The 122,315-nt window shown below is 54.1% G+C and overlaps 1 protein-coding gene and 25 non-coding genes across 26 annotated transcripts; 25 read left to right on the top strand and 1 right to left on the bottom strand.

The window, feature by feature from the left end:
• Positions 1 to 14,089: 14,089 nt before the first annotated feature.
• On the bottom strand, positions 14,090 to 15,281 carry LOC126043691 (olfactory receptor 6B1-like). The gene is given in 4 exon segments (XM_049812477.1): positions 14,090 to 14,784; positions 14,787 to 14,872; positions 14,874 to 15,052; positions 15,225 to 15,281. Coding segments are annotated over 4 exon segments (1,017 nt in total).
• A 2,997-nt stretch (positions 15,282 to 18,278) lies between these two features.
• Positions 18,279 to 18,350, top strand: TRNAG-UCC (transfer RNA glycine (anticodon UCC)). The gene has a single exon. It is a non-coding gene; the product is annotated as a tRNA-Gly (tRNA).
• Positions 18,351 to 25,246: 6,896 nt separating this feature from the next.
• TRNAS-AGA (transfer RNA serine (anticodon AGA)) lies at positions 25,247 to 25,328 on the top strand. The gene has a single exon. It is a non-coding gene; the product is annotated as a tRNA-Ser (tRNA).
• Positions 25,329 to 26,902: 1,574 nt separating this feature from the next.
• TRNAM-CAU (transfer RNA methionine (anticodon CAU)) lies at positions 26,903 to 26,974 on the top strand. Its single transcript has one exon. It is a non-coding gene; the product is annotated as a tRNA-Met (tRNA).
• Positions 26,975 to 30,376: 3,402 nt separating this feature from the next.
• On the top strand, positions 30,377 to 30,448 carry TRNAG-UCC (transfer RNA glycine (anticodon UCC)). The gene has a single exon. It is a non-coding gene; the product is annotated as a tRNA-Gly (tRNA).
• Positions 30,449 to 34,686: 4,238 nt separating this feature from the next.
• Positions 34,687 to 34,758, top strand: TRNAQ-CUG (transfer RNA glutamine (anticodon CUG)). The gene has a single exon. It is a non-coding gene; the product is annotated as a tRNA-Gln (tRNA).
• Positions 34,759 to 42,425: 7,667 nt separating this feature from the next.
• Positions 42,426 to 42,507, top strand: TRNAS-AGA (transfer RNA serine (anticodon AGA)). Its single transcript has one exon. It is a non-coding gene; the product is annotated as a tRNA-Ser (tRNA).
• A 1,572-nt stretch (positions 42,508 to 44,079) lies between these two features.
• TRNAM-CAU (transfer RNA methionine (anticodon CAU)) lies at positions 44,080 to 44,151 on the top strand. Its single transcript has one exon. It is a non-coding gene; the product is annotated as a tRNA-Met (tRNA).
• A 3,404-nt stretch (positions 44,152 to 47,555) lies between these two features.
• On the top strand, positions 47,556 to 47,627 carry TRNAG-UCC (transfer RNA glycine (anticodon UCC)). The gene has a single exon. It is a non-coding gene; the product is annotated as a tRNA-Gly (tRNA).
• Positions 47,628 to 51,865: 4,238 nt separating this feature from the next.
• On the top strand, positions 51,866 to 51,937 carry TRNAQ-CUG (transfer RNA glutamine (anticodon CUG)). Its single transcript has one exon. It is a non-coding gene; the product is annotated as a tRNA-Gln (tRNA).
• A 7,667-nt stretch (positions 51,938 to 59,604) lies between these two features.
• TRNAS-AGA (transfer RNA serine (anticodon AGA)) lies at positions 59,605 to 59,686 on the top strand. The gene has a single exon. It is a non-coding gene; the product is annotated as a tRNA-Ser (tRNA).
• Positions 59,687 to 61,258: 1,572 nt separating this feature from the next.
• Positions 61,259 to 61,330, top strand: TRNAM-CAU (transfer RNA methionine (anticodon CAU)). The gene has a single exon. It is a non-coding gene; the product is annotated as a tRNA-Met (tRNA).
• Positions 61,331 to 64,734: 3,404 nt separating this feature from the next.
• Positions 64,735 to 64,806, top strand: TRNAG-UCC (transfer RNA glycine (anticodon UCC)). Its single transcript has one exon. It is a non-coding gene; the product is annotated as a tRNA-Gly (tRNA).
• A 4,238-nt stretch (positions 64,807 to 69,044) lies between these two features.
• Positions 69,045 to 69,116, top strand: TRNAQ-CUG (transfer RNA glutamine (anticodon CUG)). The gene has a single exon. It is a non-coding gene; the product is annotated as a tRNA-Gln (tRNA).
• A 7,667-nt stretch (positions 69,117 to 76,783) lies between these two features.
• TRNAS-AGA (transfer RNA serine (anticodon AGA)) lies at positions 76,784 to 76,865 on the top strand. Its single transcript has one exon. It is a non-coding gene; the product is annotated as a tRNA-Ser (tRNA).
• A 1,572-nt stretch (positions 76,866 to 78,437) lies between these two features.
• On the top strand, positions 78,438 to 78,509 carry TRNAM-CAU (transfer RNA methionine (anticodon CAU)). Its single transcript has one exon. It is a non-coding gene; the product is annotated as a tRNA-Met (tRNA).
• A 3,404-nt stretch (positions 78,510 to 81,913) lies between these two features.
• Positions 81,914 to 81,985, top strand: TRNAG-UCC (transfer RNA glycine (anticodon UCC)). The gene has a single exon. It is a non-coding gene; the product is annotated as a tRNA-Gly (tRNA).
• Positions 81,986 to 86,223: 4,238 nt separating this feature from the next.
• TRNAQ-CUG (transfer RNA glutamine (anticodon CUG)) lies at positions 86,224 to 86,295 on the top strand. Its single transcript has one exon. It is a non-coding gene; the product is annotated as a tRNA-Gln (tRNA).
• A 7,655-nt stretch (positions 86,296 to 93,950) lies between these two features.
• TRNAS-AGA (transfer RNA serine (anticodon AGA)) lies at positions 93,951 to 94,032 on the top strand. Its single transcript has one exon. It is a non-coding gene; the product is annotated as a tRNA-Ser (tRNA).
• A 1,572-nt stretch (positions 94,033 to 95,604) lies between these two features.
• TRNAM-CAU (transfer RNA methionine (anticodon CAU)) lies at positions 95,605 to 95,676 on the top strand. Its single transcript has one exon. It is a non-coding gene; the product is annotated as a tRNA-Met (tRNA).
• A 3,404-nt stretch (positions 95,677 to 99,080) lies between these two features.
• Positions 99,081 to 99,152, top strand: TRNAG-UCC (transfer RNA glycine (anticodon UCC)). Its single transcript has one exon. It is a non-coding gene; the product is annotated as a tRNA-Gly (tRNA).
• An 11,359-nt stretch (positions 99,153 to 110,511) lies between these two features.
• TRNAS-AGA (transfer RNA serine (anticodon AGA)) lies at positions 110,512 to 110,593 on the top strand. The gene has a single exon. It is a non-coding gene; the product is annotated as a tRNA-Ser (tRNA).
• A 1,575-nt stretch (positions 110,594 to 112,168) lies between these two features.
• TRNAM-CAU (transfer RNA methionine (anticodon CAU)) lies at positions 112,169 to 112,240 on the top strand. Its single transcript has one exon. It is a non-coding gene; the product is annotated as a tRNA-Met (tRNA).
• A 3,553-nt stretch (positions 112,241 to 115,793) lies between these two features.
• TRNAG-UCC (transfer RNA glycine (anticodon UCC)) lies at positions 115,794 to 115,865 on the top strand. The gene has a single exon. It is a non-coding gene; the product is annotated as a tRNA-Gly (tRNA).
• Positions 115,866 to 116,814: 949 nt separating this feature from the next.
• TRNAL-CAG (transfer RNA leucine (anticodon CAG)) lies at positions 116,815 to 116,897 on the top strand. Its single transcript has one exon. It is a non-coding gene; the product is annotated as a tRNA-Leu (tRNA).
• Positions 116,898 to 120,049: 3,152 nt separating this feature from the next.
• On the top strand, positions 120,050 to 120,121 carry TRNAQ-CUG (transfer RNA glutamine (anticodon CUG)). The gene has a single exon. It is a non-coding gene; the product is annotated as a tRNA-Gln (tRNA).
• The last annotated feature ends 2,194 nt before the right edge of the window (positions 120,122 to 122,315 follow it).

Here is a 122,315-nt window from a genome sequence, read left to right as displayed (position 1 = left end):
CTGAAAATAGGTGATTTTTGAAAGTCATTATGATATATCTCCAGCCCAGTCGCTCTTTTTTTCATACTTCTTTGGCTTATTATTTCAGCATGAAAACAGTAAACAAACAGAAAACTGATTTCATAATAAAAGAACATGAGCACGTAGCCTAAAGGTAATCTATGCACATATGCATCCAGTCTAAAAACCTGATCATATTTCTCTGAAAATACTTCTAGTCTGATCCTTGAACAAGTGCTGTTGGAAACATTAGGTTTGATAATATAGCCTTACAGACTTACCAAAATTTTAGTCCATCACCTGCATTTGAAGAGGTATAGGTGCAATTCCAGTTTTAAGACTCTCGTTTAAACGCAAATGCAAAGAAAAGACTTTGCATGCTGAAGCTTGCCTATTTTTTCAACTACATAAATTACATAATAAAAAAAAGATAATTATGCACATACCTCACCTCACTAGCAAGCAGCACTTTTCTCATTGTAGTAGGGCCCTCTGATAGTGAGCCAGAAAGCAAAGCTGAGGACAAAACAATTTATTTTGTGGGGTTAAAAGACTGAGAATTTCTGTTCTCCTTTTTTCTTCCATATCTACTTGGCATTCTTCTAGCTGAGAGATTAATACTGCAGGTGTGATGAAAAGGACTACTGCAAGTTCCCAAGGGGTTGCAGTTATTCAGGTAGGTAGGATGCAAGGAGGAAGCTTTGTAAACTGTACCAGAAATCTCTGATGACCTAGTTAGAGAGTGAAAAAAGTCTTTTTATCATGTCCAGAATGCACAAAATCACAAACCAACAACATCACACGGGAAGTAAATTTCCTATTGCTTTGATCAGTCTCCCGAGATGAGATTTCTGAATCAATGGTGAACTGCAGAGCAACGAACAAAGTGTTCCCTAAACATAATGCATAATGAGCCACCTGCAAAACAGAAGACAAAAAATGAAAAACAACCCCAAACAAACAAACCAACACCTCTGCCGTGCCCCGTCCCCATCCCTGTCCCCGTCCCCACCCAAAAAAAAAAAAAGGAAAAGAAAAAATCCAACACAGGTATCACCACCTCGGTGCACAGGGTTTATGGCTGAAGTTTCTACTGGCAATAGAGGCAGAGTGTTTAGGCAACATTTCCTAAATCTCTTTCAAATACTAGAATTTGTGAAACCTACTATGTGTTCTATCCATTCTGATGTGTTAGGATTCCTGATGTTTTATTTTTGTTGGCATTTCACAGACAAGGAGGAGTTTCTGGCCTCTTTGTAGTCACAAACATCCCAAATTTGCATCTTAAGCTTCATTTTCAATCCTGTGGAAAAAATTCCACAACCATTTACAGAAGTAACACGTTTAATTCTAGTCCAAGTAGTTCAGATGTCGGTGTGTAAATCCCACAGGAAATTTTGAATTACACAGACACCTCTTTCTAGGCAGGTGGCTTTAACATTTCCTCTATAAAGCTTCTGGCAGCTCAGCTCCAGCCTGATTGTGGGTTTGAAAACCCAGTATGTTCAGCAATTTTGTAGACACACAAAATAATGTAGGTTGGAAGAAACCTCTGCAGTCTCCGGTCCTTCCCTGACTCAAAGCAGGCCAACTGGATAGGATCCTGTCCAGTAAAGTTTTCAACAACTTCAAGGACATTTAGGCAAACTCTCTGGGCAGCCTGTTCCAAGTCTGAGTACCCTAAAGTTGAAAAAGTATTCCCTAGTATCTAATCCAAATTTCCCATGTTCCGACTTGCGCCCATCACCTCTCATCTTATCACCGTGCTTCTCTGACAAATATTTGCCCCCATTTTCTCTAAGAGAATCCACCCCCACACTAAGTAGCTGCAGACAGCGATATGATCTCCTTCCCCTAGGACAGGACAAGGATGAAGAAATTCAGTCTCCCAGCCCCTCCTTGTCCTTGAGGTGTGTCAGATCACTAATCACCCTGGTGTCCCTGTGTCCCTCCACTGGACTCGCTCCACTAGGCAACATCTTTCCAGTACTGGGCAGTCCAACATTGGACACATTCTTCCAGATGTGATCTCAGAAGTGCCAAAGAGAGGGGAAGGATCGCTCCACTCCACCGGAGGCCTGTGCTCTTGCCAATGCAGCCCAAGATGCATTCCTTGCAGTGAGGGCTTCCTTGCAGCAAGGGCACACTGCTGGCACACATTTAACTTCTTGTCCACCTAACCCCCAAAGGTTGCTTTTTCTGCAAAGCTGCTTTCTACGTAGTCATCCCCTGGCCTGCCCTGTGGCATGAGATCATTCTTTTCTTCCCAGATGTACATGTTTTCATTTGCTTTTGTTGAACTCATGAAGTTCCAGCCTGACCATTTTTCTGGCCTGTCAATGTCCCCCCTGAAGACAGGCTCTTCCCTCCAGTGCATCACCACTTCTTCCAGTTTGGAAGCATCAGCAAACATGCTGAGAGTGTGCTCTTCACTCACGTTCAGGCTGTTAATAATTAAACTGTAGCAGTCACAGTACTGATCCCTGAGAAAGACCACTAGTAAGTGGCTGCTAGCAGGGCTTCCTACCACATAGGCATTTGAGCCTGGCAATCCTGACAATTGACATTATTGGCCACTTGCCCAGTGCATATCCTCCAAATTTAGATCTGAGGACTCTGTAGGAGATTGTACCGAAGGCCTTGCTCAAGTTAAGGTATACAACATCCGCTGCCCTCCCATGTCTATCCAGACAGTCATCTCATCATAGAAGTGAGTCAGATTGATCGGGCCTGATTTGCCTTTGTTGTAATCATGATGGCTCTTCCCAACCACCTTCCTGTCCTTTGTGTACCTCAAAATGACTACCAGAAGGATTTATTCTATCACCTTCTCAGGTACTGAGGTGAGACTGTAGTTCCTCAGCTCCTCGTCCTTGCCTTTCTTGAAGAGGGGTGTGACGCTTGCCTTTTTCCAGGCATCAGGACCTCCTGTGGTCACCACAACCTTTTAAAGACAAAAGAGAGTGAACCTGCAGGGGCATCAACCAGTGCCTTCAACACCCTTGGGTGCTTGCCATCCAGACTCCTGAACTTTTATATGTACAGTTGACCTAAGTGCTCTAACTGTGTCTTCTTATCCTGCTCATGCTGCTTTACTCCCACATGCGCTGCTAATAGGCTTAAGGAACTGGGAACCCTGAAGGCAGACGTTATCAGTGAAATGTAAGGCAAGAAAGGTATTGCATACCCCAGCCTTTTCAATGTCCTGGGTCACAACGTCTGCTGCCCATTGACCAGTGGACTTATGTTTTACTTAGCCTTCCTTCTTCTGTCAATGTACTTCTAGAAACTCTTCTTCTTGCCCTACCAATACCTTATTAGTTCCAACTCCAGCTGAGTGTTGGCCTTCCTAACTCCACCCCTGCATGGTCTATATTCCTTCTGATTTGCCTGTCCCTGTTTCCACCTTCTGTGCGCTTCCTTTCTTGTTTGAGCCAGGGGAGTCAGTCATCACCCCAAGGGTTCCTGGTATTTTTTCTGAAGAAAAACAGCCGCCCACACAAGATGTGGGAGCAATACAGAGACTTGGATGTCCTACATACCACACTAACAGTAAGACAGTTTTGGTTATGCTCCTTCTATGACCCGCCTCGGTCCAGTAGCTGACACCACAGGCTGCAGGGCATCCACACCCCAGTCTGACTCCGGTAGCTGGCACCAGTTTTCACTCACAGACACACAGGTCCCACTAGCAGCTGAGAAAAGATTTAATAAGAAGATCTAAGATGATGGGACAAACTGCAGAGATGGGGCGCAGGGCTCAGCCAGACAAGCGCACTGGCAGGCCCTGTTTTACATGTGACCAGCCCACTTTATACCCTTTTCTGTCTACCCTCCCTTTGTTCCTCCCCGTTTCCCCTTCATTGGGTCATTGATTGACCAGATTTGGTTCTCCTCACTGCCTCCCTTATCATTTGTTGGTCAGATTTGTGTCCCTGTAAGTTCTCATTCATCGCTTCCTCCTTTTCTTATCATCCCTTGTTGCATTGAAGAAAGTCCTTGACGAAGTACCCCTAAAGGAGCAGGCACTGCCCTTCCACATATCCTTACAACAGTATTTAATTTTTCCACTGTACAGGCTACATCTGCACTGCTTTTGCTAGCTTTGTTTAATGGCCCATGACTACTCACTATGTTCGAGGGAGAAATTTCACACTGTCCAAATGAGAACCAAAGTGCTGGGGGGTGTGGCATGTGGTGACTTCAGGCTCCACGCCAGCATAACACCACAAACAGGAGCTTCAGGAGTATACGTTTCAACTGAAGACATGTTTATACAAGCACAAGGTATTTACTTAACCCAGAAGAAGTGGAACACTGTTTGTATGAGGGAGTGGGTTAACTGCAAAATGCCAGATGACTCAGTGTATTCTTAAGTTTTCTGCAACTGTATAAGCATCCTACCTCTTGCCCACTCCCCTCTCCTGTGGAGAGAAAATCAAAGGGAAGTGAAAAGACTCATGGATGAAGGTAATGACAGTTTAATATGGAGAGCAAAAGCTGTACGCACAAGCAAAGAAGGAATTAATTCACTACTTCCCCTTGTCAGGCAGATGATCAGCCACTTCCTAGGAAGCAGGGGCTCAGCATGCCTAACTGTTGCTTGTGAAGACAAACACCTTAACCGTGAACATGCCCCCTTCCTCCTCCATTCCCTGAGCTTTTATTGCTGAGAAAAATATCATATGGTGTGGAATATCCCCTTGGGCAGTTTGAGACAGCTGTCCTGGCTGTGTCGCCTCCCAGCCTCTTCCCTACCCCCAGCCTACTGGTCTTTGCGGGGGGTGGGACTGGAGAGAAAGACTTGACTCTGTACAAGCACTGTCCACCAATAGCCAAAATATTGGTGTTTGAGCCACAAATGCAAAGCACACACCATACAGGCTGCTATGAAGAAAGTTGACTCCATCCCAGACAGACACAGTATAATCTCACCCTTTATTCCATACCATCTGCGTCATGCTCAGGTCCAATGTTATCTGATACACCTGACCATCCAATTCACACATTGTTTCACTTCTGTAGCCTGCTCAAATCTTTCCACGTATCTAACCCACACTGCATTAAAATGTTTCATCCTTCTACCTCATATGTTTCTTTTTATTTCCCTTTTTTTCTGTTTCTTATTCCCCAAATCCAACCAATCTTCCCAGGCTCAACTTCACTCCTTCATTCCCAAATCTTCTACCTCTTCCCAGCTGCAACCTGCGCAGGGGATATGAGGAATGGGGGGCTGTGGTCAGTTCATAACAGTTTGCCTCTGCAGCTCCTTCCTCCTCACGCTTTTCCCCTGCTCCGGCGTGGGTCCTCTCTGGGTCTGCAGACCTTCAGGATAAACCCCTGCAGTGTGGGCTGTCCCCATGCCACAGTTCTTCCAGAGAACAGTTCTTTTGGAGAACAGTCCACGTTGGGGACTTAGGTCAGGCAGAAGTGTCCCTGACAGGCCAGGGTCTGCAGCCGTGCGGCTGAACATACATGTGTTCAGCTCATCCAGCTCTCACTTGTGACACTGCTGGGCCTGGCAAGGCTTTCTTCCACCCTAATAAATACACAGGCTATGTTACTTTAACAGTAAGCATAACTGTAGAATGATTTTTGTCCTGCTCTAGGTCTGCATTTCTTTAAGTACAATTGGTTGTTACAGTTTTTGCTTGTTCCCCCCCCCCCCACCCCCCCGCCAATTATAATAAAATCATACCCTCCAGTTTCCTTTCATATTGAGATGATTTTGGTTTCTTTTGAAACAGCTGTGAACAGTTGTTCCATTATCCTCCCCTGAGCCTCAAGGGCTCCTAGCCTTTCCTTGCCTTTTCAGAGCATCCCTCCAGTGTGTGGTGCGTGTGCATGCATGCATGTGCATAGGTGGGAGTTTTTTGATTGGCCACACAGGTATATTCCCTAAAGCATCTGGCTTGTGGTTTGCATGATGAAAGTGCATGAGGTAATTAAGAATTATTATTTTTCAAATATTCATGCCCTGTCTGAGCATGCAGAGACACAGTTGTGACAGCCAAAGCTGAAATGGAATTGAATCTGGCCAGGGATGTCAAAGACAGCAAGAAGTGCTTCTGTAAGTACATAGGTGACAAAAGGCAGACTAGAGAAAATGTGGGCCCATTGCTGAATGAGTTGGGGGACCTGGTGATATAGGATGTGCAAAAAAGTTGATGTACTGAATGCCTCCTTTGCCTTGGTCTTTACTAGCAAGACCAGGCTTCAGGAATCCAAGGCCCAAGAGATCAGGGGGAGAGTTTGGAGCAAGGATGGCATATCCTTGGTGAAAGAAGAGCAGGTCAGGGAATACCAGTCATGCATAAGTCCGTGACCACTGATGGGATGCTCCAATGTGTGCTGAGGGAGCTGGCTGATGTCATTGTGAGGCCACTCTCAATAACCTTTGAATGATCATGGTGATTGGGAGAGATGCCTGAGGACTAAAGGAAAGCAAATGTCACTTCTGTCCTTGAAAAGGGTGAGAAGGAGGACCCAGAGAACTACAGGTTGGTCGGCCTCACCTTGGTTTCTGGGAAGGTGATGGAGCAACGAATCCTGTGAACCATTTCCAGGCACATAAAGTGCATGAATGTGATCATAAGGAGTAGCCAGCATAGCTTCACCAAGGGGAAATCATGCTTCACCAACCTACTGATCTTCTGTGATGAAAGGACTGGTTTGGTAGACAAAGGGAGAGCAGTCAGATATGCCCTTCTTTGCACTTGCTGCAATGAAGGTGAATGGTTTCCTGGGCTGAATTAGAAGGATATGATCCTTCCCCTATACTCAGCACTGGTGAGGCTGCATCTGGAGAGCTGTGTCCAGTTCCAGGCTGTTCAGTAAAAGAGAGACATGGTGTGAGAGACTGAAAGAGTTAATGTCTCAAACATTGTGGTGGGGCAAGTTCTGCTTAAAGACAAACACTGTACAGCAAGGAACCAAGGTGAAAAGCCCATCAGCTCAGACAGCAGCAAGAGGAGGGGGAGGGCGCGCTGGAGGGTGCGCAGCTCCCTGTCCTGATAAGCTGTTCTGATACAAAGATCAAACAATGGTCACGTCTGCAGGGAAGGAGAAGTTACCCCACAAACGACCCCCAAGCCCAAAGGCTCACGAACTGCTCATTAGCCAGAGGAGTTCAGGTGCCCACCCGAAGGAGGGGCAAGGATGATAAAAGGACACAAACTGAAGCCGCGAGCGCACAAGCCCACTGGAACTGGACCCCTCGGCTGACTGGACTCCTCGGCTGACTGAACCAACGCTGGACCCAGGACCGGTGAAGTCTTTCTTTCTTTCTTTTTCTCTCTCTGTCTTCTTCTCTCTTTCCTTTTCCTTTTCTACAATCCCTACACCTCATCCGTTTCAAGACATAAACCGTTGACCAAGTCTGAGACTACGAGTGGATCCAGCCGCCCCTAGGCCCTTCTCTGAGGATGAGTCTGGAAAGCAAGGGGGTCTGCTCGGAACCTCGTGACTCCACGGGAGGCATCTCCTTATTCCCTGAATTGATGTATATGGTTGCCCTGGGTTACACAGTTTACAGAAGTAGTCCTATGCCAATTCCTGTTGTGAGAAATCCTGCCACCTACTACCACGCCTCCCCAGTTCAGTTTGCTTCCGTCACAAACAAAATCTTTAACTGATCGTTTGGTGTCATTTCACCTTAATTTATCCCGAGGGAATTTCGAATTAAACATGACTCCCTGGTCTGTCCAGTCTGGGTCGTGACACACTCTTCCTTAACCACTCGTGTACCCCAGCCACCTTTCACAGAGCTCTCTAGCTTTTGATATCCACCACGGCCAGCAGTGTCTCATGTCTTGCCTAGTAGTTTTCTACATCCTGTTCAGTTAGCTGAGCCGCAAGCAAGGGAGGGCCCACTCAGTGGTCTGCATACCGAAACAGATCAGTGTCCAAAGGTGGAGTAACCACTTTCCAGAGGTGCTGTCTATAACAGGGATCTAGGTAGCAGGCTTGGACTTTGGGGGAAGGCAATGTTCTTTCACCAAAATAGCCTTCCAGAAGTATTTCATCTCTCCTTTGTTTTCTAACACCTGCACTCAGCCCCTTCCTATAACCTTGGGAATGAAACACCCTCAGCATCACAGTATGTACAAAATCATTACTCTGAAAAGCTGCATTACACCATTCATTCTATTTTGGGCGCTTCAAATGGAAAAGCAACACCCAGAAGAAAGAAGTATTATGTCTGAGACACACAGGAACGTCACACAGGGCCAAGAGGAGACTTGGGCCGAGAGCTATGCAGTGTCAGCACAAGCCCCCATTAGGATGCTAGCCACCACCACCAGGAAATGTGTGTGACTCTGTAGTCCTGGAAGCTAGGGATCACGCCCTGAGGCAGAGGCATTTATCTTTGTAGGAACTATTAACTTCTGCATCAGATTTAATCATCAGGGCACCCAGTATAAATCTCTGTATGGAGGGAGGCAGGCACTTACTTCTAGATCATGCCTGATTTCATCCTGATGCAGCAGACAAAGAGCAATCAGCTGAGTTGTCTTCCAGAAGTTCCAGTTTCTGCTGATCAGAAGTGGAGTTCTGGTGACTGATTTCAGCTGCAAAAATCTCATTTTGCTTCTCCCTATATGTGTTACATGAAGGTCTGAGAATTTTTTAAATTTTTTTAAAATTTTTTTTTAAATTCTCTTTGAGGAGGATTCATCCTGTTGTGCTTGACACCTCTCTGAGGAGGAGAGGAAGTAAATTGCAGGTATGCCTATCCTTCTCCACCAACTACAGAGGGATCCTGAGTGTTGACCTGAGACCAAGCTTCTAGCTTGTAAGCAGCTAAAAGTGAAAAGAGAAGTCCTCTTCTAGGGAACCTTCAAGGATCATTTCTGTAACTTCACATACTATATAGCTGTGAGCTGGCAGTTGGTTTCCTACAGACACGCTTAGTGCAGATTACTCCTTAGGAGAGCACGGAGGCTTTTCTTCTGAGGCACAAACACCTCTGAAGTAACGTGCTGGGAGTTTCAGAAAACAGTAAAACTACTGGTTGCTGGTGCTTTTTGATACAGCCTTCCCCTCAAAACAAAAGAAAACAAAGAAACTAAACTCATCCCACTGAATTTTCCTCCCGCTTCAGGCAAGTCCTTTAAGTCTTCTATTCATCCTCAGGTCAGAGGAAGAACACAGGAAGGAAAAAAATAATTCAGCCCTCCTGGAAATAGCGTGGAAAATCTCCTTTTTTCACCTAGCTACACTGCAAGCTCACAAAAGTTCCCTCCTACGGGCTAGAGGAAGCAGCATGACAATGACCGTAAGTGGTTATCTAGTCTATCCACCTGCTCCTCTTTGTGTTCCTTGACAAGTCAGATCATTCCCCATTTTAATTCTGAGCTATGGTTAGTTGCTGTCACTCATCTTGAAGCAAAATGTTTGAGCTTGTTCGTATCTGCTTCATGTCTTAAAATTAACGTTTTTACTTTAAAAATGCATACTGACCTCAAAGAAAAGTTGTTTGGAAATTGAAAATAGACAAACCTGGTAAGCGTCAACATTTTCTCTGAATTTTAATCCATTAATTTAGTTGCCCAGAATGTTTTTCTAAAATTGACTGAACTCTGGCAAATATTCCCCATGCTTCTAGAACTACATTTTTCATTTGTTGAAAGAAAAAAAGTCTGTATGTGCATGACTCTCATTTGTGTTCTTAACACTTTAGCTAGCTCACTATCCACTAAATTTTCTTCCGCCTTTTTCTCCATTTATACAAATGCTTATTTGCCTGCCTGTCTACCTATCAAATATTTTTTCCATCAGCCTGACATTTGTCCTACCTAATATTTGCCTGTTTAATTCTTGGACAAGTACTATCACTCATCCTCACCTTTGATCTTCTCTCGTCTTATGGTGCTCGCATCTATGTATTGGTTTGTGTGTCTTCTGATCACATGCCTGTCTCTAGCAATGCGGCCAGGGTTGGCTGTGTTGGTGTATCTTATAGTCAAATGAAAGCGTTTGAAAACCATCTTCAAGTTGTTATAAAATGTTAGTTGTCTTTTGAATAATTTTATGTATGTCATGGTTTTTGGTACATAAGTGTATTTTTCATCCTTTAAACTGAAAGAGGGTAGATTTAGATTAGACGTAAGGAAGAAGTTCTTCACTGTGAGGGTGGTGAGGCACTGGAACAGGTCGTCCAGAGAGGTTGTGGGTGCCCCATCCCTGGAAGGGTTCAAGGCCAGGTGGGATGGGGCTTTGAGCAACCTGGCCTAGTGGAAGGTGTCCCTGCCCACGGCAAGGAGGTGGGAACTGGGTGATCTTTAAGGTCCCTTCCAACCCAAACCATTCTATGACTCTATGGTCCTATCATCCTAACTCAGCGTGCAGGTAATTTTACAAGGACAGCACCAGAGGGAATTGGAGCTATCACTGGATTTGCAATGCAGTGTTGCTTCTGAAGATGGTGAGAGGGCCCATTTTATCACGGCCAGCTTTGCCCTTCATGACTCCTGAGAGAAACAGCCAAAGACACACAGTGCACAAGTTGCTCGACCACAAAGATAACTTTGTTTGGTTTTCTTTGACAGCATCAGCCCCTATTGGAAAATGCTGTTCATTAAGTTCATTTGGAGTATATTGATTTACATCAGCAGGCTTGAATAAGAAACAAGAAATCCCCTGTTGGATCATATGCTCATTAAAAGCTTGAAGTCTAGCAAAACTCTTTCTCAAAGACTATTTCTCCTGTGAGCCACCTGATGACTGTACAGAGAATCAGCAGCAAGAAGAAGCTCGTTACAGTTTGCTCCGTCTATCGAGCCCTTGGGTAGAAATTACACAGTGTGGAGGACGGTCACAGGAGTAAAGTTTCCTGGAGTTTTAATGGGGCCTGCTGAGGCTATTAGAGATGGAGCTGTTGCAGAAAGTCTAAGTGGCCCTCCTGGGGGGCTGATCAGAGCAGAAAATCAGAGCATGGTCACAGGAAAATAAAGGAGGGAACAAATGCTTTCACCAAGCAGCCCCTTTGATGCGTCCTGCCAAAAGAAGGGGCCGGGTGCTGATCCACAGCAGGGCCTTTTCAGGCCTTGCCTGCTTCAGGCTTCTTTCTGATCAGTGTGGAGCGTGCAGAGGAGACACCCAAGCTCCTGGGAGGCTGCAGAGGCCGCACAGCAAAGGTGCCTGAGCAAAGGTGTATCCGTCTGGCCCACACATCACTGCTATCCCAGCCTTGGGGCTGCCCTCCTCCCCTGTGCGCCCCAGGTCCAAGCACTGCTGCTCAGCCCTGAAACACAGCCCTCACCGCCTCAGTTGTCCTGATACCCCTCTGACCAAGCCTACAGGCTCCTAGCAGTCCAGCTGCATAGAGACGGTACCCAGCTTCTCCACCCAGAGCCCGTCCTGCCCCAGACCAGATCCCCACCAGACCCCACTGCTTCAGTGGTGCCTCATAGACTGCCCCTGCAACCCCTGAACTTCCACTCTCTGCAGACCATTCCCCTAGCTTTCCAGATCTGGATGGGTGCTCTTCAGCCATGAAGAGCATCTTCTCTCTGGTGGTGACAGCTTACAGGTCCCAGTTGTCCCAGGCCTGCCCTCCAGCTCTGTTCAGTGGGTGCCCAAATTCCCACTCTCATACCCTCTTCCCCATCCCAAAGCCTTGAGCAATTCCCTGAACTACTGCCCCCTCTGGCCTCCCCCACCTCTGCAATACTCATCCAGCTCACCCATTGCCCCTCAATGAACTGCCATCACTCTTCTACAAGTATCTCCAGTGGGATGTTCAACGGAAATGATTCTGCCAAAGGGTCATTGTAAAGGCTTTATCTGTCTGAGATCAAGCTATGAGTTCCTCTCTACTGATGCAGAGATAATGATATGTTGTGGTGTAATGTAACAAGACATGTAGGAAGACATAAGACTTCAGTTTCAACATCAGTTTTATTGCAGTGCAGGGTGAATCAGAATGAACAGGAATGAAGCTAACTTCAGCATTTGGGTGTGCAGTCCTTGAATAGATGTGCTTTTTTTTTAGGTAGAAAGTTGTTATAGAACTCTTTGTGTCCCTGCGTGACACAGACTGGTGTTCAGGTCTTCACTGGTGCTGGCAAAGTCTATATGTGTCTTCGTGGACCAAAACAAATAGAGATCTCTGCTACCAGCTCAGTGCACACTAGTCTTTTCCCAATAAATGACAGCTTGCACCTTGTGGAATAAACTGCCCTGGCCACATGGCATGGTCTTTATGTTAGATATCTTTTGAGTCTCATCTAGTGCATAGCCATCTAGCACAACTCCAAAAATGTGGATGTTCTTGTTTAAATTTTTCAATTCAAAAAGGGATTTTGTGGCAGATTAGTGAGTTGTGGTGATTTTTACCTTTTTATTAATATTTTGCCCAGTATGTCTGTTCTGTGACTGTGGAGGTAACAGCAAGAAATGAAAAAGGTATTTGAGAGTTCTGCAAAAAAGAAATGAGGGAAGTTCTTCTTGAGCATGTGAGAAACCAGTGCCCTGTGTTAGGTATGGAATTGAAGAGTGGTATCAAGACACAGTGTAAGGTAGTCTATGCTCCCTCTGGCCACTGTACAAAAGGGATGGTTGGGACCATACAATGTTTTCATGGAATAGTTTTCACCTGGTGGAACTTTCTCTTTTCATTGTGACAATGCCACGTCATGGGTATATGTGCTAAAAACCTGTTTGGAAAAAGTGAGTTTCAACTATGTCTTGTAAACAATTAGTCTGAGTCTTTATGACCAAACTGAGCCTGTGATTACTGCTATGGTGCTGAGATTAGGAGTTTCCAAACAGACATAATTTGGAATGGAGGAAACTGGAATTACCAAAGAACCCCACCCAAACGCTTAAAAAAATTCCACATGCCCAAACATTAGTCAGCGACAAGAACTAATGAGAAAATGGTTGCATTAGAATCAATGGATATTAATTCGGCTGCTGTATCTCACATATAATTTCAAATTTGATGCATTTTAAGAGATTCTGAGCGCTCTGGTCAAGTGTGTGTTAAGAGTAGCTGAATCCAGTGTACTAAAAGAGCTAGGGAATTCCTGCAGTCCTGGTCAGGAGAGCTGAACGACTGCTTCTTACCCTAGTTTTCATGTCCTGCTAGCAGTGAGCTGGAGCATGAATTCCCAATAAGTGCATGTACACAAACACACACATGCATGGGCACACAGAGCCACAAATGGATCAATACGGACAGAAGGACACTATATTTACAGGTCTGCGTGTAACACAGTCAGCATGAATGTGGATCTCTACTAATAGAAAATTAATTAACCAGACCTTTTGTCTCCCCAGTTTTGGTGTCTCAGGACCTTGGTCTTTGCAATGTCTGACATGCAGAGTACCAGTCTGTCCAGTAGTTGGACTTTGGATTTATGGCCTCTCCAGTATCTTGCTCCTTGACACCAGTCTCTCTGATTTTTGGCCCCTAAACTTCTGTCACCCCAGAATCTGGCTTTCAGGTCTCTTTTCCTACTCAATAGCTTTATGGTCATTACCAGATTACTCACATATATGCACATGAATACATTAGGGGGAAAATCTTGAGGCAGGACGTAGAAAGGAAAATAGGTGGGACAGATTGTGGTAACCAGGTGCAGTGGTTGGCCAGACAAGTGTATTGACCAACAGCCTGTTTATGCACGACCAGTCCCTTTTATATCCTTTTCTCTTCATTTTCCTGTACTTGATATCTTTCTTTATCTTCCTTTTCTCTAAAAAACCTGTAACATCTCCAGTTCTTTTGTTTAATCCCAAATTTTCCCTCCACCTCCAGACTTCCTAGAGTAAATTTTATACTACTTTACACAGTAGTCCCTTTCAGCTTGTATAGCATTTGGGAGAGTTTAATCTGTTGAATCACCTTAGTAGGTTTCTGTACCAGTGACAACGGCTCATTCATTCACCTTTGATGGTCTTAGAGGTGACTGATTCAGATGGATCAGGTTGTCAGCGTTCTCCACCCTGTCATTGTTCCACTGATCACTGTCTGTGTCCATTTTGAACAGTCATTAGCCAGATATCCTTATGGTGTGCTTATTAGTTCCAGTTTATCATAGTTTATCCTTGTATTTGGAGAGAAGGTATGGATCTGGAGACCTTACAGATAACAATTATTTTCACAGAGATTTTTTTTAAGTGCTCTTTTCACTTCCTGGTTCCTCAGACAGTAAATTAAGGGGTTTAGGATGGGAGTGACAATAGCATATGCAGCTGACACGAGCTTATTCAAGTCAAAAGGGTCGATTTTCTTGGGCCGGACATACACGAAGAGGGTGGCTGAGAAGAAAATGGTGGCCACAGTTAGGTGGGAAGATCATGTGGAGAGGGCCTTCTTCTTACTCTGGGTATTGGGGATGCACAGGATTGTCATGAAAATTAGTAAGTAGGAGACCAGAGTGATGAAGAAGGAAATGAGCAGTATGAATAAGGCCAATACAAAGTCCACCATCTCTGCCAGTGACATATCAGTGCAGGTGGGGTTCAGCACAGGGCTAATATCACTGAAAAAATGGTTGATAACATGGGGACCACAAAACTTCAACTGAGAGATGAAGGAAATCTTGATCAAAGACACAATGAACCTGCTGAACCAGGAGACAGCTACCAGGTATATGCACATTTCATATGTCATCATGACTGGATAGTGCAATGGTTGACAGACAGCCACATAGCAATCGTACACCATTGCAGAGAGAAGGACACACTCAGTGCATATGAAGTTGCTGAAGAAAAACAGTTGGGTCATGCATCCCACAAAGGAAATACTGTCTTCAGCAATGAAATTTGACAAAATTTAGGGATAGTGACTGAGATATACCAGACCTTAATGAAGGAGCGGTGACCAAGCAAAAAATACATGGGTTTGTAGAGCTCAGTTTGTCTTGATCAGGGCAATGATGACCATATTCTCCAAAACAGGTAAAATGTAGGTCAGCAGAAATACTATGGAGAACAACACATGCAAGTCTGCTAGGGCTGGGAATCCTAACATGAGGAACATGTGCAGCTGAGTGGAATTCTTCTCCTCTATGCAGAGAAGTGCAGAGCTGAGCCTTGGAGACTAAATATAGACCAGGAAAAAAGAAAGCAGAATGTGGGACAGTTAAAAGTTAAACAAAAACTCCAATCCCAAGACAGGATTTGTCTGACTAAGTTTTAGATGCTTGCCTTGTAGGTTCTCCTTTCCATCAATGGAAAGAAACAGGCAGTTCATATGACCTACTGACACTTACCTTAGGATAACATACAGTGCACCAATAGTGCAGGTCCAGTAATAACAAGGGAGACATAGATGACTAGTACAGGAATAGGCATCCAAGTAGAAGCCATTTATAGTACATTCTGATGAATCCCACCCCCAGTTCCTATGTTCATCTTTATTCTAGTTGTTCAGTAAATCTTTGGTCAAATTTTCAAAGGCATTAATGAGAGCTAGATAAACTAAGCATCTAGCCTTTTGAATTCAGGTGTTTCAGAATTGTGATCCTGACATTATTGGAAAGTAAGAGCTGCTCATTCTTTATCACTATTTTTGCCCATTCAAACAGTTTGCATGTGGAATGTGCTATTTTTTTTGAAACCAGAACATTTACAAGAATTGGTACATTGTTATAAGATGATGTTAAAACTATATTGCCTGATCATTTCCTAGAAGAATGAGAAATTCAAACAACTTATTTCAGCTTGAGAAGAAAAAAATAAATAATGACATAGAAATTCTAGTTCCTGAATATTGACCACTGTTGGTTGACTTCTTAAACATTCCTTTATAAAACATCATTGAACTATTTGGGAACTTCATGAACTGGGTTTACATGCCAGCTAACATGATCTTATCCTAGATTAAATCCAGGATTTTCCTTAAATCATCCAGAAGCAGACCCTTGCTTCATGTGTTCTCTTCAAACTACATGACACATCTGTCTTCAGGTGGGATGAATCAGTATCAAGAGGTGCCCAGCTCTGTTGTTAATCACTGAAAACTGAACTGACTAGATGTTAGACACCAGGCGCTAGGAAAGAAGGATCCTGTCCTTGATAATTTACTCTCATTTAACTGCAATAAGATCTGGACACCTACTTCCTTATGGACCTTGACAACCAGCTTTTGTATGATTTTCCTGTAGTGATAGATAAAAGTAACAGATTTTTCTATTACAGTTGATGTTTATGTTAGCCTTGTTATTTTGTTGCTTAATGTAAGAGTCTTGTTTGTGGGTTTGGGTTTTCTTTCCACATATTTTTAAGATGGTAATCACAACAGTTACAGGCCAAGCTTTGTATTTAGGACTTCATTTAGGCACAAATATTAGCTACCCAAAGTCAGGCTGCCCAAACCAAAGTTTACTGTTTGTTCTTAAAAAAAGACAATAGGTGCCTGATCTTGATGTTGCCAGGTGCTGCACGCACTGCTCCCTGCCACAGCTATTGCTACACACGCTGACTGTGTCTAGCTAATGTAACAAGAAGGATGGCATTCATCAACCCTAATGTAGACACACAGCTTCTAGGCATCGAACTCAAAACTAGCACTTTATGCCTCCTTTATAGTCTATAGAGGGAAGTAGGCACTACCAGTGGGAGACTCATCTCCTTCTAATACAGGTGTCTAGAGCAGGACAGACCTGTCACATCCTAGGAGATGACATCTGCTGATCACAAAGGGTGTCTGGAACACTGACTCAGATGTAGTGGTTCTCATGTGGACACCTGAATTCCATCCTTGCTCCTTCACTTACGGCAATATTGTTACGAACTTCTGTTATCTTAGGCAATCTGAATAATCACATCAAAGTAAATGTTAAAAGTATTTTTTCAGGAAAGAATAGTAATGAGAAGAAATGGATCAAAACAATATTCTGTTTCTGTCTTTCTGTTGCAATCTCTGCCCTGCCACTTCTCTCTCTTCTCTGGGGTCTCACATTACTTCTCTCTTTCTTATACCTTCTCCTCTTTCCCTTCTATTTGTCTGTCATCCACTGCAATTTTTAGACATATGTCTTGCAATCTAACTTTTTAACATTTCGAAGAAGTATAATTTCTTACTGTTATAAAAGAGAACCACCACTCCACCCTCCCTACTGTTACTGATTTGTTATTGATTTGTTAGTAGTTAGAATTAATCATATTCAATTTTAATAGGAATATAGAATTGTAAGAAATATTTTAGCAAAAGTATATATATCCCTATTGCATTTTACACATTTAACCAACAACCAACAGCTGCTGTGAAATCCTCTGTATAACCCTGTACCAAGGCTGGAGGAATTGGCCAAAATCATCTAGTAGGAGCATTTAGAACTTAGATAACAAGCTTAAGATTTAAGATAATTTGGATATAGTGTTTATTTGTAGGAGTATATTATAACCTAGAAGAATGTATAAGATGTCAGAATTTTAAATTAATGGAAACTGATAAGTTCTTTATGAAGCAACTTGTGGTTATCTGCCAAGAAACAGTTAGTTACCTGCCAAGGGCCAAACTGCGCAGAATGCCCTAAGGAAGGTCAAGAAGTGGACAAGTGAGGAAGACTATGAAAGACCACCAGAGGACTCTAGAAGACCACCAGAGACCTTCAATGCGCTTGCGTAAAGGACATTAACATATGCTAATAACTTCCCAGAAATCTAATGAATATGCATAACATTTCTCAGAAATCTAATGAATATGAATGAATAAGTTTAATATAAGGTGTATGATTTTGGTGTTCAGGTGTGCTTGGTTCGTGAGAGGACTTGCCCGCGCACCCAGCCATCAATAAAGAAGTGTTTGCTTATCTACACTAAATTGGTGTTGATAAGTTCTTTATTCCGAGTTTTTCGGCAACATTGCCATTACCAGCACCCCCAAAAGCACCACCAGCACTCACACAGGCATGAACAAGGCAGACAGCACAATCCTTTTCTTTCCCTCTAGCTGCTCAGGACTGGACATCAGTATTGGACATGCACACACCCTCCATCCCACATGCACACCAGCAGGTCCCTTGAACCCTGAGCCATATCATAGTTCTGTGCAGAGTCCTTGCCTGGAGCTCAGTCCTGGTTTGTCCAGTGTCCTGCTCCAACCCTGGGCAGTCCCTGGTGCTGATCTCCCTTAGTCGGCAGCTGGTGCAGCTTGAGATTCCTTAGCCAACACCTTACACATACCGAAACACACATACCCGGCGGCACCTTATAGTAGTGTGTGTGCAGGCAGCCGGGAGGAGGAGACTGTCCAGTCCGCGCAGAAGCAGGGTGCAGACCGTCCTTGAACTAGACGAGCAGAACGCAAGGCATTGTCAGTGGCGTTGGTGGTATAGTGGTGAGCATAGCTGCCTTCCAAGCAGTTGACCCGGGTTCGATTCCCGGCCAACGCACTCAGATTTTTCCTTACCTGGGCTTTTCACGGTCGCCTGTCTCTTCTGCTCGAAAACTGCTAAGCGGTGGCTCAGGAAGCCACCACGGAGCAGCTGTTTTGGCAGGCAGCTCTGCTGCTCACTGCAAAGTCATGTGTACAAGGACAGAGCTCTGGCACCAGTGCCCACAGGTACCACGCTGCTGCTGGCATGTCTCCCAGCCCAAGCACCTCTGTCTGCTCCCCAGGCTGTAAGGGGGGAAAGCCTCAGCCCCTCTGTTGGGTCCCACAAGAACAGCCCCAGGTCTTGTAAGCTCCATGGTGCTGTCCCTGCAACTCTGAGTGGAGGCAACAACCAGCCTCTGTCTAGTCTGGTCCTCTATTCCCTGCCATAATGCATCTGTTTTTACGGGGCAGATGCTCTTTGCATCCCTGGTTCTCCCCAGTTTCTCTCCCAGGGATCCGAAATGAGGGTGCTGGTGAGAAATGCTGATACAGTGTCAAATGCTTGGGGCCCTGGAGGATACCCCACTGAGAACACTGTATTCTTCCTGCTGAGTGGCTCCAGGCTGCGCTCCTCACTGTGGTGTTGGTATAGGAGCCAGACGAGAGGGATTTTTTTGTCTGGCCCAGAGCTGGACCTCCTGCTGCTGGTGGTTGCACCTGGCAAGAAAAGCATGCTGCTGTGGCAGGGTAAAGATGAAGATCGAGAACACCTAGGTGGGGACCAAGGCATACACTGTGCTTCACGAGGCCATGTATGCAATTTAGGGTACAGTGGCAGGATGCCTGTTCTTTATATAATGACTCAAAGTCACATGGGCATGAATTTAGTCTCCACCCTTCTCCATCTTTTCCATGTCTCCAGTGCTGGCTAGTCAAACTTGGGGTTTCAACCCCAAGAGGGAATGCTGGTAGGTACAATACCTGTGTTCAGAGCACAGCGTTATTTCCTCTATAGCAGTCTTTCCTGAAAACAGACTCTGGTATGCACTGTAACTTGGTTTGAAATACTGTGTTTAACAATCAAGACTGCATGTCTCAGACACCCTATGCCACCAGCCCATGTTCAGGGCTGTTGACCTATCTTGTCCAGGCGCTGGCATTGCAGAGGCATCCTGAAGTTTACTGGAACTGGATGTAATGATGTTGCTGGTAACTAAGAACTGAGACACCCTCATTTCTCTTGCAGCTTATAGCCTGTGGGCCAAGGGAAACACAAGAAGCCTCTCACAGCTAGACTCTCTACCTAAAGGGCTCAAAGCTTCTCAAGTCTCTGATTCCAGGGCTGCTTAAAGCAAAAAAAGCAATGTTCTTTGCTGTGCTGACAGTCAAAAACCAGTCTGGGCAGTGAGCTTGTATGGACAGTTTGGGTTGGCACAGTATTTACAGGCTCCCACTGTGTCATCAGCAATACTACAAATACGTGGAGTTACAAAGAGGGGAATTGTGCATGCTCAGTTCCCTAGTGAAATGCCCACCCTAACCTCATCTTGCAGTCACACTGCCTATGTCCAGACCTGAAAACCAGCACTTTCCTCCTTTCCACACCATACTCATCCCCTGGAGATTATTCCCACAACACTAATGAAAGAGAGATTGCAATGGCTGTTTTTCATATGAAGTGTACTAACATGAGTTGAGAGGACATATGGAAAGGTCTGTAGTAACATTCAAATCTGATCAATTGGGACACTGGTCTTTGACTACCCTCACAGTAAAACAGGATTACTGTGTGTAGCATTTTTTGTATTTCCACCTCTGTCCATTGCTTCTTGCCCTCTCACTGGGCATGTCTGACAAGAAGATGGCGCTCCCTTCTTTACCCTGCCTGTCCACCCTCCTGACCCAGGTGTTTGGAGACATGCATAAAGTGCCCCCTCAGCCTTCCCATTTCCCATCCTACCCAACTGTTGCACCTGAACCCTATTTGACGGGGTCTCCATTAGCTAGCCACATACAGGCTGCCATAGTGCTGTCAAGATGCAGACTGAAGAAGAGTAACTAGCTGACAGGATGTTGATTTTGAATACACTGATTGGCTGCACATAGGTAACACTGTCTTATAAGGCTGTACCCTGGCTGGGGGCAGGTGAAATGATTCATTGGTACTGTGAATCCTTCCTAGCCAATGATGCTTGACTGTATTCTTAGCTGTATCCTTTAATCTCATATCTGCTGTAAAGGATAAGAAGCTTTGCATTAATTGGCCATTATGCCATTATTATATTCATGTGATACCAATATGATCGTTACCATTGCTTAACCATAGTATTTTGTACAATACTAGTAGTTGTAAGTGTTGTTATTTTGGTAGATGAGTTAAAAATTATGCTCAGACAAATAAATGTCGAAAGTAATGTCTCTTACTTGAAACTTAAGAATGATGAAGATTAAACCATGACCCTGCTGAATGTTTTTAGAGATTACTAACCAGATATTGAGTATTAGTTATCCCGGTTCTATTTCATTTGTTTTATGAAGATTTTATGAGTCATCATAATGACTCCCAGGTGCTCTGGCAGACTGATCCAATGCCCTTTTGAAATTTGAAATGGCATGGTAGAGCCTGATGAGTGTAAGCAAGGTCCTTATGGCCGTCAGTCTGGCCCGCAGGGGTCTTTCTTCTAGCACACAGTTGTCTTCCCTTGCCATTGAGCTTTGCCACGTACCCGGAGAGGTGCATCTCTTCTCCCATATTGGATTGTGCAGTCTTGAACTACAGCCTGAACCTACACACAGTCTTCTATGTGTCTACAATGAACTGCAGGGAGAAATGTCTCTCTGCTTTAGCCTGAATGCCTGCACTGAAAGCACATGAGAGCTAGCTTGAGATGCCCTTCATGATTGAATTACCATGACTGAATTTCACCATGATTCGTGGACAAGCTCATCATGAAGATGGTAAAGTGACAAAGTAAGATGCAAACCAAATTAAAATTTCTGCATACATAGCCTGAGACCTTGGAGTTAATTGGCCTTATGAAGCTGGGACAGACATGAATTATTTAGAAGTTGGACAATATGAAAAGGAACTACAACACTTCAAATGAAAGAAACAATAGCTTGCTTACTATAGAGGACATGGCAAGAGGTAACTACTAGGTGTGGAGAGGCTTCATGAGCAAGGAACGTTTGTGGGCCACCCAGGGCTCTGGGACACAGCATAAAAGCCTGCGCTGCTCCAGGCTCTGCATCCTCCTCTCTTGCCTCCCTTTCCTCGAGGAGCAAGGTAAGCCTGAGTCCCCTCCATCTCTCTCTGTGAGCTGAACTGCTGTCTTGGTGGCTACTGAGGCTGATACTTGGGCTGCCTCAGCTTTGCCGTGCCATACAACTGTTGAAGGGCTGCAATCTCTTTGCCTTTTGGGGGAGGTGGCTGGGGAGACATGGGAGGAGGAGGGCTCTTTCAAGCAGAAGGGGATCCATGGGGCTCAGCTGCAAGGGGGTCTGCCCACCAGAACATGCACCTGCAGGAGGCCATCTCTAACCAAATGGCCAAGTGCATCCAGTGCCATCTTCAAAGCCACAATGGAGATGGGGTATGATCAGTCTTCCCACAGGCGCTTTAAAGCCACTGCGCTGGGGCCTATTCCAAAAGTGGGTGAGCCTTCCTGTGCCGTGCAACTCGGAGGGCACAATGGGGGCCGTGGCAAACGTAGGCGTACCGGGAGTTTTGAAACCACAGAGTCTCCACGGAGAGAGCTGAGGAAAAGACAGACAGACTGCTATTGAGGTTCATGCTCCCTGCCTGCTCTGTGTTTCAGCTTTGCCTCCCTCGCCGAGAGATGTCTTGCTTGAGACCCTGTCTCCCAACGCCCTGCGGCGCCTCCGGCCCAACCCCACTTGCAAGCAGCTGCAGTGAGCCCTGTGTCGCCCGCTGCACTGACTCGATGGTGTTCATTGAAGCCTCCCCGGTGGTGGTGACCCTGCCGGGCCCCATCCTCACCTCTTTCCCTCAGAGCACAGCCGTGGGATCCTCACTGTCAGCTGCTGTTGGGAGCTCCCTCAGCGCCGGGGGGGTTCCCATCTCTTCTGGGGGCTCCCTTGGTCTGGGGGGGTCAGGGCTGTGTCTGCCTCCCACCCGCTGCGGTCTGAACTGCTGAAGCCAGCAGATCATCCCCTTTGGAGCACCAAGGAAGACAGGGATCCTGCAGCAGCAGGAGCATAGCCACGGCTTGCAGGTGGGCTGAGTGTCCTCATCCCACCGGGCAGAAGGCACCTGTGCCTGCTGCTCCTCGCTGCACTGCAGGCCTCGCCGTGTCTCCTGTGGCTCTGCTTTGCTCTGAGCTCCTCAGGAAAGGGCTCGTTCTCTTCTGCTTTGCTGAACCTCCTGCTGACGCAGGGAGTGTGCCGGAGTTAGGGCCTGCTCTTGGTGGGCTGGCATTGCCACCGGCTCAATCGGAATGGGGAAAGGCAAGCGCTTTGCCTGGAGCTTGTTCTTGGGAAATGGGCCATTCTCTGTGCCTCCCTGAACCCAGCGGACATGTTTCTCGGTCTCTGCATCTCCTCCTTCTCATTAAAGACTTTGTGCCGCACAGCTGGAGTCTTGTGGCGGTTTGTTCTCCTCCTCCCTCCTTTGGCTACGCGCTCTGCAAGGAGGAGCACTGGCTTCTGTCCCAATCTCTACCAGCAGTTGTGGGTGGAGCTCCCTGAACTTAGAGCAGAGCACCAAAAAGCCTCAGAGTCATTGAGCACGAGTCTGTAAACTGGTGATCACGGCCCTGTGGGGCCAGTTGCCAAATTGTTCATTGTGAAAGTTAATAGAGACCTTTTGAATTAACTTTTCAGTCCTCTCAATTGTTGTTCACAAAATCATACGAAAAACAGTCATGGCACTTCTCTCTTTCATTGGTGTTGTGGAAAGAAACTCCAGGGGATAGGTATGGAGTGGAAAGCAGAAAAGCCCTTCTTTTCATGGCTGGACGTAGGCAGTGTGACTGCAAGATGGGGTTAGGCTGGGCATTTCACTAGGGAACTGAGCATGCACAATCACGAACCCCCTCTTCGTAACTCCACCTACTTGTCGAACTGCTATTGGCAGGGCGGGAGTCTGTATATATTGTGCTAACACGCACCCCGCATACAAGCCCACTGTCCAGACTGCGTTTTGACTGTCAGCACAGCAAAACCATGCTTTTTGCTTTAAGCAGCCCTGGAATCAGAGACTTGAGAAGCTTTAGGTAGAGAGTCTAGCTGTGAGAGGCTCCTTGTGGTGCCCTTGGCCCACAGGCTGTAAGCTGCAAGAGAAATGAGAGTGTCTCAGTTCTTACTTACCAGGAACATCGTTACATCCAGTTCCAGTAAACTTCAGGATGCCTCTGCAATGCCAGAGCCTGGACAGGTTAGGTCAGCCTCTCCAGGGTGACTTCAGATCTGACAGACAGGCCTCTGAGCCATTATGTAAGGAGCAGGCCTCCTGCCACCACACAGCCCAATTGCCTTGCTGGCCTCATGAAGCACAGCCTGTCCCTTGACCACCACCTAGGCATTATTGATCTTCATCTGTACCCTGCCATGGCAGCATGCTTGTCTTGACAGGTGCAACCACCAGCAGCAGCAGCAGGTGCAGTTCTGTGCCAGGCCAAAAAAAGCCTCCCTCCTGGCTCCTGTACCAGCACTGCAGTGAGGAGCCCAGCCTGGAGCCCTCCCAACAGGCAGAAAGCACTGGCCTCAGGCGGTCTCAAGGCTGCAAGGAGGCAAGGGGACTGGCTTGAAACCCCAGGGGAAAGCTGGGCATTTTCTGAGCAGAAGAGCCTGCCTGCAGAAGATGTAAGGCACCCACCCTGGAGCCAGCCTGAAGAGACATCTGTCTCTTGGCCAGGAATCAAAGCTGGGTCAACGGCTTGGAAAGCAGCTGTGCTCACTAATATTCCAGCAATGCACCTGTGGGCAGTGCTGCCTCCTGCTCCTCCAGATCAGAGCCTGGCCAGCCTCCTGCTGTTCCACTTCACAGACTGGCCGGCCTCCTCCCTCCAGCCCCCCTCCCCCCCCCCACTTCCTCAAGCCACTCCTCATGCTCAGCCTCTCAACTGCAACCACCTCCCTCCCTTGCTCTGCATGCAGTCAGACACTGCCAGGTGCACCACCTCCACACTGCCTCCTTAACGCCATTTTCCTGCTCCAGAGCCAAGACAGAAGGGGAGCCACTTGCGTCTAGCGGTGTAAATTACCGCTTTTGTGGATCGTTTGATATTTTGGTCCTTGCTCAGGAACTGGACAAGGCTTGCAGTGGTGGAAAAAAGCTCTGCACATACCTATTCCACCAAATCAAGCTCTCCCCAGTCTCCCTCTAAGTCACCCACACCCCCCATTTATTCTCCCTTTGCCCCTCCACGCTTTTGCTCAGCCAGTCTCTACCTTGCCTTTTCCATGGATCTCTGCCACTCTCGCAAACCATTGCCCCTACACACCAACAACCTGCACGGCGGTCATGGTCTGTGTTCAAGGGCAGACGCTGCCCTACGTCCCCAAGAGGCTGGAAGTGCTGCCAGGAGATCACCATCTGCCCTGCAGCAGTGTCCCCGCCGTAGTGCTCACAGCAGGCTTGGAGGCCCCCTCAGATAAATCTGAGAGGCAAAGTGGGGTCTAATATCTCGCCTCACCCTGGTTGTCTCCACCCAGCTGCCTTCTCTTCTTCCCTGGAAGCAGCAGAGACACCAGCTGGGGGGTGAAACCATCCCCCCCTCCGGTGGCAGGATATCCCAGATGCCCGGCTGAGGACAAGGCGCTGGGAGCTTCAGCTGTAGCCCCTGGGGTTACGCCTCTCAAGGCCTCTGCAAGGCTGGCAGCAGGTGCCCGTCATGCTCAGTGCAGGTCCCAACTGCAAATCTTCGAGTGGAGCCTAGCCCTGAAACTCCCAGGGAGCCGGGTGTCATTGCACAGGGCACGTGATCAGCAGGGCAGAGAGGGCTGGAGCAGGTAGTTGTGGCCGAGTGGTGAAGGCGATGGACTAGAAATCCATTGGGGTTTCCCCGCGCAGGTTCGAATCCTGCCAACTACGGGGCGCAGTTCCCTTTTGGGCTCCCTGCAATTGACCACGCTGCAGCCAGCAGTGGGACTCAGCTCCACACTGTGCCTGGCGCCCAGGGACTCAGTGAAAGCCCTTTGCCTACAGCACTTGTCTGCGCCTTCCCCCCCCCACCTCAGAAATTCCTGGATGAAAGGGAAATCCTGCTCCCATTGACAAGGTAGGCAGGTTGGGGAAGAGAATGGACCAGTGCCGAGTACCAGCCATGACAAGAGGTCCACCGTTGTTGGCTCTTGAACAGAACTTAAGAGCCTGATCTCACCTCAGACCTCATGCAGAACAACCCTACCAGCTGTCTGTCCTCCCTAGGCCTGAACCTACAGCAGCTCACCTCCAAAGACAGCCTGCACAGCATGGCCCTCATTGCTAAAGATGAAGGGGAGGCACCTCCTGGATCTGAGATCTTGCCAGCACTCACAAAGTGCCCCTCACTTTAGGTCTTACAAAGGCAGACTGGTGTGGAGCAGCAGGCAAGGGGTGGGGGTGGGGGGAAGGGAAGGGGCCAGTGCCAACTATGAGCTACAGAATGGGAGAGCACAGCACAGCACAGCACCGGCAGGGCAAGGCCCTCACCGCTGGTGTGAAAGGCAAGGCACCAACTGCTCGACAACTTGCTTAGAAGAACGAACACTGCCTAGGACTAAGGGCTTTTACCTGAGCGTCAACGTCACCTGACGACCCAACCTAGACTGGTTCTCACTGGCTGACAACACCCCATGCAGATGATAAACCAATGGGAGATTTGTCTTTCAAAAAAACCCCGGGTATACAGCCACGGCCAGAACAGCAATCAACCTGAATCTAGTATAAAGCCCCTCCACCTGCACGGGACATTGGTTTAGAAGAATGAAGATTAACACCCCACAGAGCATCTGTCCACACCACCTGCCCGGGAGAAGCACATACTGATCTTGGGAGCAATAGTAACTGATTAGCCCACCCCTTAACATGAGTAATTTGATTGGTTGACACAACTGTATTGTAAACATATACCAAACCTGCTTTCCTCTGTCTCGGGGTCCTCCATGCGTTAGGCTGGGCTCCAGCCAAATGTGCACAGCCAAATTAGGAGTATTAGTTCCCTTGTGGTAATTCTACGCTTGGTGATGCTAAGCGTCCTTGTCTCCGTCCTCGGCCGGCAAAGAATGGACGTTGACACCGGGCACAGTCCCACAGCCCCCTGGGAGCTGGACTTCTGGGCAGGGTGGCAGCCCTCCTGAGCTCGCTGGAGAGCAGCTGCCCTCTGCCCTGCAAAGCAACAAGGCTGCCCCCTCGCTCCGGGGTTTCCTCCAGTGCCTGCAGAGCCAGCTTGGGTGGCCAAGAAGAAAGTCCCCATGCAGGGTTATGGGCAGGAGATGTGGGGAGAAGGGCAAGGCAAGGCCCTTGAGCTACCCACCCCAGGCCCAAAGGAGGTGAACTTTGCAGAGAGCCCATTTTCTGGCCCGCGTGAGGGCACAGGACAGAGAAAGGGAAGGAGGCGTGAGGGCTGGCAGTGCCAGGGAGCATCAAGCAGGGCCGTGGGAGGTGCCGTCAGAGGTGCTGGGGGGAGCAGAGTGGCGCAGCGGAAGCGTGCTGGGCCCATAACCCAGAGGTCGATGGATCGAAACCATCCTCTGCTAATTGGCCCTTTTATTCCCTCCTCCTGACAGCTGCTGCCCCTCCCAGCAACTTTTAACCTGCACTGCTCTAGCTCTCTGGGCACCCATGGCCCTCCTGTTCTGTCAGTCCCTTCTCTCTGCCACTGCCACCTTCTTTCTCCTTTGCCTTCTTAGGTGCCAGCACTCCCATAGTGCCCCTCGGCAAGGCAGACGGGTGGCTGTGGAGCAGCAGGCAGAGCTCCCCCCACAAGGAAGTGGGTGGCCTGTGGACACAGGCATTTCTTCCTTCCCATCCGGCAGCTCAATCCCAACTTCCCAGCCGCAAGCAGGGACCTCCAGGAATCTGCAGGTGGGGAGGAGGAGGACAAGGCTGCTGCTACTTTGGCAGACACCACTGCAATCAGCTTGACCATCTGGGGGGTTTCTCCATCCTAGTCAGTTTGCTGCCGTGCTCACTCGCAGCTCCAGCCAGGAGCAGGGCTGAGTAGGTATTCCCAGTGGGCACTGTATTGGCCATACGTGGCTAGGTGTTGGCAGTGGTGGGGAGAGGGGCTGCTGCAGGGTGGCCTCTGTGGGGAAGAGCTAAGGGGCTGCCCTGCACCACACACACAGCTGGTTCCAGGGGCCTCCACAACACTGAGCCATCTGCAAAGCTTGTGGCACCCGGGGCACCCATGCTGGCTGGAGCAGGTGGATATTCCTGAAGGAATTGCAACCTGCGGAGAAGGCACGCCAGTGAAGACCTTTCCTGATGGGCCTGAAGCCTGTGGAAGAGCCCACACTGAAAGAGATTTTCCTGTTCAGAAGCGCAGCATGTGGAGAACCCATGCTGGAGTAGTCTGCAGTGAAGGAGTGCAGCTGAGCCTGGAAAAATTGGGAGGCATGGCGGTGTTTTCTTTGTCTTCTCTTGCTCACTACAAGACAAAACACACACATAGCCTGAGACTTTCCCTCTCTTCTGGCTTCTCAGGACTGGAATTCAGTGCTGGACACCCACCCCCTCACTCCCACGTGCACATCAGCAGGTGCTCTGAACCCTAGACTGTACCACAGGTCTGTGCAGAATCCGTGCCTGGAGCCCAGGCCTGGTTTGTCCAGTGTCCCGCTCCAACCCTGGGCAGCCCCTGATGCCAATCCACTCTCCCCACTGGCTAGTGCAGCTTGAGATTTCCTAGCAAATACCCCTCTCTCTCTCTCTCACACACACACACACAAAAACACCCCATAACCCCCCCAAAACCAGAAAAGCACAGTCTGACAGAAATGAGCTAGGAGAAGAATGCAATGAAAACAAGACCAATCGCATTCTTGTTCTTCACCTGTCTGGAAAGGGTTTCCAGGATGAGTTGCTCCTTCCCCTTCCCAGGGATCGAGGTGAGGAGGACCAGCCTGCCGTTGCCCCCATTCTCCTTTGTGCCTTTTGGGAAGACAGGAGTGACAATGACTTTCTTCCTGGACTCAGGAGCCTCTCCCAGTTGTCGCGACCTTTCAAAGATAATGGAGAGTGGCCTCTTCTATGGGTCTTTCTTGGCTGAGTGCTTCACGTGCTTCCTGGCAGCAGGAAGATAGCACGGGTATCTGCAGGTGAGCTCCCTGTTACCTGAGTACCTGACTGGCCAGAAGCCAGAAGATCGCTTGCATGTTGACTGTGAGTCTGCCTCTGGCTCTGCAGGCAATGGGCCATCCACAGGAATATCGCTTGTGCTAAGTGCTCGTCTTCATTCCAGAGTGGATACCACTGCACGGTATATCTTTTCATATCCAAACACTTCTTGGTCCAAAGGAAGCGGACAGTCCCTGAGAGGGAGATCTGAGAACATGCGGGCATGACAGTGTCAAAAACGGCCGTCCGGCAATCACAAAGCAATAGGAGAACCCACGGGGAATGACGCTGTCAGAAGTTGCCTCTTCCCTTTGTTTAGCGAGTGGGGGCTTCCTTGCCTGACGTGCTTCTGGGTACACAGGTAGGGTTGGCTGGTCCTGGCAGCCAATCACAGGTCTGCCTGAGAGCAGGTGGGTACGACGGGGTCCAGAAATGGCTGTCAGCCAATCACAGAGCAGTAGGAAAACATGGTGGTTATGGTGCTATTTAATAAGAAAATGGCAGCTGAAAGAAAATGGTGCCCCCCGTGTATGTAGGGGAAGGTACGTCCTGGTCACGTGTACTTCATCATTCATCACTGCCGGCATGGGCATTCACCAAAGCAATCATCCATCACCAAAACCAGTGGCAGCACAAGGCAGATTTTAACCCAGGAACAGGTAATGCGCAGAGTCCTGCAACACAAATTGCTTACTGATTGCTGAGCTACTACTGCACACGTCTACAAGCTATGGACATATCCATTGCCTAGGAAGAAACCCAGGCTGGTTGCTGTGCCTTTTTAATTCAACCAAAGGGTACATCATGCAACCACATGTTAGCCCAGGACAGCGTGGTCGTGACTCCAACTGCGGCAGCCTCCGACCACGCTACCTCAGCGTTATGCCCTCTGGTATTCCCCATGGGCACTGTATTGGCTAGCCATGGCAAGGTTTTGGTAGTGGAGGGGTCAGGGGGTGCTGCAGAATGGCCTCTGTGGGAAGAGATAAGGGGCTGCCCTGTGTCAGACACAGCCAGTTCCAGCTCCACAGTGGACCCACCGCACAAGACAGCTGAGCCGCCGTCAACATTGGTGGCCCCTCTGTGAAAACATATTCCAGAAAGGGCAGAAAACGACAGGCAGAGAGAGGTGGGAGGAAAAAACAGAGTGGGTAAGAGCAGAGACACATCCTGCTTGGACAGGTAAAGGAGTTTGGTGTGAAGCACTGAAGTTGTCCCGGCACAGGGGAGAGGAAAGGCGATGTTTTGTGTTTGTGTTTTTGTTTCTCACTACTTGCATCCGTTTTAAGTGGCCAAGAATTGATTTTGCCCAAGTCAAGCCTGATTTTCCCACAAGAGTTTTGGCTAAGCCGTGTCCGTGTGTTTATCTTGAGCCATGAGATTTCTCATTGTGTTTTCAGTGCTCTGCATCGCCCTGCGGGTGGGGAAAGCAGTGAGCAGCTGGGTGGGCGTTTGTCTGTGCTTAAACCACCACAGGTACGTACACGCAAACGCACCTGCACCTGCATAGTACGTGCGCAGCTGGCCCACATATGAACGCAGATGGGGAGCGTGACCATTACCAGCATCTAGGAGCTGGAGTTTCCGTAGCCAACAGCTCAGAGGCAGAGAAGGACACCCACGTGCCAGCAGGTTGAGGTCGTGTGTATGTGTGCAGGGGGCTGGAAGGAGGAGGCGGGAGAGTCTGTGAAGCGGGGGAGCAGGCAAGAGGGCAGTTGGTGACCTGGCAGAGCAGGAGGCAGGCAAGAGTGGGACGTGGAGGAGCAGGAGGGAGGCCAGGCTCTGGGCTGGAGGAGCAGTAGGCAGCAGTGCATCCAGGAGCGTTGGTGGTATAGTGGTGAGCATAGCTGCCTTCCAAGCAGTTGACCCGGGTTCGATTCCTGGCCAACGCAGACCAGCTTTTCTTCTGCCTGGCTGCATCGTGCCTTCCCCATTTAGCAACAGCAGGCTGCAGGGGCTGCTTTATACCATTCTGAGATTTCAGGCAGTGTTGAAGCACTGCAGCAGGTGCCCAGAGAACCTTGGGATTCTCCATGCCTGGGTGTCACACTCAAGTTTCAGTGGGGCTCAGGCACTGTGCTACCTGCTCTAGCTTTCGGGCTAGCCCTGCTTTAGGCAGGCATTTGGACTAGTGACCTCCTGAGATGCCTTACAGTCTACCTCCTTCCATGAAGCAACAATTCCCAGAGAGCTGTGCCCTCCCTCCTTCCTCTACATCACGGGCAGTAAGTCAGCCTCTTCCCCGCAGGAAGGGGAGCCCGCTCATTGCTCGGCACTTGGCGCATCTCCTGTCCTTTTGCCTTGACTCTCCAGACCCTTTCCCACACGCTGACCCCTTGAGACCGACACAGCATTCCCCCAGGTGTCGGTGTGGCACAGCCCTCCTTGCCCAGCATGCCCAGCCCTGAGCAGGGAAGAAGGAAGCACCCTTGCTGCCCCAGGAACCATCCATGAGGCAGCGCTGCAGGCCAGGTGCTTGGCTTGCCATCCCCTGGGGCTCTGGAGGGAATGGAGGAAGTCACGGGAAAGGCAGACGTGTGCCCGAAGCCCTTGACAGGACACTGGCGTGCGTAGAGCCGTAATTCACTGACGGTTCCTTTGGTTGCTCCCCTGAAGGAGTGCCTTGGGCTTTGGGAGATGTGTCGGAAGTGTGCTGCCCCTGTGCTGGGTAGTCCGGTTCCATGCGGTACGAAGCGCGTGTAGGAGCTGCGATCACCAGTCCGCAGCCCTTGGTGGGAGCAAGGCAAGGGTGCTCCCAGGATACATCTCCCCCTGCAGCAGTGCCAGGAGGAGGCTGGCTGAGGTGGGCTGGCTCTGGCAGCTGCAGGGTGCGGACCAGCAGCAGCAGCAGCAGCAGCGGGTCAGGATGGCCGAGTGGTCTAAGGCGTGTTGCGTTCAGGTTGCAGCCTCCCTGGGAGGCATGGCTTCGAGTCCCACTCCTGACAGGCTCTTCTCTCTGGCTGCCCCCCTTCATGGTTTCTCTCTCTTGGCCTCTCTCTTCAGTGGAGGATTCTTGCCCCTCTGGGGGCTCTGCTCAGCCTGCTGACCAGGTCTTGCTGCAGTCCCAGCTCCTGTAGAAGGAGAAATGGGCGTACCTATGCTGCCCACCAGTAGCAGGTGGGTAGGCCTAGAACAGAATCATGGAAGGAGGAGAGCCCCTGGGGAACTCCACTTTTCCACTCTCCCCTACAAACGTGACATTCTGCATGCCTCTCCTCTCCCCTGCAATGTGGAGCTTTGGGCATTCTTCAAACATTCACCCACAAAATACTCTCTCCCTGCTTCTGCTTTACCCTTCAACAACCCTTCTGGTTGGAAGGAATTTCAGGGAGAGTGCATCCTCCTGCTTCAGGCAGGCTCCCACCAGCTGATCAGTGCTTTGTCCTTTTGGGTCATAAAATACCTTCAGGACAGACGTTTCACAGCCTCTCTGGACCCCTGTTCCCACGCTTAGGCACCCTCCGGGTGATCATCTGTGTTTGTGTAGCCAGTCACAAACCGCCTGCTCAACTTCTGACGATGGCGCTCATCCTCCAGCCATCGCAGTAGCCTCCTGGTAGGCACCAGGAGGCTCCTATTAGATCCCTGCTAAGCATTTTCTTCTCCCAGCTGAGCAAGCCTTGGGTCCTCAGCCTATCCTCACAAGGCCAGAGCCCCCTGCCCTGACTATCCTAGCGATCCTCTGTGGAACATGCTCCAGTTTATCATCGCCATTCCTTGGTTCCCCAGATAGTCCTTCTCCCCCCGTTTTGGAGATGGGGCAACTTTTCCCTCTCCTTTGTCATCAGGGAGCTCCTCTGCCCTCTGCTCCCAAAGCTGGAGAGCCCCTGCGATGCATCCTTCCCTCTTTCAGGCCCAGTGGCACACTCTGTAGGTGGCAATCCAGGATGTGGCATTGACCAGCAGGATTTCAACACCCAGAAAGTTTCCCTGAGCTGGCAGTTCCTCACCAGCAAACAGGGACAGCACCAGTGGGAAGAGGGACAGGTGGGAGTAAAGGCCCACCAGTAAGAGGCCGATGCGGGCATGGCAGGCTCTCTCCAACACTGCTGACAGGACAGAGGCATCTTCACACAATCCCACCACAGGTTGCACGAGCACTGGTGGCATTTTTCAGAAGGACCCCAGTCAGGAAGTATGAGCCACAGAAGAGGTCCTCCTGTGCACACAGGAGGAGGAAGAGGAAGAGGGGACATGCACAGGGTGGTATCAGAGCATGCCGGAGCATGTCGGGGTTCATGCTGAAGGAGCTGGGATTGTTCATCCTGGAGAATAGAGGGTGAGAGGGCTTCTGCTATATTAAGGTAGCTCTCTGGCTTGCCAAGGCCTGCCCTTAGCCAGAAATTTCTTGGGAGTGCAGGACACAGGAGTGGCTTGGCCTCCTGCGTGAGCCAGCCTGGCCTGAGCTGCAGCTCCCAGGAGCTGGGGAGCTCTGGGAGATCTCTGGCTGCCCATTGAAGCCTGTAAGGGGGGCACAAAGTGTCCTCCCCGCAGTGTCCCGCAGGGAGGAGCAGCATCGGAGGCTGCAGTGGACGGAACATTTGCCGTGACCTTGAGGAAGCAAACAGTCTGGGGAGCACGGGCAGCCCCAGCAGGCAGTGCTGCCAGGAAGGAAACCAAGGACAAAATACCCCAAGCAAGGAAGCTGCCTTGTGGGCACTGGCACACACAACCCACTGGCCCAGAACCCTTTCTCCCCAAGTGCTGGGTGAGACTAGCAGAGCCCCAGGAAGACCCTCCATTGCTTGGAGAAACGCTGTCTCAGCCCCAGAAGGGACATCCCTCCTCCTGCAGCGGCACAGCTTCTGCATGGGAAGGGGCTGTCCACCTCTTTGCAAGACCTTCAGAGACTGGGCCCTGCTCTTGCTGCTCCCAGACACTCCTCCCACCCTGCTCAGTCCTGCAGATCCCAGGGATGGATGAGGAAAGCCCTCAGCGATGCTGCTTCTCTGGGACATGCTTTCAGATTTGTGACTCTGTGGAAATTCAACCCTTCTCCAGTGACTAGGTGTTTCTCACGCCCTCTCTGAATGTAACTCTCCATTTGAAATCTTGGGCTTGGGCACGGCAGCCTGGTCTGTCCTGTGGGTTCAGAAGCACCAGCTGCCAGCCCAGTGCTTTGGGCAGTCCAAAGGTACCAGGCGGTTGCGTCCTCAGTGTCCCGGGCTAAGTGTGAGATCCAGCAGAGTGTCTCCGCATGTGTGTCCTCCCGTCTGACTGCTGGGAGGAAGGGCCCTGCTCTCAACACACAGGCTCAAACCCTGCCACAAGGAGGATAGCTCCAGTGCAGCTTCTCCCCACTGTGTGCGTGGACCCTTGGCCAGGTGGACCCAGGGCATGTGGGAGAGCTGCCTTGAGCTAATAGTAGAATTCACCGAAGTCTGGACCAGTCTGGAGCAGCCTCAGGAGAGAAAAACCTCATTCTCACTGCGGGAAGGGCCGCTTTGGGGCAGAAGGGGACAGCGTGTCCTGCAAAAGAGGACCAGGCTCTGAAGTCAGCCAGGACTGTCCCAGCAGAGGAAGGCAGTCCAGCTTGTGCAACCCATAACAAGCTGCCTTGGGTCCTCCTGCCAGCTCTTCCCTCTGTTGAACCACATCCCCTGCCCTCTCTCTTGGTCGCCCCCTTCGGCAAGGTCAGGAGCTTGGCTAGGACCGCAACCAAGAGTAAGGATATGTGGTTAGCGGCTGCTTAGTATGAGGTACAAGGTGAGAACAGGACAGGCAATAACTTACAGAGGCAGACTGGGAGGCTGTCCAACATGGGGGTGAAGGGAGGCAGCAGCAGAGACCGCAAGTGCAAGCATCGAGCCACAGATCGCTGAGCCACGAATGTAGTCTGCAAGGTGCAACGTTGAAGAGCTTCAGCTGGAAAATTCATAAACTAGTCTAACGAGGAAAAAGCAAGATTCTCCCAGGTTACCAGCCTGGGTCTTGTAAGAGAGGGCGTGCCAGGCTTGCACAAAGTGCTCTGCCACTCCCTTGAAAGATCCTGTGAGCAGAGGGTGGCCTGGTGGCCCTGAAGAAGGCTGCCCTTGCTGATGCCCAGGGAGATGGAGAGACTGCCAGGCTCAGCCAGGAGCACGTGGCTCGGCAAGGGTGGCCACAGGGGAAAGACCACACCTGTCCAGGAGGTCCCATGGTGTAATGGTGAGCACTCTGGACTCTGAATCCAGCGATCTGAGTTCAAATCTCAGTGGGACCTTGAGCTTTTGGCTCCCTCAGGGCTTTCCTCCGCATGCTTGCACATTTAGCTCTCTACGGCTACCTGAAGGGGGGTTGTAGTGAGGTGGGTGCTGCTCTCTTCTGTCAGGTGGCTGGAGATAGGATGAGAGGAAAGGGCCTCAAGTTGAGGCAAGGGAGATTTAGGTTAGCTATTAGGAAAAAATTCACTACTGAGAGGGTTGTCACACATTGGAATAGGCTGGCCAGGGAAGTGGTTGAGTCACCATCCCTGGAGGTATTCAAAAGGCGAGCGGTCGGTCGGGGTACTCCATAACACGATTTAGTGGGCATGGATGATGGTTGGACTCGATGATCTTGAAGGTCTCTTCAAACATAAATGATTCTATGATTAGCAGCCTTGCCTTGCTGTCAGGGCAATGGTTTAATGCACTCTCATCTTCCGTCCTTTCCTGTGCTCCCAGCCCTGGGACTGACACCAGTGCCCCTTCTGCTGCCCTGTGCCCACCAGCCGTCTGCAGCTTTCCTGAGCGCTGGACCTCGCCCCCTCTCTGCTCCCTTGGTCTTGATGGCTGCTCCTGGATGAGGGCGTCCAGCAGTGGCTCAGAGAATCACACAACACCTGAGGTGGAGAGCCTGCACTCCAAGCCTGGCTCAAAGCAGCCTCAAGTGGAGGAGGCTATTCAGGGCCTTGTCTGCTTGGATGTGGGACACCTCCAAAGATGGAGACGCTACAACACTCCCCGGGCAACCGTTTCCCGTCTTTCATTACCACTGTGTGTGGCAGTACTTGTATTCCCACCCCTGTCCATTGCTTCTGGTGCCATCCATTTCTCTGAGGCTTTTCTGTCTTTCTCTTGCCTGCTTGTTTATTTTTGGTGCTCTGGTATCAGTTCAGGGAGCTCCACCCACAACTGGCAGTGCCCCGTGCATGGGGACAGACTCACGGTCGTGGGAGAGAGCAGGTTCTCCCTCTGCCTTTATCCTGGGGTCGGCTGGGATAGAGTTTACTTTCACAAGGAGCTGGAGGGGGCCCAGCCAGGACAGCTGACCCGAACTAGCCAAGGGGGTATTCGATACCGTATGATGTCATGCTCAGTATATAACTGGGGGAGCTGGCGGTGGGGGGGTGAAGGGATCACAGCTCAGAAATGGGCTGAGCATCAGGTTCTGTGCGGTGAGCAATTGCACTGTGCGTCACATGCTTTATATATTCATTGGACAGCAAGCAGCCGTGTGGTGCTTAGTTGCCAGCTGGGCTTATCCCACGACATCCTTGCAGCTATGTTGGCGAACGGAGCGGGGAGGAGAACAAACCACCACGAGACTCCAGCGGTGCTGCACAGAGTCTTTAATGAGAAGGAGGAGATGCAGTGGCACGGAACAGAGACCAAGAAACACGTCTGCAGGGTTCAGGGAGGCACAGAGAATGGCCCATTTCCCAAGAACAAGCTCCAGGCAAAGCGCTTGCCTTTCCCCATTCCGATTGAGCCGGTGGCAATGCCAGCCCACCAAGAGCAGGCCCTAACTCCGGCACACTCCCTGCGTCAGCAGGAGGTTCAGCAAAGCAGAAGAGAACGAGCCCTTTCCTGAGGAGCTCAGAGCAAAGCAGAGCCACAGGAGACACGGCGAGGCCTGCAGTGCAGCGAGGAGCAGCAGGCACAGGTGCCTTCTGCCCGGTGGGATGAGGACACTCAGCCCACCTGCAAGCCGTGGCTACGCTCCTGCTGCTGCAGGATCCCTGTCTTCCTTGGTGCTCCAAAGGGGATGATCTGCTGGCTTCAGCAGTTCAGACCGCAGCGGGTGGGAGGCAGACACAGCCCTGACCCCCCCAGACCAAGGGAGCCCCCAGAAGAGATGGGAACCCCCCCGGCGCTGAGGGAGCTCCCAACAGCAGCTGACAGCGAGGATCCCACGGCTGTGCTCTGAGGGAAAGAGGTGAGGATGGGGCCCGGCAGGGTCACCACCACCGGAGAGGCCTGGATGGCCACCGTCGAATCAGCGCAGCGGGCGACACAGGGCTCACTGCAGCTGCTTGCAAGTGGGGTTGGGCCGGAGGCGCCGCAGGGCGTTGGGAGACAGGGTCTCAAGCAAGACATCTCTCGGCGAGGGAGGCAAAGCTGAAACACAGAGCAGGCAGGGAGCATGAACCTCAATAGCAGTCTGTCTGTCTTTTCCTCAGCTCTCTCCGTGGAGACTCTGTGGTTTCAAAACTCCCGGTACGCCTACGTTTGCCATGGCCCCCATTGTGCCCTCCGAGTTGCACGGCACAGAAAGGCTCACCCACTTTTGGAATAGGCCCCAGCGCAGTGGCTTTAAAGCGCCTGTGGAAAGACTGATCATACCCCATCTCCATTGTGGCTTTGAAGATGGCACTGGATGCACTTGGCCATTTGGTTAGAGACGGCCTCCTGCAGGTGCACGTTCTGGTGGGCAGACCCCCCTGCAGCTGAGCCCCATGGATCCCCTTCAGCTTGAATGAGCCCAGGTCTCCCCAGCCACCTCCCCCAAAAGGCAAAGAGATTGCAGCCCTTCAACAGTTGTATGGCAGGGCAAAGCTGAGGCAGCCCAAGTATCAGCCTCAGTAGCCACCAAGACAGCAGTTCAGCTCACAGAGAGAGATGGAGGGGACTCAGGCTTACCTTGCTCCTCGAGGAAAGGGAGGCAAGACAGGAGGATGCAGAGCCTGGAGCAGCGCAGGCTTTTATGCTGTGTCCCAGAGCCCTGGGGGACCCACAAACATTCCTTGCTCATGAAGCCTCTCCACACTTAGTAATTGCAGCTTGCCAAGGCCTCTCTGGTGATTAAGCCCTTGCCTCTTTCACTCAAAATGTTTTCCTCTCACTGCGTATCGCCTAACATCAATATAATTAATTTGTGTCCAGCTCTGCTAAAACCTATTTGCTCCGAGGTCTCAGGCTAGCTGTGCAGAGATTTTAAGTGACTGTGTCCTTCCACAGCTAAATTAACCCGTTTTGCTCAGCAAGGTCATCCCAGATGCCAAAGGCCTAGATGGCCTGCTTTTGAGCAGAGGCTGAGGGCAGTGAGCCAAAAGATCGTGGCTCTTTCTCCTGGGTCAGGGATGGGGGACCCATTCCATGCATTTCAAACTACAAAGGGACATCGGATCAGTCTCCCAGAGCACCTGGGAGTCACATGAGCCCTTGAGCAACCACCAAAAGGCACTGCCTTGGAAGACAGCAAATGCAGGAGGTTGCATAGAAGCACCAGTGGATTCAGGAAGGATGCTAAAATGTGTGGAAAATCCCATGACGAAAGCGGCACTTTGGGACTATAAGCTCTGGTATCCCTGGTACGCCTCAGTACGGGGCAACGTGTCCACTGAAGTCCACCGCAGGGTGACTCATGTTTGCCTGGAGTTCAGGGTTTTTCCCAACTCCTCCACATCATGATGACTCCCAGGTGCTCTGGGAGACTGATCCGATGTCCCTTTGTAGTTTGAAATGCATGGAATGGGCCAGCCCATCCCTCACCCAGGAAAAAGGGTTGTGAGCTTTTGACTCCCTGCCCTGAGCCTCTCCTCAAAAGCAGGCCATTGAGGCTTCTGGGATGACCTTGCTAAGCAAAACAGGTGAATTTGGGCGTGGGTCTCTTTCAGAGAAGGAAGCGGGCATCTCTTTGATCACAAAACCATGCTGTGGTAGAGCCTGATGAGCGTAAGCTAGGTCCTCCTGGCAGTCACTCCGGCCCACAGGGGTCTTCCTTCCAGCCCACAAAGGACTTCCTTTGACGTTGAGGTTTGCCACATCCCTGGTGAGACGAGGCTCTTCTCCCATATGGGATTGTGCAGTCTTGATGTTCTGCTTAAATTTACTCACAGTCTCGTGTGTGTCTACTAGGTGTTGAGATGCTTCATGAGCAAGGAATGTTTGTGGCCCCCCCGCCAGGGCTCTGGGACACAGCATAAAAGCCTGCGCTGCTCCAGGCTCTGCATCCTCCTCTCTTGCCTCCCTTTCCTCGAGGAGCAAGGTAAGCCTGAGTCCCCTCCATCTCTCTCTGTGAGCTGAACTGCTGTCTTGGTGGCTACTGAGGCTGATACTTGGGCTGCCTCAGCTTTGCCCTGCCATACAACTGTTGAAGGGCTGCAATCTCTTTGCCTTTTGGGGGAGGTGGCTGGGGAGAGCTGGGAGGAGGAGGGCTCTTTCAAGCAGAAGGGGATCCATTGGGCTCAGCTGCAGGGGGGTCTGCCCACCAGAACGTGCACCTGCAGGAGGCCGTCTCTAACCAAATGGCCAAGTGCATCCAGTGCCATCTTCAAAGCCACAATGGAGATGGGGTATGATCAGTCTTTCCACAGGCGCTTTAAAGCCACTGCGCTGGGGCCTATTCCAAAAGTGGGTGAGCCTTTCTGTGCCGTGCAACTCGGAGGGCACAATGGGGGCCGTGGCAAACGTAGGCGTACCGGGAGTTTTGAAACCACAGAGTCTCCACGGAGAGAGCTGAGGAAAAGACAGACAGACTGCTATTGAGGTTCATGCTCCCTGCCTGCTCTGTGTTTCAGCTTTGCCTGCCTCGCCGAGAGATGTCTTGCTTGAGACCCTGTCTCCCAACGCCCTGCGGCGCCTCCGGCCCAACCCCACTTGCAAGCAGCTGCAGTGAGCCTTGTGTCGCCCGCTGCGCTGACTCGACGGTGTTCATCGAAGCCTCCCCGGTGGTGGTGACCCTGCCGGGCCCCATCCTCACCTCTTTCCCTCAGAGCACAGCCGTGGGATCCTCGCTGTCAGCTGCTGTTGGGAGCTCCCTCCGCGCCGGGGGGGTTCCCATCTCTTCTGGGGGCTCCCTTGGTCTGGGGGGGTCAGGGCTGTGTCTGCCTCCCACCCGCTGCGGTCTGAACTGCTGAAGCCAGCAGATCATCCCCTTTGGAGCACCAAGGAAGACAGGGATCCTGCAGCAGCAGGAGCGTAGCCACGGCTTGCAGGTGGGCTGAGTGTCCTCATCCCACCGGGCAGAAGGCACCTGTGCCTGCTGCTCCTCGCTGCACTGCAGGCCTCGCCGTGTCTCCTGTGGCTCTGCTTTGCTCTGAGCTCCTCAGGAAAGGGCTCGTTCTCTTCTGCTTTGCTGAACCTCCTGCTGACGCAGGGAGTGTGCCGGAGTTAGGGCCTGCTCTTGGTGGGCTGGCATTGCCACCGGCTCAATCGGAATGGGGAAAGGCAAGCGCTTTGCCTGGAGCTTGTTCTTGGGAAATGGGCCATTCTCTGTGCCTCCCTGAACCCTGCAGACGTGTTTCTCGGTCTCTGTTCCATGCCACTGCATCTCCTCCTTCTCATTAAAGACTTTGTGCAGCACAGCTGGAGTCTTGTGGCGGTTTGTTCTCCTCCTCCCTCCGTTGGCTACGCGCTCTGCAAGGAGGAGCACTGGCTTCTGTCCCAATCTCTACCAGCAGTTGTGGGTGGAGCTCCCTGAACTTAGAGCAGAGCGCCAAAAAGCCTCAGAGTCATTGAGCACGAGTCTGTAACCTGGTGATCACGGCCCTGTGGGGCCAGTTGCCAAATTGTTCATTGTGAAAGTTAATAGAGACCTTTTGAATTAACTTTTCAGTCCTCTCAATTGTTGTTCACAAAATCATACGAAAAACAGTCATGGCACTTCTCTCTTTCATTGGTGTTGTGGAAAGAAACTCCAGGGGATAGGTATGGAGTGGAAAGCAGAAAAGCCCTTCTTTTCATGGCTGGACGTAGGCAGTGTGACTGCAAGATGGGGTTAGGCTGGGCATTTCACTAGGGAACTGAGCATGCACAATCACGAACCCCCTCTTCGTAACTCCACCTACTTGTCGAACTGCTATTGGCAGGGCGGGAGTCTGTATATATTGTGCTAACACGCACCCCGCATACAAGCCCACTGTCCAGACTGCGTTTTGACTGTCAGCACAGCAAAACCATGCTTTTTGCTTTAAGCAGCCCTGGAATCAGAGACTTGAGAAGCTTTAGGTAGAGAGTCTAGCTGTGAGAGGCTCCTTGTGGTGCCCTTGGCCCACAGGCTGTAAGCTGCAAGAGAAATGAGAGTGTCTCAGTTCTTACTTACCAGGAACATCGTTACATCCAGTTCCAGTAAACTTCAGGATGCCTCTGCAATGCCAGAGCCTGGACAGGTTAGGTCAGCCTCTCCAGGGTGACTTCAGATCTGACAGACAGGCCTCTGAGCCATTATGTAAGGAGCAGGCCTCCTGCCACCACACAGCCCAATTGCCTTGCTGGCCTCATGAAGCACAGCCTGTCCCTTGACCACCACCTAGGCATTATTGATCTTCATCTGTACCCTGCCATGGCAGCATGCTTGTCTTGACAGGTGCAACCACCAGCAGCAGCAGCAGGTGCAGTTCTGTGCCAGGCCAAAAAAAGCCTCCCTCCTGGCTCCTGTACCAGCACTGCAGTGAGGAGCCCAGCCTGGAGCCCTCCCAACAGGCAGAAAGCACTGGCCTCAGGCGGTCTCAAGGCTGCAAGGAGGCAAGGGGACTGGCTTGAAACCCCAGGGGAAAGCTGGGCATTTTCTGAGCAGAAGAGCCTGCCTGCAGAAGATGTAAGGCACCCACCCTGGAGCCAGCCTGAAGAGACATCTGTCTCTTGGCCAGGAATCAAAGCTGGGTCAACGGCTTGGAAAGCAGCTGTGCTCACTAATATTCCAGCAATGCACCTGTGGGCAGTGCTGCCTCCTGCTCCTCCAGATCAGAGCCTGGCCAGCCTCCTGCTGTTCCACTTCACAGACTGGCCGGCCTCCTCCCTCCAGCCCCCCTCCCCCCCCACACTTCCTCAAGCCACTCCTCATGCTCAGCCTCTCAACTGCAACCACCTCCCTCCCTTGCTCTGCATGCAGTCAGACACTGCCAGGTGCACCACCTCCACACTGCCTCCTTAACGCCATTTTCCTGCTCCAGAGCCAAGACAGAAGGGGAGCCACTTGCGTCTAGTGGTGTAAATTACCGCTTTTGTGGATCGTTTGATATTTTGGTCCTTGCTCAGGAACTGGACAAGGCTTGCAGTGGTGGAAAAAAGCTCTGCACATACCTATTCCACCAAATCAAGCTCTCCCCAGTCTCCCTCTAAGTCACCCACACCCCCCATTTATTCTCCCTTTGCCCCTCCACACTTTTGCTCAGCCAGTCTCTACCTTGCCTTTTCCATGGATCTCTGCCACTCTCGCAAACCATTGCCCCTACACACCAACAACCTGCACGGCGGTCATGGTCTGTGTTCAAGGGCAGACGCTGCCCTACGTCCCCAAGAGGCTGGAAGTGCTGCCAGGAGATCACCATCTGCCCTGCAGCAGTGTCCCCGCCGTAGTGCTCACAGCAGGCTTGGAGGCCCCCTCAGATAAATCTGAGAGGCAAAGTGGGGTCTAATATCTCGCCTCACCCTGGTTGTCTCCACCCAGCTGCCTTCTCTTCTTCCCTGGAAGCAGCAGAGACACCAGCTGGGGGGTGAAACCATCCCCCCCTCCGGTGGCAGGATATCCCAGATGCCCGGCTGAGGACAAGGCGCTGGGAGCTTCAGCTGTAGCCCCTGGGGTTACGCCTCTCAAGGCCTCTGCAAGGCTGGCAGCAGGTGCCCGTCATGCTCAGTGCAGGTCCCAACTGCAAATCTTCGAGTGGAGCCTAGCCCTGAAACTCCCAGGGAGCCGGGTGTCATTGCACAGGGCACGTGATCAGCAGGGCAGAGAGGGCTGGAGCAGGTAGTTGTGGCCGAGTGGTAAAGGCGATGGACTAGAAATCCATTGGGGTTTCCCCGCGCAGGTTCAAATCCTGCCAACTACGGGGCGCAGTTCCCTTTTGGGCTCCCTGCAATTGACCACGCTGCAGCCAGCAGTGGGACTCAGCTCCACACTGTGCCTGGCGCCCAGGGACTCAGTGAAAGCCCTTTGCCTACAGCACTTGTCTGCGCCTTCCCCCCACCACCTCAGAAATTCCTGGATGAAAGGGAAATCCTGCTCCCATTGACAAGGTAGGCAGGTTGGGGAAGAGAATGGACCAGTGCCGAGTACCAGCCATGACAAGAGGTCCACCGTTGTTGGCTCTTGAACAGAACTTAAGAGCCTGATCTCACCTCAGACCTCATGCAGAACAACCCTACCAGCTGTCTGTCCTCCCTAGGCCTGAACCTACAGCAGCTCACCTCCAAAGACAGCCTGCACAGCATGGCCCTCATTGCTAAAGATGAAGGGGAGGCACCTCCTGGATCTGAGATCTTGCCAGCACTCACAAAGTGCCCCTCACTTTAGGTCTTACAAAGGCAGACTGGTGTGGAGCAGCAGGCAAGGGGTGGGGGTGGGGGGAAGGGAAGGGGCCAGTGCCAACTATGAGCTACAGAATGGGAGAGCACAGCACAGCACAGCACCGGCAGGGCAAGGCCCTCACCGCTGGTGTGAAAGGCAAGGCACCAACTGCTCGACAACTTGCTTAGAAGAACGAACACTGCCTAGGACTAAGGGCTTTTACCTGAGCGTCAACGTCACCTGACGACCCAACCTAGACTGGTTCTCACTGGCTGACAACACCCCATGCAGATGATAAACCAATGGGAGATTTGTCTTTCAAAAAAACCCCGGGTATACAGCCACGGCCAGAACAGCAATCAACCTGAATCTAGTATAAAGCCCCTCCACCTGCACGGGACATTGGTTTAGAAGAATGAAGATTAACACCCCACAGAGCATCTGTCCACACCACCTGCCCGGGAGAAGCACATACTGATCTTGGGAGCAATAGTAACTGATTAGCCCACCCCTTAACATGAGTAATTTGATTGGTTGACACAACTGTATTGTAAACATATACCAACCCTGCTTTCCTCTGTCTCGGGGTCCTCCATGCGTTAGGCTGGGGCTCCACTATGTGCACAGCCAAATTAGGAGTATTAGTTCCCTTGTGGTAATTCTACGCTTGGTGATGCTAAGCGTCCTTGTCTCCGTCCTCGGCCGGCAAAGAACGGACGTTGACACCGGGCACAGTCCCACAGCCCCCTGGGAGCTGGACTTCTGGGCAGGGTGGCAGCCCTCCTGAGCTCGCTGGAGAGCAGCTGCCCTCTGCCCTGCAAAGCAACAAGGCTGCCCCCTCGCTCCGGGGTTTCCTCCAGTGCCTGCAGAGCCAGCTTGGGTGGCCAAGAAGAAAGTCCCCATGCAGGGTTATGGGCAGGAGATGTGGGGAGAAGGGCAAGGCAAGGCCCTTGAGCTACCCACCCCAGGCCCAAAGGAGGTGAACTTTGCAGAGAGCCCATTTTCTGGCCCGCGTGAGGGCACAGGACAGAGGAAGGGAAGGAGGCATGAGGGCTGGCAGTGCCAGGGAGCATCAAGCAGGGCCGTGGGAGGTGCCGTCAGAGGTGCTGGGGGGAGCAGAGTGGCGCAGCGGAAGCGTGCTGGGCCCATAACCCAGAGGTCGATGGATCGAAACCATCCTCTGCTAATTGGCCCTTTTATTCCCTCCTCCTGACAGCTGCTGCCCCTCCCAGCAACTTTTAACCTGCACTGCTCTAGCTCTCTGGGCACCCATGGCCCTCCTGTTCCGTCAGCCCCTTCTCTCTGCCACTGCCACCTTCTTTCTCCTTTGCCTTCTTAGGTGCCAGCACTCCCATAGTGCCCCTCGGCAAGGCAGACGGGTGGCTGTGGAGCAGCAGGCAGAGCTCCCCCCACAAGGAAGTGGGTGGCCTGTGGACACAGGCATTTCTCCCTTCCCATCCGGCAGCTCAATCCCAACTTCCCAGCCGCAAGCAGGGACCTCCAGGAATCTGCAGGTGGGGAGGAGGAGGACAAGGCTGCTGCTACTTTGGCAGACACCACTGCAATCAGCTTGACCATCTGGGGGGTTTCTCCATCCTAGTCAGTTTGCTGCCGTGCTCACTCGCAGCTCCAGCCAGGAGCAGGGCTGAGTAGGTATTCCCAGTGGGCACTGTATTGGCCATACGTGGCTAGGTGTTGGCAGTGGTGGGGAGAGGGGCTGCTGCAGGGTGGCCTCTGTGGGGAAGAGCTAAGGGGCTGCCCTGCACCACACACACAGCTGGTTCCAGGGGCCTCCACAACACTAAGCCATCTGCAAAGCTTGTGGCACCCGGGGCACCCATGCTGGCTGGAGCAGGTGGATATTCCTGAAGGAATTGCAACCTGCGGAGAAGGCACGCCAGTGAAGACCTTTCCTGATGGGCCTGAAGCCTGTGGAAGAGCCCACACTGAAAGAGATTTTCCTGTTCAGAAGCGCAGCATGTGGAGAACCCATGCTGGAGTAGTCTGCAGTGAAGGAGTGCAGCTGAGCCTGGAAAAATTGGGAGGCATGGCGGTGTTTTCTTTGTCTTCTCTTGCTCACTACAAGACAAAACACACACATAGCCTGAGACTTTCCCTCTCTTCTGGCTTCTCAGGACTGGAATTCAGTGCTGGACACCCACCCCCTCACTCCCACGTGCACATCAGCAGGTGCTCTGAACCCTAGACTGTACCACAGGTCTGTGCAGAATCCGTGCCTGGAGCCCAGGCCTGGTTTGTCCAGTGTCCCGCTCCAACCCTGGGCAGCCCCTGATGCCAATCCACTCTCCCCACTGGCTAGTGCAGCTTGAGATTTCCTAGCAAATACCCCTCTCTCTCTCTCTCTCTCTCTCACACACACAAAAACACCCCATAACCCCCCCAAAACCAGAAAAGCACAGTCTGACAGAAATGAGCTAGGAGAAGAATGCAATGAAAACAAGACCAATCGCATTCTTGTTCTTCACCTGTCTGGAAAGGGTTTCCAGGATGAGTTGCTCCTTCCCCTTCCCAGGGATCGAGGTGAGGAGGACCAGCCTGCCGTTGCCCCCATTCTCCTTTGTGCCTTTTGGGAAGACAGGAGTGACAATGACTTTCTTCCTGGACTCAGGAGCCTCTCCCAGTTGTTGCGACCTTTCAAAGATAATGGAGAGTGGCCTCTTCTATGGGTCTTTCTTGGCTGAGTGCTTCACGTGCTTCCTGGCAGCAGGAAGATAGCACGGGTATCTGCAGGTGAGCTCCCTGTTACCTGAGTACCTGACTGGCCAGAAGCCAGAAGATCGCTTGCATGTTGACTGTGAGTCTGCCTCTGGCTCTGCAGGCAATGGGCCATCCACAGGAATATCGCTTGTGCTAAGTGCTCGTCTTCATTCCAGAGTGGATACCACTGCACGGTATATCTTTTCATATCCAAACACTTCTTGGTCCAAAGGAAGCGGACAGTCCCTGAGAGGGAGATCTGAGAACATGCGGGCATGACAGTGTCAAAAACGGCCGTCCGGCAATCACAAAGCAATAGGAGAACCCACGGGGAATGACGCTGTCAGAAGTTGCCTCTTCCCTTTGTTTAGCGAGTGGGGGCTTCCTTGCCTGACGTGCTTCTGGGTACACAGGTAGGGTTGGCTGGTCCTGGCAGCCAATCACAGGTCTGCCTGAGAGCAGGTGGGTACGACGGGGTCCAGAAATGGCTGTCAGCCAATCACAGAGCAGTAGGAAAACATGGTGGTTATGGTGCTATTTAATAAGAAAATGGCAGCTGAAAGAAAATGGTGCCCCCCGTGTATGTAGGGGAAGGTACGTCCTGGTCACGTGTACTTCATCATTCATCACTGCCGGCATGGGCATTCACCAAAGCAATCATCCATCACCAAAACCAGTGGCAGCACAAGGCAGATTTTAACCCAGGAACAGGTAATGCGCAGAGTCCTGCAACACAAATTGCTTACTGATTGCTGAGCTACTACTGCACACGTCTACAAGCTATGGACATATCCATTGCCTAGGAAGAAACCCAGGCTGGTTGCTGTGCCTTTTTAATTCAACCAAAGGGTACATCATGCAACCACATGTTAGCCCAGGACAGCGTGGTCGTGACTCCAACTGCGGCAGCCTCCGACCACGCTACCTCAGCGTTATGCCCTCTGGTATTCCCCATGGGCACTGTATTGGCTAGCCATGGCAAGGTTTTGGTAGTGGAGGGGTCAGGGGGTGCTGCAGAATGGCCTCTGTGGGAAGAGATAAGGGGCTGCCCTGTGTCAGACACAGCCAGTTCCAGCTCCACAGTGGACCCACCGCACAAGACAGCTGAGCCGCCGTCAACATTGGTGGCCCCTCTGTGAAAACATATTCCAGAAAGGGCAGAAAACGACAGGCAGAGAGAGGTGGGAGGAAAAAACAGAGTGGGTAAGAGCAGAGACACATCCTGCTTGGACAGGTAAAGGAGTTTGGTGTGAAGCACTGAAGTTGTCCCGGCACAGGGGAGAGGAAAGGCGATGTTTTGTGTTTGTGTTTTTGTTTCTCACTACTTGCATCCGTTTTAAGTGGCCAAGAATTGATTTTGCCCAAGTCAAGCCTGATTTTCCCACAAGAGTTTTGGCTAAGCTGTGTCCGTGTGTTTATCTTGAGCCATGAGATTTCTCATTGTGTTTTCAGTGCTCTGCATCGCCCTGCGGGTGGGGAAAGCAGTGAGCAGCTGGGTGGGCGTTTGTCTGTGCTTAAACCACCACAGGTACGTACACGCAAACGCACCTGCACCTGCATAGTACGTGCGCAGCTGGCCCACATATGAACGCAGATGGGGAGCGTGACCATTACCAGCATCCAGGAGCTGGAGTTTCCGTAGCCAACAGCTCAGAGGCAGAGAAGGACACCCACGTGCCAGCAGGTTGAGGTCGTGTGTATGTGTGCAGGGGGCTGGAAGGAGGAGGCGGGAGAGTCTGTGAAGCGGGGGAGCAGGCAAGAGGGCAGTTGGTGACCTGGCAGAGCAGGAGGCAGGCAAGAGTGGGACGTGGAGGAGCAGGAGGGAGGCCAGGCTCTGGGCTGGAGGAGCAGTAGGCAGCAGTGCATCCAGGAGCGTTGGTGGTATAGTGGTGAGCATAGCTGCCTTCCAAGCAGTTGACCCGGGTTCGATTCCTGGCCAACGCAGACCAGCTTTTCTTCTGCCTGGCTGCATCGTGCCTTCCCCATTTAGCAACAGCAGGCTGCAGGGGCTGCTTTATACCATTCTGAGATTTCAGGCAGTGTTGAAGCACTGCAGCAGGTGCCCAGAGAACCTTGGGATTCTCCATGCCTGGGTGTCACACTCAAGTTTCAGTGGGGCTCAGGCACTGTGCTACCTGCTCTAGCTTTCGGGCTAGCCCTGCTTTAGGCAGGCATTTGGACTAGTGACCTCCTGAGATGCCTTACAGTCTACCTCCTTCCATGAAGCAACAATTCCCAGAGAGCTGTGCCCTCCCTCCTTCCTCTACATCACGGGCAGTAAGTCAGCCTCTTCCCCGCAGGAAGGGGAGCCCGCTCATTGCTCGGCACTTGGCGCATCTCCTGTCCTTTTGCCTTGACTCTCCAGACCCTTTCCCACACGCTGACCCCTTGAGACCGACACAGCATTCCCCCAGGTGTCGGTGTGGCACAGCCCTCCTTGCCCAGCATGCCCAGCCCTGAGCAGGGAAGAAGGAAGCACCCTTGCTGCCCCAGGAACCATCCATGAGGCAGCGCTGCAGGCCAGGTGCTTGGCTTGCCATCCCCTGGGGCTCTGGAGGGAATGGAGGAAGTCACGGGAAAGGCAGACGTGTGCCCGAAGCCCTTGACAGGACACTGGCGTGCGTAGAGCCGTAATTCACTGACGGTTCCTTTGGTTGCTCCCCTGAAGGAGTGCCTTGGGCTTTGGGAGATGTGTCGGAAGTGTGCTGCCCCTGTGCTGGGTAGTCCGGTTCCATGCGGTACGAAGCGCGTGTAGGAGCTGCGATCACCAGTCCGCAGCCCTTGGTGGGAGCAAGGCAAGGGTGCTCCCAGGATACATCTCCCCCTGCAGCAGTGCCAGGAGGAGGCTGGCTGAGGTGGGCTGGCTCTGGCAGCTGCAGGGTGCGGACCAGCAGCAGCAGCAGCAGCAGCGGGTCAGGATGGCTGAGTGGTCTAAGGCGTGTTGCGTTCAGGTTGCAGCCTCCCTGGGAGGCATGGCTTCGAGTCCCACTCCTGACAGGCTCTTCTCTCTGGCTGCCCCCCTTCATGGTTTCTCTCTCTTGGCCTCTCTCTTCAGTGGAGGATTCTTGCCCCTCTGGGGGCTCTGCTCAGCCTGCTGACCAGGTCTTGCTGCAGTCCCAGCTCCTGTAGAAGGAGAAATGGGCGTACCTATGCTGCCCACCAGTAGCAGGTGGGTAGGCCTAGAACAGAATCATGGAAGGAGGAGAGCCCCTGGGGAACTCCACTTTTCCACTCTCCCCTACAAACGTGACATTCTGCATGCCTCTCCTCTCCCCTGCAATGTGGAGCTTTGGGCATTCTTCAAACATTCACCCACAAAATACTCTCTCCCTGCTTCTGCTTTACCCTTCAACAACCCTTCTGGTTGGAAGGAATTTCAGGGAGAGTGCATCCTCCTGCTTCAGGCAGGCTCCCACCAGCTGATCAGTGCTTTGTCCTTTTGGGTCATAAAATACCTTCAGGACAGACGTTTCACAGCCTCTCTGGACCCCTGTTCCCACGCTTAGGCACCCTCCGGGTGATCATCTGTGTTTGTGTAGCCAGTCACAAACCGCCTGCTCAACTTCTGACGATGGCGCTCATCCTCCAGCCATCGCAGTAGCCTCCTGGTAGGCACCAGGAGGCTCCTATTAGATCCCTGCTAAGCATTTTCTTCTCCCAGCTGAGCAAGCCTTGGGTCCTCAGCCTATCCTCACAAGGCCAGAGCCCCCTGCCCTGACTATCCTAGCGATCCTCTGTGGAACATGCTCCAGTTTATCATCGCCATTCCTTGGTTCCCCAGATAGTCCTTCTCCCCCCGTTTTGGAGATGGGGCAACTTTTCCCTCTCCTTTGTTATCAGGGAGCTCCTCTGCCCTCTGCTCCCAAAGCTGGAGAGCCCCTGCGATGCATCCTTCCCTCTTTCAGGCCCAGTGGCACACTCTGTAGGTGGCAATCCATGATGTGGCATTGACCAGCAGGATTTCAACACCCAGAAAGTTTCCCTGAGCTGGCAGTTCCTCACCAGCAAACAGGGACAGCACCAGTGGGAAGAGGGACAGGTGGGAGTAAAGGCCCACCAGTAAGAGGCCGATGCGGGCATGGCAGGCTCTCTCCAACACTGCTGACAGGACAGAGGCATCTTCACACAATCCCACCACAGGTTGCACGAGCACTGGTGGCATTTTTCAGAAGGACCCCAGTCAGGAAGTATGAGCCACAGAAGAGGTCCTCCTGTGCACACAGGAGGAGGAAGAGGAAGAGGGGACATGCACAGGGTGGTATCAGAGCATGCCGGAGCATGTCGGGGTTCATGCTGAAGGAGCTGGGATTGTTCATCCTGGAGAATAGAGGGTGAGGGGGCTTCTGCTATATTAAGGTAGCTCTCTGGCTTGCCAAGGCCTGCCCTTAGCCAGAAATTTCTTGGGAGTGCAGGACACAGGAGTGGCTTGGCCTCCTGCGTGAGCCAGCCTGGCCTGAGCTGCAGCTCCCAGGAGCTGGGGAGCTCTGGGAGATCTCTGGCTGCCCATTGAAGCCTGTAAGGGGGGCACAAAGTGTCCTCCCCGCAGTGTCCCGCAGGGAGGAGCAGCATCGGAGGCTGCAGTGGACGGAACATTTGCCGTGACCTTGAGGAAGCAAACAGTCTGGGGAGCACGGGCAGCCCCAGCAGGCAGTGCTGCCAGGAAGGAAACCAAGGACAAAATACCCCAAGCAAGGAAGCTGCCTTGTGGGCACTGGCACACACAACCCACTGGCCCAGAACCCTTTCTCCCCAAGTGCTGGGTGAGACTAGCAGAGCCCCAGGAAGACCCTCCATTGCTTGGAGAAACGCTGTCTCAGCCCCAGAAGGGACATCCCTCCTCCTGCAGCGGCACAGCTTCTGCATGGGAAGGGGCTGTCCACCTCTTTGCAAGACCTTCAGAGACTGGGCCCTGCTCTTGCTGCTCCCAGACACTCCTCCCACCCTGCTCGGTCCTGCAGATCCCAGGGATGGATGAGGAAAGCCCTCAGCGATGCTGCTTCTCTGGGACATGCTTTCAGATTTGTGACTCTGTGGAAATTCAACCCTTCTCCAGTGACTAGGTGTTTCTCACGCCCTCTCTGAATGTAACTCTCCATTTGAAATCTTGGGCTTGGGCACGGCAGCCTGGTCTGTCCTGTGGGTTCAGAAGCACCAGCTGCCAGCCCAGTGCTTTGGGCAGTCCAAAGGTACCAGGCGGTTGCGTCCTCAGTGTCCCGGGCTAAGTGTGAGATCCAGCAGAGTGTCTCCGCATGTGTGTCCTCCCGTCTGACTGCTGGGAGGAAGGGCCCTGCTCTCAACACACAGGCTCAAACCCTGCCACAAGGAGGATAGCTCCAGTGCAGCTTCTCCCCACTGTGTGCGTGGACCCTTGGCCAGGTGGACCCAGGGCATGTGGGAGAGCTGCCTTGAGCTAATAGTAGAATTCACCGAAGTCTGGACCAGTCTGGAGCAGCCTCAGGAGAGAAAAACCTCATTCTCACTGCGGGAAGGGCCGCTTTGGGGCAGAAGGGGACAGCGTGTCCTGCAAAAGAGGACCAGGCTCTGAAGTCAGCCAGGACTGTCCCAGCAGAGGAAGGCAGTCCAGCTTGTGCAACCCATAACAAGCTGCCTTGGGTCCTCCTGCCAGCTCTTCCCTCTGTTGAACCACATCCCCTGCCCTCTCTCTTGGTCGCCCCCTTCGGCAAGGTCAGGAGCTTGGCTAGGACCGCAACCAAGAGTAAGGATATGTGGTTAGCGGCTGCTTAGTATGAGGTACAAGGTGAGAACAGGACAGGCAATAACTTACAGAGGCAGACTGGGAGGCTGTCCAACATGGGGGTGAAGGGAGGCAGCAGCAGAGACCGCAAGTGCAAGCATCGAGCCACAGATCGCTGAGCCACGAATGTAGTCTGCAAGGTGCAACGTTGAAGAGCTTCAGCTGGAAAATTCATAAACTAGTCTAACGAGGAAAAAGCAAGATTCTCCCAGGTTACCAGCCTGGGTCTTGTAAGAGAGGGCGTGCCAGGCTTGCACAAAGTGCTCTGCCACTCCCTTGAAAGATCCTGTGAGCAGAGGGTGGCCTGGTGGCCCTGAAGAAGGCTGCACTTGCTGATGCCCAGGGAGATGGAGAGACTGCCAGGCTCAGCCAGGAGCACGTGGCTCGGCAAGGGTGGCCACAGGGGAAAGACCACACCTGTCCAGGAGGTCCCATGGTGTAATGGTGAGCACTCTGGACTCTGAATCCAGCGATCTGAGTTCAAATCTCAGTGGGACCTTGAGCTTTTGGCTCCCTCAGGGCTTTCCTCCGCATGCTTGCACATTTAGCTCTCTACGGCTACCTGAAGGGGGGTTGTAGTGAGGTGGGTGCTGCTCTCTTCTGTCAGGTGGCTGGAGATAGGATGAGAGGAAAGGGCCTCAAGTTGAGGCAAGGGAGATTTAGGTTAGCTATTAGGAAAAAATTCACTACTGAGAGGGTTGTCACACATTGGAATAGGCTGGCCAGGGAAGTGGTTGAGTCACCATCCCTGGAGGTATTCAAAAGGCGAGCGGTCGGTCGGGGTACTCCATAACACGATTTAGTGGGCATGGATGATGGTTGGACTCGATGATCTTGAAGGTCTCTTCAAACATAAATGATTCTATGATTAGCAGCCTTGCCTTGCTGTCAGGGCAATGGTTTAATGCACTCTCATCTTCCGTCCTTTCCTGTGCTCCCAGCCCTGGGACTGACACCAGTGCCCCTTCTGCTGCCCTGTGCCCACCAGCCGTCTGCAGCTTTCCTGAGCGCTGGACCTCGCCCCCTCTCTGCTCCCTTGGTCTTGATGGCTGCTCCTGGATGAGGGTGTCCAGCAGTGGCTCAGAGAATCACACAACACCTGAGGTGGAGAGCCTGCACTCCAAGCCTGGCTCAAAGCAGCCTCAAGTGGAGGAGGCTATTCAGGGCCTTGTCTGCTTGGATGTGGGACACCTCCAAAGATGGAGACGCTACAACACTCCCTGGGCAACCGTTTCCCGTCTTTCATTACCACTGTGTGTGGCAGTACTTGTATTCCCACCCCTGTCCATTGCTTCTGGTGCCATCCATTTCTCTGAGGCTTTTCTGTCTTTCTCTTGCCTGCTTGTTTATTTTTGGTGCTCTGGTATCAGTTCAGGGAGCTCCACCCACAACTGGCAGTGCCCCGTGCATGGGGACAGACTCACGGTCGTGGGAAAGAGCAGGTTCTCCCTCTGCCTTTATCCTGGGGTCGGCTGGGATAGAGTTTACTTTCACAAGGAGCTGGAGGGGGCCCAGCCAGGACAGCTGACCCGAACTAGCCAAGGGGGTATTCGATACCGTATGATGTCATGCTCAGTATATAACTGGGGGAGCTGGCGGTGGGGGGGTGAAGGGATCACAGCTCAGAAATGGGCTGAGCATCAGGTTCTGTGCGGTGAGCAATTGCACTGTGCGTCACATGCTTTATATATTCATTGGACAGCAAGCAGCCGTGTGGTGCTTAGTTGCCAGCTGGGCTTATCCCACGACATCCTTGCAGCTATGTTGGCGAACGGAGCGGGGAGGAGAACAAACCACCACGAGACTCCAGCGGTGCTGCACAGAGTCTTTAATGAGAAGGAGGAGATGCAGTGGCACGGAACAGAGACCAAGAAACACGTCTGCAGGGTTCAGGGAGGCACAGAGAATGGCCCATTTCCCAAGAACAAGCTCCAGGCAAAGCGCTTGCCTTTCCCCATTCCGATTGAGCCGGTGGCAATGCCAGCCCACCAAGAGCAGGCCCTAACTCCGGCACACTCCCTGCGTCAGCAGGAGGTTCAGCAAAGCAGAAGAGAACGAGCCCTTTCCTGAGGAGCTCAGAGCAAAGCAGAGCCACAGGAGACACGGCGAGGCCTGCAGTGCAGCGAGGAGCAGCAGGCACAGGTGCCTTCTGCCCGGTGGGATGAGGACACTCAGCCCACCTGCAAGCCGTGGCTACGCTCCTGCTGCTGCAGGATCCCTGTCTTCCTTGGTGCTCCAAAGGGGATGATCTGCTGGCTTCAGCAGTTCAGACCGCAGCGGGTGGGAGGCAGACACAGCCCTGACCCCCCCAGACCAAGGGAGCCCCCAGAAGAGATGGGAACCCCCCCGGCGCTGAGGGAGCTCCCAACAGCAGCTGACAGCGAGGATCCCACGGCTGTGCTCTGAGGGAAAGAGGTGAGGATGGGGCCCGGCAGGGTCACCACCACCGGAGAGGCCTGGATGGCCACCGTCGAATCAGCGCAGCGGGCGACACAGGGCTCACTGCAGCTGCTTGCAAGTGGGGTTGGGCCGGAGGCGCCGCAGGGCGTTGGGAGACAGGGTCTCAAGCAAGACATCTCTCGGCGAGGGAGGCAAAGCTGAAACACAGAGCAGGCAGGGAGCATGAACCTCAATAGCAGTCTGTCTGTCTTTTCCTCAGCTCTCTCCGTGGAGACTCTGTGGTTTCAAAACTCCCGGTACGCCTACGTTTGCCACGGCCCCCATTGTGCCCTCCGAGTTGCACGGCACAGAAAGGCTCACCCACTTTTGGAATAGGCCCCAGCGCAGTGGCTTTAAAGCGCCTGTGGAAAGACTGATCATACCCCATCTCCATTGTGGCTTTGAAGATGGCACTGGATGCACTTGGCCATTTGGTTAGAGACGGCCTCCTGCAGGTGCACGTTCTGGTGGGCAGATCCCCCTGCAGCTGAGCCCCATGGATCCCCTTCAGCTTGAATGAGCCCAGGTCTCCCCAGCCACCTCCCCCAAAAGGCAAAGAGATTGCAGCCCTTCAACAGTTGTATGGCAGGGCAAAGCTGAGGCAGCCCAAGTATCAGCCTCAGTAGCCACCAAGACAGCAGTTCAGCTCACAGAGAGAGATGGAGGGGACTCAGGCTTACCTTGCTCCTCGAGGAAAGGGAGGCAAGACAGGAGGATGCAGAGCCTGGAGCAGCGCAGGCTTTTATGCTGTGTCCCAGAGCCCTGGGGGACCCACAAACATTCCTTGCTCATGAAGCCTCTCCACACTTAGTAATTGCAGCTTGCCAAGGCCTCTCTGGTGATTAAGCCCTTGCCTCTTTCACTCAAAATGTTTTCCTCTCACTGCGTATCGCCTAACATCAATATAATTAATTTGTGTCCAGCTCTGCTAAAACCTATTTGCTCCGAGGTCTCAGGCTAGCTGTGCAGAGATTTTAAGTGACTGTGTCCTTCCACAGCTAAATTAACCCGTTTTGCTCAGCAAGGTCATCCCAGATGCCAAAGGCCTAGATGGCCTGCTTTTGAGCAGAGGCTGAGGGCAGTGAGCCAAAAGATCGTGGCTCTTTCTCCTGGGTCAGGGATGGGGGACCCATTCCATGCATTTCAAACTACAAAGGGACATCGGATCAGTCTCCCAGAGCACCTGGGAGTCACATGAGCCCTTGAGCAACCACCAAAAGGCACTGCCTTGGAAGACAGCAAATGCAGGAGGTTGCATAGAAGCACCAGTGGATTCAGGAAGGATGCTAAAATGTGTGGAAAATCCCATGACGAAAGCGGCACTTTGGGACTATAAGCTCTGGTATCCCTGGTACGCCTCAGTACGGGGCAATGTGTCCACTGAAGTCCACCGCAGGGTGACTCATGTTTGCCTGGAGTTCAGGGTTTTTCCCAACTCCTCCACATCATGATGACTCCCAGGTGCTCTGGGAGACTGATCCAATGTCCCTTTGTAGTTTGAAATGCATGGAATGGGCCAGCCCATCCCTCACCCAGGAAAAAGGGTTGTGAGCTTTTGACTCCCTGCCCTGAGCCTCTCCTCAAAAGCAGGCCATTGAGGCTTCTGGGATGACCTTGCTAAGCAAAACAGGTGAATTTGGGCGTGGGTCTCTTTCAGAGAAGGAAGCGGGCATCTCTTTGATCACAAAACCATGCTGTGGTAGAGCCTGATGAGCGTAAGCTAGGTCCTCCTGGCTGTCACTCCGGCCCACAGGGGTCTTCCTTCCAGCCCACAAAGGACTTCCTTTGACGTTGAGGTTTGCCACATCCCTGGTGAGACGAGGCTCTTCTCCCATATGGGATTGTGCAGTCTTGATGTTCTGCTTAAATTTACTCACGGTCTCGTGTGTGTCTACTAGGTGTTGAGATGCTTCATGAGCAAGGAATGTTTGTGGCCCCCCCGCCAGGGCTCTGGGACACAGCATAAAAGCCTGCGCTGCTCCAGGCTCTGCATCCTCCTCTCTTGCCTCCCTTTCCTCGAGGAGCAAGGTAAGCCTGAGTCCCCTCCATCTCTCTCTGTGAGCTGAACTGCTGTCTTGGTGGCTACTGAGGCTGATACTTGGGCTGCCTCAGCTTTGCCCTGCCATACAACTGTTGAAGGGCTGCAATCTCTTTGCCTTTTGGGGGAGGTGGCTGGGGAGAGCTGGGAGGAGGAGGGCTCTTTCAAGCAGAAGGGGATCCATTGGGCTCAGCTGCAGGGGGGTCTGCCCACCAGAACGTGCACCTGCAGGAGGCCGTCTCTAACCAAATGGCCAAGTGCATCCAGTGCCATCTTCAAAGCCACAATGGAGATGGGGTATGATCAGTCTTTCCACAGGCGCTTTAAAGCCACTGCGCTGGGGCCTATTCCAAAAGTGGGTGAGCCTTTCTGTGCCGTGCAACTCGGAGGGCACAATGGGGGCCGTGGCAAACGTAGGCGTACCGGGAGTTTTGAAACCACAGAGTCTCCACGGAGAGAGCTGAGGAAAAGACAGACAGACTGCTATTGAGGTTCATGCTCCCTGCCTGCTCTGTGTTTCAGCTTTGCCTCCCTCGCCGAGAGATGTCTTGCTTGAGACCCTGTCTCCCAACGCCCTGCGGCGCCTCCGGCCCAACCCCACTTGCAAGCAGCTGCAGTGAGCCCTGTGTCGCCCGCTGCGCTGACTCGACGGTGTTCATCGAAGCCTCCCCGGTGGTGGTGACCCTGCCGGGCCCCATCCTCACCTCTTTCCCTCAGAGCACAGCCGTGGGATCCTCGCTGTCAGCTGCTGTTGGGAGCTCCCTCAGCGCCGGGGGGGTTCCCATCTCTTCTGGGGGCTCCCTTGGTCTGGGGGGGTCAGGGCTGTGTCTGCCTCCCACCCGCTGCGGTCTGAACTGCTGAAGCCAGCAGATCATCCCCTTTGGAGCACCAAGGAAGACAGGGATCCTGCAGCAGCAGGAGCGTAGCCACGGCTTGCAGGTGGGTTGAGTGTCCTCATCCCACCGGGCAGAAGGCACCTGTGCCTGCTGCTCCTCGCTGCACTGCAGGCCTCGCCGTGTCTCCTGTGGCTCTGCTTTGCTCTGAGCTCCTCAGGAAAGGGCTCGTTCTCTTCTGCTTTGCTGAACCTCCTGCTGACGCAGGGAGTGTGCCGGAGTTAGGGCCTGCTCTTGGTGGGCTGGCATTGCCACCGGCTCAATCGGAATGGGGAAAGGCAAGCGCTTTGCCTGGAGCTTGTTCTTGGGAAATGGGCCATTCTCTGTGCCTCCCTGAACCCTGCAGACGTGTTTCTCGGTCTCTGTTCCATGCCACTGCATTTCCTCCTTCTCATTAAAGACTTTGTGCAGCACAGCTGGAGTCTTGTGGCGGTTTGTTCTCCTCCTCCCTCCGTTGGCTACGCGCTCTGCAAGGAGGAGCACTGGCTTCTGTCCCAATCTCTACCAGCAGTTGTGGGTGGAGCTCCCTGAACTTAGAGCAGAGCACCAAAAAGCCTCAGAGTCATTGAGCATGAGTCTGTAACCTGGTGATCACGGCCCTGTGGGGCCAGTTGCCAAATTGTTCATTGTGAAAGTTAATAGAGACCTTTTGAATTAACTTTTCAGTCCTCTCAATTGTTGTTCACAAAATCATACGAAAAACAGTCATGGCACTTCTCTCTTTCATTGGTGTTGTGGAAAGAAACTCCAGGGGATAGGTATGGAGTGGAAAGCAGAAAAGCCCTTCTTTTCATGGCTGGACGTAGGCAGTGTGACTGCAAGATGGGGTTAGGCTGGGCATTTCACTAGGGAACTGAGCATGCACAATCACGAACCCCCTCTTCGTAACTCCACCTACTTGTCGAACTGCTATTGGCAGGGCGGGAGTCTGTATATATTGTGCTAACACGCACCCCGCATACAAGCCCACTGTCCAGACTGCGTTTTGACTGTCAGCACAGCAAAACCATGCTTTTTGCTTTAAGCAGCCCTGGAATCAGAGACTTGAGAAGCTTTAGGTAGAGAGTCTAGCTGTGAGAGGCTCCTTGTGGTGCCCTTGGCCCACAGGCTGTAAGCTGCAAGAGAAATGAGAGTGTCTCAGTTCTTACTTACCAGGAACATCGTTACATCCAGTTCCAGTAAACTTCAGGATGCCTCTGCAATGCCAGAGCCTGGACAGGTTAGGTCAGCCTCTCCAGGGTGACTTCAGATCTGACAGACAGGCCTCTGAGCCATTATGTAAGGAGCAGGCCTCCTGCCACCACACAGCCCAATTGCCTTGCTGGCCTCATGAAGCACAGCCTGTCCCTTGACCACCACCTAGGCATTATTGATCTTCATCTGTACCCTGCCATGGCAGCATGCTTGTCTTGACAGGTGCAACCACCAGCAGCAGCAGCAGGTGCAGTTCTGTGCCAGGCCAAAAAAAGCCTCCCTCCTGGCTCCTGTACCAGCACTGCAGTGAGGAGCCCAGCCTGGAGCCCTCCCAACAGGCAGAAAGCACTGGCCTCAGGCGGTCTCAAGGCTGCAAGGAGGCAAGGGGACTGGCTTGAAACCCCAGGGGAAAGCTGGGCATTTTCTGAGCAGAAGAGCCTGCCTGCAGAAGATGTAAGGCACCCACCCTGGAGCCAGCCTGAAGAGACATCTGTCTCTTGGCCAGGAATCAAAGCTGGGTCAACGGCTTGGAAAGCAGCTGTGCTCACTAATATTCCAGCAATGCACCTGTGGGCAGTGCTGCCTCCTGCTCCTCCAGATCAGAGCCTGGCCAGCCTCCTGCTGTTCCACTTCACAGACTGGCCGGCCTCCTCCCTCCAGCCCCCCTCCCCCCCCACACTTCCTCAAGCCACTCCTCATGCTCAGCCTCTCAACTGCAACCACCTCCCTCCCTTGCTCTGCATGCAGTCAGACACTGCCAGGTGCACCACCTCCACACTGCCTCCTTAACGCCATTTTCCTGCTCCAGAGCCAAGACAGAAGGGGAGCCACTTGCGTCTAGTGGTGTAAATTACCGCTTTTGTGGATCGTTTGATATTTTGGTCCTTGCTCAGGAACTGGACAAGGCTTGCAGTGGTGGAAAAAAGCTCTGCACATACCTATTCCACCAAATCAAGCTCTCCCCAGTCTCCCTCTAAGTCACCCACACCCCCCATTTATTCTCCCTTTGCCCCTCCACACTTTTGCTCAGCCAGTCTCTACCTTGCCTTTTCCATGGATCTCTGCCACTCTCGCAAACCATTGCCCCTACACACCAACAACCTGCACGGCGGTCATGGTCTGTGTTCAAGGGCAGACGCTGCCCTACGTCCCCAAGAGGCTGGAAGTGCTGCCAGGAGATCACCATCTGCCCTGCAGCAGTGTCCCCGCCGTAGTGCTCACAGCAGGCTTGGAGGCCCCCTCAGATAAATCTGAGAGGCAAAGTGGGGTCTAATATCTCGCCTCACCCTGGTTGTCTCCACCCAGCTGCCTTCTCTTCTTCCCTGGAAGCAGCAGAGACACCAGCTGGGGGGTGAAACCATCCCCCCCTCCGGTGGCAGGATATCCCAGATGCCCGGCTGAGGACAAGGCGCTGGGAGCTTCAGCTGTAGCCCCTGGGGTTACGCCTCTCAAGGCCTCTGCAAGGCTGGCAGCAGGTGCCCGTCATGCTCAGTGCAGGTCCCAACTGCAAATCTTCGAGTGGAGCCTAGCCCTGAAACTCCCAGGGAGCCGGGTGTCATTGCACAGGGCACGTGATCAGCAGGGCAGAGAGGGCTGGAGCAGGTAGTTGTGGCCGAGTGGTGAAGGCGATGGACTAGAAATCCATTGGGGTTTCCCCGCGCAGGTTCGAATCCTGCCAACTACGGGGCGCAGTTCCCTTTTGGGCTCCCTGCAATTGACCACGCTGCAGCCAGCAGTGGGACTCAGCTCCACACTGTGCCTGGCGCACAGGGACTCAGTGAAAGCCCTTTGCCTACAGCACTTGTCTGTGCCTTCCCCCCACCACCTCAGAAATTCCTGGATGAAAGGGAAATCCTGCTCCCATTGACAAGGTAGGCAGGTTGGGGAAGAGAATGGACCAGTGCCGAGTACCAGCCATGACAAGAGGTCCACCGTTGTTGGCTCTTGAACAGAACTTAAGAGCCTGATCTCACCTCAGACCTCATGCAGAACAACCCTACCAGCTGTCTGTCCTCCCTAGGCCTGAACCTACAGCAGCTCACCTCCAAAGACAGCCTGCACAGCATGGCCCTCATTGCTAAAGATGAAGGGGAGGCACCTCCTGGATCTGAGATCTTGCCAGCACTCACAAAGTGCCCCTCACTTTAGGTCTTACAAAGGCAGACTGGTGTGGAGCAGCAGGCAAGGGGTGGGGGTGGGGGGAAGGGAAGGGGCCAGTGCCAACTATGAGCTACAGAATGGGAGAGCACAGCACAGCACAGCACCGGCAGGGCAAGGCCCTCACCGCTGGTGTGAAAGGCAAGGCACCAACTGCTCGACAACTTGCTTAGAAGAACGAACACTGCCTAGGACTAAGGGCTTTTACCTGAGCGTCAACGTCACCTGACGACCCAACCTAGACTGGTTCTCACTGGCTGACAACACCCCATGCAGATGATAAACCAATGGGAGATTTGTCTTTCAAAAAAACCCCGGGTATACAGCCACGGCCAGAACAGCAATCAACCTGAATCTAGTATAAAGCCCCTCCACCTGCACGGGACATTGGTTTAGAAGAATGAAGATTAACACCCCACAGAGCATCTGTCCACACCACCTGCCCGGGAGAAGCACATACTGATCTTGGGAGCAATAGTAACTGATTAGCCCACCCCTTAACATGAGTAATTTGATTGGTTGACACAACTGTATTGTAAACATATACCAACCCTGCTTTCCTCTGTCTCGGGGTCCTCCATGCATTAGGCTGGGGCTCCACTATGTGCACAGCCAAATTAGGAGTATTAGTTCCCTTGTGGTAATTCTACGCTTGGTGATGCTAAGCGTCCTTGTCTCCGTCCTCGGCCGGCAAAGAACGGACGTTGACACCGGGCACAGTCCCACAGCCCCCTGGGAGCTGGACTTCTGGGCAGGGTGGCAGCCCTCCTGAGCTCGCTGGAGAGCAGCTGCCCTCTGCCCTGCAAAGCAACAAGGCTGCCCCCTCGCTCCGGGGTTTCCTCCAGTGCCTGCAGAGCCAGCTTGGGTGGCCAAGAAGAAAGTCCCCATGCAGGGTTATGGGCAGGAGATGTGGGGAGAAGGGCAAGGCAAGGCCCTTGAGCTACCCACCCCAGGCCCAAAGGAGGTGAACTTTGCAGAGAGCCCATTTTCTGGCCCGCGTGAGGGCACAGGACAGAGGAAGGGAAGGAGGCATGAGGGCTGGCAGTGCCAGGGAGCATCAAGCAGGGCCGTGGGAGGTGCCGTCAGAGGTGCTGGGGGGAGCAGAGTGGCGCAGCGGAAGCGTGCTGGGCCCATAACCCAGAGGTCGATGGATCGAAACCATCCTCTGCTAATTGGCCCTTTTATTCCCTCCTCCTGACAGCTGCTGCCCCTCCCAGCAACTTTTAACCTGCACTGCTCTAGCTCTCTGGGCACCCATGGCCCTCCTGTTCCGTCAGCCCCTTCTCTCTGCCACTGCCACCTTCTTTCTCCTTTGCCTTCTTAGGTGCCAGCACTCCCATAGTGCCCCTCGGCAAGGCAGACGGGTGGCTGTGGAGCAGCAGGCAGAGCTCCCCCCACAAGGAAGTGGGTGGCCTGTGGACACAGGCATTTCTCCCTTCCCATCCGGCAGCTCAATCCCAACTTCCCAGCCGCAAGCAGGGACCTCCAGGAATCTGCAGGTGGGGAGGAGGAGGACAAGGCTGCTGCTACTTTGGCAGACACCACTGCAATCAGCTTGACCATCTGGGGGGTTTCTCCATCCTAGTCAGTTTGCTGCCGTGCTCACTCGCAGCTCCAGCCAGGAGCAGGGCTGAGTAGGTATTCCCAGTGGGCACTGTATTGGCCATACGTGGCTAGGTGTTGGCAGTGGTGGGGAGAGGGGCTGCTGCAGGGTGGCCTCTGTGGGGAAGAGCTAAGGGGCTGCCCTGCACCACACACACAGCTGGTTCCAGGGGCCTCCACAACACTGAGCCATCTGCAAAGCTTGTGGCACCCGGGGCACCCATGCTGGCTGGAGCAGGTGGATATTCCTGAAGGAATTGCAACCTGCGGAGAAGGCACGCCAGTGAAGACCTTTCCTGATGGGCCTGAAGCCTGTGGAAGAGCCCACACTGAAAGAGATTTTCCTGTTCAGAAGCGCAGCATGTGGAGAACCCATGCTGGAGTAGTCTGCAGTGAAGGAGTGCAGCTGAGCCTGGAAAAATTGGGAGGCATGGCGGTGTTTTCTTTGTCTTCTCTTGCTCACTACAAGACAAAACACACACATAGCCTGAGACTTTCCCTCTCTTCTGGCTTCTCAGGACTGGAATTCAGTGCTGGACACCCACCCCCTCACTCCCACGTGCACATCAGCAGGTGCTCTGAACCCTAGACTGTACCACAGGTCTGTGCAGAATCCGTGCCTGGAGCCCAGGCCTGGTTTGTCCAGTGTCCCGCTCCAACCCTGGGCAGCCCCTGATGCCAATCCACTCTCCCCACTGGCTAGTGCAGCTTGAGATTTCCTAGCAAATACCCCTCTCTCTCTCTCTCTCTCTCACACACACACAAAAACACCCCATAACCCCCCCAAAACCAGAAAAGCACAGTCTGACAGAAATGAGCTAGGAGAAGAATGCAATGAAAACAAGACCAATGGCATTCTTGTTCTTCACCTGTCTGGAAAGGGTTTCCAGGATGAGTTGCTCCTTCCCCTTCCCAGGGATCGAGGTGAGGAGGACCAGCCTGCCGTTGCCCCCATTCTCCTTTGTGCCTTTTGGGAAGACAGGAGTGACAATGACTTTCTTCCTGGACTCAGGAGCCTCTCCCAGTTGTCGCGACCTTTCAAAGATAATGGAGAGTGGCCTCTTCTATGGGTCTTTCTTGGCTGAGTGCTTCACGTGCTTCCTGGCAGCAGGAAGATAGCACGGGTATCTGCAGGTGAGCTCCCTGTTACCTGAGTACCTGACTGGCCAGAAGCCAGAAGATCGCTTGCATGTTGACTGTGAGTCTGCCTCTGGCTCTGCAGGCAATGGGCCATCCACAGGAATATCGCTTGTGCTAAGTGCTCGTCTTCATTCCAGAGTGGATACCACTGCACGGTATATCTTTTCATATCCAAACACTTCTTGGTCCAAAGGAAGCGGACAGTCCCTGAGAGGGAGATCTGAGAACATGCGGGCATGACAGTGTCAAAAACGGCCGTCCGGCAATCACAAAGCAATAGGAGAACCCACGGGGAATGACGCTGTCAGAAGTTGCCTCTTCCCTTTGTTTAGCGAGTGGGGGCTTCCTTGCCTGACGTGCTTCTGGGTACACAGGTAGGGTTGGCTGGTCCTGGCAGCCAATCACAGGTCTGCCTGAGAGCAGGTGGGTACGACGGGGTCCAGAAATGGCTGTCAGCCAATCACAGAGCAGTAGGAAAACATGGTGGTTATGGTGCTATTTAATAAGAAAATGGCAGCTGAAAGAAAATGGTGCCCCCCGTGTATGTAGGGGAAGGTACGTCCTGGTCACGTGTACTTCATCATTCATCACTGCCGGCATGGGCATTCACCAAAGCAATCATCCATCACCAAAACCAGTGGCAGCACAAGGCAGATTTTAACCCAGGAACAGGTAATGCGCAGAGTCCTGCAACACAAATTGCTTACTGATTGCTGAGCTACTACTGCACACGTCTACAAGCTATGGACATATCCATTGCCTAGGAAGAAACCCAGGCTGGTTGCTGTGCCTTTTTAATTCAACCAAAGGGTACATCATGCAACCACATGTTAGCCCAGGACAGCGTGGTCGTGACTCCAACTGCGGCAGCCTCCGACCACGCTACCTCAGCGTTATGCCCTCTGGTATTCCCCATGGGCACTGTATTGGCTAGCCATGGCAAGGTTTTGGTAGTGGAGGGGTCAGGGGGTGCTGCAGAATGGCCTCTGTGGGAAGAGATAAGGGGCTGCCCTGTGTCAGACACAGCCAGTTCCAGCTCCACAGTGGACCCACCGCACAAGACAGCTGAGCCGCCGTCAACATTGGTGGCCCCTCTGTGAAAACATATTCCAGAAAGGGCAGAAAACGACAGGCAGAGAGAGGTGGGAGGAAAAAACAGAGTGGGTAAGAGCAGAGACACATCCTGCTTGGACAGGTAAAGGAGTTTGGTGTGAAGCACTGAAGTTGTCCCGGCACAGGGGAGAGGAAAGGCGATGTTTTGTGTTTGTGTTTTTGTTTCTCACTACTTGCATCCGTTTTAAGTGGCCAAGAATTGATTTTGCCCAAGTCAAGCCTGATTTTCCCACAAGAGTTTTGGCTAAGCCGTGTCCGTGTGTTTATCTTGAGCCATGAGATTTCTCATTGTGTTTTCAGTGCTCTGCATCGCCCTGCGGGTGGGGAAAGCAGTGAGCAGCTGGGTGGGCGTTTGTCTGTGCTTAAACCACCACAGGTACGTACACGCAAACGCACCTGCACCTGCATAGTACGTGCGCAGCTGGCCCACATATGAACGCAGATGGGGAGCGTGACCATTACCAGCATCCAGGAGCTGGAGTTTCCGTAGCCAACAGCTCAGAGGCAGAGAAGGACACCCACGTGCCAGCAGGTTGAGGTCGTGTGTATGTGTGCAGGGGGCTGGAAGGAGGAGGCGGGAGAGTCTGTGAAGCGGGGGAGCAGGCAAGAGGGCAGTTGGTGACCTGGCAGAGCAGGAGGCAGGCAAGAGTGGGACGTGGAGGAGCAGGAGGGAGGCCAGGCTCTGGGCTGGAGGAGCAGTAGGCAGCAGAGCATCCAGGAGCGTTGGTGGTATAGTGGTGAGCATAGCTGCCTTCCAAGCAGTTGACCCGGGTTCGATTCCTGGCCAACGCAGACCAGCTTTTCTTCTGCCTGGCTGCATCGTGCCTTCCCCATTTAGCAACAGCAGGCTGCAGGGGCTGCTTTATACCATTCTGAGATTTCAGGCAGTGTTGAAGCACTGCAGCAGGTGCCCAGAGAACCTTGGGATTCTCCATGCCTGGGTGTCACACTCAAGTTTCAGTGGGGCTCAGGCACTGTGCTACCTGCTCTAGCTTTCGGGCTAGCCCTGCTTTAGGCAGGCATTTGGACTAGTGACCTCCTGAGATGCCTTACAGTCTACCTCCTTCCATGAAGCAACAATTCCCAGAGAGCTGTGCCCTCCCTCCTTCCTCTACATCACGGGCAGTAAGTCAGCCTCTTCCCCGCAGGAAGGGGAGCCCGCTCATTGCTCGGCACTTGGCGCATCTCCTGTCCTTTTGCCTTGACTCTCCAGACCCTTTCCCACACGCTGACCCCTTGAGACCGACACAGCATTCCCCCAGGTGTCGGTGTGGCACAGCCCTCCTTGCCCAGCATGCCCAGCCCTGAGCAGGGAAGAAGGAAGCACCCTTGCTGCCCCAGGAACCATCCATGAGGCAGCGCTGCAGGCCAGGTGCTTGGCTTGCCATCCCCTGGGGCTCTGGAGGGAATGGAGGAAGTCACGGGAAAGGCAGACGTGTGCCCGAAGCCCTTGACAGGACACTGGCGTGCGTAGAGCCGTAATTCACTGACGGTTCCTTTGGTTGCTCCCCTGAAGGAGTGCCTTGGGCTTTGGGAGATGTGTCGGAAGTGTGCTGCCCCTGTGCTGGGTAGTCCGGTTCCATGCGGTACGAAGCGCGTGTAGGAGCTGCGATCACCAGTCCGCAGCCCTTGGTGGGAGCAAGGCAAGGGTGCTCCCAGGATACATCTCCCCCTGCAGCAGTGCCAGGAGGAGGCTGGCTGAGGTGGGCTGGCTCTGGCAGCTGCAGGGTGCGGACCAGCAGCAGCAGCAGCAGCAGCGGGTCAGGATGGCCGAGTGGTCTAAGGCGTGTTGCGTTCAGGTTGCAGCCTCCCTGGGAGGCATGGCTTCGAGTCCCACTCCTGACAGGCTCTTCTCTCTGGCTGCCCCCCTTCATGGTTTCTCTCTCTTGGCCTCTCTCTTCAGTGGAGGATTCTTGCCCCTCTGGGGGCTCTGCTCAGCCTGCTGACCAGGTCTTGCTGCAGTCCCAGCTCCTGTAGAAGGAGAAATGGGCGTACCTATGCTGCCCACCAGTAGCAGGTGGGTAGGCCTAGAACAGAATCATGGAAGGAGGAGAGCCCCTGGGGAACTCCACTTTTCCACTCTCCCCTACAAACGTGACATTCTGCATGCCTCTCCTCTCCCCTGCAATGTGGAGCTTTGGGCATTCTTCAAACATTCACCCACAAAATACTCTCTCCCTGCTTCTGCTTTACCCTTCAACAACCCTTCTGGTTGGAAGGAATTTCAGGGAGAGTGCATCCTCCTGCTTCAGGCAGGCTCCCACCAGCTGATCAGTGCTTTGTCCTTTTGGGTCATAAAATACCTTCAGGACAGACGTTTCACAGCCTCTCTGGACCCCTGTTCCCACGCTTAGGCACCCTCCGGGTGATCATCTGTGTTTGTGTAGCCAGTCACAAACCGCCTGCTCAACTTCTGACGATGGCGCTCATCCTCCAGCCATCGCAGTAGCCTCCTGGTAGGCACCAGGAGGCTCCTATTAGATCCCTGCTAAGCATTTTCTTCTCCCAGCTGAGCAAGCCTTGGGTCCTCAGCCTATCCTCACAAGGCCAGAGCCCCCTGCCCTGACTATCCTAGCGATCCTCTGTGGAACATGCTCCAGTTTATCATCGCCATTCCTTGGTTCCCCAGATAGTCCTTCTCCCCCCGTTTTGGAGATGGGGCAACTTTTCCCTCTCCTTTGTCATCAGGGAGCTCCTCTGCCCTCTGCTCCCAAAGCTGGAGAGCCCCTGCGATGCATCCTTCCCTCTTTCAGGCCCAGTGGCACACTCTGTAGGTGGCAATCCATGATGTGGCATTGACCAGCAGGATTTCAACACCCAGAAAGTTTCCCTGAGCTGGCAGTTCCTCACCAGCAAACAGGGACAGCACCAGTGGGAAGAGGGACAGGTGGGAGTAAAGGCCCACCAGTAAGAGGCCGATGCGGGCATGGCAGGCTCTCTCCAACACTGCTGACAGGACAGAGGCATCTTCACACAATCCCACCACAGGTTGCACGAGCACTGGTGGCATTTTTCAGAAGGACCCCAGTCAGGAAGTATGAGCCACAGAAGAGGTCCTCCTGTGCACACAGGAGGAGGAAGAGGAAGAGGGGACATGCACAGGGTGGTATCAGAGCATGCCGGAGCATGTCGGGGTTCATGCTGAAGGAGCTGGGATTGTTCATCCTGGAGAATAGAGGGTGAGGGGGCTTCTGCTATATTAAGGTAGCTCTCTGGCTTGCCAAGGCCTGCCCTTAGCCAGAAATTTCTTGGGAGTGCAGGACACAGGAGTGGCTTGGCCTCCTGCGTGAGCCAGCCTGGCCTGAGCTGCAGCTCCCAGGAGCTGGGGAGCTCTGGGAGATCTCTGGCTGCCCATTGAAGCCTGTAAGGGGGGCACAAAGTGTCCTCCCCGCAGTGTCCCGCAGGGAGGAGCAGCATCGGAGGCTGCAGTGGACGGAACATTTGCCGTGACCTTGAGGAAGCAAACAGTCTGGGGAGCACGGGCAGCCCCAGCAGGCAGTGCTGCCAGGAAGGAAACCAAGGACAAAATACCCCAAGCAAGGAAGCTGCCTTGTGGGCACTGGCACACACAACCCACTGGCCCAGAACCCTTTCTCCCCACGTGCTGGGTGAGACTAGCAGAGCCCCAGGAAGACCCTCCATTGCTTGGAGAAACGCTGTCTCAGCCCCAGAAGGGACATCCCTCCTCCTGCAGCGGCACAGCTTCTGCATGGGAAGGGGCTGTCCACCTCTTTGCAAGACCTTCAGAGACTGGGCCCTGCTCTTGCTGCTCCCAGACACTCCTCCCACCCTGCTCGGTCCTGCAGATCCCAGGGATGGATGAGGAAAGCCCTCAGCGATGCTGCTTCTCTGGGACATGCTTTCAGATTTGTGACTCTGTGGAAATTCAACCCTTCTCCAGTGACTAGGTGTTTCTCACGCCCTCTCTGAATGTAACTCTCCATTTGAAATCTTGGGCTTGGGCACGGCAGCCTGGTCTGTCCTGTGGGTTCAGAAGCACCAGCTGCCAGCCCAGTGCTTTGGGCAGTCCAAAGGTACCAGGCGGTTGCGTCCTCAGTGTCCCGGGCTAAGTGTGAGATCCAGCAGAGTGTCTCCGCATGTGTGTCCTCCCGTCTGACTGCTGGGAGGAAGGGCCCTGCTCTCAACACACAGGCTCAAACCCTGCCACAAGGAGGATAGCTCCAGTGCAGCTTCTCCCCACTGTGTGCGTGGACCCTTGGCCAGGTGGACCCAGGGCATGTGGGAGAGCTGCCTTGAGCTAATAGTAGAATTCACCGAAGTCTGGACCAGTCTGGAGCAGCCTCAGGAGAGAAAAACCTCATTCTCACTGCGGGAAGGGCCGCTTTGGGGCAGAAGGGGACAGCGTGTCCTGCAAAAGAGGACCAGGCTCTGAAGTCAGCCAGGACTGTCCCAGCAGAGGAAGGCAGTCCAGCTTGTGCAACCCATAACAAGCTGCCTTGGGTCCTCCTGCCAGCTCTTCCCTCTGTTGAACCACATCCCCTGCCCTCTCTCTTGGTCGCCCCCTTCGGCAAGGTCAGGAGCTTGGCTAGGACCGCAACCAAGAGTAAGGATATGTGGTTAGCGGCTGCTTAGTATGAGGTACAAGGTGAGAACAGGACAGGCAATAACTTACAGAGGCAGACTGGGAGGCTGTCCAACATGGGGGTGAAGGGAGGCAGCAGCAGAGACCGCAAGTGCAAGCATCGAGCCACAGATCGCTGAGCCACGAATGTAGTCTGCAAGGTGCAACGTTGAAGAGCTTCAGCTGGAAAATTCATAAACTAGTCTAACGAGGAAAAGGCAAGATTCTCCCAGGTTACCAGCCTGGGTCTTGTAAGAGAGGGCGTGCCAGGCTTGCACAAAGTGCTCTGCCACTCCCTTGAAAGATCCTGTGAGCAGAGGGTGGCCTGGTGGCCCTGAAGAAGGCTGCACTTGCTGATGCCCAGGGAGATGGAGAGACTGCCAGGCTCAGCCAGGAGCACGTGGCTCGGCAAGGGTGGCCACAGGGGAAAGACCACACCTGTCCAGGAGGTCCCATGGTGTAATGGTGAGCACTCTGGACTCTGAATCCAGCGATCTGAGTTCAAATCTCAGTGGGACCTTGAGCTTTTGGCTCCCTCAGGGCTTTCCTCCGCATGCTTGCACATTTAGCTCTCTACGGCTACCTGAAGGGGGGTTGTAGTGAGGTGGGTGCTGCTCTCTTCTGTCAGGTGGCTGGAGATAGGATGAGAGGAAAGGGCCTCAAGTTGAGGCAAGGGAGATTTAGGTTAGCTATTAGGAAAAAATTCACTACTGAGAGGGTTGTCACACATTGGAATAGGCTGGCCAGGGAAGTGGTTGAGTCACCATCCCTGGAGGTATTCAAAAGGCGAGCGGTCGGTCGGGGTACTCCATAACACGATTTAGTGGGCATGGATGATGGTTGGACTCGATGATCTTGAAGGTCTCTTCAAACATAAATGATTCTATGATTAGCAGCCTTGCCTTGCTGTCAGGGCAATGGTTTAATGCACTCTCATCTTCCGTCCTTTCCTGTGCTCCCAGCCCTGGGACTGACACCAGTGCCCCTTCTGCTGCCCTGTGCCCACCAGCCGTCTGCAGCTTTCCTGAGCGCTGGACCTCGCCCCCTCTCTGCTCCCTTGGTCTTGATGGCTGCTCCTGGATGAGGGTGTCCAGCAGTGGCTCAGAGAATCACACAACACCTGAGGTGGAGAGCCTGCACTCCAAGCCTGGCTCAAAGCAGCCTCAAGTGGAGGAGGCTATTCAGGGCCTTGTCTGCTTGGATGTGGGACACCTCCAAAGATGGAGACGCTACAACACTCCCTGGGCAACCGTTTCCCGTCTTTCATTACCACTGTGTGTGGCAGTACTTGTATTCCCACCCCTGTCCATTGCTTCTGGTGCCATCCATTTCTCTGAGGCTTTTCTGTCTTTCTCTTGCCTGCTTGTTTATTTTTGGTGCTCTGGTATCAGTTCAGGGAGCTCCACCCACAACTGGCAGTGCCCCGTGCATGGGGACAGACTCACGGTCGTGGGAAAGAGCAGGTTCTCCCTCTGCCTTTATCCTGGGGTCGGCTGGGATAGAGTTTACTTTCACAAGGAGCTGGAGGGGGCCCAGCCAGGACAGCTGACCCGAACTAGCCAAGGGGGTATTCGATACCGTATGATGTCATGCTCAGTATATAACTGGGGGAGCTGGCGGTGGGGGGGTGAAGGGATCACAGCTCAGAAATGGGCTGAGCATCAGGTTCTGTGCGGTGAGCAATTGCACTGTGCGTCACATGCTTTATATATTCATTGGACAGCAAGCAGCCGTGTGGTGCTTAGTTGCCAGCTGGGCTTATCCCACGACATCCTTGCAGCTATGTTGGCGAACGGAGCGGGGAGGAGAACAAACCACCACGAGACTCCAGCGGTGCTGCACAAAGTCTTTAATGAGAAGGAGGAAATGCAGTGGCATGGAACAGAGACCGAGAAACACGTCTGCAGGGTTCAGGGAGGCACAGAGAATGGCCCATTTCCCAAGAACAAGCTCCAGGCAAAGCGCTTGCCTTTCCCCATTCCGATTGAGCCGGTGGCAATGCCAGCCCACCAAGAGCAGGCCCTAACTCCGGCACACTCCCTGCGTCAGCAGGAGGTTCAGCAAAGCAGAAGAGAACGAGCCCTTTCCTGAGGAGCTCAGAGCAAAGCAGAGCCACAGGAGACACGGCGAGGCCTGCAGTGCAGCGAGGAGCAGCAGGCACAGGTGCCTTCTGCCCGGTGGGATGAGGACACTCAGCCCACCTGCAAGCCGTGGCTACGCTCCTGCTGCTGCAGGATCCCTGTCTTCCTTGGTGCTCCAAAGGGGATGATCTGCTGGCTTCAGCAGTTCAGACCGCAGCGGGTGGGAGGCAGACACAGCCCTGACCCCCCCAGACCAAGGGAGCCCCCAGAAGAGATGGGAACCCCCCCGGCGCTGAGGGAGCTCCCAACAGCAGCTGACAGCGAGGATCCCACGGCTGTGCTCTGAGGGAAAGAGGTGAGGATGGGGCCCGGCAGGGTCACCACCACCGGAGAGGCCTGGATGGCCACCGTCGAGTCAGCGCAGCGGGCGACACAGGGCTCACTGCAGCTGCTTGCAAGTGGGGTTGGGCCGGAGGCGCCGCAGGGCGTTGGGAGACAGGGTCTCAAGCAAGACATCTCTCGGCGAGGGAGGCAAAGCTGAAACACAGAGCAGGCAGGGAGCATGAACCTCAATAGCAGTCTGTCTGTCTTTTCCTCAGCTCTCTCCGTGGAGACTCTGTGGTTTCAAAACTCCCGGTACGCCTACGTTTGCCACGGCCCCCATTGTGCCCTCCGAGTTGCACGGCACAGAAAGGCTCACCCACTTTTGGAATAGGCCCCAGCGCAGTGGCTTTAAAGCGCCTGTGGAAAGACTGATCATACCCCATCTCCATTGTGGCTTTGAAGATGGCACTGGATGCACTTGGCCATTTGGTTAGAGACGGCCTCCTGCAGGTGCACGTTCTGGTGGGCAGATCCCCCTGCAGCTGAGCCCCATGGATCCCCTTCAGCTTGAATGAGCCCAGGTCTCCCCAGCCACCTCCCCCAAAAGGCAAAGAGATTGCAGCCCTTCAACAGTTGTATGGCAGGGCAAAGCTGAGGCAGCCCAAGTATCAGCCTCAGTAGCCACCAAGACAGCAGTTCAGCTCACAGAGAGAGATGGAGGGGACTCAGGCTTACCTTGCTCCTCGAGGAAAGGGAGGCAAGACAGGAGGATGCAGAGCCTGGAGCAGCGCAGGCTTTTATGCTGTGTCCCAGAGCCCTGGGGGACCCACAAACATTCCTTGCTCATGAAGCCTCTCCACACTTAGTAATTGCAGCTTGCCAAGGCCTCTCTGGTGATTAAGCCCTTGCCTCTTTCACTCAAAATGTTTTCCTCTCACTGCGTATCGCCTAACATCAATATAATTAATTTGTGTCCAGCTCTGCTAAAACCTATTTGCTCCGAGGTCTCAGGCTAGCTGTGCAGAGATTTTAAGTGACTGTGTCCTTCCACAGCTAAATTAACCCGTTTTGCTCAGCAAGGTCATCCCAGATGCCAAAGGCCTAGATGGCCTGCTTTTGAGCAGAGGCTGAGGGCAGTGAGCCAAAAGATCGTGGCTCTTTCTCCTGGGTCAGGGATGGGGGACCCATTCCATGCATTTCAAACTACAAAGGGACATCGGATCAGTCTCCCAGAGCACCTGGGAGTCACATGAGCCCTTGAGCAACCACCAAAAGGCACTGCCTTGGAAGACAGCAAATGCAGGAGGTTGCATAGAAGCACCAGTGGATTCAGGAAGGATGCTAAAATGTGTGGAAAATCCCATGACGAAAGCGGCACTTTGGGACTATAAGCTCTGGTATCCCTGGTACGCCTCAGTACGGGGCAATGTGTCCACTGAAGTCCACCGCAGGGTGACTCATGTTTGCCTGGAGTTCAGGGTTTTTCCCAACTCCTCCACATCATGATGACTCCCAGGTGCTCTGGGAGACTGATCCGATGTCCCTTTGTAGTTTGAAATGCATGGAATGGGCCAGCCCATCCCTCACCCAGGAAAAAGGGTTGTGAGCTTTTGACTCCCTGCCCTGAGCCTCTCCTCAAAAGCAGGCCATTGAGGCTTCTGGGATGACCTTGCTAAGCAAAACAGGTGAATTTGGGCGTGGGTCTCTTTCAGAGAAGGAAGCGGGCATCTCTTTGATCACAAAACCATGCTGTGGTAGAGCCTGATGAGCGTAAGCTAGGTCCTCCTGGCTGTCACTCCGGCCCACAGGGGTCTTCCTTCCAGCCCACAAAGGACTTCCTTTGACGTTGAGGTTTGCCACATCCCTGGTGAGACGAGGCTCTTCTCCCATATGGGATTGTGCAGTCTTGATGTTCTGCTTAAATTTACTCACAGTCTCGTGTGTGTCTACTAGGTGTTGAGATGCTTCATGAGCAAGGAATGTTTGTGGCCCCCCCGCCAGGGCTCTGGGACACAGCATAAAAGCCTGCGCTGCTCCAGGCTCTGCATCCTCCTCTCTTGCCTCCCTTTCCTCGAGGAGCAAGGTAAGCCTGAGTCCCCTCCATCTCTCTCTGTGAGCTGAACTGCTGTCTTGGTGGCTACTGAGGCTGATACTTGGGCTGCCTCAGCTTTGCCCTGCCATACAACTGTTGAAGGGCTGCAATCTCTTTGCCTTTTGGGGGAGGTGGCTGGGGAGAGCTGGGAGGAGGAGGGCTCTTTCAAGCAGAAGGGGATCCATTGGGCTCAGCTGCAGGGGGGTCTGCCCACCAGAACGTGCACCTGCAGGAGGCCGTCTCTAACCAAATGGCCAAGTGCATCCAGTGCCATCTTCAAAGCCACAATGGAGATGGGGTATGATCAGTCTTTCCACAGGCGCTTTAAAGCCACTGCGCTGGGGCCTATTCCAAAAGTGGGTGAGCCTTTCTGTGCCGTGCAACTCGGAGGGCACAATGGGGGCCGTGGCAAACGTAGGCGTACCGGGAGTTTTGAAACCACAGAGTCTCCACGGAGAGAGCTGAGGAAAAGACAGACAGACTGCTATTGAGGTTCATGCTCCCTGCCTGCTCTGTGTTTCAGCTTTGCCTCCCTCGCCGAGAGATGTCTTGCTTGAGACCCTGTCTCCCAACGCCCTGCGGCGCCTCCGGCCCAACCCCACTTGCAAGCAGCTGCAGTGAGCCCTGTGTCGCCCGCTGCGCTGACTCGACGGTGTTCATCGAAGCCTCCCCGGTGGTGGTGACCCTGCCGGGCCCCATCCTCACCTCTTTCCCTCAGAGCACAGCCGTGGGATCCTCGCTGTCAGCTGCTGTTGGGAGCTCCCTCAGCGCCGGGGGGGTTCCCATCTCTTCTGGGGGCTCCCTTGGTCTGGGGGGGTCAGGGCTGTGTCTGCCTCCCACCCGCTGCGGTCTGAACTGCTGAAGCCAGCAGATCATCCCCTTTGGAGCACCAAGGAAGACAGGGATCCTGCAGCAGCAGGAGCGTAGCCACGGCTTGCAGGTGGGTTGAGTGTCCTCATCCCACCGGGCAGAAGGCACCTGTGCCTGCTGCTCCTCGCTGCACTGCAGGCCTCGCCATGTCTCCTGTGGCTCTGCTTTGCTCTGAGCTCCTCAGGAAAGGGCTCGTTCTCTTCTGCTTTGCTGAACCTCCTGCTGACGCAGGGAGTGTGCCGGAGTTAGGGCCTGCTCTTGGTGGGCTGGCATTGCCACCGGCTCAATCGGAATGGGGAAAGGCAAGCGCTTTGCCTGGAGCTTGTTCTTGGGAAATGGGCCATTCTCTGTGCCTCCCTGAACCCTGCAGACGTGTTTCTCGGTCTCTGTTCCATGCCACTGCATTTCCTCCTTCTCATTAAAGACTTTGTGCAGCACAGCTGGAGTCTTGTGGCGGTTTGTTCTCCTCCTCCCTCCGTTGGCTACGCGCTCTGCAAGGAGGAGCACTGGCTTCTGTCCCAATCTCTACCAGCAGTTGTGGGTGGAGCTCCCTGAACTTAGAGCAGAGCACCAAAAAGCCTCAGAGTCATTGAGCATGAGTCTGTAACCTGGTGATCACGGCCCTGTGGGGCCAGTTGCCAAATTGTTCATTGTGAAAGTTAATAGAGACCTTTTGAATTAACTTTTCAGTCCTCTCAATTGTTGTTCACAAAATCATACGAAAAACAGTCATGGCACTTCTCTCTTTCATTGGTGTTGTGGAAAGAAACTCCAGGGGATAGGTATGGAGTGGAAAGCAGAAAAGCCCTTCTTTTCATGGCTGGACGTAGGCAGTGTGACTGCAAGATGGGGTTAGGCTGGGCATTTCACTAGGGAACTGAGCATGCACAATCACGAACCCCCTCTTCGTAACTCCACCTACTTGTCGAACTGCTATTGGCAGGGCGGGAGTCTGTATATATTGTGCTAACACGCACCCCGCATACAAGCCCACTGTCCAGACTGCGTTTTGACTGTCAGCACAGCAAAACCATGCTTTTTGCTTTAAGCAGCCCTGGAATCAGAGACTTGAGAAGCTTTAGGTAGAGAGTCTAGCTGTGAGAGGCTCCTTGTGGTGCCCTTGGCCCACAGGCTGTAAGCTGCAAGAGAAATGAGAGTGTCTCAGTTCTTACTTACCAGGAACATCGTTACATCCAGTTCCAGTAAACTTCAGGATGCCTCTGCAATGCCAGAGCCTGGACAGGTTAGGTCAGCCTCTCCAGGGTGACTTCAGATCTGACAGACAGGCCTCTGAGCCATTATGTAAGGAGCAGGCCTCCTGCCACCACACAGCCCAATTGCCTTGCTGGCCTCATGAAGCACAGCCTGTCCCTTGACCACCACCTAGGCATTATTGATCTTCATCTGTACCCTGCCATGGCAGCATGCTTGTCTTGACAGGTGCAACCACCAGCAGCAGCAGCAGGTGCAGTTCTGTGCCAGGCCAAAAAAAGCCTCCCTCCTGGCTCCTGTACCAGCACTGCAGTGAGGAGCCCAGCCTGGAGCCCTCCCAACAGGCAGAAAGCACTGGCCTCAGGCGGTCTCAAGGCTGCAAGGAGGCAAGGGGACTGGCTTGAAACCCCAGGGGAAAGCTGGGCATTTTCTGAGCAGAAGAGCCTGCCTGCAGAAGATGTAAGGCACCCACCCTGGAGCCAGCCTGAAGAGACATCTGTCTCTTGGCCAGGAATCAAAGCTGGGTCAACGGCTTGGAAAGCAGCTGTGCTCACTAATATTCCAGCAATGCACCTGTGGGCAGTGCTGCCTCCTGCTCCTCCAGATCAGAGCCTGGCCAGCCTCCTGCTGTTCCACTTCACAGACTGGCCGGCCTCCTCCCTCCAGCCCCCCTCCCCCCCCACACTTCCTCAAGCCACTCCTCATGCTCAGCCTCTCAACTGCAACCACCTCCCTCCCTTGCTCTGCATGCAGTCAGACACTGCCAGGTGCACCACCTCCACACTGCCTCCTTAACGCCATTTTCCTGCTCCAGAGCCAAGACAGAAGGGGAGCCACTTGCGTCTAGCGGTGTAAATTACCGCTTTTGTGGATCGTTTGATATTTTGGTCCTTGCTCAGGAACTGGACAAGGCTTGCAGTGGTGGAAAAAAGCTCTGCACATACCTATTCCACCAAATCAAGCTCTCCCCAGTCTCCCTCTAAGTCACCCACACCCCCCATTTATTCTCCCTTTGCCCCTCCACACTTTTGCTCAGCCAGTCTCTACCTTGCCTTTTCCATGGATCTCTGCCACTCTCGCAAACCATTGCCCCTACACACCAACAACCTGCACGGCGGTCATGGTCTGTGTTCAAGGGCAGACGCTGCCCTACGTCCCCAAGAGGCTGGAAGTGCTGCCAGGAGATCACCATCTGCCCTGCAGCAGTGTCCCCGCCGTAGTGCTCACAGCAGGCTTGGAGGCCCCCTCAGATAAATCTGAGAGGCAAAGTGGGGTCTAATATCTCGCCTCACCCTGGTTGTCTCCACCCAGCTGCCTTCTCTTCTTCCCTGGAAGCAGCAGAGACACCAGCTGGGGGGTGAAACCATCCCCCCCTCCGGTGGCAGGATATCCCAGATGCCCGGCTGAGGACAAGGCGCTGGGAGCTTCAGCTGTAGCCCCTGGGGTTACGCCTCTCAAGGCCTCTGCAAGGCTGGCAGCAGGTGCCCGTCATGCTCAGTGCAGGTCCCAACTGCAAATCTTCGAGTGGAGCCTAGCCCTGAAACTCCCAGGGAGCCGGGTGTCATTGCACAGGGCACGTGATCAGCAGGGCAGAGAGGGCTGGAGCAGGTAGTTGTGGCCGAGTGGTGAAGGCGATGGACTAGAAATCCATTGGGGTTTCCCCGCGCAGGTTCAAATCCTGCCAACTACGGGGCGCAGTTCCCTTTTGGGCTCCCTGCAATTGACCACGCTGCAGCCAGCAGTGGGACTCAGCTCCACACTGTGCCTGGCGCCCAGGGACTCAGTGAAAGCCCTTTGCCTACAGCACTTGTCTGCGCCTTCCCCCCACCACCTCAGAAATTCCTGGATGAAAGGGAAATCCTGCTCCCATTGACAAGGTAGGCAGGTTGGGGAAGAGAATGGACCAGTGCCGAGTACCAGCCATGACAAGAGGTCCACCGTTGTTGGCTCTTGAACAGAACTTAAGAGCCTGATCTCACCTCAGACCTCATGCAGAACAACCCTACCAGCTGTCTGTCCTCCCTAGGCCTGAACCTACAGCAGCTCACCTCCAAAGACAGCCTGCACAGCATGGCCCTCATTGCTAAAGATGAAGGGGAGGCACCTCCTGGATCTGAGATCTTGCCAGCACTCACAAAGTGCCCCTCACTTTAGGTCTTACAAAGGCAGACTGGTGTGGAGCAGCAGGCAAGGGGTGGGGGTGGGGGGAAGGGAAGGGGCCAGTGCCAACTATGAGCTACAGAATGGGAGAGCACAGCACAGCACAGCACCGGCAGGGCAAGGCCCTCACCGCTGGTGTGAAAGGCAAGGCACCAACTGCTCGACAACTTGCTTAGAAGAACGAACACTGCCTAGGACTAAGGGCTTTTACCTGAGCGTCAACGTCACCTGACGACCCAACCTAGACTGGTTCTCACTGGCTGACAACACCCCATGCAGATGATAAACCAATGGGAGATTTGTCTTTCAAAAAAACCCCGGGTATACAGCCACGGCCAGAACAGCAATCAACCTGAATCTAGTATAAAGCCCCTCCACCTGCACGGGACATTGGTTTAGAAGAATGAAGATTAACACCCCACAGAGCATCTGTCCACACCACCTGCCCGGGAGAAGCACATACTGATCTTGGGAGCAATAGTAACTGATTAGCCCACCCCTTAACATGAGTAATTTGATTGGTTGACACAACTGTATTGTAAACATATACCAACCCTGCTTTCCTCTGTCTCGGGGTCCTCCATGCGTTAGGCTGGGGCTCCACTATGTGCACAGCCAAATTAGGAGTATTAGTTCCCTTGTGGTAATTCTACGCTTGGTGATGCTAAGCGTCCTTGTCTCCGTCCTCGGCCGGCAAAGAACGGACGTTGACACCGGGCACAGTCCCACAGCCCCCTGGGAGCTGGACTTCTGGGCAGGGTGGCAGCCCTCCTGAGCTCGCTGGAGAGCAGCTGCCCTCTGCCCTGCAAAGCAACAAGGCTGCCCCCTCGCTCCGGGGTTTCCTCCAGTGCCTGCAGAGCCAGCTTGGGTGGCCAAGAAGAAAGTCCCCATGCAGGGTTATGGGCAGGAGATGTGGGGAGAAGGGCAAGGCAAGGCCCTTGAGCTACCCACCCCAGGCCCAAAGGAGGTGAACTTTGCAGAGAGCCCATTTTCTGGCCCGCGTGAGGGCACAGGACAGAGGAAGGGAAGGAGGCATGAGGGCTGGCAGTGCCAGGGAGCATCAAGCAGGGCCGTGGGAGGTGCCGTCAGAGGTGCTGGGGGGAGCAGAGTGGCGCAGCGGAAGCGTGCTGGGCCCATAACCCAGAGGTCGATGGATCGAAACCATCCTCTGCTAATTGGCCCTTTTATTCCCTCCTCCTGACAGCTGCTGCCCCTCCCAGCAACTTTTAACCTGCACTGCTCTAGCTCTCTGGGCACCCATGGCCCTCCTGTTCCGTCAGCCCCTTCTCTCTGCCACTGCCACCTTCTTTCTCCTTTGCCTTCTTAGGTGCCAGCACTCCCATAGTGCCCCTCGGCAAGGCAGACGGGTGGCTGTGGAGCAGCAGGCAGAGCTCCCCCCACAAGGAAGTGGGTGGCCTGTGGACACAGGCATTTCTCCCTTCCCATCCGGCAGCTCAATCCCAACTTCCCAGCCGCAAGCAGGGACCTCCAGGAATCTGCAGGTGGGGAGGAGGAGGACAAGGCTGCTGCTACTTTGGCAGACACCACTGCAATCAGCTTGACCATCTGGGGGGTTTCTCCATCCTAGTCAGTTTGCTGCCGTGCTCACTCGCAGCTCCAGCCAGGAGCAGGGCTGAGTAGGTATTCCCAGTGGGCACTGTATTGGCCATACGTGGCTAGGTGTTGGCAGTGGTGGGGAGAGGGGCTGCTGCAGGGTGGCCTCTGTGGGGAAGAGCTAAGGGGCTGCCCTGCACCACACACACAGCTGGTTCCAGGGGCCTCCACAACACTGAGCCATCTGCAAAGCTTGTGGCACCCGGGGCACCCATGCTGGCTGGAGCAGGTGGATATTCCTGAAGGAATTGCAACCTGCGGAGAAGGCACGCCAGTGAAGACCTTTCCTGATGGGCCTGAAGCCTGTGGAAGAGCCCACACTGAAAGAGATTTTCCTGTTCAGAAGCGCAGCATGTGGAGAACCCATGCTGGAGTAGTCTGCAGTGAAGGAGTGCAGCTGAGCCTGGAAAAATTGGGAGGCATGGCGGTGTTTTCTTTGTCTTCTCTTGCTCACTACAAGACAAAACACACACATAGCCTGAGACTTTCCCTCTCTTCTGGCTTCTCAGGACTGGAATTCAGTGCTGGACACCCACCCCCTCACTCCCACGTGCACATCAGCAGGTGCTCTGAACCCTAGACTGTACCACAGGTCTGTGCAGAATCCGTGCCTGGAGCCCAGGCCTGGTTTGTCCAGTGTCCCGCTCCAACCCTGGGCAGCCCCTGATGCCAATCCACTCTCCCCACTGGCTAGTGCAGCTTGAGATTTCCTAGCAAATACCCCTCTCTCTCTCTCTCTCTCTCACACACACACAAAAACACCCCATAACCCCCCCAAAACCAGAAAAGCACAGTCTGACAGAAATGAGCTAGGAGAAGAATGCAATGAAAACAAGACCAATCGCATTCTTGTTCTTCACCTGTCTGGAAAGGGTTTCCAGGATGAGTTGCTCCTTCCCCTTCCCAGGGATCGAGGTGAGGAGGACCAGCCTGCCGTTGCCCCCATTCTCCTTTGTGCCTTTTGGGAAGACAGGAGTGACAATGACTTTCTTCCTGGACTCAGGAGCCTCTCCCAGTTGTCGCGACCTTTCAAAGATAATGGAGAGTGGCCTCTTCTATGGGTCTTTCTTGGCTGAGTGCTTCACGTGCTTCCTGGCAGCAGGAAGATAGCACGGGTATCTGCAGGTGAGCTCCCTGTTACCTGAGTACCTGACTGGCCAGAAGCCAGAAGATCGCTTGCATGTTGACTGTGAGTCTGCCTCTGGCTCTGCAGGCAATGGGCCATCCACAGGAATATCGCTTGTGCTAAGTGCTCGTCTTCATTCCAGAGTGGATACCACTGCACGGTATATCTTTTCATATCCAAACACTTCTTGGTCCAAAGGAAGCGGACAGTCCCTGAGAGGGAGATCTGAGAACATGCGGGCATGACAGTGTCAAAAACGGCCGTCCGGCAATCACAAAGCAATAGGAGAACCCACGGGGAATGACGCTGTCAGAAGTTGCCTCTTCCCTTTGTTTAGCGAGTGGGGGCTTCCTTGCCTGACGTGCTTCTGGGTACACAGGTAGGGTTGGCTGGTCCTGGCAGCCAATCACAGGTCTGCCTGAGAGCAGGTGGGTACGACGGGGTCCAGAAATGGCTGTCAGCCAATCACAGAGCAGTAGGAAAACATGGTGGTTATGGTGCTATTTAATAAGAAAATGGCAGCTGAAAGAAAATGGTGCCCCCCGTGTATGTAGGGGAAGGTACGTCCTGGTCACGTGTACTTCATCATTCATCACTGCCGGCATGGGCATTCACCAAAGCAATCATCCATCACCAAAACCAGTGGCAGCACAAGGCAGATTTTAACCCAGGAACAGGTAATGCGCAGAGTCCTGCAACACAAATTGCTTACTGATTGCTGAGCTACTACTGCACACGTCTACAAGCTATGGACATATCCATTGCCTAGGAAGAAACCCAGGCTGGTTGCTGTGCCTTTTTAATTCAACCAAAGGGTACATCATGCAACCACATGTTAGCCCAGGACAGCGTGGTCGTGACTCCAACTGCGGCAGCCTCCGACCACGCTACCTCAGCGTTATGCCCTCTGGTATTCCCCATGGGCACTGTATTGGCTAGCCATGGCAAGGTTTTGGTAGTGGAGGGGTCAGGGGGTGCTGCAGAATGGCCTCTGTGGGAAGAGATAAGGGGCTGCCCTGTGTCAGACACAGCCAGTTCCAGCTCCACAGTGGACCCACCGCACAAGACAGCTGAGCCGCCGTCAACATTGGTGGCCCCTCTGTGAAAACATATTCCAGAAAGGGCAGAAAACGACAGGCAGAGAGAGGTGGGAGGAAAAAACAGAGTGGGTAAGAGCAGAGACACATCCTGCTTGGACAGGTAAAGGAGTTTGGTGTGAAGCACTGAAGTTGTCCCGGCACAGGGGAGAGGAAAGGCGATGTTTTGTGTTTGTCTTTTTGTTTCTCACTACTTGCATCCGTTTTAAGTGGCCAAGAATTGATTTTGCCCAAGTCAAGCCTGATTTTCCCACAAGAGTTTTGGCTAAGCCGTGTCCGTGTGTTTATCTTGAGCCATGAGATTTCTCATTGTGTTTTCAGTGCTCTGCATCGCCCTGCGGGTGGGGAAAGCAGTGAGCAGCTGGGTGGGCGTTTGTCTGTGCTTAAACCACCACAGGTACGTACACGCAAACGCACCTGCACCTGCATAGTACGTGCGCAGCTGGCCCACATATGAACGCAGATGGGGAGCGTGACCATTACCAGCATCCAGGAGCTGGAGTTTCCGTAGCCAACAGCTCAGAGGCAGAGAAGGACACCCACGTGCCAGCAGGTTGAGGTCGTGTGTATGTGTGCAGGGGGCTGGAAGGAGGAGGCGGGAGAGTCTGTGAAGCGGGGGAGCAGGCAAGAGGGCAGTTGGTGACCTGGCAGAGCAGGAGGCAGGCAAGAGTGGGACGTGGAGGAGCAGGAGGGAGGCCAGGCTCTGGGCTGGAGGAGCAGTAGGCAGCAGTGCATCCAGGAGCGTTGGTGGTATAGTGGTGAGCATAGCTGCCTTCCAAGCAGTTGACCCGGGTTCGATTCCTGGCCAACGCAGACCAGCTTTTCTTCTGCCTGGCTGCATCGTGCCTTCCCCATTTAGCAACAGCAGGCTGCAGGGGCTGCTTTATACCATTCTGAGATTTCAGGCAGTGTTGAAGCACTGCAGCAGGTGCCCAGAGAACCTTGGGATTCTCCATGCCTGGGTGTCACACTCAAGTTTCAGTGGGGCTCAGGCACTGTGCTACCTGCTCTAGCTTTCGGGCTAGCCCTGCTTTAGGCAGGCATTTGGACTAGTGACCTCCTGAGATGCCTTACAGTCTACCTCCTTCCATGAAGCAACAATTCCCAGAGAGCTGTGCCCTCCCTCCTTCCTCTACATCACGGGCAGTAAGTCAGCCTCTTCCCCGCAGGAAGGGGAGCCCGCTCATTGCTCGGCACTTGGCGCATCTCCTGTCCTTTTGCCTTGACTCTCCAGACCCTTTCCCACACGCTGACCCCTTGAGACCGACACAGCATTCCCCCAGGTGTCGGTGTGGCACAGCCCTCCTTGCCCAGCATGCCCAGCCCTGAGCAGGGAAGAAGGAAGCACCCTTGCTGCCCCAGGAACCATCCATGAGGCAGCGCTGCAGGCCAGGTGCTTGGCTTGCCATCCCCTGGGGCTCTGGAGGGAATGGAGGAAGTCACGGGAAAGGCAGACGTGTGCCCGAAGCCCTTGACAGGACACTGGCGTGCGTAGAGCCGTAATTCACTGACGGTTCCTTTGGTTGCTCCCCTGAAGGAGTGCCTTGGGCTTTGGGAGATGTGTCGGAAGTGTGCTGCCCCTGTGCTGGGTAGTCCGGTTCCATGCGGTACGAAGCGCGTGTAGGAGCTGCGATCACCAGTCCGCAGCCCTTGGTGGGAGCAAGGCAAGGGTGCTCCCAGGATACATCTCCCCCTGCAGCAGTGCCAGGAGGAGGCTGGCTGAGGTGGGCTGGCTCTGGCAGCTGCAGGGTGCGGACCAGCAGCAGCAGCAGCAGCAGCGGGTCAGGATGGCTGAGTGGTCTAAGGCGTGTTGCGTTCAGGTTGCAGCCTCCCTGGGAGGCATGGCTTCGAGTCCCACTCCTGACAGGCTCTTCTCTCTGGCTGCCCCCCTTCATGGTTTCTCTCTCTTGGCCTCTCTCTTCAGTGGAGGATTCTTGCCCCTCTGGGGGCTCTGCTCAGCCTGCTGACCAGGTCTTGCTGCAGTCCCAGCTCCTGTAGAAGGAGAAATGGGCGTACCTATGCTGCCCACCAGTAGCAGGTGGGTAGGCCTAGAACAGAATCATGGAAGGAGGAGAGCCCCTGGGGAACTCCACTTTTCCACTCTCCCCTACAAACGTGACATTCTGCATGCCTCTCCTCTCCCCTGCAATGTGGAGCTTTGGGCATTCTTCAAACATTCACCCACAAAATACTCTCTCCCTGCTTCTGCTTTACCCTTCAACAACCCTTCTGGTTGGAAGGAATTTCAGGGAGAGTGCATCCTCCTGCTTCAGGCAGGCTCCCACCAGCTGATCAGTGCTTTGTCCTTTTGGGTCATAAAATACCTTCAGGACAGACGTTTCACAGCCTCTCTGGACCCCTGTTCCCACGCTTAGGCACCCTCCGGGTGATCATCTGTGTTTGTGTAGCCAGTCACAAACCGCCTGCTCAACTTCTGACGATGGCGCTCATCCTCCAGCCATCGCAGTAGCCTCCTGGTAGGCACCAGGAGGCTCCTATTAGATCCCTGCTAAGCATTTTCTTCTCCCAGCTGAGCAAGCCTTGGGTCCTCAGCCTATCCTCACAAGGCCAGAGCCCCCTGCCCTGACTATCCTAGCGATCCTCTGTGGAACATGCTCCAGTTTATCATCGCCATTCCTTGGTTCCCCAGATAGTCCTTCTCCCCCCGTTTTGGAGATGGGGCAACTTTTCCCTCTCCTTTGTCATCAGGGAGCTCCTCTGCCCTCTGCTCCCAAAGCTGGAGAGCCCCTGCGATGCATCCTTCCCTCTTTCAGGCCCAGTGGCACACTCTGTAGGTGGCAATCCAGGATGTGGCATTGACCAGCAGGATTTCAACACCCAGAAAGTTTCCCTGAGCTGGCAGTTCCTCACCAGCAAACAGGGACAGCACCAGTGGGAAGAGGGACAGGTGGGAGTAAAGGCCCACCAGTAAGAGGCCGATGCGGGCATGGCAGGCTCTCTCCAACACTGCTGACAGGACAGAGGCATCTTCACACAATCCCACCACAGGTTGCACGAGCACTGGTGGCATTTTTCAGAAGGACCCCAGTCAGGAAGTATGAGCCACAGAAGAGGTCCTCCTGTGCACACAGGAGGAGGAAGAGGAAGAGGGGACATGCACAGGGTGGTATCAGAGCATGCCGGAGCATGTCGGGGTTCATGCTGAAGGAGCTGGGATTGTTCATCCTGGAGAATAGAGGGTGAGGGGGCTTCTGCTATATTAAGGTAGCTCTCTGGCTTGCCAAGGCCTGCCCTTAGCCAGAAATTTCTTGGGAGTGCAGGACACAGGAGTGGCTTGGCCTCCTGCGTGAGCCAGCCTGGCCTGAGCTGCAGCTCCCAGGAGCTGGGGAGCTCTGGGAGATCTCTGGCTGCCCATTGAAGCCTGTAAGGGGGGCACAAAGTGTCCTCCCCGCAGTGTCCCGCAGGGAGGAGCAGCATCGGAGGCTGCAGTGGACGGAACATTTGCCGTGACCTTGAGGAAGCAAACAGTCTGGGGAGCACGGGCAGCCCCAGCAGGCAGTGCTGCCAGGAAGGAAACCAAGGACAAAATACCCCAAGCAAGGAAGCTGCCTTGTGGGCACTGGCACACACAACCCACTGGCCCAGAACCCTTTCTCCCCAAGTGCTGGGTGAGACTAGCAGAGCCCCAGGAAGACCCTCCATTGCTTGGAGAAACGCTGTCTCAGCCCCAGAAGGGACATCCCTCCTCCTGCAGCGGCACAGCTTCTGCATGGGAAGGGGCTGTCCACCTCTTTGCAAGACCTTCAGAGACTGGGCCCTGCTCTTGCTGCTCCCAGACACTCCTCCCACCCTGCTCAGTCCTGCAGATCCCAGGGATGGATGAGGAAAGCCCTCAGCGATGCTGCTTCTCTGGGACATGCTTTCAGATTTGTGACTCTGTGGAAATTCAACCCTTCTCCAGTGACTAGGTGTTTCTCACGCCCTCTCTGAATGTAACTCTCCATTTGAAATCTTGGGCTTGGGCACGGCAGCCTGGTCTGTCCTGTGGGTTCAGAAGCACCAGCTGCCAGCCCAGTGCTTTGGGCAGTCCAAAGGTACCAGGCGGTTGCGTCCTCAGTGTCCCGGGCTAAGTGTGAGATCCAGCAGAGTGTCTCCGCATGTGTGTCCTCCCGTCTGACTGCTGGGAGGAAGGGCCCTGCTCTCAACACACAGGCTCAAACCCTGCCACAAGGAGGATAGCTCCAGTGCAGCTTCTCCCCACTGTGTGCGTGGACCCTTGGCCAGGTGGACCCAGGGCATGTGGGAGAGCTGCCTTGAGCTAATAGTAGAATTCACCGAAGTCTGGACCAGTCTGGAGCAGCCTCAGGAGAGAAAAACCTCATTCTCACTGCGGGAAGGGCCGCTTTGGGGCAGAAGGGGACAGCGTGTCCTGCAAAAGAGGACCAGGCTCTGAAGTCAGCCAGGACTGTCCCAGCAGAGGAAGGCAGTCCAGCTTGTGCAACCCATAACAAGCTGCCTTGGGTCCTCCTGCCAGCTCTTCCCTCTGTTGAACCACATCCCCTGCCCTCTCTCTTGGTCGCCCCCTTCGGCAAGGTCAGGAGCTTGGCTAGGACCGCAACCAAGAGTAAGGATATGTGGTTAGCGGCTGCTTAGTATGAGGTACAAGGTGAGAACAGGACAGGCAATAACTTACAGAGGCAGACTGGGAGGCTGTCCAACATGGGGGTGAAGGGAGGCAGCAGCAGAGACCGCAAGTGCAAGCATCGAGCCACAGATCGCTGAGCCACGAATGTAGTCTGCAAGGTGCAACGTTGAAGAGCTTCAGCTGGAAAATTCATAAACTAGTCTAACGAGGAAAAGGCAAGATTCTCCCAGGTTACCAGCCTGGGTCTTGTAAGAGAGGGCGTGCCAGGCTTGCACAAAGTGCTCTGCCACTCCCTTGAAAGATCCTGTGAGCAGAGGGTGGCCTGGTGGCCCTGAAGAAGGCTGCACTTGCTGATGCCCAGGGAGATGGAGAGACTGCCAGGCTCAGCCAGGAGCACGTGGCTCGGCAAGGGTGGCCACAGGGGAAAGACCACACCTGTCCAGGAGGTCCCATGGTGTAATGGTGAGCACTCTGGACTCTGAATCCAGCGATCTGAGTTCAAATCTCAGTGGGACCTTGAGCTTTTGGCTCCCTCAGGGCTTTCCTCCGCATGCTTGCACATTTAGCTCTCTACGGCTACCTGAAGGGGGGTTGTAGTGAGGTGGGTGCTGCTCTCTTCTGTCAGGTGGCTGGAGATAGGATGAGAGGAAAGGGCCTCAAGTTGAGGCAAGGGAGATTTAGGTTAGCTATTAGGAAAAAATTCACTACTGAGAGGGTTGTCACACATTGGAATAGGCTGGCCAGGGAAGTGGTTGAGTCACCATCCCTGGAGGTATTCAAAAGGCGAGCGGTCGGTCGGGGTACTCCATAACACGATTTAGTGGGCATGGATGATGGTTGGACTCGATGATCTTGAAGGTCTCTTCAAACATAAATGATTCTATGATTAGCAGCCTTGCCTTGCTGTCAGGGCAATGGTTTAATGCACTCTCATCTTCCGTCCTTTCCTGTGCTCCCAGCCCTGGGACTGACACCAGTGCCCCTTCTGCTGCCCTGTGCCCACCAGCCGTCTGCAGCTTTCCTGAGCGCTGGACCTCGCCCCCTCTCTGCTCCCTTGGTCTTGATGGCTGCTCCTGGATGAGGGTGTCCAGCAGTGGCTCAGAGAATCACACAACACCTGAGGTGGAGAGCCTGCACTCCAAGCCTGGCTCAAAGCAGCCTCAAGTGGAGGAGGCTATTCAGGGCCTTGTCTGCTTGGATGTGGGACACCTCCAAAGATGGAGACGCTACAACACTCCCCGGGCAACCGTTTCCCGTCTTTCATTACCACTGTGTGTGGCAGTACTTGTATTCCCACCCCTGTCCATTGCTTCTGGTGCCATCCATTTCTCTGAGGCTTTTCTGTCTTTCTCTTGCCTGCTTGTTTATTTTTGGTGCTCTGGTATCAGTTCAGGGAGCTCCACCCACAACTGGCAGTGCCCCGTGCATGGGGACAGACTCACGGTCGTGGGAGAGAGCAGGTTCTCCCTCTGCCTTTATCCTGGGGTCGGCTGGGATAGAGTTTACTTTCACAAGGAGCTGGAGGGGGCCCAGCCAGGACAGCTGACCCGAACTAGCCAAGGGGGTATTCGATACCGTATGATGTCATGCTCAGTATATAACTGGGGGAGCTGGCGGTGGGGGGGTGAAGGGATCACAGCTCAGAAATGGGCTGAGCATCAGGTTCTGTGCGGTGAGCAATTGCACTGTGCGTCACATGCTTTATATATTCATTGGACAGCAAGCAGCCGTGTGGTGCTTAGTTGCCAGCTGGGCTTATCCCACGACATCCTTGCAGCTATGTTGGCGAACGGAGCGGGGAGGAGAACAAACCACCACGAGACTCCAGCGGTGCTGCACAGAGTCTTTAATGAGAAGGAGGAGATGCAGTGGCACGGAACAGAGACCAAGAAACACGTCTGCAGGGTTCAGGGAGGCACAGAGAATGGCCCATTTCCCAAGAACAAGCTCCAGGCAAAGCGCTTGCCTTTCCCCATTCCGATTGAGCCGGTGGCAATGCCAGCCCACCAAGAGCAGGCCCTAACTCCGGCACACTCCCTGCGTCAGCAGGAGGTTCAGCAAAGCAGAAGAGAACGAGCCCTTTCCTGAGGAGCTCAGAGCAAAGCAGAGCCACAGGAGACACGGCGAGGCCTGCAGTGCAGCGAGGAGCAGCAGGCACAGGTGCCTTCTGCCCGGTGGGATGAGGACACTCAGCCCACCTGCAAGCCGTGGCTACGCTCCTGCTGCTGCAGGATCCCTGTCTTCCTTGGTGCTCCAAAGGGGATGATCTGCTGGCTTCAGCAGTTCAGACCGCAGCGGGTGGGAGGCAGACACAGCCCTGACCCCCCCAGACCAAGGGAGCCCCCAGAAGAGATGGGAACCCCCCCGGCGCTGAGGGAGCTCCCAACAGCAGCTGACAGCGAGGATCCCACGGCTGTGCTCTGAGGGAAAGAGGTGAGGATGGGGCCCGGCAGGGTCACCACCACCGGAGAGGCCTGGATGGCCACCGTCGAATCAGCGCAGCGGGCGACACAGGGCTCACTGCAGCTGCTTGCAAGTGGGGTTGGGCCGGAGGCGCCGCAGGGCGTTGGGAGACAGGGTCTCAAGCAAGACATCTCTCGGCGAGGGAGGCAAAGCTGAAACACAGAGCAGGCAGGGAGCATGAACCTCAATAGCAGTCTGTCTGTCTTTTCCTCAGCTCTCTCCGTGGAGACTCTGTGGTTTCAAAACTCCCGGTACGCCTACGTTTGCCACGGCCCCCATTGTGCCCTCCGAGTTGCACGGCACAGAAAGGCTCACCCACTTTTGGAATAGGCCCCAGCGCAGTGGCTTTAAAGCGCCTGTGGAAAGACTGATCATACCCCATCTCCATTGTGGCTTTGAAGATGGCACTGGATGCACTTGGCCATTTGGTTAGAGACGGCCTCCTGCAGGTGCACGTTCTGGTGGGCAGATCCCCCTGCAGCTGAGCCCCATGGATCCCCTTCAGCTTGAATGAGCCCAGGTCTCCCCAGCCACCTCCCCCAAAAGGCAAAGAGATTGCAGCCCTTCAACAGTTGTATGGCAGGGCAAAGCTGAGGCAGCCCAAGTATCAGCCTCAGTAGCCACCAAGACAGCAGTTCAGCTCACAGAGAGAGATGGAGGGGACTCAGGCTTACCTTGCTCCTCGAGGAAAGGGAGGCAAGACAGGAGGATGCAGAGCCTGGAGCAGCGCAGGCTTTTATGCTGTGTCCCAGAGCCCTGGGGGACCCACAAACATTCCTTGCTCATGAAGCCTCTCCACACTTAGTAATTGCAGCTTGCCAAGGCCTCTCTGGTGATTAAGCCCTTGCCTCTTTCACTCAAAATGTTTTCCTCTCACTGCGTATCGCCTAACATCAATATAATTAATTTGTGTCCAGCTCTGCTAAAACCTATTTGCTCCGAGGTCTCAGGCTAGCTGTGCAGAGATTTTAAGTGACTGTGTCCTTCCACAGCTAAATTAACCCGTTTTGCTCAGCAAGGTCATCCCAGATGCCAAAGGCCTAGATGGCCTGCTTTTGAGCAGAGGCTGAGGGCAGTGAGCCAAAAGATCGTGGCTCTTTCTCCTGGGTCAGGGATGGGGGACCCATTCCATGCATTTCAAACTACAAAGGGACATCGGATCAGTCTCCCAGAGCACCTGGGAGTCACATGAGCCCTTGAGCAACCACCAAAAGGCACTGCCTTGGAAGACAGCAAATGCAGGAGGTTGCATAGAAGCACCAGTGGATTCAGGAAGGATGCTAAAATGTGTGGAAAATCCCATGACGAAAGCGGCACTTTGGGACTATAAGCTCTGGTATCCCTGGTACGCCTCAGTACGGGGCAACGTGTCCACTGAAGTCCACCGCAGGGTGACTCATGTTTGCCTGGAGTTCAGGGTTTTTCCCAACTCCTCCACATCATGATGACTCCCAGGTGCTCTGGGAGACTGATCCGATGTCCCTTTGTAGTTTGAAATGCATGGAATGGGCCAGCCCATCCCTCACCCAGGAAAAAGGGTTGTGAGCTTTTGACTCCCTGCCCTGAGCCTCTCCTCAAAAGCAGGCCATTGAGGCTTCTGGGATGACCTTGCTAAGCAAAACAGGTGAATTTGGGCGTGGGTCTCTTTCAGAGAAGGAAGCGGGCATCTCTTTGATCACAAAACCATGCTGTGGTAGAGCCTGATGAGCGTAAGCTAGGTCCTCCTGGCTGTCACTCCGGCCCACAGGGGTCTTCCTTCCAGCCCACAAAGGACTTCCTTTGACGTTGAGGTTTGCCACATCCCTGGTGAGACGAGGCTCTTCTCCCATATGGGATTGTGCAGTCTTGATGTTCTGCTTAAATTTACTCACAGTCTCGTGTGTGTCTACTAGGTGTTGAGATGCTTCATGAGCAAGGAATGTTTGTGGCCCCCCCGCCAGGGCTCTGGGACACAGCATAAAAGCCTGCGCTGCTCCAGGCTCTGCATCCTCCTCTCTTGCCTCCCTTTCCTCGAGGAGCAAGGTAAGCCTGAGTCCCCTCCATCTCTCTCTGTGAGCTGAACTGCTGTCTTGGTGGCTACTGAGGCTGCCTCAGCTTTGCCCTGCCATACAACTGTTGAAGGGCTGCAATCTCTTTGCCTTTTGGGGGAGGTGGCTGGGGAGAGCTGGGAGGAGGAGGGCTCTTTCAAGCAGAAGGGGATCCATTGGGCTCAGCTGCAGGGGGGTCTGCCCACCAGAACGTGCACCTGCAGGAGGCCGTCTCTAACCAAATGGCCAAGTGCATCCAGTGCCATCTTCAAAGCCACAATGGAGATGGGGTATGATCAGTCTTTCCACAGGCGCTTTAAAGCCACTGCGCTGGGGCCTATTCCAAAAGTGGGTGAGCCTTCCTGTGCCGTGCAACTCGGAGGGCACAATGGGGGCCATGGCAAACGTAGGCGTACCAGGAGTTTTGAAACCAAAGAGTCTCCACGGAGAGAGCTGAGGAAAAGACAGACAGACTGCTATTGAGGTTCATGCTCCCTGCCTGCTCTGTGTTTCAGCTTTGCCTCCCTCGCCGAGAGATGTCTTGCTTGAGACCCTGTCTCCCAACGCCCTGCGGCGCCTCCGGCCCAACCCCACTTGCAAGCAGCTGCAGTGAGCCCTGTGTCGCCCGCTGCGCTGACTCGACGGTGTTCATCGAAGCCTCCCCGGTGGTGGTGACCCTGCCGGGCCCCATCCTCACCTCTTTCCCTCAGAGTACAGCCGTGGGATCCTCGCTGTCAGCTGCTGTTGGGAGCTCCCTCAGCGCCGGGGGGGTTCCCATCTCTTCTGGGGGCTCCCTTGGTCTGGGGGGGTCAGGGCTGTGTCTGCCTCCCACCCGCTGCGGTCTGAACTGCTGAAGCCAGCAGATCATCCCCTTTGGAGCACCAAGGAAGACAGGGATCCTGCAGCAGCAGGAGCGTAGCCACGGCTTGCAGGTGGGTTGAGTGTCCTCATCCCACCGGGCAGAAGGCACCTGTGCCTGCTGCTCCTCGCTGCACTGCAGGCCTCGCCATGTCTCCTGTGGCTCTGCTTTGCTCTGAGCTCCTCAGGAAAGGGCTCGTTCTCTTCTGCTTTGCTGAACCTCCTGCTGACGCAGGGAGTGTGCTGGAGTTAGGGCCTGCTCTTGGTGGGCTGGCATTGCCACCGGCTCAATCGGAATGGGGAAAGGCAAGCGCTTTGCCTGGAGCTTGTTCTTGGGAAATGGGCCATTCTCTGTGCCTCCCTGAACCCTGCAGACGTGTTTCTCGGTCTCTGTTCCATGCCACTGCATTTCCTCCTTCTCATTAAAGACTTTGTGCAGCACAGCTGGAGTCTTGTGGCGGTTTGTTCTCCTCCTCCCTCCGTTGGCTACGCGCTCTGCAAGGAGGAGCACTGGCTTCTGTCCCAATCTCTACCAGCAGTTGTGGGTGGAGCTCCCTGAACTTAGAGCAGAGCACCAAAAAGCCTCAGAGTCATTGAGCATGAGTCTGTAACCTGGTGATCACGGCCCTGTGGGGCCAGTTGCCAAATTGTTCATTGTGAAAGTTAATAGAGACCTTTTGAATTAACTTTTCAGTCCTCTCAATTGTTGTTCACAAAATCATACGAAAAACAGTCATGGCACTTCTCTCTTTCATTGGTGTTGTGGAAAGAAACTCCAGGGGATAGGTATGGAGTGGAAAGCAGAAAAGCCCTTCTTTTCATGGCTGGACGTAGGCAGTGTGACTGCAAGATGGGGTTAGGCTGGGCATTTCACTAGGGAACTGAGCATGCACAATCACGAACCCCCTCTTCGTAACTCCACCTACTTGTCGAACTGCTATTGGCAGGGCGGGAGTCTGTATATATTGTGCTAACACGCACCCCGCATACAAGCCCACTGTCCAGACTGCGTTTTGACTGTCAGCACAGCAAATCCATGCTTTTTGCTTTAAGCAGCCCTGGAATCAGAGACTTGAGAAGCTTTAGGTAGAGAGTCTAGCTGTGAGAGGCTCCTTGTGGTGCCCTTGGCCCACAGGCTGTAAGCTGCAAGAGAAATGAGAGTGTCTCAGTTCTTACTTACCAGGAACATCGTTACATCCAGTTCCAGTAAACTTCAGGATGCCTCTGCAATGCCAGAGCCTGGACAGGTTAGGTCAGCCTCTCCAGGGTGACTTCAGATCTGACAGACAGGCCTCTGAGCCATTATGTAAGGAGCAGGCCTCCTGCCACCACACAGCCCAATTGCCTTGCTGGCCTCATGAAGCACAGCCTGTCCCTTGACCACCACCTAGGCATTACTGATCTTCATCTGTACCCTGCCATGGCAGCATGCTTGTCTTGACAGGTGCAACCACCAGCAGCAGCAGCAGGTGCAGTTCTGTGCCAGGCCAAAAAAAGCCTCCCTCCTGGCTCCTGTACCAGCACTGCAGTGAGGAGCCCAGCCTGGAGCCCTCCCAACAGGCAGAAAGCACTGGCCTCAGGCGGTCTCAAGGCTGCAAGGAGGCAAGGGGACTGGCTTGAAACCCCAGGGGAAAGCTGGGCATTTTCTGAGCAGAAGAGCCTGCCTGCAGAAGATGTAAGGCACCCACCCTGGAGCCAGCCTGAAGAGACATCTGTCTCTTGGCCAGGAATCAAAGCTGGGTCAACGGCTTGGAAAGCAGCTGTGCTCACTAATATTCCAGCAATGCACCTGTGGGCAGTGCTGCCTCCTGCTCCTCCAGATCAGAGCCTGGCCAGCCTCCTGCTGTTCCACTTCACAGACTGGCCGGCCTCCTCCCTCCAGCCCCCCTCCCCCCCCACACTTCCTCAAGCCACTCCTCATGCTCAGCCTCTCAACTGCAACCACCTCCCTCCCTTGCTCTGCATGCAGTCAGACACTGCCAGGTGCACCACCTCCACACTGCCTCCTTAACACCATTTTCCTGCTCCAGAGCCAAGACAGAAGGGGAGCCACTTGCGTCTAGTGGTGTAAATTACCGCTTTTGTGGATCGTTTGATATTTTGGTCCTTGCTCAGGAACTGGACAAGGCTTGCAGTGGTGGAAAAAAGCTCTGCACATACCTATTCCACCAAATCAAGCTCTCCCCAGTCTCCCTCTAAGTCACCCACACCCCCCATTTATTCTCCCTTTGCCCCTCCACGCTTTTGCTCAGCCAGTCTCTACCTTGCCTTTTCCATGGATCTCTGCCACTCTCGCAAACCATTGCCCCTACACACCAACAACCTGCACGGCGGTCATGGTCTGTGTTCAAGGGCAGACGCTGCCCTACGTCCCCAAGAGGCTGGAAGTGCTGCCAGGAGATCACCATCTGCCCTGCAGCAGTGTCCCCGCCGTAGTGCTCACAGCAGGCTTGGAGGCCCCCTCAGATAAATCTGAGAGGCAAAGTGGGGTCTAATATCTCGCCTCACCCTGGTTGTCTCCACCCAGCTGCCTTCTCTTCTTCCCTGGAAGCAGCAGAGACACCAGCTGGGGGGTGAAACCATCCCCCCCTCCGGTGGCAGGATATCCCAGATGCCCGGCTGAGGACAAGGCGCTGGGAGCTTCAGCTGTAGCCCCTGGGGTTACGCCTCTCAAGGCCTCTGCAAGGCTGGCAGCAGGTGCCCGTCATGCTCAGTGCAGGTCCCAACTGCAAATCTTCGAGTGGAGCCTAGCCCTGAAACTCCCAGGGAGCCGGGTGTCATTGCACAGGGCACGTGATCAGCAGGGCAGAGAGGGCTGGAGCAGGTAGTTGTGGCCGAGTGGTGAAGGCGATGGACTAGAAATCCATTGGGGTTTCCCCGCGCAGGTTCGAATCCTGCCAACTACGGGGCGCAGTTCCCTTTTGGGCTCCCTGCAATTGACCACGCTGCAGCCAGCAGTGGGACTCAGCTCCACACTGTGCCTGGCGCCCAGGGACTCAGTGAAAGCCCTTTGCCTACAGCACTTGTCTGCGCCTTCCCCCCCCCACCTCAGAAATTCCTGGATGAAAGGGAAATCCTGCTCCCATTGACAAGGTAGGCAGGTTGGGGAAGAGAATGGACCAGTGCCGAGTACCAGCCATGACAAGAGGTCCACCGTTGTTGGCTCTTGAACAGAACTTAAGAGCCTGATCTCACCTCAGACCTCATGCAGAACAACCCTACCAGCTGTCTGTCCTCCCTAGGCCTGAACCTACAGCAGCTCACCTCCAAAGACAGCCTGCACAGCATGGCCCTCATTGCTAAAGATGAAGGGGAGGCACCTCCTGGATCTGAGATCTTGCCAGCACTCACAAAGTGCCCCTCACTTTAGGTCTTACAAAGGCAGACTGGTGTGGAGCAGCAGGCAAGGGGTGGGGGTGGGGGGAAGGGAAGGGGCCAGTGCCAACTATGAGCTACAGAATGGGAGAGCACAGCACAGCACAGCACCGGCAGGGCAAGGCCCTCACCGCTGGTGTGAAAGGCAAGGCACCAACTGCTCGACAACTTGCTTAGAAGAACGAACACTGCCTAGGACTAAGGGCTTTTACCTGAGCGTCAACGTCACCTGACGACCCAACCTAGACTGGTTCTCACTGGCTGACAACACCCCATGCAGATGATAAACCAATGGGAGATTTGTCTTTCAAAAAAACCCCGGGTATACAGCCACGGCCAGAACAGCAATCAACCTGAATCTAGTATAAAGCCCCTCCACCTGCACGGGACATTGGTTTAGAAGAATGAAGATTAACACCCCACAGAGCATCTGTCCACACCACCTGCCCGGGAGAAGCACATACTGATCTTGGGAGCAATAGTAACTGATTAGCCCACCCCTTAACATGAGTAATTTGATTGGTTGACACAACTGTATTGTAAACATATACCAACCCTGCTTTCCTCTGTCTCGGGGTCCTCCATGCGTTAGGCTGGGGCTCCACTATGTGCACAGCCAAATTAGGAGTATTAGTTCCCTTGTGGTAATTCTACGCTTGGTGATGCTAAGCGTCCTTGTCTCCGTCCTCGGCCGGCAAAGAACGGACGTTGACACCGGGCACAGTCCCACAGCCCCCTGGGAGCTGGACTTCTGGGCAGGGTGGCAGCCCTCCTGAGCTCGCTGGAGAGCAGCTGCCCTCTGCCCTGCAAAGCAACAAGGCTGCCCCCTCGCTCCGGGGTTTCCTCCAGTGCCTGCAGAGCCAGCTTGGGTGGCCAAGAAGAAAGTCCCCATGCAGGGTTATGGGCAGGAGATGTGGGGAGAAGGGCAAGGCAAGGCCCTTGAGCTACCCACCCCAGGCCCAAAGGAGGTGAACTTTGCAGAGAGCCCATTTTCTGGCCCGCGTGAGGGCACAGGACAGAGGAAGGGAAGGAGGCATGAGGGCTGGCAGTGCCAGGGAGCATCAAGCAGGGCCGTGGGAGGTGCCGTCAGAGGTGCTGGGGGGAGCAGAGTGGCGCAGCGGAAGCGTGCTGGGCCCATAACCCAGAGGTCGATGGATCGAAACCATCCTCTGCTAATTGGCCCTTTTATTCCCTCCTCCTGACAGCTGCTGCCCCTCCCAGCAACTTTTAACCTGCACTGCTCTAGCTCTCTGGGCACCCATGGCCCTCCTGTTCCGTCAGCCCCTTCTCTCTGCCACTGCCACCTTCTTTCTCCTTTGCCTTCTTAGGTGCCAGCACTCCCATAGTGCCCCTCGGCAAGGCAGACGGGTGGCTGTGGAGCAGCAGGCAGAGCTCCCCCCACAAGGAAGTGGGTGGCCTGTGGACACAGGCATTTCTCCCTTCCCATCCGGCAGCTCAATCCCAACTTCCCAGCCGCAAGCAGGGACCTCCAGGAATCTGCAGGTGGGGAGGAGGAGGACAAGGCTGCTGCTACTTTGGCAGACACCACTGCAATCAGCTTGACCATCTGGGGGGTTTCTCCATCCTAGTCAGTTTGCTGCCGTGCTCACTCGCAGCTCCAGCCAGGAGCAGGGCTGAGTAGGTATTCCCAGTGGGCACTGTATTGGCCATACGTGGCTAGGTGTTGGCAGTGGTGGGGAGAGGGGCTGCTGCAGGGTGGCCTCTGTGGGGAAGAGCTAAGGGGCTGCCCTGCACCACACACACAGCTGGTTCCAGGGGCCTCCACAACACTGAGCCATCTGCAAAGCTTGTGGCACCCGGGGCACCCATGCTGGCTGGAGCAGGTGGATATTCCTGAAGGAATTGCAACCTGCGGAGAAGGCACGCCAGTGAAGACCTTTCCTGATGGGCCTGAAGCCTGTGGAAGAGCCCACACTGAAAGAGATTTTCCTGTTCAGAAGCGCAGCATGTGGAGAACCCATGCTGGAGTAGTCTGCAGTGAAGGAGTGCAGCTGAGCCTGGAAAAATTGGGAGGCATGGCGGTGTTTTCTTTGTCTTCTCTTGCTCACTACAAGACAAAACACACACATAGCCTGAGACTTTCCCTCTCTTCTGGCTTCTCAGGACTGGAATTCAGTGCTGGACACCCACCCCCTCACTCCCACGTGCACATCAGCAGGTGCTCTGAACCCTAGACTGTACCCCAGGTCTGTGCAGAATCCGTGCCTGGAGCCCAGGCCTGGTTTGTCCAGTGTCCCGCTCCAACCCTGGGCAGCCCCTGATGCCAATCCACTCTCCCCACTGGCTAGTGCAGCTTGAGATTTCCTAGCAAATACCCCTCTCTCTCTCTCTCTCTCACACACACACACAAAACCACCCCATAACCCCCCCAAAACCAGAAAAGCACAGTCTGACAGAAATGAGCTAGGAGAAGAATGCAATGAAAACAAGACCAATCGCATTCTTGTTCTTCACCTGTCTGGAAAGGGTTTCCAGGATGAGTTGCTCCTTCCCCTTCCCAGGGATCGAGGTGAGGAGGACCAGCCTGCCGTTGCCCCCATTCTCCTTTGTGCCTTTTGGGAAGACAGGAGTGACAATGACTTTCTTCCTGGACTCAGGAGCCTCTCCCAGTTGTCGCGACCTTTCAAAGATAATGGAGAGTGGCCTCTTCTATGGGTCTTTCTTGGCTGAGTGCTTCACGTGCTTCCTGGCAGCAGGAAGATAGCACGGGTATCTGCAGGTGAGCTCCCTGTTACCTGAGTACCTGACTGGCCAGAAGCCAGAAGATCGCTTGCATGTTGACTGTGAGTCTGCCTCTGGCTCTGCAGGCAATGGGCCATCCACAGGAATATCGCTTGTGCTAAGTGCTCGTCTTCATTCCAGAGTGGATACCACTGCACGGTATATCTTTTCATATCCAAACACTTCTTGGTCCAAAGGAAGCGGACAGTCCCTGAGAGGGAGATCTGAGAACATGCGGGCATGACAGTGTCAAAAACGGCCGTCCGGCAATCACAAAGCAATAGGAGAACCCACGGGGAATGACGCTGTCAGAAGTTGCCTCTTCCCTTTGTTTAGCGAGTGGGGGCTTCCTTGCCTGACGTGCTTCTGGGTACACAGGTAGGGTTGGCTGGTCCTGGCAGCCAATCACAGGTCTGCCTGAGAGCAGGTGGGTACGACGGGGTCCAGAAATGGCTGTCAGCCAATCACAGAGCAGTAGGAAAACATGGTGGTTATGGTGCTATTTAATAAGAAAATGGCAGCTGAAAGAAAATGGTGCCCCCCGTGTATGTAGGGGAAGGTACGTCCTGGTCACGTGTACTTCATCATTCATCACTGCCGGCATGGGCATTCACCAAAGCAATCATCCATCACCAAAACCAGTGGCAGCACAAGGCAGATTTTAACCCAGGAACAGGTAATGCGCAGAGTCCTGCAACACAAATTGCTTACTGATTGCTGAGCTACTACTGCACACGTCTACAAGCTATGGACATATCCATTGCCTAGGAAGAAACCCAGGCTGGTTGCTGTGCCTTTTTAATTCAACCAAAGGGTACATCATGCAACCACATGTTAGCCCAGGACAGCGTGGTCGTGACTCCAACTGCGGCAGCCTCCGACCACGCTACCTCAGCGTTATGCCCTCTGGTATTCCCCATGGGCACTGTATTGGCTAGCCATGGCAAGGTTTTGGTAGTGGAGGGGTCAGGGGGTGCTGCAGAATGGCCTCTGTGGGAAGAGATAAGGGGCTGCCCTGTGTCAGACACAGCCAGTTCCAGCTCCACAGTGGACCCACCGCACAAGACAGCTGAGCCGCCGTCAACATTGGTGGCCCCTCTGTGAAAACATATTCCAGAAAGGGCAGAAAACGACAGGCAGAGAGAGGTGGGAGGAAAAAACAGAGTGGGTAAGAGCAGAGACACATCCTGCTTGGACAGGTAAAGGAGTTTGGTGTGAAGCACTGAAGTTGTCCCGGCACAGGGGAGAGGAAAGGCGATGTTTTGTGTTTGTCTTTTTGTTTCTCACTACTTGCATCCGTTTTAAGTGGCCAGGAATTGATTTTGCCCAAGTCAAGCCTGATTTTCCCACAAGAGTTTTGGCTAAGCCGTGTCCGTGTGTTTATCTTGAGCCATGAGATTTCTCATTGTGTTTTCAGTGCTCTGCATCGCCCTGCGGGTGGGGAAAGCAGTGAGCAGCTGGGTGGGCGTTTGTCTGTGCTTAAACCACCACAGGTACGTACACGCAAACGCACCTGCACCTGCATAGTACGTGCGCAGCTGGCCCACATATGAACGCAGATGGGGAGCGTGACCATTACCAGCATCCAGGAGCTGGAGTTTCCGTAGCCAACAGCTCAGAGGCAGAGAAGGACACCCACGTGCCAGCAGGTTGAGGTCGTGTGTATGTGTGCAGGGGGCTGGAAGGAGGAGGCGGGAGAGTCTGTGAAGCGGGGGAGCAGGCAAGAGGGCAGTTGGTGACCTGGCAGAGCAGGAGGCAGGCAAGAGTGGGACGTGGAGGAGCAGGAGGGAGGCCAGGCTCTGGGCTGGAGGAGCAGTAGGCAGCAGTGCATCCAGGAGCGTTGGTGGTATAGTGGTGAGCATAGCTGCCTTCCAAGCAGTTGACCCGGGTTCGATTCCTGGCCAACGCAGACCAGCTTTTCTTCTGCCTGGCTGCATCGTGCCTTCCCCATTTAGCAACAGCAGGCTGCAGGGGCTGCTTTATACCATTCTGAGATTTCAGGCAGTGTTGAAGCACTGCAGCAGGTGCCCAGAGAACCTTGGGATTCTCCATGCCTGGGTGTCACACTCAAGTTTCAGTGGGGCTCAGGCACTGTGCTACCTGCTCTAGCTTTCGGGCTAGCCCTGCTTTAGGCAGGCATTTGGACTAGTGACCTCCTGAGATGCCTTACAGTCTACCTCCTTCCATGAAGCAACAATTCCCAGAGAGCTGTGCCCTCCCTCCTTCCTCTACATCACGGGCAGTAAGTCAGCCTCTTCCCCGCAGGAAGGGGAACCCGCTCATTGCTTGGCACTTGGCGCATCTCCTGTCCTTTTGCCTTGACTCTCCAGACCCTTTCCCACACGCTGACCCCTTGAGACCGACACAGCATTCCCCCAGGTGTCGGTGTGGCACAGCCCTCCTTGCCCAGCATGCCCAGCCCTGAGCAGGGAAGAAGGAAGCACCCTTGCTGCCCCAGGAACCGTCCATGAGGCAGCGCTGCAGGCCAGGTGCTTGGCTTGCCATCCCCTGGGGCTCTGGAGGGAATGGAGGAAGTCACGGGAAAGGCAGACGTGTGCCTGAAGCCCTTGACAGGACACTGGCGTGCGTAGAGCCATAATTCACTGACGGTTCCTTTGGTTGCTCCCCTGAAGGAGTGCCTTGGGCTTTGGGAGATGTGTCGGAAGTGTGCTGCCCCTGTGCTGGGTAGTCCGGTTCCATGCGGTACGAAGCGCGTGTAGGAGCTGCGATCACCAGTCCGCAGCCCTTGGTGGGAGCAAGGCAAGGGTGCTCCCAGGATACATCTCCCCCTGCAGCAGTGCCAGGAGGAGGCTGGCTGAGGTGGGCTGGCTCTGGCAGCTGCAGGGTGCGGACCAGCAGCAGCAGCAGCAGCAGCGGGTCAGGATGGCTGAGTGGTCTAAGGCGTGTTGCGTTCAGGTTGCAGCCTCCCTGGGAGGCATGGCTTCGAGTCCCACTCCTGACAGGCTCTTCTCTCTGGCTGCCCCCCTTCATGGTTTCTCTCTCTTGGCCTCTCTCTTCAGTGGAGGATTCTTGCCCCTCTGGGGGCTCTGCTCAGCCTGCTGACCAGGTCTTGCTGCAGTCCCAGCTCCTGTAGAAGGAGAAATGGGCGTACCCATGCTGCCCCACCAGTAGCAGGTGGGTAGGCCTAGAACAGAATCATGGAAGGAGGAGAGCCCCTGGGGAACTCCACTTTTCCACTCTCCCCTACAAACGTGACATTCTGCATGCCTCTCCTCTCCCCTGCAATGTGGAGCTTTGGGCATTCTTCAAACATTCACCCACAAAATACTCTCTCCCTGCTTCTGCTTTACCCTTCAACAACCCTTCTGGTTGGAAGGAATTTCAGGGAGAGTGCATCCTCCTGCTTCAGGCAGGCTCCCACCAGCTGATCAGTGCTTTGTCCTTTTGGGTCATAAAATACCTTCAGGACAGACGTTTCACAGCCTCTCTGGACCCCTGTTCCCATGCTTAGGCACCCTCCGGGTGATCATCTGTGTTTGTGTAGCCAGTCACAAACCGCCTGCTCAACTTCTGACGATGGCGCTCATCCTCCAGCCATCGCAGTAGCCTCCTGGTAGGCACCAGGAGGCTCCTATTAGATCCCTGCTAAGCATTTTCTTCTCCCAGATGAGCAAGCCTTGGGTCCTCAGCCTATCCTCACAAGGCCAGAGCCCCCTGCCCTGACTATCCTAGCGATCCTCTGTGGAACATGCTCCAGTTTATCATCGCCATTCCTTGGTTCCCCAGATAGTCCTTCTCCCCCCGTTTTGGAGATGGGGCAACTTTTCCCTCTCCTTTGTCATCAGGGAGCTCCTCTGCCCTCTGCTCCCAAAGCTGGAGAGCCCCTGCGATGCATCCTTCCCTCTTTCAGGCCCAGTGGCACACTCTGTAGGTGGCAATCCAGGATGTGGCATTGACCAGCAGGATTTCAACACCCAGAAAGTTTCCCTGAGCTGGCAGTTCCTCACCAGCAAACAGGGACAGCACCAGTGGGAAGAGGGACAGGTGGGAGTAAAGGCCCACCAGTAAGAGGCCGATGCGGGCATGGCAGGCTCTCTCCAACACTGCTGACAGGACAGAGGCATCTTCACACAATCCCACCACAGGTTGCACGAGCACTGGTGGCATTTTTCAGAAGGACCCCAGTCAGGAAGTATGAGCCACAGAAGAGGTCCTCCTGTGCACACAGGAGGAGGAAGAGGAAGAGGGGACATGCACAGGGTGGTATCAGAGCATGCCGGAGCATGTCGGGGTTCATGCTGAAGGAGCTGGGATTGTTCATCCTGGAGAATAGAGGGTGAGGGGGCTTCTGCTATATTAAGGTAGCTCTCTGGCTTGCCAAGGCCTGCCCTTAGCCAGAAATTTCTTGGGAGTGCAGGACACAGGAGTGGCTTGGCCTCCTGCGTGAGCCAGCCTGGCCTGAGCTGCAGCTCCCAGGAGCTGGGGAGCTCTGGGAGATCTCTGGCTGCCCATTGAAGCCTGTAAGGGGGGCACAAAGTGTCCTCCCCGCAGTGTCCCGCAGGGAGGAGCAGCATCGGAGGCTGCAGTGGACGGAACATTTGCCGTGACCTTGAGGAAGCAAACAGTCTGGGGAGCACGGGCAGCCCCAGCAGGCAGTGCTGCCAGGAAGGAAACCAAGGACAAAATACCCCAAGCAAGGAAGCTGCCTTGTGGGCACTGGCACACACAACCCACTGGCCCAGAACCCTTTCTCCCCAAGTGCTGGGTGAGACTAGCAGAGCCCCAGGAAGACCCTCCATTGCTTGGAGAAACGCTGTCTCAGCCCCAGAAGGGACATCCCTCCTCCTGCAGCGGCACAGCTTCTGCATGGGAAGGGGCTGTCCACCTCTTTGCAAGACCTTCAGAGACTGGGCCCTGCTCTTGCTGCTCCCAGACACTCCTCCCACCCTGCTCGGTCCTGCAGATCCCAGGGATGGATGAGGAAAGCCCTCAGCGATGCTGCTTCTCTGGGACATGCTTTCAGATTTGTGACTCTGTGGAAATTCAACCCTTCTCCAGTGACTAGGTGTTTCTCACGCCCTCTCTGAATGTAACTCTCCATTTGAAATCTTGGGCTTGGGCACGGCAGCCTGGTCTGTCCTGTGGGTTCAGAAGCACCAGCTGCCAGCCCAGTGCTTTGGGCAGTCCAAAGGTACCAGGCGGTTGCGTCCTCAGTGTCCCGGGCTAAGTGTGAGATCCAGCAGAGTGTCTCCGCATGTGTGTCCTCCCGTCTGACTGCTGGGAGGAAGGGCCCTGCTCTCAACACACAGGCTCAAACCCTGCCACAAGGAGGATAGCTCCAGTGCAGCTTCTCCCCACTGTGTGCGTGGACCCTTGGCCAGGTGGACCCAGGGCATGTGGGAGAGCTGCCTTGAGCTAATAGTAGAATTCACCGAAGTCTGGACCAGTCTGGAGCAGCCTCAGGAGAGAAAAACCTCATTCTCACTGCGGGAAGGGCCGCTTTGGGGCAGAAGGGGACAGCGTGTCCTGCAAAAGAGGACCAGGCTCTGAAGTCAGCCAGGACTGTCCCAGCAGAGGAAGGCAGTCCAGCTTGTGCAACCCATAACAAGCTGCCTTGGGTCCTCCTGCCAGCTCTTCCCTCTGTTGAACCACATCCGACAGCGTGTCCTGCAAAAGAGGACCAGGCTCTGAAGTCAGCCAGGACTGTCCCAGCAGAGGAAGGCAGTCCAGCTTGTGCAACCCATAACAAGCTGCCTTGAGTCCTCCTGCCATCTCTTCCCTCTGTTGAACAACATCCCCTGCCCTCTCTCTTGGTCGCCCCCTTTGGCAAGGTCAGGAGCTTGGTTAGGACCGCAACCAAGAGTAAGGATATGTGGTTAGCGGCTGCTTAGTATGAGGTACAACGTGAGAACAGGACAGGCAATAACTCCATAACACGATTTAGTGGGCATGGATGATGGTTGGACTCGATGATCTTGAAGGTCTCTTCAAACATAAATGATTCTATGATTAGCAGCCTTGCCTTGCTGTCAGGGCAATGGTTTAATGCACTCTCATCTTCCGTCCTTTCCTGTGCTCCCAGCCCTGGGACTGACACCAGTGCCCCTTCTGCTGCCCTGTGCCCACCAGCCGTCTGCAGCTTTCCTGAGCACTGGACCTCGCCCCCTCTCTGCTCCCTTGGTCTTGATGGCTGCTCCTGGATGAGGGCGTCCAGCAGTGGCTCAGAGAATCACACAACACCTGAGGTGGAGAGCCTGCACTCCAAGCCTGGCTCAAAGCAGCCTCAAGTGGAGGAGGCTATTCAGGGCCTTGTCTGCTTGGATGTGGGACACCTCCAAAGATGGAGACGCTACAACACTCCCTGGGCAACCGTTTCCCGTCTTTCATTACCACTGTGTGTGGCAGTACTTGTATTCCCACCCCTGTCCATTGCTTCTGGTGCCATCCATTTCTCTGAGGCTTTTCTGTCTTTCTCTTGCCTGCTTGTTTATTTTTGGTGCTCTGGTATCAGTTCAGGGAGCTCCACCCACAACTGGCAGTGCCCCGTGCATGGGGACAGACTCACGGTCGTGGGAGAGAGCAGGTTCTCCCTCTGCCTTTATCCTGGGGTCGGCTGGGATAGAGTTTACTTTCACAAGGAGCTGGAGGGGGCCCAGCCAGGACAGCTGACCCGAACTAGCCAAGGGGGTATTCGATACCGTATGATGTCATGCTCAGTATATAACTGGGGGAGCTGGCGGTGGGGGGGTGAAGGGATCACAGCTCAGAAATGGGCTGAGCATCAGGTTCTGTGCGGTGAGCAATTGCACTGTGCGTCACATGCTTTATATATTCATTGGACAGCAAGCAGCCGTGTGGTGCTTAGTTGCCAGCTGGGCTTATCCCACGACATCCTTGCAGCTATGTTGGCGAACGGAGCGGGGAGGAGAACAAACCACCACGAGACTCCAGCGGTGCTGCACAGAGTCTTTAATGAGAAGGAGGAAATGCAGTGGCATGGAACAGAGACCAAGAAACACGTCTGCAGGGTTCAGGGAGGCACAGAGAATGGCCCATTTCCCAAGAACAAGCTCCAGGCAAAGCGCTTGCCTTTCCCCATTCCGATTGAGCCGGTGGCAATGCCAGCCCACCAAGAGCAGGCCCTAACTCCGGCACACTCCCTGCGTCAGCAGGAGGTTCAGCAAAGCAGAAGAGAACGAGCCCTTTCCTGAGGAGCTCAGAGCAAAGCAGAGCCACAGGAGACACGGCGAGGCCTGCAGTGCAGCGAGGAGCAGCAGGCACAGGTGCCTTCTGCCCGGTGGGATGAGGACACTCAGCCCACCTGCAAGCCGTGGCTACGCTCCTGCTGCTGCAGGATCCCTGTCTTCCTTGGTGCTCCAAAGGGGATGATCTGCTGGCTTCAGCAGTTCAGACCGCAGCGGGTGGGAGGCAGACACAGCCCTGACCCCCCCAGACCAAGGGAGCCCCCAGAAGAGATGGGAACCCCCCCGGCGCTGAGGGAGCTCCCAACAGCAGCTGACAGCGAGGATCCCACGGCTGTGCTCTGAGGGAAAGAGGTGAGGATGGGGCCCGGCAGGGTCACCACCACCGGAGAGGCCTGGATGGCCACCGTCGAATCAGCGCAGCGGGCGACACAGGGCTCACTGCAGCTGCTTGCAAGTGGGGTTGGGCCGGAGGCGCCGCAGGGCGTTGGGAGACAGGGTCTCAAGCAAGACATCTCTCGGCGAGGGAGGCAAAGCTGAAACACAGAGCAGGCAGGGAGCATGAACCTCAATAGCAGTCTGTCTGTCTTTTCCTCAGCTCTCTCCGTGGAGACTCTGTGGTTTCAAAACTCCCGGTACGCCTACGTTTGCCACGGCCCCCATTGTGCCCTCCGAGTTGCACGGCACAGAAAGGCTCACCCACTTTTGGAATAGGCCCCAGCGCAGTGGCTTTAAAGCGCCTGTGGAAAGACTGATCATACCCCATCTCCATTGTGGCTTTGAAGATGGCACTGGATGCACTTGGCCATTTGGTTAGAGACGGCCTCCTGCAGGTGCACGTTCTGGTGGGCAGATCCCCCTGCAGCTGAGCCCCATGGATCCCCTTCAGCTTGAATGAGCCCAGGTCTCCCCAGCCACCTCCCCCAAAAGGCAAAGAGATTGCAGCCCTTCAACAGTTGTATGGCAGGGCAAAGCTGAGGCAGCCCAAGTATCAGCCTCAGTAGCCACCAAGACAGCAGTTCAGCTCACAGAGAGAGATGGAGGGGACTCAGGCTTACCTTGCTCCTCGAGGAAAGGGAGGCAAGACAGGAGGATGCAGAGCCTGGAGCAGCGCAGGCTTTTATGCTGTGTCCCAGAGCCCTGGGGGACCCACAAACATTCCTTGCTCATGAAGCCTCTCCACACTTAGTAATTGCAGCTTGCCAAGGCCTCTCTGGTGATTAAGCCCTTGCCTCTTTCACTCAAAATGTTTTCCTCTCACTGCGTATCGCCTAACATCAATATAATTAATTTGTGTCCAGCTCTGCTAAAACCTATTTGCTCCGAGGTCTCAGGCTAGCTGTGCAGAGATTTTAAGTGACTGTGTCCTTCCACAGCTAAATTAACCCGTTTTGCTCAGCAAGGTCATCCCAGATGCCAAAGGCCTAGATGGCCTGCTTTTGAGCAGAGGCTGAGGGCAGTGAGCCAAAAGATCGTGGCTCTTTCTCCTGGGTCAGGGATGGGGGACCCATTCCATGCATTTCAAACTACAAAGGGACATCGGATCAGTCTCCCAGAGCACCTGGGAGTCACATGAGCCCTTGAGCAACCACCAAAAGGCACTGCCTTGGAAGACAGCAAATGCAGGAGGTTGCATAGAAGCACCAGTGGATTCAGGAAGGATGCTAAAATGTGTGGAAAATCCCATGACGAAAGCGGCACTTTGGGACTATAAGCTCTGGTATCCCTGGTACGCCTCAGTACGGGGCAACGTGTCCACTGAAGTCCACCGCAGGGTGACTCATGTTTGCCTGGAGTTCAGGGTTTTTCCCAACTCCTCCACATCATGATGACTCCCAGGTGCTCTGGGAGACTGATCCGATGTCCCTTTGTAGTTTGAAATGCATGGAATGGGCCAGCCCATCCCTCACCCAGGAAAAAGGGTTGTGAGCTTTTGACTCCCTGCCCTGAGCCTCTCCTCAAAAGCAGGCCATTGAGGCTTCTGGGATGACCTTGCTAAGCAAAACAGGTGAATTTGGGCGTGGGTCTCTTTCAGAGAAGGAAGCGGGCATCTCTTTGATCACAAAACCATGCTGTGGTAGAGCCTGATGAGCGTAAGCTAGGTCCTCCTGGCTGTCACTCCGGCCCACAGGGGTCTTCCTTCCAGCCCACAAAGGACTTCCTTTGACGTTGAGGTTTGCCACATCCCTGGTGAGACGAGGCTCTTCTCCCATATGGGATTGTGCAGTCTTGATGTTCTGCTTAAATTTACTCACAGTCTCGTGTGTGTCTACTAGGTGTTGAGATGCTTCATGAGCAAGGAATGTTTGTGGCCCCCCCGCCAGGGCTCTGGGACACAGCATAAAAGCCTGCGCTGCTCCAGGCTCTGCATCCTCCTCTCTTGCCTCCCTTTCCTCGAGGAGCAAGGTAAGCCTGAGTCCCCTCCATCTCTCTCTGTGAGCTGAACTGCTGTCTTGGTGGCTACTGAGGCTGATACTTGGGCTGCCTCAGCTTTGCCCTGCCATACAACTGTTGAAGGGCTGCAATCTCTTTGCCTTTTGGGGGAGGTGGCTGGGGAGAGCTGGGAGGAGGAGGGCTCTTTCAAGCAGAAGGGGATCCATTGGGCTCAGCTGCAGGGGGGTCTGCCCACCAGAACGTGCACCTGCAGGAGGCCATCTCTAACCAAATGGCCAAGTGCATCCAGTGCCATCTTCAAAGCCACAATGGAGATGGGGTATGATCAGTCTTCCCACAGGCGCTTTAAAGCCACTGCGCTGGGGCCTATTCCAAAAGTGGGTGAGCCTTCCTGTGCCGTGCAACTCGGAGGGCACAATGGGGGCCATGGCAAACGTAGGCGTACCGGGAGTTTTGAAACCAAAGAGTCTCCACGGAGAGAGCTGAGGAAAAGACAGACAGACTGCTATTGAGGTTCATGCTCCCTGCCTGCTCTGTGTTTCAGCTTTGCCTGCCTCGCCGAGAGATGTCTTGCTTGAGACCCTGTCTCCCAACGCCCTGCGGCGCCTCCGGCCCAACCCCACTTGCAAGCAGCTGCAGTGAGCCCTGTGTCGCCCGCTGCGCTGACTCGACGGTGTTCATCGAAGCCTCCCCGGTGGTGGTGACCCTGCCGGGCCCCATCCTCACCTCTTTCCCTCAGAGCACAGCCGTGGGATCCTCGCTGTCAGCTGCTGTTGGGAGCTCCCTCAGCGCCGGGGGGGTTCCCATCTCTTCTGGGGGCTCCCTTGGTCTGGGGGGGTCAGGGCTGTGTCTGCCTCCCACCCGCTGCGGTCTGAACTGCTGAAGCCAGCAGATCATCCCCTTTGGAGCACCAAGGAAGACAGGGATCCTGCAGCAGCAGGAGCGTAGCCACGGCTTGCAGGTGGGCTGAGTGTCCTCATCCCACCGGGCAGAAGGCACCTGTGCCTGCTGCTCCTCGCTGCACTGCAGGCCTCGCCGTGTCTCCTGTGGCTCTGCTTTGCTCTGAGCTCCTCAGGAAAGGGCTCGTTCTCTTCTGCTTTGCTGAACCTCCTGCTGACGCAGGGAGTGTGCCGGAGTTAGGGCCTGCTCTTGGTGGGCTGGCATTGCCACCGGCTCAATCGGAATGGGGAAAGGCAAGCGCTTTGCCTGGAGCTTGTTCTTGGGAAATGGGCCATTCTCTGTGCCTCCCTGAACCCTGCAGACGTGTTTCTCGGTCTCTGTTCCATGCCACTGCATTTCCTCCTTCTCATTAAAGACTTTGTGCAGCACAGCTGGAGTCTTGTGGCGGTTTGTTCTCCTCCTCCCTCCGTTGGCTACGCGCTCTGCAAGGAGGAGCACTGGCTTCTGTCCCAATCTCTACCAGCAGTTGTGGGTGGAGCTCCCTGAACTTAGAGCAGAGCACCAAAAAGCCTCAGAGTCATTGAGCACGAGTCTGTAACCTGGTGATCACGGCCCTGTGGGGCCAGTTGCCAAACTGTTCATTGTGAAAGTTAATAGAGACCTTTTGAATTAACTTTTCAGTCCTCTCAATTGTTGTTCACAAAATCATACGAAAAACAGTCATGGCACTTCTCTCTTTCATTGGTGTTGTGGAAAGAAACTCCAGGGGATAGGTATGGAGTGGAAAGCAGAAAAGCCCTTCTTTTCATGGCTGGACGTAGGCAGTGTGACTGCAAAATGGGGTTAGGCTGGGCATTTCACTAGGGAACTGAGCATGCACAATCACGAACCCCCTCTTCGTAACTCCACCTACTTGTCGAACTGCTATTGGCAGGGCGGGAGTCTGTATATATTGTGCTAACACGCACCCCGCATACAAGCCCACTGTCCAGACTGCGTTTTGACTGTCAGCACAGCAAAACCATGCTTTTTGCTTTAAGCAGCCCTGGAATCAGAGACTTGAGAAGCTTTAGGTAGAGAGTCTAGCTGTGAGAGGCTCCTTGTGGTGCCCTTGGCCCACAGGCTGTAAGCTGCAAGAGAAATGAGAGTGTCTCAGTTCTTACTTACCAGGAACATCGTTACATCCAGTTCCAGTAAACTTCAGGATGCCTCTGCAATGCCAGAGCCTGGACAGGTTAGGTCAGCCTCTCCAGGGTGACTTCAGATCTGACAGACAGGCCTCTGAGCCATTATGTAAGGAGCAGGCCTCCTGCCACCACACAGCCCAATTGCCTTGCTGGCCTCATGAAGCACAGCCTGTCCCTTGACCACCACCTAGGCATTATTGATCTTCATCTGTACCCTGCCATGGCAGCATGCTTGTCTTGACAGGTGCAACCACCAGCAGCAGCAGCAGGTGCAGTTCTGTGCCAGGCCAAAAAAAGCCTCCCTCCTGGCTCCTGTACCAGCACTGCAGTGAGGAGCCCAGCCTGGAGCCCTCCCAACAGGCAGAAAGCACTGGCCTCAGGCGGTCTCAAGGCTGCAAGGAGGCAAGGGGACTGGCTTGAAACCCCAGGGGAAAGCTGGGCATTTTCTGAGCAGAAGAGCCTGCCTGCAGAAGATGTAAGGCACCCACCCTGGAGCCAGCCTGAAGAGACATCTGTCTCTTGGCCAGGAATCAAAGCTGGGTCAACGGCTTGGAAAGCAGCTGTGCTCACTAATATTCCAGCAATGCACCTGTGGGCAGTGCTGCCTCCTGCTCCTCCAGATCAGAGCCTGGCCAGCCTCCTGCTGTTCCACTTCACAGACTGGCCGGCCTCCTCCCTCCAGCCCCCCTCCCCCCCCACACTTCCTCAAGCCACTCCTCATGCTCAGCCTCTCAACTGCAACCACCTCCCTCCCTTGCTCTGCATGCAGTCAGACACTGCCAGGTGCACCACCTCCACACTGCCTCCTTAACACCATTTTCCTGCTCCAGAGCCAAGACAGAAGGGGAGCCACTTGCGTCTAGTGGTGTAAATTACCGCTTTTGTGGATCGTTTGATATTTTGGTCCTTGCTCAGGAACTGGACAAGGCTTGCAGTGGTGGAAAAAAGCTCTGCACATACCTATTCCACCAAATCAAGCTCTCCCCAGTCTCCCTCTAAGTCACCCACACCCCCCATTTATTCTCCCTTTGCCCCTCCACGCTTTTGCTCAGCCAGTCTCTACCTTGCCTTTTCCATGGATCTCTGCCACTCTCGCAAACCATTGCCCCTACACACCAACAACCTGCACGGCGGTCATGGTCTGTGTTCAAGGGCAGACGCTGCCCTACGTCCCCAAGAGGCTGGAAGTGCTGCCAGGAGATCACCATCTGCCCTGCAGCAGTGTCCCCGCCGTAGTGCTCACAGCAGGCTTGGAGGCCCCCTCAGATAAATCTGAGAGGCAAAGTGGGGTCTAATATCTCGCCTCACCCTGGTTGTCTCCACCCAGCTGCCTTCTCTTCTTCCCTGGAAGCAGCAGAGACACCAGCTGGGGGGTGAAACCATCCCCCCCTCCGGTGGCAGGATATCCCAGATGCCCGGCTGAGGACAAGGCGCTGGGAGCTTCAGCTGTAGCCCCTGGGGTTACGCCTCTCAAGGCCTCTGCAAGGCTGGCAGCAGGTGCCCGTCATGCTCAGTGCAGGTCCCAACTGCAAATCTTCGAGTGGAGCCTAGCCCTGAAACTCCCAGGGAGCCGGGTGTCATTGCACAGGGCACGTGATCAGCAGGGCAGAGAGGGCTGGAGCAGGTAGTTGTGGCCGAGTGGTGAAGGCGATGGACTAGAAATCCATTGGGGTTTCCCCGCGCAGGTTCGAATCCTGCCAACTACGGGGCGCAGTTCCCTTTTGGGCTCCCTGCAATTGACCACGCTGCAGCCAGCAGTGGGACTCAGCTCCACACTGTGCCTGGCGCCCAGGGACTCAGTGAAAGCCCTTTGCCTACAGCACTTGTCTGCGCCTTCCCCCCACCACCTCAGAAATTCCTGGATGAAAGGGAAATCCTGCTCCCATTGACAAGGTAGGCAGGTTGGGGAAGAGAATGGACCAGTGCCGAGTACCAGCCATGACAAGAGGTCCACCGTTGTTGGCTCTTGAACAGAACTTAAGAGCCTGATCTCACCTCAGACCTCATGCAGAACAACCCTACCAGCTGTCTGTCCTCCCTAGGCCTGAACCTACAGCAGCTCACCTCCAAAGACAGCCTGCACAGCATGGCCCTCATTGCTAAAGATGAAGGGGAGACACCTCCTGGATCTGAGATCTTGCCAGCACTCACAAAGTGCCCCTCACTTTAGGTCTTACAAAGGCAGACTGGTGTGGAGCAGCAGGCAAGGGGTGGGGGTGGGGGGAAGGGAAGGGGCCAGTGCCAACTATGAGCTACAGAATGGGAGAGCACAGCACAGCACAGCACCGGCAGGGCAAGGCCCTCACCGCTGGTGTGAAAGGCAAGGCACCAACTGCTCGACAACTTGCTTAGAAGAACGAACACTGCCTAGGACTAAGGGCTTTTACCTGAGCGTCAACGTCACCTGACGACCCAACCTAGACTGGTTCTCACTGGCTGACAAAACCCCATGCAGATGATAAACCAATGGGAGATTTGTCTTTCAAAAAAACCCCGGGTATACAGCCACGGCCAGAACAGCAATCATCCTGAATCTAGTATAAAGCCCCTCCACCTGCACGGGACATTGGTTTAGAAGAATGAAGATTAACACCCCACAGAGCATCTGTCCACACCACCTGCCCGGGAGAAGCAGATACTGATCTTGGGAGCAATAGTAACTGATTAGCCCACCCCTTAACATGAGTAATTTGATTGGTTGACACAACTGTATTGTAAACATATACCAAACCTGCTTTCCTCTATCTCGGGGTCCTCCATGCGTTAGGCTGGGGCTCCAGCCAAATGTGCACAGCCAAATTAGGAGTATTAGTTCCCTTGTGGTAATTCTACGCTTGGTGATGCTAAGCGTCCTTGTCTCCGTCCTCGGCCAGCAAAGAATGGACGTTGACACCGGGCACAGTCCCACAGCCCCCTGGGAGCTGGACTTCTGGGCAGGGTGGCAGCCCTCCTGAGCTCGCTGGAGAGCAGCTGCCCTCTGCCCTGCAAAGCAACAAGGCTGCCCCCTCGCTCCGGGGTTTCCTCCAGTGCCTGCAGAGCCAGCTTGGGTGGCCAAGAAGAAAGTCCCCATGCAGGGTTATGGGCAGGAGATGTGGGGAGAAGGGCAAGGCAAGGCCCTTGAGCTACCCACCCCAGGCCCAAAGGAGGTGAACTTTGCAGAGAGCCCATTTTCTGGCCCGCGTGAGGGCACAGGACAGAGGAAGGGAAGGAGGCATGAGGGCTGGCAGTGCCAGGGAGCATCAAGCAGGGCTGTGGGAGGTGCCGTCAGAGGTGCTGGGGGGAGCAGAGTGGCGCAGCGGAAGCGTGCTGGGCCCATAACCCAGAGGTCGATGGATCGAAACCATCCTCTGCTAATTGGCCCTTTTATTCCCTCCTCCTGACAGCCGCTGCCCCTCCCAGCAACTTTTAACCTGCACTGCTCTAGCTCTCTGGGCACCCATGGCCCTCCTGTTCTGTCAGTCCCTTCTCTCTGCCACTGCCACCTTCTTTCTCCTTTGCCTTCTTAGGTGCCAGCACTCCCATAGTGCCCCTCGGCAAGGCAGACGGGTGGCTGTGGAGCAGCAGGCAGAGCTCCCCCCACAAGGAAGTGGGTGGCCTGTGGACACAGGCATTTCTCCCTTCCCATCCGGCAGCTCAATCCCAACTTCCCAGCCGCAAGCAGGGACCTCCAGGAATCTGCAGGTGGGGAGGAGGAGGACAAGGCTGCTGCTACTTTGGCAGACACCACTGCAATCAGCTTGACCATCTGGGGGGTTTCTCCATCCTAGTCAGTTTGCTGCCGTGCTCACTCGCAGCTCCAGCCAGGAGCAGGGCTGAGTAGGTATTCCCAGTGGGCACTGTATTGGCCATACGTGGCTCGGTGTTGGCAGTGGTGGGGAGAGGGGCTGCTGCAGGGTGGCCTCTGTGGGGAAGAGCTAAGGGGCTGCCCTGCACCACACACACAGCTGGTTCCAGGGGCCTCCACAACACTGAGCCATCTGCAAAGCTTGTGGCACCCGGGGCACCCATGCTGGCTGGAGCAGGTGGATATTCCTGAAGGAATTGCAACCTGCGGAGAAGGCACGCCAGTGAAGACCTTTCCTGATGGGCCTGAAGCCTGTGGAAGAGCCCACACTGAAAGAGATTTTCCTGTTCAGGAGCGCAGCATGTGGAGAACCCATGCTGGAGTAGTCTGCAGTGAAGGAGTGCAGCTGAGCCTGGAAAAATTGGGAGGCATGGCGGTGTTTTCTTTGTCTTCTCTTGCTCACTACAAGACAAAACACACACATAGCCTGAGACTTTCCCTCTCTTCTGGCTTCTCAGGACTGGAATTCAGTGCTGGACACCCACCCCCTCACTCCCACGTGCACATCAGCAGGTGCTCTGAACCCTAGACTGTACCACAGGTCTGTGCAGAATCCGTGCCTGGAGCCCAGGCCTGGTTTGTCCAGTGTCCCGCTCCAACCCTGGGCAGCCCCTGATGCCAATCCACTCTCCCCACTGGCTAGTGCAGCTTGAGATTTCCTAGCAAATACCCCTCTCTCTCTCTCTCTCTCTCACACACACACACAAAAACACCCCATAACCCCCCCAAAACCAGAAAAGCACAGTCTGACAGAAATGAGCTAGGAGAAGAATGCAATGAAAACAAGACCAATCGCATTCTTGTTCTTCACGTGTCTGGAAAGGGTTTCCAGGATGAGTTGCTCCTTCCCCTTCCCAGGGATCAAGGTGAGGAGGACCAGCCTGCTGTTGCCCCCATTCTCCTTTGTGCCTTTTGGGAAGATAGGAGTGACAATGACTTTCTTCCAGGACTCAGGAGCCTCTCCCAGTTGTCACGACCTTTCAAAGATAATGGAGAGTGGCCTCTTCTATGGGTCTTTCTTGGCTGAGTGCTTCACGTGCTTCCTGGCAGCAGGAAGATAGCACGGGTATCTGCAGGTGAGCTCTCTGCTACCTGAGTACCTGACTGGCCAGAAGCCAGAAGATCGCTTGCATGTTGACTGTGAGTTTGCCTCTGGCTCTGCAGGCAATGGGCCATCCACAGGAATATCGCTTGTGCTAAGTGCTCGTCTTCATTCCAGAGTGGATACCACTGCACGGTATATCTTTTCATATCCAAACACTTCTTGGTCCAAAGGAAGCGGACAGTCCCTGAGAGGGAGATCTGAGAACATGCGGGCATGACAGTGTCAAAAACGGCCGTCCGGCAATCACAAAGCAATAGGAGAACCCACGGGGAATGACGCTGTCAGAAGTTGCCTCTTCCCTTTGTTTAGCGAGTGGGGGCTTCCTTGCCTGACGTGCTTCTGGGTACACAGGTAGGGTTGGCTGGTCCTGGCAGCCAATCACAGGTCTGCCTGAGAGCAGGTGGGTACGACGGGGTCCAGAAATGGCTGTCAGCCAATCACAGAGCAGTAGGAAAACATGGTGGTTATGGTGCTATTTAATAAGAAAATGGCAGCTGAAAGAAAATGGTGCCCCCCGTGTATGTAGGGGAAGGTACGTCCTGGTCACGTGTACTTCATCATTCATCACTGCCGGCATGGGCATTCACCAAAGCAATCATCCATCACCAAAACCAGTGGCAGCACAAGGCAGATTTTAGCCCAGGAACACGTAATGCACGGAGTCCTGCAACACAAATTGCTTACTGGCACACAGCATGGAATGTGGCAGATGCTCATATCCGTCCAACTTCTATAGACCAAGAAACTTGTGCTAGAAATGATCCACCTGGCCTATTGGAACATTATATAGACAGAGAATTGTTACCCTAGCATTGCCTGCTTTTTACTTGCTGATTGCTGAGCTACCACTACACACGTCTACAAGCCATGGACCTATCCAGTGCCTAGGAAGAAACCCAGGCTGGTTGCTGTGCCTTTTTAATTCAACCAAAGGGTACATCATGCAACCACACGTTAACCCAGGACAGTGTGATCGTGACTCCAACTGCGGCAGCCTCCGACCACGCTACCTCAGCGTTATGCCCTCTGGTATTCCCCATGGGCACTGTATTGGCTAGCCATGGCAAGGTTTTGGTAGTGGAGGGGTCAGGGGGTGCTGCAGAATGGCCTCTGTGGGAAGAGATAAGGGGCTGCCCTGTGTCAGACACAGCCAGTTCCAGCTCCACAGTGGACCCACCGCACAAGACAGCTGAGCCGCCGTCAACATTGGTGGCCCCTCTGTGAAAACATATTCCAGAAAGGGCAGAAAACGCCAGGCAGAGAGAGGTGGGAGGAAAAAACAGAGTGGGTGAGAGCAGAGACACGTCCTGCTTGGGCGGGTAGAGGAGTTTGGTGTGAAGCACTGAAGTTTTCCTGGTACAGGGGAGAGGAAAGGCTGTGTTTTATGTTTGCCTTTTTGTTTCTCAGTACTTGCATCTGTTTTAAGTGGCCAAGAATTGATTTTGCCCAAGTCAAGCCTGATTTTCCCACAAGAGTTTTGGCTAAGCCGTGTCCGTGTGTTTATCTTGAGCCATGAGATTTCTCATTGTGTTTTCAGTGCTCTGCATCGCCCTGCGGGTGGGGAAAGCAGTGAGCAGCTGGGTGGGCGTTTGTCTGTGCTTAAACCACCACAGGTACGTACACGCAAACGCACCTGCACCTGCATAGTACGTGCGCAGCTGGCCCACATATGAACGCAGATGGGGAGCGTGACCATTACCAGCATCCAGGAGCTGGAGTTTCCGTAGCCAACAGCTCAGAGGCAGAGAAGGACACCCACGTGCCAGCAGGTTGAGGTTGTGTGTATGTGTGCAGGGGGCTGGAAGGAGGAGGCGGGAGAGTCTGTGAAGCGGGGGAGCAGGCAAGAGGGCAGTTGGTGACCTGGCAGAGCAGGAGGCAGGCAAGAGTGGGACGTGGAGGAGCAGGAGGGAGGCCAGGCTCTGGGCTGGAGGAGCAGTAGGCAGCAGTGCATCCAGGAGCGTTGGTGGTATAGTGGTGAGCATAGCTGCCTTCCAAGCAGTTGACCCGGGTTTGATTCCTGGCCAACGCAGACCAACTTTTCTTCCTCCTGGCTCCACAGTGCCTTCCCCATTTAGCAACAGCAGGCTGCAGGGGCTGCTTTGTACCATTCTGAGATTTCAGGCAGTGTTGAAGCACTGCAGCAGGTGCCCAGAGAACCTTGGGATTCTCCATGCCTGGGTGTCACACTCAAGTTTCAGTGGGGCTCAGGCACTGTGCTACCTGCTCTAGCTTTCGGGCTAGCCCTGCTTTAGGCAGGCATTTGGACTAGTGACCACCTGAGATGCCTTACAGTCTACCTCCTTCCATGAAGCAACAAGTCCCAGAGAGATCTGTGCCCTCCCTCTGCACCATGCGCAATAAGTGAGCCTCTTCCCCACAGGAATGGGAGCTCAGTCGTTGCTCTGCACTTGGCGCATCCTCTGTGCTTTCACCATGACTCTCCAGCCCCTTTCCCACAGACTGGCTCCTTGAGATCGGCACAGCACTGACCCAGAGGTTGGTGTGGCAGAGCCCTCCTTGCCCAGCCTTCCCAGCTCCGAGGAGGGAAGAAGGAAGCACCCTTGTTGTCCCAGGAACAGTCCACGAGGCAGGACTGTGGGCCAAATGCTTAGCTTGCCATCTCCTGCGGCCCTGGAGGAATGGAGGAAGTCATGGGAAAGGTAGATGTGTGCCTGGAGCCCCTTGACATGGTGTTGGCATGTGCAGAGAAGTAATTTGTGATGGTTCGTTTGGTTGCTCCCGTGAAGGAGTGCCTTGGCCTTTGCAAGGAGATGCCCCTGTGCTGGCTACTGTGCAGTCCTGTAGTGCGTGTAGGTGCTGCAGTCACCTGTCAGCCGCCCTTGGTGGGAGCAAGGCAAAGGTGCTCCCAGGATACATCTCCCCCTGCAGCAGTGCCAGGAGGAGGCTGGCTGAGGTGGGGTGGCTCTGGCAGCTGCAAGGGGGTAGAGCGGCAGAGGCAATACTGATTGAAGCAATGGGTCAGGATGGCCGAGTGGTCTAAGGCGCTGCATCCAGGTTGCAGTCTCCCTGGGAGACGTGGGTTCGAGTCCCACTCCTGACAGGCTTGTCTTTCTCTTGCTTTCCTTACCCCCCCGAGGGGTTGGCCTTGCTCCTCTAGGCGTTCTGTGGGTTAGGTCTTGCTGCATATCCCAACCGCCACCACTGCCGGTGGCTTAGAAGAGAAATGCTGCTAGAGAGTCCCTCTGCAGTTCCTTTTTCCACTCTCCCCTATACAACGTGCATTCTGCATGCCTCTCACCTAGATTGTGGACCTTTGGGCATTCTTCAAACATTCACCCACAAAATCCTCTCTCCCTGCTTCTGCTTTCCCCTCCAACAACCCTTCTGGTTGGAAGGAATTTCAGGGAGAGTGCATCCTCCTGCTTCTGGCAGGCTCCCACCAGCTGATCAGTGCTTTGTCCTTTTGGGTCATAAAATACCTTCAGGACAGACGTTTCACAGCCTCTCTGGACCCCTGTTCCCACGCTTAGGCACCCTCCGGGTGATCATCTGTGTTTGTGTAGCCAGTCACAAACTGCCTGCTCAACTTCTGACGATGGCGCTCATCCTCCAGCCATCGCAGTAGCCTCCTGGAGTAGGAACCAGGAGGCTCCTATTAGATCCCTGCTAAGCATTTTCTTCTCCCAGCTGAGCAAGCCTTGGGTCCTCAGCCTATCCTCACAAGGCCAGAGCCCCCTGCCCTGACTATCCTAGCGATCCTCTGTGGAACATGCTCCAGTTTATCATCGCCATTCCTTGGTTCCCCAGATAGTCCTTCTCCCCCCGTTTTGGAGATGGGGCAACTTTTCCCTCTCCTTTGTCATCAGGGAGCTCCTCTGCCCTCTGCTCCCAAAGCTGGAGAGCCCCTGCGATGCATCCTTCCCTCTTTCAGGCCCAGTGGCACACTCTGTAGGTGGCAATCCAGGATGTGGCATTGACCAGCAGGATTTCAACACCCAGAAAGTTTCCCTGAGCTGGCAGTTCCTCACCAGCAAACAGGGACAGCACCAGTGGGAAGAGGGACCGGTGGGAGTAAAGGCCCACCAGTAAGAGGCCAATGTGGGCATGGCAGGCTCTCTCCAACACTGCTGACAGGACAGAGGCATCTTCACACAATCCCACCACAGGTTGCACGAGCACTGGTGGCGTTTTTCAGAAGGACCCCAGTCAGGAAGTATGAGCCACAGAAGAGGTCCTCCTGTGCACACAGGAGGAGGAAGAGGAAGAGGGGACATGCACAGGGTGGTATCAGAGCATGCCGGAGCATGTCGGGGTTCATGCTGAAGGAGCTGGGATTGTTCATCCTGGAGAATAGAGGGTGAGGGGGCTTCTGCTATATTAAGGTAGCTCTCTGGCTTGCCAAGGCCTGCCCTTAGCCAGAAATTTCTTGGGAGTGCAGGACACAGGAGTGGCTTGGCCTCCTGCGTGAGCCAGCCTGGCCTGAGCTGCAGCTCCCAGGAGCTGGGGAGCTCTGGGAGATCTCTGGCTGCCCATTGAAGCCTGTAAGGGGGGCACAAAGTGTCCTCCCCGCAGTGTCCCGCAGGGAGGAGCAGCATCGGAGGCTGCAGTGGACGGAACATTTGCCGTGACCTTGAGGAAGCAAACAGTCTGGGGAGCACGGACAGCCCCAGCAGGCAGTGCTGCCAGGAAGGAAACCAAGGACAAAATACCCCAAGCAAGGAAGCTGCCTTGTGGGCACTGGCACACACAACCCACTGGCCCAGAACCCTTTCTCCCCAAGTGCTGGGTGAGACTAGCAGAGCCCCAGGAAGACCCTCCATTGCTTGGAGAAACGCTGTCTCAGCCCCAGAAGGGACATCCCTCCTCCTGCAGCGGCACAGCTTCTGCATGGGAAAGGGCTGTCCCTTTCCCCGTGCTCCAGCCCCTGGAGTGTGGGGGGGGTCCCTCCACCTCTTTGCAAGACCTTCAGAGACTGGGCCCTGCTCTTGCTGCTCCCAGACACTCCTCCCACCCTGCTCGGTCCTGCAGATCCCAGGGATGGATGAGGAAAGCCCTCAGCGATGCTGCTTCTCTGGGACATGCTTTCAGATTTGTGACTCTGTGGAAATTCAACCCTTCTCCAGTGACTAGGTGTTTCTCACGCCCTCTCTGAATGTAACTCTCCATTTGAAATCTTGGGCTTGGGCACGGCAGCCTGGTCTGTCCTGTGGGTTCAGAAGCACCAGCTGCCAGCCCAGTGCTTTGGGCAGTCCAAAGGTACCAGGCAGTTGCGTCCTCAGTGTCCCAGGCTAAGTGTGAGATCCAGCAGAGTGTCTCCGCATGTGTTTCCTCCCGTCTGACTGCTGGGAGGAAGGGCTCTGCTCTCAACACACAGGCTCAAACCCTGCCACAAGGAGGATAGCTCCAGTGCAGCTTCTCCCCACTGTGTGCGTGGACCCTTGGCCAGGTGGACCCAGGGCATGTGGGAGAGCTGCCTTGAGCTAATAGTAGAATTCACCGAAGTCTGGACCAGTCTGGAGCAGCCTCAGGAGAGAAAAACCTCATTCTCACTGCGGGAAGGGCCGCTTTGGGGCAGAAGGGGACAGCGTGTCCTGCAAAAGAGGACCAGGCTCTGAAGTCAGCCAGGACTGTCCCAGCAGAGGAAGGCAGTCCAGCTTGTGCAACCCATAACAAGCTGCCTTGGGTCCTCCTGCCAGCTCTTCCCTCTGTTGAACCACATCCCCTGCCCTCTCTCTTGGTCGCCCCCTTCGGCAAGGTCAGGAGCTTGGCTAGGACCGCAACCAAGAGTAAGGATATGTGGTTAGCGGCTGCTTAGTATGAGGTACAAGGTGAGAACAGGACAGGCAATAACTTACAGAGGCAGACTGGGAGGCTGTCCAACATGGGGGTGAAGGGTGGCAGCAGCAGAGACCGCAAGTGCAAGCATCGAGCCACAGATCGCTGAGCCACGAATGTAGTCTGCAAGGTGCAACGTTGAAGAGCTTCAGCTGGAAAATTCATAAACTAGTCTAACGAGGAAAAGGCAAGATTCTCCCAGGTTACCAGCCTGGGTCTTGTAAGAGAGGGCGTGCCAGGCTTGCACAAAGTGCTCTGCCACTCCCTTGAAAGATCCTGTGAGCAGAGGGTGGCCTGGTGGCCCTGAAGGAGGCTGCACTTGCTGATGCCCAGGGAGATGGAGAGACTGCCAGGCTCAGCCAGGAGCACATGGCTCGGCAAGGGTGGCCACAGGGGAAAGACCACACCTGTCCAGGAGGTCCCATGGTGTAATGGTGAGCACTCTGGACTCTGAATCCAGCGATCTGAGTTCAAATCTCAGTGGGACCTTGAGCTTTTGGCTCCCTCAGGGCTTTCCTCAGCGTGCTTGCACATTTAGCTCTCTACGGCTACCTGAAGGGGGATTGTAGTGAGGTGGGTGCTGCTCTCTTCTGTCAGGTGGCTGGAGATAGGATGAGAGGAAAGGGCCTCAAGTTGAGGCAAAGGAGATTTAGGTTAGCTATTAGGAAAAAAATCACTACTGAGAGGGTTGTCACACATTGGAATAGGCTGGCCAGGGAAGTGGTTGAGTCACCATCCCTGGAGGTATTCAAAAGGCGAGCGGTCGGTCGGGGTACTCCATAACACGATTTAGTGGGCATGGATGATGGTTGGACTCGATGATCTTGAAGGTCTCTTCAAACATAAATGATTCTATGATTAGCAGCCTTGCCTTGCTGTCAGGGCAATGGTTTAATGCACTCTCATCTTCCGTCCTTTCCTGTGCTCCCAGCCCTGGGACTGACACCAGTGCCCCTTCTGCTGCCCTGTGCCCACCAGCCGTCTGCAGCTTTCCTGAGCGCTGGACCTCGCCCCCTCTCTGCTCCCTTGGTCTTGATGGCTGCTCCTGGATGAGGGCGTCCAGCAGTGGCTCAGAGAATCACACAACACCTGAGGTGGAGAGCCTGCACTCCAAGCCTGGCTCAAAGCAGCCTCAAGTGGAGGAGGCTATTCAGGGCCTTGTCTGCTTGGATGTGGGACACCTCCAAAGATGGAGACGCTACAACACTCCCTGGGCAACCGTTTCCCGTCTTTCATTACCACTGTGTGTGGCAGTACTTGTATTCCCACCCCTGTCCATTGCTTCTGGTGCCATCCATTTCTCTGAGGCTTTTCTGTCTTTCTCTTGCCTGCTTGTTTATTTTTGGTGCTCTGGTATCAGTTCAGGGAGCTCCACCCACAACTGGCAGTGCCCCGTGCATGGGGACAGACTCACGGTCGTGGGAGAGAGCAGGTTCTCCCTCTGCCTTTATCCTGGGGTCGGCTGGGATAGAGTTTACTTTCACAAGGAGCTGGAGGGGACCCAGCCAGGACAGCTGACCCGAACTAGCCAAGGGGGTATTCGATACCGTATGATGTCATGCTCAGTATATAACTGGGGGAGCTGGCGGTGGGGGGTTGAAGGGATCACAGCTCAGAAATGGGCTGAGCATCAGGTTCTGTGCGGTGAGCAATTGCAGTGTGCGTCACATGCTTTATATATTCATTGGACAGCAAGCAGCCGTGTGGTGCTTAGTTGCCAGCTGGGCTTATCCCACGACATCCTTGCAGCTATGTTGGCGAACGGAGCGGGGAGGAGAACAAACCATCACAAGACTCCAGCTGTGCTGCACAGAGTCTTTAATGAGAAGGAGGAGATGCAGTGGCACGTAACAGAGACCAAGAAACACGTCTGCAGGGTTCAGGGAGGCACAGAGAATGGCCCATTTCCCAAGAACAAGCTCCAGGCAAAGCGCTTGCCTTTCCCCATTCCGATTGAGCCGGTGGCAATGCCAGCCCACCAAGAGCAGGCCCTAACTCCGGCACACTCCCTGCGTCAGCAGGAGGTTCAGCAAAGCAGAAGAGAACGAGCCCTTTCCTGAGGAGCTCAGAGCAAAGCAGAGCCACAGGAGACACGGCGAGGCCTGCAGTGCAGCGAGGAGCAGCAGGTACAGGTGCCTTCTGCCCGGTGGGATGAGGACACTCAGCCCACCTGCAAGCCGTGGCTACGCTCCTGCTGCTGCAGGATCCCTGTCTTCCTTGGTGCTCCAAAGGGGATGATCTGCTGGCTTCAGCAGTTCAGACCGCAGCGGGTGGGAGGCAGACACAGCCCTGACCCCCCCAGACCAAGGGAGCCCCCAGAAGAGATGGGAACCCCCCCGGCGCTGAGGGAGCTCCCAACAGCAGCTGACAGCGAGGATCCCACGGCTGTGCTCTGAGGGAAAGAGGTGAGGATGGGGCCCGGCAGGGTCACCACCACCGGAGAGGCCTGGATGGCCACCGTCGAGTCAGCGCAGCGGGCGACACAGGGCTCACTGCAGCTGCTTGCAAGTGGGGTTGGGCCGGAGGCGCCGCAGGGCGTTGGGAGACAGGGTCTGAAGCAAGACATCTCTCGGCGAGTCAGGCAAAGCTGAAACACAGAGCAGGCAGGGAGCATGAACCTCAATAGCAGTCTGTCTGTCTTTTCCTCAGCTCTCTCCGTGGAGACTCTGTGGTTTCAAAACTC

This window comes from Accipiter gentilis, chromosome 10 (genome assembly GCF_929443795.1).
Source record: "Accipiter gentilis chromosome 10, bAccGen1.1, whole genome shotgun sequence".
In the NCBI taxonomy this organism is placed as follows: Eukaryota; Metazoa; Chordata; class Aves; order Accipitriformes; family Accipitridae; genus Astur; species Astur gentilis.
The sequence above is the reverse complement of the archived record's forward strand: the minus strand, read 5'-3'. Positions and strand labels throughout refer to the sequence as shown.